The 144179-nt window shown below is 43.9% G+C and overlaps 7 protein-coding genes across 12 annotated transcripts; 4 read left to right on the forward strand and 3 right to left on the reverse strand.

The window, feature by feature from the left end:
• Window positions 1–4385: 4385 nt before the first annotated feature.
• pgbd5 (piggyBac transposable element derived 5) lies at window positions 4386–17264 on the reverse strand. Of its 2 annotated transcripts, XR_009957216.1 has the most exons (8): window positions 16788–17264; window positions 12724–13154; window positions 10579–10713; window positions 8860–9034; window positions 7174–7371; window positions 6207–6312; window positions 5309–6038; window positions 4386–5177 (listed from the first exon to the last, which is right to left on the reverse strand). XR_009957216.1 is itself a non-coding variant. In XM_037465059.2 (7 exons), the coding sequence occupies exons 1-7, from the start codon at window positions 17170–17172 to the stop codon at window positions 5843–5845; spliced, it is 1626 nt and encodes a 541-aa protein (XP_037320956.2). In that variant the 5' UTR covers window positions 17173–17264; the 3' UTR covers window positions 4386–5842. The 2 variants fall into 2 exon arrangements, 1 of the variants encoding a protein (XP_037320956.2); XM_037465059.2 differs by having other exon boundaries at window positions 4386–6038.
• A 986-nt stretch (window positions 17265–18250) lies between these two features.
• On the forward strand, window positions 18251–25774 carry cog2 (component of oligomeric golgi complex 2). Its single transcript, XM_037466309.2, has 18 exons — window positions 18251–18398; window positions 18750–18911; window positions 19232–19297; window positions 19387–19467; window positions 19719–19822; window positions 19975–20083; window positions 20333–20512; window positions 20615–20739; window positions 20909–21035; window positions 21163–21302; window positions 22114–22175; window positions 22264–22415; window positions 22525–22710; window positions 22824–22896; window positions 23283–23425; window positions 23640–23779; window positions 23947–24130; window positions 24271–25774. Exons 1-18 carry the CDS (start codon window positions 18342–18344, stop codon window positions 24367–24369), a joined length of 2190 nt encoding a protein of 729 aa, XP_037322206.2. The 5' UTR covers window positions 18251–18341; the 3' UTR covers window positions 24370–25774.
• A 772-nt stretch (window positions 25775–26546) lies between these two features.
• On the reverse strand, window positions 26547–30239 carry agt (angiotensinogen). The gene is made up of 7 exons (XM_037466266.2): window positions 30072–30239; window positions 28633–29082; window positions 28163–28529; window positions 27844–27968; window positions 27599–27747; window positions 27161–27317; window positions 26547–27063 (listed from the first exon to the last, which is right to left on the reverse strand). Exons 2-7 carry the CDS (start codon window positions 29038–29040, stop codon window positions 26887–26889), a joined length of 1383 nt encoding a protein of 460 aa, XP_037322163.1. The 5' UTR covers window positions 29041–29082; window positions 30072–30239; the 3' UTR covers window positions 26547–26886.
• Window positions 30240–32300: 2061 nt separating this feature from the next.
• LOC119214197 (deleted in malignant brain tumors 1 protein-like) lies at window positions 32301–40285 on the forward strand. Of its 5 annotated transcripts, none has more exons than XM_062566545.1 (23): window positions 32301–33871; window positions 34011–34070; window positions 34290–34388; window positions 34955–34996; window positions 35092–35190; window positions 35410–35460; window positions 35605–35703; window positions 35925–35966; window positions 36111–36209; window positions 36436–36477; window positions 36656–36754; window positions 36981–37019; window positions 37164–37262; window positions 37489–37524; window positions 37668–37766; window positions 37863–37898; window positions 37985–38129; window positions 38228–38439; window positions 38600–38775; window positions 38877–39107; window positions 39192–39352; window positions 39728–39972; window positions 40115–40285. In XM_062566545.1, the coding sequence occupies exons 1-23, from the start codon at window positions 33820–33822 to the stop codon at window positions 40156–40158; spliced, it is 2307 nt and encodes a 768-aa protein (XP_062422529.1). In that variant the 5' UTR covers window positions 32301–33819; the 3' UTR covers window positions 40159–40285. The 5 variants fall into 5 exon arrangements, with proteins under 5 accessions (XP_062422529.1, XP_062422530.1, XP_062422531.1 ...); XM_062566546.1 differs by having other exon boundaries at window positions 32302–33871; window positions 34011–34061; XM_062566547.1 differs by lacking the exons at window positions 37164–37262; window positions 37489–37524 and having other exon boundaries at window positions 32303–33871.
• A 66-nt stretch (window positions 40286–40351) lies between these two features.
• ikzf5 (IKAROS family zinc finger 5) lies at window positions 40352–44256 on the reverse strand. Its single transcript, XM_037465795.2, has 3 exons — window positions 43463–44256; window positions 42937–43110; window positions 40352–42857 (listed from the first exon to the last, which is right to left on the reverse strand). The coding sequence occupies exons 1-3, from the start codon at window positions 43593–43595 to the stop codon at window positions 41905–41907; spliced, it is 1260 nt and encodes a 419-aa protein (XP_037321692.2). The 5' UTR covers window positions 43596–44256; the 3' UTR covers window positions 40352–41904.
• Window positions 44257–59822: 15566 nt separating this feature from the next.
• hmx3a (H6 family homeobox 3a) lies at window positions 59823–62900 on the forward strand. The gene is made up of 2 exons (XM_037466582.2): window positions 59823–60530; window positions 61391–62900. The coding sequence occupies exons 1-2, from the start codon at window positions 60242–60244 to the stop codon at window positions 62011–62013; spliced, it is 912 nt and encodes a 303-aa protein (XP_037322479.1). The 5' UTR covers window positions 59823–60241; the 3' UTR covers window positions 62014–62900.
• A 4665-nt stretch (window positions 62901–67565) lies between these two features.
• hmx2 (H6 family homeobox 2) lies at window positions 67566–69868 on the forward strand. The gene is made up of 2 exons (XM_037465818.2): window positions 67566–68113; window positions 68833–69868. The coding sequence occupies exons 1-2, from the start codon at window positions 67843–67845 to the stop codon at window positions 69378–69380; spliced, it is 819 nt and encodes a 272-aa protein (XP_037321715.2). The 5' UTR covers window positions 67566–67842; the 3' UTR covers window positions 69381–69868.
• Window positions 69869–144179: the final 74311 nt, after the last annotated feature.

Genomic DNA, 144179 nt, shown 5'->3' on the forward strand with positions numbered 1-144179 from the left:
CAGTGATGCATCTTCCCGAGGACACGGCATTGACCTTCCCGGGGCAAAGATGTATAAAAGAAATCCCATAAATATAATCATTGTCCCGGTGTCGTTCAGACCACTGATTGCAACATAATGATAGCAGTGGAGGCGTGTGTGTGTGTGTGTGTGTGCAGGGTGCAGAGCTCGATTGAAAGAGAGTGGGCTGAGAACGTCATAACCTTGCACACATAGGACGGGTGGAGGCTCCAGACATTGTGGAGACGGAGGTTGTAAACCTGTAAAAGACGTTTTTTACTAAAACCATTGTTTGTCGGCCTTTACACTCACACTGCACGTTTGCACTGTTTGCATGGCGGTGGTTTGCTTATAAGGGACATCTAGTATTTGTAATACAAGTGATGCTGAAATGATATAACAGTGACTGTAAAGTACATTTCATACAGTACATATTACGTAATGCAACATTCCCTTTTGATACTTTTGTATGAAGGATGTTTTACCTGCCACACAGATTGGTTCCCAGTGATATTTCTGTTTTTACGTAAGTAAGTAAATCTACTGCCGCTGTTTATTTGTCTTGCACGTGGGGACAAAACCTCACCCTGCCTGTACTGCAGCTTCACATGCTGACCTGGAGTGCATTTCATCTGCTGGTCCATCTCTTCTTCCTGCTTCTGTCTCCGTTCACTTCAGCAGCCGCTTCCTCTGCAGGACGCAGGGAATCCGCCACAGTGCCAGAGGTGACGAAATCAATTCCGCTCACTAAAGACAATAACGATTACAGGTGATTCAATTAACTCCGTATCGCTGCCCACTTTCCGCCCACGCGCTCACCGCCGAGCAGGCCGCTCCCTGGGAGCTGTGCGCTGGTTGTGTGATCCGTGAAGCTGAGGTTTTCTATTGTGCAACTTTTTCTCCACAGGTTTCTGTTCTGTGAAAATCATAACTTTAACCTTCAGGTCTGCTTCATTCTGTATCGCTAACTCCTTCTCTCTCACACTCAAAACACACACACACACAGTCAGAGGCAGTGATAATATTTTTAGTGAAAGGTTCTTGAGCTCTGCAGATGCAGATGAGATAACATGCAGCTATTTTTGCCAAGCCTCCTCTTCCTGGACGTTGCTCTTCACGGAAGTTTCCCCCCTGCTTTAAGCAGGTCTGCCCTTGTGCAACAATAAGCAAATCATACAGTCAAACTTTGCTGCTTGGACCTATTACTGTATACTCCGTATTTTACACGATGGGTCACAGTTGATGATTTGCTGCCCTCTGCTGCTTTCTTCTCACATTACATTGTTGAAATGTGTCCATGCATTCAGCACAGACCCGTCTCAATGGTTCCAGTGGTACATCCATCAATAACAACATTATCCATTTCTCTAATGGCTCGGTCTACACTAACAGTTCCCAAACTGATATTTTCTTATTATAAACCAAATGAATGTAACAGTGGCTCATAGAAGTGAATGGCCATATGCAGAGATTGATACCGCTATATCATTTTGAGACTTTTAGGGGGAAGGTGTGTAGCCCCCTGTCCTGCCCCAATGATGTTCATAGAGTATCCAGCTATGTACCAGAAAACCAGTGTCTCTGGGGGTCTTTACTGAATTTAACTCTAAATGGAATAGATTATATACTGATAGTAACGTCTTTTTTATCATAGGCTTAGTAAATACAGACTCAGCACTCAAATCAAGAAAATAATGCACATTTGAGAAATGTGGGTCATTATAAGCTCCTCCAAATCTTCCATGGGGCACCCGTGTAGCGAGTTTTAATGGAGACACATTTAATCCTTTGCTCAAGTCATTAGCGTACACATTTTTTTTTTTGGAAAAGTTTGGTCCAGCGTACACCATTTATTTTACACATGTTATTTCACCCAACGTTACATGCACGTACACACATCCTTCTGTGAAACTAGACATACAGGTCAGCCCCACAGCACTCAACCTGCAGCCACTGTCTGAAACCACAATCATGTCACGTGAAATAGTTCCACCACTCGAATGGTCAAAGTCTGCTTTGGGTGCCTGGTAACATTAACATTTTCTGACATGTTACCCGGGGAAAAAACTCAATTCGACCTCGGTGTTCAATGCTTGGTTGCTAAGCTTGTAACAACAACAACAAATCTAACTCTACTATTACTGGTACTGTGGTTGGATAGCACCTGATAAGGCTATAGAAGTCCATTTAGTGAGTTATTTCAATAGGGGATATATTGTACAGCGGTTAGTTAAGGAGCCCTGAGGTCAGCCGTTTAAATTATTTATCAGATCCACAGATTATGACTCTGATTATTAAATATCTTTACTGACAAGCGTCTCCCTCTCCGGAAACAAACACTGACAGACTGCACAGAGATGACCAACCGGCACATACAGCACACCACAAACATCTGCATTGCGTGACCACAAAACAAACAGGGACGGCGATTTCTTTCATGGAATCTTTTAGCGATTTTGTGGAGAAGTGGTTTCGGGGTGATGTTTTGACTGAGAAAACTGGATGGAAGACAAATCATTTTGTGTCGTGGCGGCCGAGCAGCTCCCTTCCATCCGTCTTCGTTCACTCAGATTGGCACATCTGACTTAAAACAAATGAGCACGAACAAGAGATGTTTTTAAAGGAGACACAGGTTTATAAAATGGAGAGAAAGAACCCCGTGAAGACCCATCAAAATGACATTTCTCCTCTGCTTTAGAATATGTTTTAAGGCTCGGTTTAGAGATCGCTCAGCTTTTTCCTACTTAGTAGTTTAGTTTTAGTGAAAAAATAATAAAACTAGCTTACGAAGAAGTTATATTTGGACGTTTATGTTTTTCAGATGTGTTATAATATCATATTGGAGAATTGTGTTGACTCCAGTGACACCACTCATGTGAAATATTACTTATTAACATTATAGCAAAAAGGGCAAAGGGCTGCATCAAACATTTTCTAAACTCTACTGCGATCCGGTGATAGATGTATTTCCCTAGTTTCTATTATTCACACCATGCAGGACTGATTTTCTTTTTTTTCTTCTTCTTCTTCAAATCTAACCTGCACATCAACTCTATTTCAGGACATTAACACTGAACCTCTTACGGAAAAAGGCACTATAGAAATATCCGATTCATCGGCTGGTCAACAGAGCCGGATGGACAGAATAATCCTTTCAGGTATCAACCTGAGAGTTTAAAATTATGTTAGGGTTTGAAATGAATGAACATCAACATCCTGGGCTTTTCTCTCCTGATTGATAATGAAAAGGAGACGACATTAAGCCGCCCAGCCCTCACTCTGCCGTTGGGAGGATAGCGATTTAATAATATGGGCAGAGAACTTCAAATATTACCTCTTTTTCTTCCTCTCACACTCATATATAATCGGTTGCCAAGTAACTACGGCCTTGCACGGTTCCTGGTGCACCCTTTCTGCTCTGAGCCGAGCGATGTAAGCACTACAGGAAAACCTCTCTCTGGATGGGATTTTGTGAGGCAGTCGAAGGGATATTTTAGCATATTTAGAGCTGGATTTGAGCATTTCTTAACCTGGCCTGTAATTTCCTACTCTCTACAGTGATGATTGAATCCACGGCCCTTCCTCAGCATGTGTTACGTGTACAGACGTGTGCATCAAGGCCTTATGAGGCGGAGAAGAAATTGGCGTCATGAAAGCAAGAGGGAAGGAGCTAGCAAGCCCACGAGTGTGATTTAACAACAGAATTGTTCTTCCACTCACACACACCCACCCTTATCGAAGCCTGTTGATTATTAACCAATCACAGACCAGTAGGGCAGGATTAGACAAAAAAATAAAAAAAAAACAAATATTCAGAATGGTCACAGGCTTATGAACTAATGGATTTCACATCAGTGCGTAATTAGTAAATATTCAACATTGATATCACAAGTTGACAACTGCATGACACGATGACATCGCTGCTTTGCGGTGAAGATTAACAAGTGCCACAATGAGAGCAACAATGCTTTGGATTAGTGAACGAGTACAAAAGAAAAGATCACAATCTTGAGTCTCAGTAACAGTGATTATGGACATATACTCAGTGCAGTAATTTGTAAACAAAATATACACATACGTACTTTACTTTGAACTCTAAATCTACAGGGGAAATCTTTTCTGTTTTGGTTATAGACATCACTTTTACCTCTTATTTCATTGGCATTTTTTTCACCTACTCTACGTATTTTTTTTACAGAATTTATTCATTTATTCCCAAATGTTTTTGATTGGGTTCAAAAGTTTAAAAAAAAGGTTCATCTAGTAAACATATTACCAACTCAACAACTCCTCAAAGTGCAAGACTGTGATAAGAGAAAGTGCAAGAGTCCTGACACCAAATCACTCCGCTACCCGGGCCGTGCCCCCCCCCCACGACCCCCTCCTCGACCCCCCCCCTCACTGCGACGTGTATCCACAGACCAAACCTCGCTGACTGAGCAAGCGCGCACACACACACACACACACACACATACACACACACACAATGCGGTTATAAAAATCACGTAGAGCTTGCTGATGATTTGAGCCCCAATGGCTAAAAAAAATCAAATGTTTAGCAGCCATTGTTCTTCCGCGACATTTTCAAAGCCACCAGCGAGTGCTTTTTTTTTTGCTTCTCGTACCAAATATTGCCGTGTGATATTAATCCAATCCCCTGCCATCTTGCTCTCAATATTGTACCGTTTGAACTGGTTCTGCAAAGTACAGCTAACTACATGAGTACTAAAATAGAAAAGAGGAGTTTAGGTTGCATATTTAATTGCATTTATCGTTACATTTTTTTCAAAGACTGAAAACCTATTCTCTCAATCAGCTTCTTATTGTGAGCAATGTGATCCTATACTTTTTCTTACTAACTTTGGACTGTTTTACGTTTTGAGTTAAATCTGATTAAACCAATCTAATAATAATCATTCCAATAGTAATTGGACCTAACCTACCTACCAACCTAACTTTAACGGTTGCCTTTTCAATCATTTCACATTTTTCTAGTCATTCTTGGTCTCTTTGAGGCTGCGGGGGCTGTTGGCACACTGCTGCGTGAGGCTTTACGTCACCTGACCGGCTCCCTCTGGCGATCCCAGTCTGCAGCCACACGACACTTCTGGGTCACAATGGCCGTACCTTCATGTCCTCAGGCTCAATGTCGCAGTCGCAAATGGCAGTTCTACTTGCTTAACACACACACACACACACACACACACACACACATTTTCAAAACACCCCCTGGAGCAAAAATCCTTTTCACACCAAACAATAGAACACCACAATCCAGACTCTTGATGCATGCAGCGTGTGAACACACCTGGTCGTCCCGGTTTACTAAGCTCTTGTCACAGGCTCACAGGTTGTTGTTGTTGTTTTTTTTTTTTTTGCAGGGTGTAAATAGTGGAGCTACGCGAGCACAGGCTTGAACACCCGCGCGGGAGATTCAGGCCTCACGTCGACCCCGTGGCTCTTTGATTGGGGTCAAGGCTCGAAGCCGGACATCGTTCTGGCGGAGAATCTATCCTGGGTTTCCTTGTCCTGCCTGCGAAGGAGACGCCCTGCTGACCAACCCTCAGTAAATCTACGCAGGTCCAGAGGTTGCACATTTGTTGATTCTCTAACGCGCGTCGTGTTGTTTCACGGATATCCACAGAAGCACAGAAAACAACTAGAGGGAGAGCGACACGGGCCTGGCACCGCTTCAGCACAATCACATACACACAGACGCCCGGTCGCTGTACAATCGTAATGGAGTGTAGATTTGCGGTGATTGTGTGTGTTATGTTTCGCGGTCTGGCTGTCCTCCTCCTCCTCATCCTCCTCCTCCTCGTCCTCCTCCTCCTCCTCGTCCTCACTGTGTGGGGGAGCAGTCGTCTAAATCCAGCAGCTCTTTGACCAGTCTCTCTCCGAACTGCGCTCGGCTGTACCGTTTGACCGCGTAGGCGTCGGACATCTTGTAGAGGATGTACGCGTTGTTGATCGCGATGCTGATGCTCAACCAGAACACCTGCTGCCAGGTCTTGTTGGGTTTATGGAAAATGAAGTACCTGTGGGAGGAAAATAGCGACTTAAGATATTCTATGAAAACGTATTAATTAGTGTGACTTGATCAACCTGGGCGATATTTCTGCATGTTTTCAATGTCACGGCTGAACATTTAGTTCAAGTTAAAAGTGTTTGCATCATCTTGAGCCCACTTGCTCTGTTGTACATACTTGCTGTACTTGTCGTCGTATTTGCAGATGTAGCTGAGGTGCGCCGCAAAGGCCTCGACGGCCAACGGACATGGGATCTCCCCGCTTTTCCTCTTAATGATGATACCTGCCACAAATATACACACACACACACACACACACACACAGCAGGAAAAATAAAGAGTGAGATGCACAAATTAGAGACACATTTAACCCAGATGATGTGGTCACCCGGGCAACGACCAGATTAATAATGTGTGTAACTAAAAACATTTCATGAGAAGATTTGGGCAAGAAATGGATGATGCAGTTGCACAATGATGCTTCATTCTATAACTGCAACATCTAGTTAAAGGCTGAACACTAAATTCAGAAGGTTGTTATGGTGTGAAAAACGCTGGAGTCAACACTGAGTAAGTCAAATAGAAATTCCCAATCGTGACAAAGTTGTATTTCAAATCATCATCATCATCAAGGAACACAATGTCGCTGCTATGGACGGAATTTTAGCTCAACTCCAAGTGAACCAAGTGAAAAACACACACACACACACCTCGGGTTAAGAAAATCAATTTGGGATAATAAGAGTTTAACTGATCTGGTGCTTTGCTTCAACTGAGGTTTAAACCCAACAAACGCTTCCAAGGGGAGTGGATTACGCTCAGAGAGAAGCGGGGATATCATAATCCCGCCGCCTCCTGGAAATGGATTATCATGGATTAGAAGCTCTCTCTGACTTTTCCTCACACAAATGCTTATCAACTTGCAAATTTCGACTAACGGTGACGCAAAGATAATCATATTTTTGATGAAAAATGGTTATTTTCAGGATTTTTCAAAAATCATGCGTGATTTCCTACAATCATGAATGCATTTTGTTCAGCAGTTTATATCATGTGCACCGTCTCCTGTACTAAAACGCTTCAAACATCTATGATTCAACAAGACCACTTTCAGTTTTAATTGGCAGTGCATCAGCAGCGGTTACCTTGTTTGGTTGGGGAATAACCGTTGGTGAGGAAGCGGAAGTGTCCCTTGTTGTACCAGCTGATCAGGGACATGCTGCCCTTCATCATGACCCGTGATTGGCCGCGCTGCGCCGGCGTGGAGCTGCAGACCAGCATGTTTTGTGGTAAACCCGTACAGTCGCTCTTCCTGGTGCTCAGCAGACCACAACAGTAGATATCTGGAAAGACATTTGTGTGAAAGACATTCAGCGAGTATGCACATCCATGTGAGGAAATATATAGCACTTCTTTCAAATGGATGAAACAACAGTTAAAGATTAAATAACTGTTAAGATTATCCGATGGTCAACCGGAAGACAATTGGTCATAATTTTGATATTTTTTTTATTAATCAGTCATTTTTTTCAGTTTACAAATATGAAATACCTGTTTTTTGTAGTTTATGATCATATTTTGTTTTTTTTGAATGAGTCAAACAAATCAAGACATTACTAATTTCTACATCTTCTTTGTCTTTACAATTTTGTGATATTTATGGATTAGTTTATTATTTCCATTGTATGTATATATATATATATATATACACACACACACACACACACACACACACACACACACACACACACACACACACACACACACACACACACACACACACACACACACACACACACACACACACACACACACATACATATACATACGTACATGACATCACTCTGTGCTTAACAATTGCATTTATGCACTCAGCTTCTGTGTTAAATTTCTATGTCCACCCATTCCATTTCAATATTTCTTACATGAACGAGTGATTATAAAACTATTATGTGGCTGAGTGCTGCTGATTTGTTAATGTTCTTAATCTGGAGAATGAGTTCTATCTGTGTAATACAATAATGTGTGTGTGTGTGTGTGTGTGTGTGTTTGTCCAAAGCAAGTGCTGCAGAGTTAATTAACTCTGCTAATTAAGCCATCGTGATACATTTGAAAAAAAATGTCGGGCATTGCTTTTGCAAGCTCAGAACGGAATTTCCGTTTGGCCGACTGCCTCCTGGTCGCATTGTCCAGTAAGGATATTGATCGTTTATTGGGGGATTCACCACAAACACAGCAGGATTACATGTTTTCACGGATGCCTCTGGTAAAATGAGCATGGAAATCGCAGCTCTGAAAACTCGCTTCCCGGACGGACAATCAGCCAAAGTATCTCCTGTAAATTAACTTCTGATAAATGATCACATTAAATAATAACGATATTATGGGCTGTTTTTGCAGCAGAAACAGTAAAAAAACAAAAACTATTTGGAAACAAGTGTTCTTGTTGTCATTTGTTGCACCTTACCTATTGATTTTTTAGGAAAACTTTTCCAGGATTTATTGCCTAGTCAAAAGACAATTAACAGTCTATTGCACAGCATTGTGGGGCTGTTATGATCCAGGGGCGGATCTTAAAAAAAAAAATCATTCTTTTAGTTGACAAGATTTAGAATTTAAAAATAATTTCTACAAAGTTAAGCTTTTTCTTCAATACATTAGATACATTTAACTCTTTAGTTCTTATGCTATCCTTAGTAAAATGCTAAAATGCAAAGAGGGTAGCAAGTTGAGACCACAGTCTACCGATCGAAGCAGAAAAAGGGAGAGAGAGACGACAGAGGAGAAGCCACACTAATAGACTCTACACCTGCTGCTACCTGTGCGCGTACCTTGTTTGCTGAACTCGGTGAAGAGGCCGAGGCTCGTTATGGACGGCCCGGTGAAGACGATGGTGTTCTTGCCAGATATGTTCTGGCAGAGCTGCTTGGCCACGAGGCTGTGGAGCTGAGGCTTGTTCTTCAAGGTGGCCAGAGCATCCGTGCTCTCCTTCAGATGGACTGAGATCTGCAAAAAAAAAAAAAAAAAAAAAGAGTCTGTATTTATTTTTCCTCTCATCTCTTTACTCTTGCAAGAAGAATCCCCCCCGAAACATTTTGGACTGATGTTTGTGCAATAAAAGCTCATAAAGGATCAAATTAACGTGCACGTGAATGTGATTAAATATAATGAATACATTTCCATAAAATAGGCCCTCGCTTCAAAGAATGTCCCAAATTCTTTTAGCAGTATCCGGTTCTGTGGCTGTAAATGTGAATATTTCATGACAATCAGGCCAGTTGCTGTTTAGATAAACGTTGCTCTGGGACGAAGGCAGACTTAGCTGCTTCTCGGGCTCAACGCTCCACGCCACGCGGCGCCCTCGGAAGTCTCAGAAGAAACATGAGGCGGAGTCCGGCCCGTGAAGGATCGTCAAACACACGCAGACAGAAATGTGAACCCACAGGCAGCCCGGTGTCTTTCTTGCACTTAGATGCCGGCCGCTGTTCACAAGCCGAGCGGCATTAGACTGAACAGCCAGCGTCTGGGCCCTGCATCTATTACACTAAGTGGTCCGTACGTTCTTGTTTGCGTGTCCCCGTGTGGTGCGCCGGCTAATGGAACCGCATTGATTCGCTCCATTAACTCGTTTTATTTCTTGGTTTTTTTCTTCTTCTTTCTCTCCCTTTGAGACACTAACCGTTAAAGAGAGAGGATCCGAGTGCAGACACATCGGCGGACTGGTAAAGTGGCCAAATAGCCACAGTGGGTGTGAATGCTAATGCTTTTTTTTTTTTTTTAACAAATGGATGACAGGATTTGGCTTTAAATCGCACAGAAGCTTTGGGAGAGGAGATCCGGGTTTACAAGAAAAACTATTAATCAATGTGATTTTTTTTTCTATTTCTATACAGAGCCATGTGGCCAAAAACAAAAACCTAAATTCTGATCGCGGTCGGTCCGCTCTCCCCTGATGTACTGTAACGACATCCGGGCCACAGAAGGAGACCCCTGGAGACTCGTGTCTGAATTCTTGGGCTTTCGTAGTCTCATTTTTTTTGGGAGCGAAAAACAAAGAATCCCCGGCTAAGGTGGATATTTGTGTGCCTTGTTTGTAGTTTGGCTCAGTCACTGTTTGGAGAGGGAGGCTGGCTCTGAATCGGCCCGTGGGCGGCTGGCTCAGAATTCATAAGTAGCGGCGTTACGTAAGGAACAGTACGGAGTTACAGTCAGAGGGAGGCTGTTGGCAGCAGAACCGCTGAGATCAAAGACAGCCGCGCATTCAAACGAAAGAGAAAGAACCTGACGATCAATATTTTTGCCCAGAAGGTTTTTCTCATTTTAAAAACGTTTAATTTCTTCTTTGGAGAACCGGCAATGCAATCTGATGCAACATCCACAAGCTGAGAATCAGATTTGGAAACATGGGGAAAAATCAAAGTCTATGATGCTTTTTTTTAATTTATATTTCAGCAAGACTGAAAATATTTAACATACTCGATCTGTGCAAAGATACAAACACACCAACTTCACTACATCTCGCTTCCATTCAGATTTCTGATTGGTGCTACCTGGCAGATGAATCCGGTGGAGGTGCACTGACGCACCCACAGGCTGAACTTCCTCTTCTTCCGCTTCCTCAGCTCCCTTTCCGTGCAGGTGGTGATGAAGACCGGATCCTCGTCTATAAATGGCTCATGAAGAACCTGGAACAACAAATGGGCGATGTTAACCGAGTTTGTCTTGGCGATGATGAATGATGTAACAGCACAGCTCGGGGTTAGAGAGAGAGAGAGAGAGAGAGAGAGAGAGAGAGCGAGAGAGAGAGAGCGAGAGAGAGAGAGACAGAGAGAGAGAGAGAAGGCGGCTGATTGAAGAGCTTCACAAGCCTGAGATACTGACAAGAAACTAAAAACACTGCTCTCGGCAGAAACTCTACTCTCAGCTGTGCAGAGCTGTCTGAAAAAAAGGCTTCTTCTGCATTTTAATGTTATTCCCTTCAGTACTGTCTGTTTTCATGACAAAAAACATTTTTTTTAGACAGAACTGTCATGGTCTGAAGTATTCTAGCTTCAGACAAATCTCATGAAAATACATCTAAATAGACATAACTGTGGCTTTGTCCTGACTTTCGCCCAATGTATGAATTGAATAAAAAGAAGCTATCACTGGTCCTGCTGCCAACTGATCCACATTTAAATAGGATGGAAAATAAGTACAGAGATATAGATATTATTGTCATGATATGTAGTTTTTTCACTTCTTCTGATCTGATGAAACAATGAGTCAATTAGTTGATGGTAAAAAGATTAATCTGTGACCAAAAATATAATAATTTGTCTCTATTTCTTAAATATAAATCTGTTTCCCATAATAGTAAACTCAGTATTTTTACATTTGTTCCCACAAAAAAGAGCCACTTCGTCTTGTCGTCGTCTAAATAATTAAAGAAATATCAAGTGAAGGGAACTGTGCCATCTGCATTTCCCTGGTCTAATCACATTCTCTACTGGTTAGGACCAGAATACAGATACAGGGTCTCAAAAATGATATTCATGCACAAAACCAAAAAATATCCAACCATTCCTTGGGCAATTACGCACTCGTGGTACTCTCATATTTTCCAGAGAACCTTTCAAGCACACCCCCCCCCCCCCCTCCTCCTCCTCCCGCTCCATCGTGATTTGACTAAAGCTGAAGTGAGGAGTGACCAACAGACAACGAGCAACGGGTCATTTCCATGTCAAATGAGGAGTCCTGGATTACACAAGTGGGAAATGAATGAGTCTATCTAGCGTCAGCTGTCCAGGACGGATGACCTCAAACAAACCACCATCTCATCCTGTAGCTGCCACATTAGCAGAGCCGTAGCCACCGAATGATGATAAGTGGCAGATAAATCCAGGCTTCACGCAGCCTCACACAATAATGATGTATAGAAGTATTACAAATGTTCACAAAGCAGCCCCCCCCCCCCTTGTTAATTAATTTCCCCTCAATGAAAAATAGTAAATTTATTTTTGCATTGTTTATTTGATCTGCAGGACATAATCAGCCTGTATTTTACATTATGGAAATAAGTAATTAAAAAAAAATATTACGGCCTTTTAGTCACTGGCTAGTTTTCTTCCATTTTATCAAAACTAAATAATTTTGAATTGTGGACTGTTTTTACCAAATATGTCACGACAAAAATATCAACGTTTCTTTGCAATTTTCTGACATTTTCTGATTTATTGATTAATCTAGAGTCAACAGATACTACTTTGATGGGGTCGTGTAGCCGCGGCTCCTTTAGAATCTGTCGTGCTGCTGTTCATCTCGAGAAGATAGCGAAGCAGTTTTTCCGTTTTCCACCCAAAATAGAGTTACAGGGCAGGAGCTCCGCTGCCCCAGTTGCATAAATGGGGCTCTGATGCAAACCCATGCAACTGAAAACAGTTTGAAAGGAGGCCTCTGGAACGAGTCTGTTAAAGATCACGACATTTCCCAAATACTTGAGAACTCTTTTCAAACGGTGACTCGCTGCAAAGATATTTAAATGGTTTGCTTTTCTTTAAGTTCTGGGGGACTCCTTTTGTTTTAAAAATACATACATCATTATCTTGAGTGACTCCACAAATCTAGCACCTATTATGTCTTAAATTAAATTTAAATCCTAAAACCGTGCTGTACATACATAGTGTAAATACAGCATAGTATAATAGTGCACACACCTGCGTCTGTGAGGGTTTGAAGGTGCAGCTGAACGACTGCTGCAGCAGGTCCAGGAAGGGCTGGATCTTGTAGAGGCCCTGGTTGCTCCCCTGGGACGGCCGGAAGGCCACGATGTGGAAGTACTTGAGGATCTTCTCGAAGCGCGCCTGGCTCATCTTCAAGGCGATGCTCCGGTTGCTGAAGAAGCCCGAGCTCCAGATGCTGAGCACCGACTCGCAGCGCTGCACGCTGGTGGAGGTGACAAAGCCCAGGAAGGCCTTCATCTCCTGGGCCGTGACGGGACGCCAGCCCTCGTCCGAGCCGAAGCGCTCCTGGAACTTCTTGGCGTACATGTTGGTCTGGGTCACCATGTTCTGGATGCAATTGTCGGGGACGAAGAGCTGGAAGAAGTCCAGAGCCGTGGAGGAGGCCGGCATCTTCTGGGCGGGACCTGAATCAGGACAGGAAGGGATAAAAAAACAACATTGATGTCCCACGTGGGCTAACTCACAAGACTAAAAGCTTCTCTTTTGACACGTTAAAATGAGATTTTGTTGAGCTGTCACTGTGGAGGCCGCGTGCAGAATCTCTCTTTTCCATGAACCGGCCACACACGAGGCCTTTGGTGTAAATGTCACAGGCCCGGGGCGGCTTAGATCATTTACTCGACGCGACAGCCGCCACACTGTGATCCCTGTCACAGCGCGGCGATCCTGCACGGGCGACAGTTTCAGTGACTCATCGCATCGGCAAAACCTTAAAGCAATGGACAAACAGTGGAAATAGTTTGTTTAAGAGTAGAACAAAAGGGTGAAGAAGATAATATAATGAGTTAACCTTTATTAATGTCAAGGGAAAGGATGAAAATAAGATTAGTTACAAGCAGTTATTTTCTGCCCACAGATAATCCACCAGTTTACCTCCTATTTGTGCGCTTTTTGGGTGTCGCACAATGCAGCGAGTGGCTCTACTTAATTAGTAGCTTCCTCTCAGGTTGTTGGATCGGTGAGAGGGAAGAACTACTTCAGCCTGGATTCGAACAACACAACCGCGTCATCTCTGAACAGAAGAGAAGGAGGTTTTCACTCGACTTCTCCAGTTTTGCGTCAGTCTTTTAGAGCCGAGTTAAAAGATAACACGCACAAGGCTTAAGCACGAGGAGAGGAAAATCAGACAAGCAGGCCCCCCCCCCCCCCGACGCCGGGGCACGAAATCCGCTCATATGAATTCCATTAGATTTGAAAGCGGGATGTAAAATGCAGCACGACTTCCTCGGAGCGAGCCATTCCTCCTTAAACGCATCCGACATTCAGACGGAACGTCCGACGAGGCAAAATGACTCACGTCAGCTCGTCGAAATACAACCAGGGGGAAGACCTCTTCATTTTTATGCATAATGGGATCGTTCCGATCGATTCCCTCCATTGATCTTCCTCATGCAGCCATGCCGGTCGACCTGCAACCAAGCCGACATCATGCTGCTAAAACCGGATCAAACCTTTAGATAATTCTCTCTTCCGGCTACAAACGGGAAAGCTTTGAAATGTCAATTTCCCCAAAACTCCACGTACGTTGCACCTACACAGAGGACTATGAAATCCCTCGTGATTATCTGCCGAACTATTTCTGTCAGCGAGGGACAAACATCTGCCTGGTAAAGCTTTTATAGCCATGGATTTAGGAATGAGAGATTTGTAGTCGGGGTGGATAAACCCTTCACGCAGACAAAACATGTTTAACTTTCAGTTTTAGCGGAAATAACGAAAAAAACATGGGTTTGAGAAAATATTTTCTAATATAGAAATGTCAGCTTTGTCAGTGCAATGTGCTGAAATAAAACACATTATTCATACACATATTTTCATCTAGCGCTGGGTAAATCCCTAAAATGATCTGTGTTCTACTGAGCTGCATTACATCCAAAACCTTTATGTGCGTAAGACAACAAACAATAACATTTTTTTTTTTGCTTGGATCATCTATTTTGACAACATAATTCTGTTAAATATTCACACAATGTGACCATACTATCATCATAGAATTGTACTGTGCTTTAATCAAATTTAGAACACAGTATTATCACATTTCTTTCCTGTCAAGCATCTTGTTTGTTATTTTTAGTTCATTTTATTTAATTGTCTTTGCATATTGGATTTAATTTGTGTCTTGTTTTTAGTTTTCTTTGTGAATATTTGAATGTGTGCTTAAGAGTCAGACATTCATCTCTGCCTTACAGCAGGAATGCAGACTACATTTTGAGTTTGTGCACCTCTATATTTTGTTCAAATGGCTCTGCAATGGTAAGAGGAAACGCATGAAGAGGGCCGTGAGAAGAACAGGGTCAGGCAGAGAAGGGGACATATGGAGACCAATAGAAATCTATCAGACGTGCCCAGCAAAGTGCAGGAATAAATAGCTCATAATCCCAGATAAGGTGGCTATATAATCTTAGATGTGTTTATGTGGATGATCCTCAACATGGTCACGTGCACGGCCTCCAAGGAGTGTGGCCGTCACATCGGCAGCGTGTCTGTGTCATCACCGTCACAGCTGGACAGTGAGACGCAGAAATGCACAGGGGAGAAAAAGAAAAAATCAGACAACATTTCCACCACGGGGCAATTGGGTGTCTTAAGCAGCAGCTCGTCCCGTGCCGATGGGGTAAATGTACCCACGCTAATGCTAATGTCAATCTGTGCAGTTTCGGGCTCTGGGCCATTTGAGGTCTGACGTGTGATTATCCTCCGGTCCCGCTTCCATCCAGTCAGGCAGCTCTAAATCATGTCGACCCGGATGCCAGACGGCGGGGCTGCACCCACACAGAGCGGGCTACAGCAAACAGAGACAGCGGATGGATCTTCTATGAAGCAGACTGTACAAAGCAGACGGACACACCTGCTGATGTCTGTACCAGAAACAAGAGCCGGAAGAACAGAACGACACGTTAAACCAGCAAAGGAAAACCTCTTATGGTTCGGATTATTTTGGGTAACACTGAAATCCGCACCCTTGCTTGAATGGAGCCTGTGTCCTGAAGTAGGAATACTGAATTTAGCTGGATTACTGGTATGCAATGCTTCAAATCTGGAACATGGGCAGAAGAATACAGAGCTCTCCTGTATTTTATTTGTCATGCCCCTCGAGAAATCCAATTTCACAACCACCTTTAAGACACTTAAGGACGTGACATGATCTCTTTTGGGTCGTTTTTGTGTGGCACTCTGAGATTTTCTGTTGACATTAAAACTTCTTTCTAGGTAGAACCTCCTATGTGTGTGTGTGTGAGCTGCTTGGACCATTCCTGCTGCAGCCATTTGCTGGTTCACCTCTAAGGATGCCACAGTGCATCACGTCACAGTGGACACAGGATGGCATTTCTACCCATCGCTGTTGCCACAGCTGAGGCGGAAGAGGAGGAAAAAATCCAAACGAAGCCAGACAGTGAGAAGCCAAACCCACGCATTTCAAAGAGAAAAGGGTGCAACCACAGTCAAAATGCCTTTAGCCTGTATCTCATGTTAAAAAGTTAGTAGTTATGTTAAAAAACAGAGGCTAGCATGCCTTCTGCATACAGTACACTATGCTTAATGTAACACACACACACACACACGCACACGCACACGCACACACACACACACACACACACACACACACACACAGGACACCATGTGTGCAACAGCTCCAAGCGGTGAAGTATCAAAGGCCAACCTCTGCAATCAACTGAACAGCAATTAATGATGCAGTGGCATGATTATCTCTGCCACTCACTAACTGGGATGGACACACACACACACACGCACACTCACACACACACACACACACGCACACACACACACACACGAAAATGAAACAAGCATCAGTTGTTTCAAAACAATGGCCTTTTGTGTGCTATTTTGGCACCAAACTGAAAGCCAAAGGAACCTCCATCCATTCACCCCCCTCCCCTCACACACACACACACACACACACACACACACACACACACACACACACACACACACACACACACACACACACACACACACACACACACGAATCTTCCCGTTTGCACGAATGACCTTATTCATGCCGCATCACGTCTCACCATACGTCTCTTTGAACGGCGGCACCGTGACGTCCTGCAGAGTCTCCGTCCAGCCCTCCTCCTCCGCCTGACTGCGGGACAGAGAGCCCGGGGGACCGGCCCCGCTGCTCCCGCCTCCGGACGCCCCGCGGTGCCCGCTGCCCTCCTTATCGCCCCGCTTGTGCTGCAGCTGCTGCTGGTGCTGCTGCTGCTGCTGCTGCTGCTCGTCCTCGCCGACCTCGGCAGTGCAGTTGTCGGAGTCCGAGTCCCCGGAGGTGCTGTAGAAGGGGTTGTCGCTGCTGTCGTCCCCGGACTCGCCGAACACGTCGTCGGATATCTGCAGGCTCTCGTACCGGGAGCGGGCCGCTTCCAGGAGAGACAGCGCCTTCCGCCCGCACTCCGCCATCTCTCTCCCTCTCCGTGGTAGTGATGCTCCTCTCCCAACCGCTCTCTCTTTTTTCTTCCCCCCCTCCTTCCCTCACCCCTCCACCGCGGCTCTTATAAGTGGGCGTGCAGGTGGTCACGATCTCGCCGGCGCAGGGAGGTTTTTGGCTTCAGCGTGGCCGTAAACTTCACCCCCCCCCCCCTCCACGGCCCCACCACTCCCCCGTACCTTACCTACCCCTCCTGTCTCCTCTGTGTGAATTATGACCCTGCAGTGTCCGCCCCTCCAGGGGCTTCGGATGCGGGGACCGGCGGTCAAAAAGCTGGGGGGATCCGGGAAGAGAGCTGTCGGCTTCAAGGGTACAGAAATATTCTCGCCTGCTCGCTGTGTCTACGGTGCTGCAGGATTGCCGAAAGCTGTGGCCTCGCATCCGGGTTGATGTGCCAGTGATTTCCACACGAAGCGAGAACACGGAGATAGTGGCCGCCTCGGCATCACCTGACAGCGCAGCCCTGCCCCGCCATCCAATAAGATGCACTTTCTCATCCAATCTCGTAAGGAGCGGCTGCTGGAGCTAAAATGTGGAAATATTACGACGATTTATGGTCATATTATATAATAGTGATATGGGTAGAAGTGATGACAATGCAGTCCTTTAAAAAGCAATAAAAGCTATATGGCTAACACATAATTGTGCCTCTGAATGCTTTATACGCCCCCTGCCTTTATTTGAACAAAAAAAAAACACAAAACACCCGGGAGTTCCAATGATAATCAACACTTGCAGGTCCAGGGTATTGTTATTTGCAACTTTATCGTTTGAAATGAAGCTTAATGCTGTTCGGTTGAGCTAAAAAGCCATCGAGTCACCGCCTTTATTTTCCTCGTTCCGTATGCAACTTGAAACTAATCACACATTTCAACAAAGCAATTGGTTAAAATAATTAATCTATCTATCTTATTTGGATGGTTGACACGCCTCCACTGCGCCTGGCACCATGCGCTACCTCTGTTCACCTGTCGAAGGCGCTGTGTGTCAAATCACTATCATTGTAACCCAACCGCTCACCCTGCCTCTTCTTCTTCGTTGGTGCGTTTGCCATGTTTGCGGAAGTAAAGTCGCTGCAATTGGCTGGAGGAGCCTGATATCTTCTTTGCGTGCACGTTTCATCCGTTAAATCTAATTTAACATGAATTTACCGAAGGGACCCGAGTCCTTGTGCTTCGACAAGGATGTTTTTATGAAGGTATGAATCCTTTGCGCATGTTAACGCGCTCACGGTAGCGTGTGCCTTTAATCAGCGTTAGCTCGCATTAGCTTTTTACTTTTAACTTCCGGCTGTATTGGTCTTTTCTTAACCCTTTCTCGTTTATTATTCAAAATTATAGATACTTAAAAGTGTCAATTTAACTAAAACCCTCATAGCTATTGTTGATTCATGCAGAAAGTAAAATATGCATTCTGTATGATGTTTTTCTTGTTGTCCACGTCGTGCTACTAACACTGTAAATGTATGACGTTAACTTACATGGCTGTTGCTGTATGAATTATTCCCTCTGTGACGTCATCGTCCGGGTCATCTCGTCTCTCTCTGCAGGATGACTTTGACGTTGACCAGTTTGTATCGGAGTGTCGGAAACAGGTCCAGATGGAGGAGATGAGGGAGGACCTGGAGCTCTACTACAAGCTGCTTAAAACGGCGATGGTGGAGCTCATCAACAAGGACTATGCCGACTTTGTGAACCTCTCCACCAACCTGGTCAGTTGTTATGTGGTTGTGCAACTCTGCAACCAGCAACTTGTAGTCAAAAGGAAACAGGGCTTTAAGAAATCTGGATCAGTGAGCCTATAGAGGGATATTGTCTTATCTAAAAAAGGCAAGCATTGTTTGTCTTTTACAACTAAAGTGTAAATATTAAGTTAACCCAGGGACACACGGGCAGGAAACTACCAAATAAAACAGGAAATGACCCCACACTGTGACAAATATTATATCAAGCCATTTCATGTCATTTCATTATAGTTATCTGCAGGAGTCTAGACTGTTTCTAACGACAAACCTCTGGTCCTTGGTCTCAGGTGGGGATGGACAAAGCCCTCAATCAGCTTTCTGTGCCATTGGGGCAGTTGCGAGAGGAGGTTATGGTATGTGTTGTGATAAACAAACTGTAAGCTTCGACTAGTCCCTGCCACATGAGTAGCTCATGCATGTTTCTGGCGGTTATCTATTGCAGAGTCTGCGTTCCTGTGTGAGGGAGGTGATTCAGGCTATAGACAACCAGCTAGCCAAACAGGAAGATCTGCAGAAAAAAAAGGTTTGGTTCTTATTCCTTTTGTCTGAGTGAAGCATTTGTTTATAGTTTATGTTCATTGTTAAGCATATTTTAGAATCACCAAATCTCTGATAGTCTAGTAGGATACGTCCAAACTATGGTTGCAACAAGCTTTACTCTGTGCCATACAAATTATTTTTTGATTATTTTAAAGACTATACTATTTTTCCCACAGTTAGACCGTTGTCTACTCAATTAATATTCATCTTCCTTTTATAATCCCATTTCATCAGGTGTGTGTATTAAGGCTCATTCAAGTGGTGCGCTCAGTGGAGAAGATTGAGAAGATCCTCCACTCACAAAGCTCAAAGGAATCCAGCTCTCTAGAAACCAGCAGGTGTGCAACCGACATGCTTACAGACCCACTGCCATTTCTTCATATAAGTTAGTTGAATCTGGGAAAGCAATTGGCCCTTAACATATATTACAATAGTTAATTACCAGTTATTTACCACTTGAGCATCTTTGTCCATGTCTGTCCACGTACAGTCCCTTGTTAGCAGGTCATATCCTGGAGAGGATCGCTACAGAATTCAACCAGCTGCAGTTCCACGCTGTACAGAGCAAAGGCATGCCGCTACTGGACAAAGTCAGACCTGTAAGTGTTAATGGATTTATCAGACAGGAGATGAATGAATAGCCACCCAGTTAATGTGTCAGTCTAGCTGCTTTTCCGTCAATCCTTCAGTCCTATAATACACACATACATACATACATACATACATACATACATACATACCTACAGCAGCCCCTCTGGCAAAGGACAAAAAAAGCGCCAAAATATGAGATATTACTATGAATATACTTTGTTGCAATATTCTCATCACATGGTTGCGTCCTCCGCCAGCGCATTGCAGGGATCACCTCCATGCTGCAGCAGTCTTTGGAGGGCGTGCTGATCGAGGGTCTGCAAACGTCCAATGTGACCATGGTGCGTCACTGCCTGAGGACGTACGCCACCATAGACAAGACTCGCGATGTTGAGGCCCTGGTTGGACAGGTGCTGGTAAAGCCATACATGGACCAGGTAAAACATACCACTCATATTATGATGTACTGTTGATCCAAGGGAACTTCAGTTTAGTAGAAGACGTTGTTTCATAACTTTTGTCTCTTTTTCTTCTTTTAGGTGATAACAGAAGAGGTGGTGAAGTCTAGTCCCAATGGTCTCCAATTGATGTACTCAAGACTGTTGGAGTTTGTTCCTCATCACTGTAGGCTGCTTAGAGAGGTCACTGGAGGAGCCATATCCAGGTATTCCTAATATTATGAGGGCAAATTCATTCAAAGCATGCTTGGATCAAGCAACTCTTTGTTGTGTTGATTGTTTCCAATCCTCTTGCCTCTATTTGTGAAACAAATGACCCGATTTCATCTGCATAGCATTCTTTTGAAATCATTTTGCATTGTTGTCTCTCCTCAGTGACAAAGCTGACACAGTACCCGGGTATGACTTCCTTGTAAACTCGGTGTGGCCAGAGATGATCAAAGGGATAGAGGAGAGGTTGGCCTACCTCTTCAACCCTGGCAACCCTGACATTTTCTACGATGTACGTCCATAGTGACTGTGTGCATGCATTTACATTTTTATGTCGCTTTGTGGCACATAATTCAGTGTCAAATTGAGTCATTTAACCAGAGTGAGCTGTCTGTTGACACTTCATATTCTTCTTTTAGCGTTACAGTGAAAGTATGGAGTTTGTGTGGAGGTTTGAGCGCCAGTGCAGCTCGCAGGCCAGTGTGAAGAGGCTGAGAGTACATCCCTCATACACCAGCTTCCACAACAAATGGAATCTGCCTGTCTACTTTCAACTACGGTGCGTATTACCTCAATGTGATCCAGACCGTTTTTTTGTAAACGGCATGCTTCACTCTTGATCATGTTGGATGTGTGACTTTGACAAATGAGTAATGAACATCATCTCATCAAGTACAAAAACCCACTTCTTTCAGGGAAAGGTCCTATATTTTTGGAACTACCCTTATTTGCTTTTAATTGAACCCACTCTCATGTCTATTTGTTTTGTATAAAACTGGAGCCAGGAGAGGGTTGGGTTAGTGCAGCATAAACACTGGAATTCAATTCCAATGTTTCAATTCCAATTCCAAGGAAGCAAGGGGGTGGCTTGCTTGGAATTGAAATGTAAAATACCAATTTCTGTTGTTAAAAACCACTAACATGCTTTATTCCGAAGTGTTTGTCGGATACTCAGAACTCGCCCTCCTCAAAACAGGACTAGTTAGTTTTTCAAAAACTGATTAGAATATGGAAAAAATCTTATGAGTTTCATGTATAATTATGACAAGAAGAAATATTTAAACAGGATGGGTGTCAGCGAATGACCATACTTTACTTAGCCCATAAACATGACACTGGACCTTGACTGTTGATCTGTGTGAAAAAGTGGAGACATTGTCATCTATTTGTCAATGCCCCCCCTTCACAAACACACACACACACAAAATAAAGATCAGGGCTTGTGACCTCATTTCACAACACAACCTGCATGGTCCAGCTTTTCTGGAAAGCCCACAGCGCATACAGTGGTATTTCACGTCATAAGCACGTGCATATCAGAGCATGAAATAAGCTGATAACACATTGATTGTTTGTCCTTGTTTTTCCAGGTACAAGGAAATCGCGGGGAGTCTGGAGAACGCCATCAGTGATGGACTTGAGGCAGCATCCGGTAGGGTTTCTTTTTTTCTTCCGTGGTGAACACCCGTGTGTACCTTTTCTAACTATGCCAAACTAACTGTGCGTCTGCTCGCGTCCAGCCGGCAGCGTATACCACCTGCAGGTATCTGAGGTGCTGTGGTCCTGCCTCATGAGATGTTGGTCAGACAAAACCTACCTATCACCTCTGGCCCATCGCTTCTGGAAGCTCACACTGCAGCTCTACTCAAGATACGCCAAGTTTCTTGACGAGGTGAGCCTAACTAAACCTGAGGACTGTAGTTGTAAAGCCCAACGTAAGCATGGATCGCCACGTCGCCGCGGCGTGCTCGTGTTCCTCACAACGTTCTGTGTCCACACAGGTGTTGACTAAGACTCCGTCCCCTGACGCGACCAAAGAACCAGCCAGGCCCCTGCCGAGCTCCGCCTCCTCCACTTCCAGCCGAACGTCCATGGACGATGGCGGCAGTGAGAGCGGGAGTCCTGCTTCGCTGTCCACCAAACGGTTGGTCTACATAGCAGCCGACATCCAAAAGCTGCAAGAGCAGGTACATGCATTAACTCAATACGTATATTTCCACATGCACTTCCGGTTTTCTAACTGCCAATTGACCTTTTTTGTCAATTATCCTCACTGACTGTTTGCTTGTCTCACTCTTAGATAACGGAGGTGACCGAGATGGTCAGACAGCGGCTAGAAGCCATCGGATTCAATAACATTGCTATTGTGGAAGGTAGGTTGGAAGTAATTCATCTGTTTCTTTTGCACAATAAAATTGTTTTGTCGGGAAATGAGCGAAAAGCAAGAAGGACGATTTCATGGCAATAGTATCTTAAGCATTTAATGTTTTTCCGAATAGAAATTGTAATATTGCAATTTTCAAATCAAAGTATTTTTTATAGTATATTAGTAGTATTTCTATGGAAAACATACCAGGTGAGTCAAGGCAATAAATCCAATAAATGGCAGGTGTTCTCACTGACATTTAAAATCTAACCCTTCAATTTTGAGAAACTTTTTCAAAGAAATCAAATTGTTCCTTGCCTCTTGGCTTCCTTGCTCAACATCCCCAGCTTGAGCCACAGGGCAATTTAGACCAAGTGTTCTCTTCCACGTCAGATGCCCTAACGGACTCCAAGAACTGCTTGTCGAGCAGCGTTCCCACTCTGAACACCAGGATGACCCAGCATCTGACGGAGCGCTGCTGCCGCTTCCTGAAGAGCGCCTCTGAGGTTCCGCGCCTCTACCGCAGGACTAATAAGGTCAGCGAAGCTGCAAACGTGAACATATCCTGGAGTAAAACCATTGTTTTAATTACACAACATCCTGGGGTTGACACACTCAGATTGTGTGTTGCTTTATACTTATTTCTCATATATTGTATAAATAAATGCATGCAATGTGCTTTAACCTCTTGAAATGCAATGAATGGCCGGATCTGATGTTTTGCTATATTTTATTCGATAACATCTTTAGGAGACGCCAGTGCGTGCCTCCGCCTACATGGACAATGCCCTACGCCCGTTACATCAGCTGCTGATGGACTCAACAGGGCTCGTCACCCCTTCTACAGCGCAAGAGTGGCTGCGAGTTGCACTGACTGACTACACGCAGAGGTCGAGACCCAGAAACATTAACAGAATTATTTGCAATTCACAGAATCAGCCATTTAATACAATTGAACAACTACTGTGTTCTAAAAGTATTCATTTTGTTTACAAATTTTTTACAGCTGCCCCCCCAAACACTTTAACGCGTTATTTTTGTTTTCCCCTTTCTTCAGGTATTATGAGACCATCTCAGAGGTGCTGAGCTCAGTGAGAAAGATGGAGGAGAGTCTGAAGCGATTGAAACAAGCCAGAAAAGGTGCAAGTACGACGACCGCGGCCGGAGCAAACGGGGGACCCACGGACGATAGCAAGATCCGACTTCAACTTGCACTGGACGTGGAATACCTCGGGGAACAGGTAGGTGGTGTTCAAACGCATGCAGGCGTCTTAGAGACAAATGCTCAAACATGTGACTGACCATACACATCCCTCGGGCAAAACATTGCCGTGATATATATTATTTAGTTATTCTCTCTAACACTGCTCTTTCATCTCAGATCCAGAAGATGGGTCTTCAGCCAAGAGACATCCCCATGTTCTCCACTCTGATGGATCTGGTGAAAGAGGCCAGGGAGCTCGCTGAACAGGGCCAGTGAAAGGTTCAGTCCGTAGCAACGGAAAGCCAATCACATGCTGCATTACCTGAAATAGATCATGATCAGGCCACAAAGACTGACAAGGGCCGACACTACTGAAATCCTCACCGCATCAGGAATAATGGAGCAACGTGCTCCAAACTGAGACGCAGAGAATTGCATCCTGCAGCTGACGGGACCCATTGAGCATGTCACTAGATTTCACATTAGACACAAAGCAATGTCAGGTCGGGGATGCGGCCTCCTGCTACTTATTTGTGATTGCACCTATGAGGGTAAATTACCTGGCTCTCCATAATCTGGTCTAGTTAACTAATGTCCTGACAGCATGCTGTCTTATAAGAAAAGTGTCAGATTTACAGCCTGTCAAAAAACAAGTTGGAATGTTTTCCCCCCCTCCCTCCTTTTTTTTGCTTTGCAGCCTCTCCACTTAGAGCTCATATTCAATATCCTCTCTCTGTGTACTGGGGAAATCTCTAATTCCAGACAAAGACGTAGTGCTGAAGATGAACAGAAGAGAAACGTAACCTTATGATGTTTGAAGGCTCCCGGCCGTGTGTCATTTCATCCATTTCAGTTCCCATGAAGAAAAAAAAAATACTTACAAGGGTCCTGTTAAGCAACGTAACATAGTTCTTAGTAAGGAAGCAGGTAAATCCATTATCCTGCAGGCTTCTACATATTGACACGTACAGTATTTGGTGCCCTGTCTTTTAGTTGTTTTACATGTGTAAAACATTCAATCTCCGTGTGGAAAAAAAAAAACTCACCTCAACAACGGGGTCACAGGGAAACTGAATCTCACCACAGACAAAGCATATTTTTACCTACGCGAGCACGCCCTGCCGCTGATAGCGACAATAGCAATGACCCAGTGAGGGTGTGATGGCCTTGGAGGCCGCGCAGGGGGAACAATGCAGATTTTCAGAAGGCTCCTAATTCCCGCTCCAACCCACGGACCGCAACCGTGTTTTAAAGTTCACAATGCACTTCTAAGCTATTCCTGCCCTTTCTTTTCTCTCTTTGTCTTTTTTTCTTTATGTGCTCCCATTCAGCCGGACAGTGTGGCCTATCATTATCATTTATTGCAGGTTTTAAATGTTCAAGGTGTACAATGCAGCCAATGCAGTCTTGATTTAGTCATCCGTTAAAAAGAATCACTACAAGCAGGACAAGAATATGCAGAGTTCAACCAAACTTCTGAAACTGCCGGCCCGAATAAGACTATTATTTGATCATCTTCACAAAAATGAAGTACCAATCATTATATATGTTGGGCTAGCAATGAAGCCCTGTCTGTCTAAATTATGCTACAAGGGGAGTTGTACATTACTATGTTCACTTTTATATAAAAATGAATATACTTAACTCTGTAATAAAATAAACAACTGGATACAGAATTGAATTTGTGTTTTTTTAATAGAAAGTGGATTAACTAGGTAGATGTTTGCCCTGCTTGCATCATTTTGCAATGACTACCTTCAAATGCAACCTACCTTACCTCTGTAAGTCCTTCTGTGTGAACGTTCATCCTATTATACTATTGCTTGATAGGAGATACTATCATTACTTATGTATGACTTACTATGGCTTAACCTCTCACAATATTTACATGACACATCACTTAGTGTACTATACGAGTATAAAAGTACCTACTTTTACGACATCATCTCAACACTAATTTTGTTTTTTGAGGAGGGTTTTGGGACGTGTGCAAAGAACCAAGTACAATTTTTCACAATTTGCACTGTAGCCCCTTTTACAAGGCTCTCTAAACAATACTGATGAGTTGAATCTCTGAAATGATCATAATCTTCCATAACCTCTAAACATCCCCTCATCGCTTGACCCATAACATGCAACATTTTCTGTTCCCCGTTTATTTTTTGGGGGGGAGGTTTTTTTTTTTTTACCTTGCCGATGTGAGAACAGAGAATGTCAAGTGTGTACATATTGGAAGCCCTCTAAAGGCAAGTGTGTACAAAATGAAGGTCATTTAATTAAAATATAAAAATCTTGATTGGTTCCAACAATATCTGTTTGTTGGCTGGTACGTCCTTTTGTTTCAAATTTATATTAAATCTTGATGAGAACCAATGAGTTTTGAGCCGTACTGGGAAACGATAAGTTTTATTTCAGCAATCACAAATGTCAACAAAACAAAAATAAACTCTCAGTTACAATACACAACGTTTCAGTCATTCATCAGAGAGAATTGTGGAAACCTTAGCTTCTCAAATTGAAAAAAAAACTGCACAGAATTCTGCTATAGTACATTTTACAGGAGGAAAAACAAATTAGGATTTATAACAGGCTGCTTGACAACAACTCAGCATAAAGTTAAAGCTTTTCATAAATACTGAGACAGGGATCTCCAGGCACTCCTGAGTGTGTGGAGACATCAGCTAGGTGGGGAAAGTTAACACTGTTGAATATTGAGAGTACGTACCGTGTGGTCATTTTTTCAGCTGGAAAACCACAGTATGATCTTGATGAGCTTTAAAGTACTACATTACTTCACAGGGTGGGATTTGTGATCTTGCCCAGCATGAGGATGGCGTTAGAATTTCCCTCTATGACAGAAAAGAAGAATGGCCGATTGATGGACAGTTTCAAAGGAACTCCTGCTTCCTGGACCTTCTCCTGGAGTTCTGCGCCTTCCTCGGACATCTCAAACAAAACCTTGTTGATGGCCTAAGAGGACACAGAGATATCCATTAATGATGCACACAAACACACAGAGTCAAGGGTTTCTTTTCTTCCGGACAAAGCCGCCACTCATCTGGTTCACCTTGTCGATAGTGAAAGGTTTGGCGTTGCTGAGTCGGCTGAACTCAGCACGGGAGCCCAACAGCTTGGCCTCGACTTCCGGATCCATGTTGGTCAGCAGGTCGCGCAGATAGGTCTCAGACGACATGGAGAACTTTGGGAGGGACAGCTCCAACAGACTGGGCCAATGGACAGAGGGGGGGGGCGGTTTGTAAGGACAAAGTGTTTGAAATGAAATGGGACTGGAACCAACACATAATTACATTATTTATGTATATTCTGTATATCAATTCCTCATATGTGTCTACTTGGCAATGAAACTGTTTCCGAAAATTTGAAAAGAACACATTATTGGCTACTGAAAATGATATAATTGAGTCTCATGGCATTAATGGAATCAAACGCAAAATCCCGTTAGAGAATTGAAGGTCTGGATAGGTCTGGATTGCATCATACTCACCCTTCTTGGAAGTCCTGGTGCCAGCGAGAAAAGACTTTGGTGAGCAGCTTGGATTCAATCTTGTGGAGGTCGGCGCCTTCGTGAGGCAGGACCAGCAGCATATAGGACCGTTTGCTCAGAGACAGCTTGACAACTGTGCACTGCAGAACCTTCGTGGGGACAAAATAACACACACGCAAATGTTAATTTCATATTTAACAGCTGCAAACGTGTGGTGACAAACGATGCTGTGAATTCAAATGTACCTTATCGTCCAGGTAGGGATACCGACCCGTGTGGGTCATCAGTGCGGCCATCACTGTGGTGGTTTCATCGACATGGAACTCCTGCAGCGTGGTCTTCTCCGGCTGAAAAGCTCTCCTCCAGTTGCCTAAACAGACACATCCAAAGAACCCGATCAGGTACTGAGAGGTGGCGCGGTAGTTGAGAGAATTTCAGTTTTGTACATTAGTGTCCGGGTCAACGACACAAAACCGGTCTGTTGCATGTACGGCTATTAATTTATGTCATAATTAGTGGTACTTGGGCTTGATTTTGAGTGAAAAAGAGGAAGAAGAAACAGACCTTGGAAGTTGAATGAAGAGAGAAACAGCAGGTCGCTGCTGGAGTTCAGGTCCCTGAAGACGCCCTTCACCCTCCCGTCGGACGTCTCGTTCACAAAGCTGTTCACCAGCGCCTCGGCCTCCCGGGGGCTGGAGAAGTCCACCCCGCGGATGAACGACGTGTCGGAGAAGTCCTGCGTGCCTCGAATGAAGTCCTGGGAGAGCTCGGCGCCCTGGCGGGCGAAGGCCCACACCTGTGTGGTGATCTCATCCTTGGGTCCGTCGTCCACCAGAGAGTTGATGCCCTGCAGGGTCTTGAGAACCTTGTGTCCGTCCACGAAGGACACGCAGTCCTCTCGGTCGGTGTGGCTGTTCAGGTTCAGAAGGCACTGCGAGGGAAAAAGGTTTCGATTCGGTCAAAAATAGTCAAAGGTATCAACAGCAACAGGTTCGTCTCTCTCTACGCGTAAGAACAAATCAAGAGCGGGAGACCTGGAAGGATCTGGCGGTCTTCTTGGAGGCCCCGAGCAGGAGGGTGACGAGGGATCCGTAGGTGCTGACCGGAGAGAACAGGGTGTTGGCGCCGGGCTGCTTGCCGCTGACCGCCTGGTACATCCTCAGGCCCACGGAGTTCAACAGCTCCGCCAGGACCACCGTCCTCTCGGTGACGTTCCGCCTCGGGGCCTCCGCCTCGGAGCGGTCCCTGCTGTCCGCCGCGAGGACCCCCGCGACGAGGGGCGCCACGGGGCGCGTGTCCAGGGGCTCGGGGGTCTGCGCCTGCAGGCTCTCGCAGGTGACGTTCTCCGCGGCGAAGAGGTTGAACGGGTGGACGTAGACGCGGTTGGCTCGGCTTCCCGCGAGGCAGCAGCAGAGCGCGAGGGCTAGAAGAGGCCGCTGCATTTTTTCGGCCCTTGGTTTGGAGTCGCCTCAAAATGTTTCCTTCTGTGGAGGGGAGACGGGCGGTTGTTTACAAGGATAGCGACACATTTAAGTGCCCCTCGGCTCTGGGTTTGCTGGTGAAAGCCAGATCAGTATTGGTGGGACGTAGAGCAGCACGTCCTATGTGTTGTGTGTCAGCGAATGGGAGACAGAGGTCGCATGGATAACACACGTGTGTATTTGTGCGTTTTCACAGAGTCAAAATAAGATGGAGGTTTCATTTGGATATATTTTTGGCTGGTTTGTTTGGATCCTGCTACAAATCGGGGATACAAACTGAGGGCCCTCATACAGGCATCAGACCTCAATCAGACATCCAATTTAGGCTGCGTGTTTTGTTACATGTATAAATATAATCTGGAATAATTGAATGGATAATTCACACACACAGTATATAACACAGTATATCATTTAAATAATGAACAAGATTATTGATATATTTGCAATTGCGTTTGCTAGAGCTCCTAATAAATGCATTAAACGAATAACTTTAGTGCTGTTATGCAAAAATAGGACTTTATCCTTTGAGTTGGAGATTTAACATGTGGACTGATGGACTCTTGTAGGAGGTAAGCAAACACCAGACTTCCCCTCTATTTGGAAATGTACCAGGACACGTCCTTGGTCCCTTATCAATTAAACTGGCGCACTCAAATGCTACTTTACTTGACTCACCCACTCAATTGATTATCAATGACGTTTTCTTTCTAGATACTGGCTACATTTTCTTTGGGTCTCATTTATCATAGCCCTGGCTTTTAGTTACACCGTATATTAGTTCCCGTAAACTCTTGTGAAGTAAATACGCTTTCAATTAAACAAAGGATTTTCCCGGAAGGCTGTTTGACACATTTTAGATAACGTTATGTTTAGCTTTTGAAGAACACAATGGATCAGTCCCAGCAATCATCTGGCGACGAACATTTCCCCTCATCGACATTCACTGTGCTGCACAATCAGAATAGAATTGCTGTGATAGAAGAAAGCCTTACCTTGTGCCTGTGTGTGTGTGTGTGTGTGTGTGTGTGTGTGCGTGTGTGTGTGTCTTCTGCTGCTGAGTGAGGTCCCGGCTCCTCTGCTCCCGTACTTTAAACCGTCGCCCTGCTCCCACCGTGGTTACTGATTAACCGAGTCAGGGGCTCCGCTGCTACGTACTGACACGCCAGTCAGAGAGTCAGAGACCACCCGATGTCCCCGATGCACGTGTTGACTTTAGGGGGGATGATGCAAGCGCATCCTGGAAGGGGGTGAAAGGAGAGCTGAAGTTGCACCGAGGATAATTGGGACGGAGGGGGGGCTGCTTGTTTGTGTTTCACAGTGACTCACTCGTGTGTCACCCGTTCGAATGATCAAGACCTTTTGCTTTTGGGGGGACAAACAAGTATCAAGTAAACAGGTCTCCAGACTGACTCACTTAAATCTACAGTTCATGAGCAAAAAGAGGAGAGGCATCATTTCATGTTGTATATTATACAGCTATTATTGTGACTAGTTATCTAACTTCATCTCTTTTCCCTCTTTTTTTGAGTTCTCTTATATTCATTCCATGTCGTGTGTGCAGAAACCCTCTTGACTATAAATGCACAATAACGCGCATTACCTAATGTCAACTTATAGATAGACAGTTACTTCAAAAGCAGGAGCCAATGACATCTAAATGTAAAAAATAAACTAATTCTGTGTCTCCTATTCTCACTTTGACTTTCTCAAACATCAAGCCATTAAAAGGTTGCGAATACATTTAGAGAGATAATCAAAGTGTCCGTGGAAATTTCAGATGTTAATTCTACACAAGTTTTATTTTTACAAAACCTATTTAGGGAGCGACATCCGTGACTGTAATGAGGAAAATCCTTCACTCACACACACACACACACACACACACACACACACACCTGGTTCAACAGGACATGGTCTCATCGTAAAGGAAATGTTGTGTTATCTTAAATGTTTTAAGAGCATCTTTAGCAAACATTATTTCATGATTAGGGTCTACAAAGCAAAAATGTATGACTATGTATGACTATTTAACTCACTGGTTTCCAAAGTCACTTCTCTATCTGTTGAAACTTAAGAAGCATTCCTTCTTAATTATTCCTTTATTTCTGGTTTCCTAACCAACAACATATAGCAGTAACATCTCAACTTACGGTATTTATATGAATTTGCTCTTGGACATGCTCTACAAAAAAGTCAATCATGGTATGCAAATGCACCTCACTAGATTTTCAGCCATTTTGAATTTGGTGATAAACACATTTTTTCCCTAAACAGCAACTACGAACAAACAAAGAACACGGTTCACAACGAAATAAACTCAGACTAAACCCATCAAAAACAAGTACTCAAACAAAAAGAACAAAACCAAAAAAAAGAATCAACTCAATCGTCAGGCATCAACAAACGCCGACATCGGGCAGCGGCTATCTGAGCCGCCGCTACAGCCCCTGTTTGTTTTGATTTCATTCATGACCGAGTTGATTCTTTTTTTTGGTTTTGTTCTTTTTGTTTAAGTACTTGTTTTTGATGGGTTTAGTCTGAGTTCATTTCGTTGTGAACCGTGTTCTTTGTTTGTTCGTAGGTGCTGTCACGGCCCAGGTGGTGGGGTCGGTGTCCTCGGGCGTGGTTACCCTCTTTTATGACTGCGGTGCATTTGAGGCCTCCCGTGTTTGTGAACCCTCACGTGTGTGCGTGTGTGTGTGAGGGGTGTGTGTGATCGGGGTGCCTCCTTTTTTTATTCTCTGGGATCCACACCCGTACCGGGCCTCCTTCTCTCTCACCACCGGTAAGCCACAGCCCTACTTTACATTGTTGTTTGTTACCCCCAGTCCTTGAAACCATATATACTGTTAACTTAATAAAAGAATTATTTTCATACTGGAACCACGTCTCTGGCTATAGTACCAACGGAACTACGTGCTCGAACCCTGACCACCTCTTTCATACATGTTAAATCTTTGGGTGGAATTCCCAAGGTGGCGTTGCAAGAACCTGAATAGTATATTCCACGTGATCACCCCCACTCTCCGGTCACACAAGCATTTTGTTTTTCTTTTTCTTCAGGTGGGAGCATAGAAGCCACAACACCATGAAGATGACTTGCTACTTTAAACAAGCTTGATACATTATCAAGGCATGACCGTATTTTTCCAGCATTATCCGCCCTTTGCATTAGGGTTTTAATTTCTCTTATTGCACCTTTAATCTTTCTTAATTTTTACTTGACGTTCTTCTTGGAGCTTTTCCAATTTGTGCTCAAAGGCTTTGGGTGTAAGTGTTATTTGTCTTTTTTCAACTTGGCTAGTGTCATTCAACTCCATTTTTCATTTACAAAAAATCCAATAAAAAAAATAAAATCCAATCACAAAAAATATCTGCTAATGACGTTAAGACATAGCGCTCTTTTATAATTTGTATTTCCACCTGAAAATAGTACAGCTACAGTGCATTGTTTTGATTCCCCCTAACTTCCACCGAGGCTAAACTAGACTCACCCTAGTCTTCTGTGCGTACTAGCGGTGGGTATTTATGTACCTAAATACCGATAGCCTCAAACCAGACTAACCGTCTTAGAAGGAGAACTACGGCGGCGCACTCCCAAGCGCAATGCTTCACCCGCTTGACGCACGAACAAAAACCCTACAAAAGGTCCCGAAACAAACAAACCAGTACAATCCCCTTATGCGAAAGTACTACTAAGCCTAGCGGGGAATACAAACAATGCACAATATTTATAGACGTGTACCTTTCAATAGAAGCGCTGTGATTACAAAAGGCATAGGAAGAGCAAATTTGTGAAGCAATGCGCTTTACGCGAGTCTAATGAGCGTTCACGTCTATCGTTTACAACTTTGAAAGCGATCTCCGACATCCAGCGTTATCACGACAATACATTTCCGCGCTTCAACAAACTTTCTTTTGACAAATTATAGCGGCTTATACACAATAAACAATATCCAAAAGCCGCAGCAGGCTAAGACATGAGGGGATCATACTAATGACGCGACGCACTGAAGTATTTTGATGTTAGCTTTATTACTTCGTTTCACCGAGAAAACATACGCCAATCGCTTACTTCACCGGATGCATTTTATTGGTCAAGTGAGTATCAAAAGCACACTCCATTGAAGTGACGATGATGTTAACGATGGTGATGACAATGACGGTGACGTTGACGGTCAAAAGAAAGTTTTTCCCCATGCTCACGCTGCAAACAACCCGCCCCCACAGGTGAACAGACACACACTAATATACACACACACCACACCCCCTTACGGTGTCGTGGATACAAATGACACGCACACATACAAACAATGTAGAAGGAAAGAATAATACAAAAGAATATGGCTCCTACAGCTTTACATTAGTGTTTAATTATTAACATATAAATGCAGAATGTCACGTTACTGCAAAGAACAAATTAACCAGTGGATTCTAATGGTCACAATATTCCATTGTTAGATGTCAGTTAGGCATGTAAGATTATCAGTGGGTATCTTAGCAAAAGCAAAACATGAAAAACATCTGTATGCCCAAAGCCAATATTTTAAAACAATCTTATCTTACACTTTATGATATTTAGCCAAGTGTGGTTTTTCTCAGGCCCAGCGATAAATTAATAATTTATTACTGTCATTTTTAGGGGCATCTGGAATTTCATGGGTGTGACGCTGACGCTTCGGGCTATATAAGCCTCAGTGTTCAGCCTCTGAAGCAGGTTGGAAGGTTAACAAATCCGTCATGTGGACTCTCTTGGTTCTCGCAGGTGTGATCGCCTCATCTGGAGTGCAAGGTATAGTTATTTCTAACACTATTTCCTTATGGTTATGTTTGTCTCTTTGTTTTGGGATTATGGGTGTTGTCCCGTGCTGCCTCTGGCTCTTTAGATACTCTGACTTTCATCCTCTCTGTGTGATTCTCTCATAATATAGCCGGGGTTAACCGCTATGGAATAACATGGCCGTGGGATCAAACGACATCAGGTTTGTCAGGTTAAAAGACTTTTTTTTTTGCATTTCAACATCACATGCTTATTTCACAGTCAACATGTTCACTCCTCACTGTAGGAAAAAGCCCAGGTATGAGTTCTGATATTTTGACGGCTTTGTGGCGATGCACAAAAAAGAAAAAAACATGACATCAAGTAAAGAGCGACCTAAACACTTCTTTTTAGGGATATCTGTAAATTACGTTGTGTGTTCTTTCTGCAGGTCCCAGTTCTTGCAGATACCGCTGTGGCTACCAGTTTGCAGACTGCTCGTGTGTTTCAGGCTGTGAATACAGAGGGACCTGTTGTTCAGACTATGAAGGTAAGCTAAACATAAGAAATACTACTACACCAGTAGTTATTAGTTGACAACAGATGGGGAAACGTGTATAATTTTAATGTGTTGTTGAAGTGCTTTTTATTGAATATGAAAGCAGGACTTCTACTTGTAATGGAGTATTTTTGGTCTTTCATAAAGATCTGAACACTTTTTGCACCCTCTTGTCAGATGTGTCTTTAAAGAGTAGAATAAGAGAAAGCATTTAAAACAGTGACATAGATTCATGTCCAAGTCCAACAAATCAACAGTGTTAATCACCTCTGAGGCAAACTCCCGCTGAAGCAATCAATCAGTCAAATTAGAGCGTAAAGCTGCGCTGAGAACGACAAATGCGATCCCACGTCTTTTTTTGTTTAAGGAAGCAAAACATACACTAGACGAGCTACAATTCACTACGCAGTAAAACAACACAACTGCCACGGAGAGTGACAAGTCAAACAAATCGATGTGCTGCATTCCTCTCATGCGGAAGGAACTCGTACACAGTGAAAAGATTTTTATTTTAAATTTTATTTAGTCACTTTATTTTTTTTTTCTCCATCCTGTAGATACCTGCATCAGCACCACCACCGGCCAGCCAGCCACCACAAGTATTAAAACCTCTCCACAACCTGCATGCACATGATCAACCTATATCATCAATTAGCTAAGTGTATTTCTTATTACTGTACTTCACTCTTCTCAGGTCAGCCGTCCTGTCAATACAACTGTGGCCAGCACATGGGAAGCTGCTCCTGCTCCAGCTCCTGTCAATTCTATGGAAACTGCTGCCCTGACTACTACTGTAAGTGTGCAGTCATTAAGTCAAACAAATCAATAGCGTTAACAGGTGCTGCATTCCTCTCATGCTGAAACTCTCCGCCTGTCGGACCCCTCGGTGCTTGTACGCACCCAGTTACAATGTTTGCTCACAGTTGCAGAATAAACATCAAGATGATTATTTCGTACACAATGAGAAGAGACATTTTATTTAGTCACTTTATTCTCTCTTTCCATCCTGTAGATACCTGCGGCACCACCACGGTCCAACCAATCACTGCCGAACTAACCACAGGTATTAAAACCTCTCCACAACATGCATGCACATGAGATACCTATATCATCAATAAGTTGAGTGTTTTTTTTGTAGACTAGGAGACAACCCAGACTGTCGGGGGAGTAAATCAGCCCTTATTACTGTACTCTTCACTCTTCTCAGGTCAGCCGTCCTGTCGATACAACTGTGGCTGGAACATGGGAAGCTGCTCCTGCTCCAGCTCCTGTCAATACAATGGAAACTGCTGCTATGACTTCTACTGTAAGTGTGCAGTCATTAAGTAAAACACACATCAGTAGTGTTACCAGGTGCTGCATTCCTCTCATGCTGAAACACTCAGTCTGTCGAATCCCTCACTGTTTGTACGCAGCCAGTTACAATGTTTGCTCACAGTTAAAGAATAAATATCAAGATGATTATTTTGTACACAGTGAGAAGAGAAATTTCATTTAGTCACTTTATTCTCTCTTTCCATCCTGTAGATACCTGCGCCGACACCACCACCGTCGAACCAGTCACCTCAAGTATTAAAACCTCTCCACAACCTGCATGCACATGATCAACCTATATCATCAATTAGCTAATTGTATTTCTTGTAGACTAGGAGACAACCCAGACTGTCGGGGGAGTAAATCAGCCCTTATTACTGTACTCTTCACTCTTCTCAGGTCAGCCGTCCTGTCGATACAACTGTGGCTGGAACATGGGAAGCTGCTCCTGCTCCAGCTCCTGTCAATACAATGGAAACTGCTGCTATGACTTCTACTGTAAGTGTGCAGTCATTAAGTAAAACACACATCAGTAGTGTTACCAGGTGCTGCATTCCTCTCATGCTGAAACACTCAGTCTGTCGAATCCCTCAGTGTTTGTACGCACTCAGTGCGATTACAATGTTTGCTCACAGTTAAAGAATAAATATCAAGATGATTATTTCGTACACAGTGAGAAGAGAAATTTCATTTAGTCACTTTATTCTCTCTTTCCATCCTGTAGATACCTGCGCCGACACCACCACCGTCCAACCAGTCACCTCAGGTATTAAAACCTCTCCACAACCTGCATGCACATGAGATAACTATATCATCAATTAGTTGATTGTATTTCTTGTAGACTAGGAGACAACCCAGAATATCTGGGAGTAAATCAACCCCCCATAATTCTACTAGAAGAGATTAATGAAATGCCTTATTACTGTGCTCTTCACTTCTCTCAGGTCAGCCGTCCTGTCGATACAACTGTGGCCGGGACATGGGAAGCTGCTCCTGCTCCAGCTCCTGTCAATACTATGGAAACTGCTGCTCTGACTACTACTGTAAGTGTGAACTCATTAAGTAAAACACAAATCAGTAGTGTTTACAGGTGCTGCATTCCTCTCATGCTGAAACACTCAGTCTGTCGGATCCCTCGGTGCTTGTACGCACCCAGTGCGATTACAATGTTTGCTCACAGTTGCAAAATAAATATCAAGATGATTATTTCGTACACAGTGAGAAGAGAAATTTAATTTAGTCACTTTATTCTCTCTTTCCATCCTGTAGATACCTGCGCCGGCAACACCGCCCAACCACAAACCACAGGTATTAACACCTCTCCACAACCTGCATGCACATGATCAACCTATATCATCAATTAGCTAATTGTATTTCTTGTAGACTAGGAGACAACCCAGACTGTCGGGGGAGTAAATCAGCCCTTATTACTGTACTCTTCACTTCTCTCAGGTCAGCCGTCCTGTCGATACAACTGTGGCCAGTACATGGGAAGCTGCTCCTGCTCCAGCTCCTGTCAATACAATGGAAACTGCTGCTATGACTTCTACTGTAAGTGTGCAATCATTAAGTAAAAAACAAATCAGTAGTGTTATCAGGTGCTGCGTTCTTCTCATGCTGAAACACTCAGTCTGTCGGATCCCTCGGTGCTTGTACGCACTCAGTGCGATTACAATGTTTGCTCACAGTTGCAGAATAAACATCAAGATGATTATTTCGTACACAGTGAGAAGAGAAATTTAATTTAGTCACTTTATTCTCTCTTTCCATCCTGTAGATACCTGCGGCACCACCGCCCAACCACAAACCACAGGTATTAAAACCTCTCCACAACCTGCATGCACATGAGATAACTATATCATCAATTAGTTGATTGTATTTCTTGTAGACAAGGAGACAACCCAGAATATCTGGGAGTAAATCAGCCCTTATTACTGTACTCTTCACTTCTCTCAGGTCCGCCGTCCTGTCGATACAACTGTGGCCGGGACATGGGAAGCTGCTCCTGCTCCAGCTCCTGTCAATACTATGGAAACTGCTGCTATGACTACTACTGTAAGTGTGCAGTCATTACAATGTCATAACACTTTTCTCAGTCTCCATCGAAAGCCAACGTTAAAACCCATGTTGTTGTTGTTGTTTTTCAAACAGCTCACTGCCCGGGCGGAACTGATATGCCGACCACAGGTAGGATCCTCATCGTGTGCCCTGAGCCTGCTGCCAATCAATCAACGCCTCCGCATTGACGCGTGTGCAATGTTGTCCACATCTAGGGGCGCCCTGTGGAGGCTCTCTGTTTGGCTCTGGTACCTTCTCCAGCCCGAACTACCCCAACTACTACCCCAACAACGCCAACTGCGTGTGGCAGCTGAGGGCTGCGTATGACCAGAGGATCGTCCTGTCCATCACATTCCTGGAGTGAGTGAACAATAGACGGCCTTTTGCAAATACAAAAATATACATCGTGAACGATAATTCAATCATTTGTGGCTTTTATCATCTTTTTGGAAAAACAGTTTGGAGAACTGCTGTAGCTGTGACTACATTTCTATCTACGACGGGCCGAATGTGAACTCACCATATCTGGGGAATGTGTGCAACGGCAGTCAGAGCAATCAGACCTTCTACTCCACCTCAAACTACTTGACCGTGGTCTTCCGGGCCGATAGCTCCGTGGTTGGCCGAGGGTTTAACGCTGACTTTACGAGCGCTTTATCACCAAACTCAGGTAGAAAATCCAACCTCACCAAAACCAGTAGGCTATGTATCAAATGGAGGTATTAAAGGTTCATAGCTTTTCTTCATAATGGTTGAGACATTTTAGTTTGGGCCCAAATGACACCTCTAGTGCAAGCTGTGACTGACTTGTGAACGTGGTGCCCCGCCAGGTCGAGTGGACTGTTCCTCGGACGTCATGAACATCGTTCTCCAGAGGACTTACCTGAACTCCCTCGGCATCGACGGCAACAACCTGTACCTGAACGACGCGCAGTGCAGACCCCAGATTTCGAGAGACCAGGTGGTCTTCAACTTCCCAATCAACACTTGTGGCAACGTTCAAAAGGTAGACAACCCCGCCCCCCCCCTTCCCCCTTCGATCCCGATAAAAAAATGACTATCTGATGAATATCTGACCCCCTCCCCAACGTGTTGCGCCTCCGACAGTTCGACAACGGCAGCGTTGTGTACAGCAACGCTCTCCGCGCCTACACCTCCGGCTACGGAGAGATCACACGGCAGGCTCACTTCAAGATGAGCGTGGGCTGTCGGATGGAGCAGGACTCGGTGGCCCAGATCATGTACATCGTCCGTCACCACGACAACACCAGCATCACGGGCACCGGCAGGTTCAACACCAGCATGGATTTCTACACGTCCAGCGGCTTCTACTCTCAGGTGTTTGGCAAACACAACATTAAAAAAAAAATCCCTCAGCTAAAGAGTTAGTGCCATGCTAATGTTCTGCTGTTACGCTCGCAGGTGACCGAAGTGCCATACATGGTGACGCTCAACCAGAACTTGTTTGTCCAAGTGGACCTCAGCAGGGGTAACGGCTCCCTGGTCCTGTTTCTCGACACCTGTGTGACATCGCCGTCGCCCCACGATTTCCAGACCAGACCGTACTACCTCGTCCGCAACGGGTAAGATGGGCGATTAAGTAACTGCTGCTACTTTATGATCCACGACCTTTGTTTCGCAGGTGTCATCACTTTAAGTGCAAAAAGCTAGCTAGCGAGACCATCGACATCTTTGGAGGCCACACTTTGAAAAGGACCAAAGTAGTGCTAGCTGCATCATAAATGTGTTTAAGCATTCGGGAAATCACTATGAATAACCAACAATTAAACATTTAATAACAAATATATTCTCAGCTATGACCTGGTTTAGTACTTTTAAGGACTATTTTTACATGGGGAATGGGTACCTTAATTACTATTTTTTTTTTTGCATTGCCAATATACAACAAGATAAATTATACTATTGTCCAAAAACCCGGGCGTCTCTTTTACTTTTAGCTGCACTATGGACAACACCTACCAGCCCTACGTCACAGGCTCCAGGGCCTATGCCCGCTTCACATTCAAGGCCTTCCAGTTCCTGCGAGCCACAGAGTCCGTGTACATCCAGTGCAAGGTCTTGATATGCCAAGCTTCCGACTACAACTCGCGGTGCCGCCGGGGCTGCAACAGACGTGCGGCCAGAGACCTGGGGTCAACCCACGAGGACCAAACTGTGGTCCTGGGGCCCATCCAACTCAAAGGTCGGTGTCCATTTGTACCCTGGGCTTGGATCCGACAGGGATGGAGCTTCTGTTCGCAGTGAAAACAAAAGCCTCTTTGTAGTCACATGATCTTTAAGGCAACGCGACAATAAAACACATTTTTGCAATTTTTCTTCACCAGACCCTGAAGAGAAGAAGGAAGACGCTCAGCAGAAAAAGGAGTAACTTGACCCTGCATTGAGGAGCTTCAGTCATCATTATAAATCATTATTTTCAATGACACACAGAATTATACTCACCCATTAATTTTAATACCTGATTAAAAGCATCATCAAAAGACATTTGGTGTTTGTGTATTTCATTACTGTTAAATGAACAAAAAAAGATAGAGAGAATGAAGACAAAAGGCAGAGCGCAATTCAGTTAGAAAACACTTTACTTAAAAATTAGTAAGATTTATTCATCTCACAATGAAATGATTTGCCAGACCAGCGGGAGAGTGATTGCCCTCGGGCTTCAACATTCGCCGTTACCTATGAACCTACAACACGCAGACGAAACATAAGGCAGTTACCGGATGCCCGTGTTACTGGTTAGCATGGCAACACCAAGATGGTCCTAAGAGAAAACAGTAACAATGTTCTCCACACATGTTGCTAAGCAACAAACAGGACCCGAGACAAAGAACAATCTTGCTAAATTATCAGTCTTCAGGCAATATGAGCTTGCTTTTTTTTTTTTTGACACTTAACATCTATCCAACAACTTAGAATACAATACTCAGTAAATATTCAGCAAAGCACTTTGATCCTTTGGTTGACCGGGGGAATCTCAGTGTGTGTTATTATCACAAAGGCGCAAAAGGTGGCATCCCTGGTGCTACTGGGAAATTCTGAACCAGTGTTCACATGAGGCTAGACTGTCCTACTCACACACACACACACACACACACACACACACACACACACGCAGATACTGGTTATCAAAGTGACTTTGTACGATATCAAAACATCAGAATGTGACATCATGTTGTGAAAAAGAATGGGCGAAACCGTTTCAACCAAACACGTGAAGTGACCATAATGCTGGTCAAGGAAGTGCACTCAGTGAAGGAACTTCGAAACCACGCAACCTCTAGCAAATCTAGTGTCAGCTTAACTGGGCTGACCTAAAACCACAAGACAAAGTTTGGCCAGGTAGACGCCACCCACGTATTTTAGATCCATATGTGTCTTAGCAGCATTCGTATAGAAGAAAATTTGGCAAAAAAGAAAGAAAGGCTACCATAGAAAACTACAATGACCCCACTCTTTTTCTACGGTTCTGGGCCTATTCATCACAGCAAGAAGAGGGTATTGTAATAACATCTATTAATCTTCAAAGTAACAGTCCATTTTATCTGGGACACACAAGAAAGTGACTATGTGAGGCACTGCAAAGAATAGTATTAATGCACAAAGCACTGAAATAATTTCAATAAGGCAAAAGTAAGATTTCTCCTGTATCAGTATCATCAGGGAAGAAGAGGTTGAGGATGTTTTTCTTTAAGCTTTTTTCTAAAAAGGGGAACACTGCTGTGTGCTGTGTGCGCGCCTTGTGTGTCATCACTTAAAGTGACAGTGATCACAGCTGAAGAGAAGCTTTAAGGTAAGAACAGCAGCACAGTTTTGATGTCGGACTTGATAAACTACTACATTAAATAAGGTACATTTATTTGGATAAGTAGGGAAGTTGTTTCTCTGATTCATGATGCCAAAAAAAAAAAAAATCTCAACCCGTTGGAAACACTGATCGACCCTTCATAATACACTTAAATGGGCGCCGATATTTATACATATTAAAAACCATATGAATGTTAACATTTTACAACTTTCAAAAGGCTAGGCTACATCACGGCCAAGTAAAAGACCAATAAATAAAACTACTATGTATCAATAAAACAAAGCTGTCCATTAAAAAGTTCTTCCAAAGTTACTTGTGCTGCCCGCGCGCAAAGTGGCAGGCAAAGTCGTACTTGCTCTTGCACTTGTGGCCGCAGATGTTGCACTGGAATGGGTTCTCGTAGCCATGGCAGCCCATGTGGATGGTGTAGAGGATGTTGTCGGGGAAGTAGATGTCACAGTGCTCGCAGTGATGCGGCATGTGGGGGTCTTGGAGTGCGATGGACAGGCCGGGGGCCGGCGTACTGGGTTGGCTGTTGGAGATACTGGGGGTACTGGTGCGCCCGCTGTGATCGCTGCAGGGCCCCCCTCTGGGGCTGCAGTTGCTGTGGGGAGGAGCCCGGGACTCGGGGGTGATTGGAGAAGAGGAGGACGCCTGCACCATGCTGGCAGACACAGCCACGGGGGTCGTGGCGGGATGAGGCTGCTCGATGAGGAAGGGCTTCTCATCTACGGTGGACTCTTCTCCTGGAGACCGAGGGGGCTCAGTCTGGTCCTGGGACTCGGCGGGGAGGCTGGCCAACTGGCCTGCCAGTGTGGACAGCTGGTTCAGGGGGTTATCCAGAACCATGTCGTGGTGATTTGGAGAGTGCCCGTCCTCCGCCGGGCAACCCGGGTTATCGTACGTCTCCTGGCGCAAGTGCGGCAGCTCATGCGAGAAGTCGTTCACATTGTCCGCCTTGTGCACTACCATAGAAGGGGGGCTGAAGTTGATGAGGAGGCGGCGGCCGTAGCCCAGCGAGCTAGCCTTTTTCTGCAACACACTCAGCATTTTCTTGTGGGAAAGTGAGCGGGCACCTTTCATCGGCAGGAGCTTGTGGCGTCGCCGGCGGTGGTGCGACAAGTTGCTGCGGTCGCTGCAGCGGAAGGAGCACAGCTCACACTTATAGGGCTTCTCACCTGTGTGCGATCGCATGTGGGCCTCCAGGTGGCGCTCGTAAGCGGAAGCAAATGGACAGAGGTGGCAGCGGTGAGGTTTCTCTCCTGTTTGATTGAGGAAGACAGCCTGATTAACCAAACCATGTGGATTTTCCTCCCCTGAGAATGGACTATTGACACTCACCTGTGTGAATTCGGATGTGCTCAATGAGTCGTGCTGTGCCTCTGGTGGCATAGTTGCAGTAGCGACATTTGAGCTTGCCGTCGTAGGTCCTCTCAAAACCATCCACCAGGATCCCGGAACTGTCCTCCAGAGACATGTCCACGGAGGGGTGATCTAGTCCATTCTGACTGCAGTCTGCATCCAAACAAAAATAACATACCAAACTATGCTTATATTTACTTTAGAAAGAGAAGGATTATCCCCAGGGATTTAAACAGGTGCCATTCCTTTGGATTACAAAAAGCATGTAGCCCAACAAACCACACAGACGACCTGTAGACCCATACTGAAGGGTCGTGGGGATAAAGCTGCCCATGACCGATGACTCCAGCACTTCACTTTGATGAAAATATTCAATAAATGTCATGGATCTGTATTCTGTTTTGTCTCAAATGTATCAAACTGCTGCAAAATCAGACATCTACAAAAAAAAAAAAAAGAGTTCTGAAATCCCAAACAATCTTTCATGGAGTAAAGAGATTGTTACCTGGTGGCAGCTCGTCCTCCTCCTTGACGCCGCTGACAGAGCCGGAGATCATGTTGACATGCTGGGTCTGCTGGCTCAGATACTCCTGGAAGTCCTTCACGAAGTCCAGCGTGTCCGGCTTTTCCTCGCCCATCGCATAAAGTGATGCTAATGTCCCACACTACGAAGACGTTTCCTCTCGGATTACTGACGCGCAAAGATGAATTGGCATTACGATAAATATCTTGTTAAATGTAACTCTCACACACACATAACGAGCGACGACAACAACGAATAATAAAGTTAATGAACGACCCTCGTCAACTCGAGTCAGAGACGCACTGCTAACGTTACCTCTTCTACGAGAACCTGCGGGTTAACGTTACATGAAATCGGTTTTGTTGTCTCGGTCGAGAAGGCCGTTTTGAAGCTACGCAAACACAAAGACGGGATAATCCGGGCAATATGTGTTAAGACCAGCAGGAAATCCCCGCGATTCCGAGTCCCGGTCGGTTGATGTTTACACACCGCTCCTCGTCACCGTCATGTTGTTTCCAAAGCTACGTGCGCTACGTTAGCTAACGCTCGCTAGCTTACTGAGGAGAGAGCATCTCTGTCAACTGCGACGCCGGAATGTGGTCCGCGCGCTCTTTTTGTACATCTTAATGAGTGAATCATCAAGAGTTATAATCTCTATAATGTTTTCTTTCAGTCGAGTTACTTATAGAACCCGTTAGCTAAGTCAAAACAATAAACCAATTGAAGGGGTGAAAGTTCACTCAGTGTGCATCGCTGTAAACCGTCCGACCACCAGGTCAAAGTGCCCACGAACAAAGGTTCCCACCAGTGACGTTTAAATAAAAAACCTTGTCACCGTTACTGTGAGCCAATGAAATCTGCTTTTAAGAACGTAACTACTTGATAACAACACAATTTAAGTAAGCCAATCTTCAACGTTAGAAGTTTTTTGGGCAAATGTCTTGATGATTTCTCAGCTATTACTCAATGAAAGACAAATCACAAAAAATGTGGTAAATGATACTTGAGGAAATTATCATAACAGGTCTTATTTAAAACATACAACTTAAGTATAGAAATATACAAAAAAGATAACTTTTGAGGGAATCAATGTTTTCTTGATACTTTTTCTGGAATCTCTGTGTTGGTGTTTGGTGTTCAGAGTTTAAAGTCACAGTTCAACCCAAACTCAAGAATACATATTTTCACTCTTTCATGACACTTTCAAAAGTACAGCTTGCAATTATACACAAGTTGCAAATGAGGCAAATTAATTGCATTACTTTCAAAAGCTGTTGACTCATTCATGTTTCATCGCAGTCAATAATTAACAAGTAAGCGCTTGTTGAGGATCGCATTGCCCCATTTGTGTCAAAGTTGTAGGAAAATCACTGAGGAGAATATGACAAACAACCGAGTTGTGTGAACCTGTGGAATTCTTTTACCGCATCACTGTAGTTTTTGTATTTCAGCAGTAATGTAAACCTGGGAACTATTTCCTTTGCTACACGAGTCCCGTTTTTTGAGTTGAAAAAGTATCAATCTATGTTCTTTATAGTCACGTACAGTGTGTATTAACTGTTTATCTGTCACATAGAGAAATTATAGACTACTTCAACAGAATATTCCAACTTTCTTTAGGTACACTTGTCCGACATGTTCCCCTTCTGTTGGCTGACCTCTTGTGAGTACAGTTCAACATTTGGACACTAGATGGCGCACATGTCCCAGTGATGGAACCAGTACTTCTAGTATACTGTACATCTAAAATACAATACGTGTGGACTAGTAGTGTTCCTATGTCCCAGTAACCCTGACTCATCGAGATTACACAGATGGTGGCTATAATCGCATGGAAAGCGTATAGAAAGTGTGGTGTCTTTCTCCTCTGTCCGTGTCAGCTGTCTTCAGCTGTCCGTCCCCGGAGACGGCACGTACAGGACCAGGGGAGGACACGACAGTCGACCTCATCAGTTGAACCATGACCGCAGCGGGCTGCCAATTACATCACCTTCTGACAGCCTGTCCACACTAATGTTATTTTATTGCAATTTAATTATCCTCAGGTTTCCACTGAGGCCAGGTCCTGTTGAATAATTTACACACAGCCACAATGATTTGTCGGTTCGAAAAGACAAAGTGTGCACTTATCTGTGCGCTCATTTGTTTGAATAGTTTTGTTTGTAATTCCTTTAATGTATCATTAAAATGATACTCCAACATTGTGTTTTTCAGCTAAGCATGGTTAGCTGGACAGATTTGGTTTGGAGGACAGATTTTTGAAGCCTAAAATTACTGGAGGGGGAATAATTAGTCGGACCTCATTTCACATTAATGACATGTCCACTGCAGAATTTGTTAAGCTGTTTTTTTAAACGGTAGTGAGCATTTATTAACTAGAATAATATCCTAATAATTGAATTATGCCGCATTGACAACTGATGGAAACTTACATACAAGTAACTCCAGCTTTGTTGAAAAAATGTAACTGTAAAAATGTAACATGTAAAACACGCTATTCCAACCGATCGCTTTCTATTTTGATACAATTGTCACAATTATTCACATCCTACTTAATGCTTTTTTTAAAGGCCTGACTTGAACTCAGAACCTTCACAAGACTTATCCAAATAATACGAGCGAGTGTGAATATACACACGGGCTCATGTAGAATGGACTCAGGGACAACACCTGTCTTTGAGAAGGTTGCAGTGTTAACCACTTGCTCTGATTCACATTTAAAAGGCCTGAATGAAAAGGTTCCCGTCTCCACTTAACCGCTTGATTTACAGGCTGTTTGTGGTTTAACGCCACGCAAGACAATCGATTCGCTCCTCCTCTCTTGAAAGAAATTGGAATTTAATTCAGAGAAGGTCTTAAGCAGTTTTTAAAGACTTGGTATCATTTGTTGGGCCTGTGTAAAAGCTGCCTTGGAGATTTACCCCTCTGGAAAAGCTTTTTTATCCCAGACAAGTGCAGCCATAGTAACGGGAGACAGGAGCCTCTTGGAAGCAGAAAGGTGAAGAGGGACTTTGACAAGATTTATTCTTTCTCCTACTGAGACTGTTTCTTTCTTGAGTTCTCCGGCTCCACGAGAAGCATTTGAAAAAGAACCGAGAGGTGGGGGATAGGATAAAGGAGGTATATATTAAGCTTTTCTTTTCCTCTCACCACTTAATTTCCTTGCAGGCGCGCCTCGCGCCGTTGTAATGAATGTAATTGCCGCCTTTGATGAGAATGCTATTATCTGGATCACACTTTACATGGGCAAACAAGACTGCCCCTCCCTCCACCTCCACCTCCACCTCCCATTTAACTTAGCAATGAGACCCCCCCCCCCCACCCCTCCCAATTATGCAGGGAACAAGTGGCTTTTCATAAAGCCAGCGTGCCGCTCTTGATTGGTGAGGATTGGAGCAGGCTACATGCAGACAAAGGATAGATTAGATTGGATATGGGCACACCAAAAAAAAAAAAACATTTCCTTGATTCATTTCCTGCGTGCCTCACAGAAAAGGGCCCGCTCTCTCCCCGCTGAATTCTATCTCTCCTTTAAAGACAAACTTTCATCTTTTGATAAATGGGGCAACTCAAAGGATGGACAGACATTTTATTGACCCAAGTTTGACCACAGCTGCCTGGGCTTCAGGAGGGAACGAGAGCGTGAAAGGTTTAATTTCAGAGCGGGAGGATAATGGGCTTATTTTACTCCAAAAAAAAGGAAAACATCTTACAGTATTTCTGCCCTCAGACCAGATCAACTCACTTTTTATGCTCATCTTTTTAAGCTCTAATGCCATTGGGCTGCACACACACACACACACACACGCAAACACAGTTATCCTCTTTATCTGTCTTTCACACACGTAAGCATGCTAAACATCCATTTGATAATAGTGGCAAACAGATATGATGGGACTTTATGAGGCGATGCCCGATAAAGCTGCTGTCACCTTAGGAAGTCTACGTGTTCTTGTGACTGCCTTATTACCGCATTAAAGCACCACTCGGCGCATTCGCACACACACACACACACACACACACACACACACACACACACACACACACACACCTCAGCTTGGCTCTGACAACCCAGCGTGATCCTGTCCAATATTCCACCGGGCTGAAATATCGAGAACAATCAAATAGACTGTCACAAGTGACAAATTATACTATTACTCCTCAAAGATTGTCATCCTTGAAATGTATTCATAGCCATTTCTTCTTTATAGGTGAGCGATTGCTCCTCAAAGCAAGCAATTCCCCCAATGAATAATTGGTAATCAATTCATTTGACTATCACACTACAAGGGGGTCGGCAGCATTGATCACTCGTATTCGCGTGCATATATGTCTATCCGGCACTAACTCGTGGTGCTGTGGGGTTTGATGGATGCCGGCTGAACGACCACCTGACTCTCCGTGGTTCATCAGAAAACAGGTTGCCATCCGGGCCCAGTCACCGAGGAGAAAGAACCGGGCCAATACCTTTTGACTGAAGTGGCATTTTAGCAGTTATTTATTTGATAGTGTTGCTATCAAAAGCACGGGCCACAAATAAAGAAGATGGTATGATAGCTTTTGACTGGCCAGCCGGCTCCCGACTCGAAATGAGGTGTCCAGTCCTGAGTTATTGTGGCCAAACGTCATTTGTACAGCCTGAAAGTGGGTACATTTTTCTAGCTTGTCACTCCGTGGCTATAGGTCATTGTCCTGAATGATGCCTCCGAACGCACAGTTGCCCCAATGCGAGCGCTTCACTCGCACCGCGAGAGGGCAGGTAATGGATGAGCCTGTCCGTGGGAAGATAATATAGTGCGTCCACTGGCACATCTTTAATCGCCACTCGGTCACATGGCAGGGTGTCAACTCTCTGCATGTCTGCTCGCATCTGATCCGAAACAAAATCATCTTCTCCTTTTTTAGGGCTGTAACTAGCAATCACCTGTACATAGTGAATGGGTCAATCAACCCCTTGTTTTGTCCATGAGTCTGATGATAGTGAAAAAAAGGGGGTACATTCAACGGGCTCTTAAAATATATTTTGTACACTCATAAGAACATGAAGATGCATGCTTTTTTATTCTAACCTCTGCTTTATTCTATTCCTTAAACAACTATTTAACTCACTTGTATTGACTCGCCTTTTTTTCACATCTTGTCTTAATGTCTTTTAAGTACAGCAGTTTAAACCAAATCAAAGAGTAATACAAAAAAATACTGAACAAACGTGCTCATTCACAGATTAACATCCCTGTAATAATCATAACAATCATCTATATCAACAAAACTGGTCTCAGTATTCCTTGGGGAGCTCGCGACTTTAAAAACTCACGATCAGCTTTGCTTTCGGATCTTTTGTGTGGCTGTTCGGCAGTAAAGATGCCTCTGAATTGGACAGTCCTGCTAATGTGAGGGAACTCTGAGATTAATGAGGCCTCTGCCCTTTGAGGGTATTGATCAAACCCAATCTAGCCGGGAACGATTTACTCCCCTGATGCAATTTTAATAATATATCAACACAAAACAAAACTGTTCCCGGTATTCCTCCGGGAGCTCGCAGCATGAACACCTCTAGCACATGCTCTAAATTAGCTGCTGTTTTGATCTCGGTATGGATCTGTTGGAGTGGCTGTTGAGGGGTCTAAATTGGACAGGTATACTAATCTGAGGGAAGTTTTAGATTAGCCGTCTGCCCGTACAGAGATATTGATCTGGTCAGAAATAATTTCACATGTACCCGTGCTATTAGATCCATGGTTAACATGATGAAAATAATGGTTTCTGCACCGGTCACAGAATTTACAGGATTCCAAAAAAAAAGAAGCTCAAAGCTCCAAGAATTGCAAAATCGGGAGCGTTCTGATGCTTTGTGGCTCGTGGCTATAACACCGCTCCCACCACTCACTGAGCCGGCGGCCCAGCGATCACCTGATGGGACACCCAAGGGTGTGTCCTTTCGTTTTTCAGCAGTGCAGAGCAGCAGCTGTGAGGTGGGGCTCGCTCTCATGCACCGACACACACCAAAAGCATGTGGAGCCGGCACGGCTGTGTCAACATAGCGAGAAGAAGCTCAGATAGACACACACACACACACACACACACACACACATACACATACATGATATTTTAAAATTAAACATAGGAAGAGTTCTGTTTTTCCAGACAAAAGGCACGCTATCTATAGACTAAAAGTTAATCATTAAACACCCCTGAACAGGAACAATTCCTCCACCTCCCATGCCGTTCTCTTTGTCCTTGACATTTGCCAGAGAACAACACTGCAGATGCAAATGGGATTTTTTAGTTTGATGGTGAAAGATAAAACAGAAATGTAAATTTGAAATGATAACAGTGAGCAATGTTATCAAGCTATTGGTGTGTCAGTACGTTTAGCTGGAGATCTGGATAATCTAAAGCTCTCTTTAGATTATTTTTTGCAAACACCTAACACTGATTGGAGATTATGTCACCTTTTTATAATCAAAATAAATGTATTAAAACCTATCCTCGTGATACTTGGGGTTTTATTACAGGATGAACCCTGCTCCATCTGGCTTGGTTTAATTTATATGCTGCAAGCATCAAAAAGTTCAAAGTGAATTTACACTTCTGATTCTTGGGAAAAGAGTATTGTGGCGTATTGTGACCTGTTTTATCATCGGAAAAAGAAAACTGCACAAGCAAGATAAATTATCACATCCTTGCGGCAAGCTTATTTTTGTGATGTGAAAATACAAACGCGTCACGCCATTAATATCCATTTGTGACCTCACATGGTCTCCAATATTCCTCAATAACAGAACATGGAGAATGTCTGACCGATGTAAAGCAGTCACTGAATCGTACAGATTTACAATAGTCACAAATAAACGTGATAGATATGAGTTTTATTCTTCAGTCTGAAGCTCCAGAAGCTGCACACTGGCCTCGCAGTGGCTCCATTCTCTGGCCCTCCTGCAGGCATCGTTAGCCAGACGATGATGGGAGCCACCGGGGCCATAATGGGAGGGTTGACTGACCCCTGACCCCCTATCGATCCGATGGCTGTGTCCAGCTGGGCCTTCCCCAAACCTAGTCAGCTGGAGAGGTGTTTAAAAGCTAACACCCAGACTCCCGTCCACTCCGCTTCACACTCATTAATTACATCATTTACCTGTGACAGTGACAAACCTGCCCGGCCACGCCGCGGTTTATTAGGGTCACTGTATGAAGCCGAGAACAAACCCAGATCAAAAGTGTGCGTGTGTGTGTGTGTGTGGTTGTGTGTGTGCATTGGGGAGTGAAAGGCCCCATACAGTATGGGATTATGAGTATAAATGCATGCAAGTGACTGCTTTGTCCGGCCTGTCGAGCTCCTTAGTGGGGAAGTTTATTTTGATTTATTTGATATGTTGAAAAGACAAAGATTGCCAATTTTCTTGTACAGACAAGATTATGAGAATAGATTCTAGAAACAAAGGGGAAAAAACGTAACAAGCAGAAATTCCCACCAAAGTTTACCTTTGTGGACCTTGTGAAACACCTCAAACACTGGAATATGACATGTTTTCAGATGAAATATAAAATCTTGGGGATTTAAGACCACTTTGTTTTTTATGTCTTTACTGTTTTTTACTTTCGATACCAATTTGCTGACTGGCTTCCAGTTCGGCCTTTGTTGCTTTTTCTGCTCACGATCAGCTAGATGTTTGTGGCCCTTTCATTCCTCAGCTTATGTTGCTGCCTCTGCATTGCCTCTTATTTCTTCAGATGTCTCCAGTTCTACATCCACCTAAGAACCACCCTGCTCCTCGGGCCTTCACCCCCGCCCCCCATAGTTTCGTCTTTAAGTACCCCCCCCCCCCCCCCCCCATTCTTTTTATTATAGCCCTCAACACAGTAAAACGCCATTGGTTTCCTCTTGCAATACCTTTTCCTCTACACACTGGTATTTCAATCTCGACTCAATCGAGAAGTCTGACCTGCAGATATAAAGAATTGGCTTTAAGGCTTTCGAAATGGAACTAAATCTGCTGCAGGTCACACTGGGGGAAAATAAGCAGCAAATGTAAGTAAGCATGAAATAGTTTTTCATAAATAATCCACATGACAGCAGGCTTTCTAATGGTGCCAGGGGGCTGTAAAAGAATATGTTGCCAATTTCTCTCCTATTAAAGTGAAATAGAAAGCCAAATACATAACGGTGCTGACGGAAAAGTTGCATACCTGTGCCTGGTGGAGTGGAGATTGAGGACCCAGTTGGGTGTTAGAGGTAGTTGGAGGTGAGGTGGAGGAGTGATTGTTAGCCGTTCAGCATACAGCGGCGGCCTTTCCGATGCAGGGGGGAAAAGAATTCCCCCTCCTTCACATCAAATCAATGGATCACTAACTGCTCCTTTTTTCCGACGTGTGCACAGATAGGCGCCGATCACCTGCCCCTGCACAGGGTTGGTTTGATTTGCACGTATGTTTTTACAAAAAGTCAATACTCCATTTTGACAAATACAAAGGCCCGTAACAGCACACGTAGTCAGCGGGAAACAAGCAAAGAATAAAGACGTATTATTGTGAAAACAGCAAAGATAGATGCCAGAATGTAACGGAGCTACAAGAACAGGATCATCATTTATTGTAACCAGCAAATGGTTTGTACTTGTGTGGCGCTTTCCTAGTTTTCCAACTACTCGCTTGCCACTTACGCATCAGAAAAAAACTAACGAGCATGGGACACTTCAACATGGACTAGCGTACCTCTGAACTACAACTTATTATATTTTTGTGTAAAAAATTTGACACTTTACATACACTTTGTATAAGTAAAGCTGTTAAACAAATGTGCTGGAGTAAAGAGAATAATGTCCATTTCTGAAATGTAGTGGAGAGGAGGTATGAAGTCACATGAAATGGGAATATTCAAGTAAAGTGGCTGGTCTGTGTGTGTCTGTGTGTGTGTGTGTGTGAGAGAGCGATTTGAAGTCCCCTTGAGTCGGGATGTGTTATTTATTGCTATTAAATGGTTAATTTTCCTGGGTGCCCCGAGGACTTGGGGGTGCGTTAAGATGTGTGGAAGATAGAGTTGTCATGGGTTTGAATGAGTGCTTGATGTTTAAGGAGAGCAATTCTCAAAAGATTCATTAGGCATCGATGCTGATGCGTCATACATTTCTTATTTACAGTACAGAAGGAAAATTACATGATTATTACAATTATATATCTCAGATGGATAAAGTATATTGTTTAAGTTTATTCTGCTATATTTATACATAGATGGCTAAACATAGACATCAAATACTGTAATCATCTATTTTTTACTTCATTTGCTTTTTATACTAGTGACAAACTTAAGAATACAAGTTTCTTTTTACTTAGAAGAGGATCTTAACATGCAGTGCTGCAGTGGAGACTGTGCACTAGGTTTGAATGCAATTATCATTACTTATTTTGCGTCAATGCAATAATGCAGAAAGAAATAAATACATTGAAGGCATCTCAAATGAATCTCTCTTTCTCACTCAGTCGTGGTGTGCTTCAATTCAATATGCACGCGTGTGTGTGTGTGTGCGCACGGGCCTCCTGTTGTCACTCGCTCAAGTTTCTTCTTTTAGGGCCGCCCTGACAGCTGCTGGAGGAGCCCCACTAATCAGCTGACAGTAATAGCGCTCTTTACCACTCCGCCACACAAGAGAGGGAGAGAGGAGAGAGCAAACAAACACCAATTACTGTCCATCATGACGAGCGGGGTAATCATGTTTTTGTTGCTCCTTGTGATCATTCTATCCTCGCCGCACTGACGGAAGCCAACAAGAGGTTCGGCGGAGTTGTGTCCACGAGGAGGAAGAGAGCATTAATGTCAAGTAGGAAAAACACAATTTTTGTTCTCTGACCTTGAGAGGGAGGATCTCATTGAGTTAAATAGACTAGTTCCTGTTTTTGTTTTGGTTTTTTTTCTCCGTCGTTTTTGGAGCATCGATTCCGTCCAGCGTGTCAGTCGGCTGCAGATTTTCTGCTTAGCTGCAGGAAAGAGAAACAAAGAACCAGCTAAAGTGCTATTCTTGTGATGATTGGTTAGTAATGGGCTCTTATTCATTACCCAATGTATTGATTTTCAGTAATCAATTATGCCCGGTTTCCAACCCGCGTGGTCTGAATCTCAATTCATTTTCCGAAATGTCAGAGGCGAGAAAGAAATTGACCCCGGCCCTTAACACCGACCAGAGGATCAGTTTCCTCTTTCATCTGAAAGCGAACGCATCAGTCACGTGTTTCACGGGCCGCTGGCTTCCGGAGCCTCGGAGGGAGACTGTCTGCCGTCTCTGTTTTTTTGTGGCTCCCACTCGAGGCGGTTCCTCCTGGTGTACCCAGTGGGGGTCTACAGGGTAACGCTTTCTCATCTCTCTCAGGGTCACATCCTTGATAACCAACGAGCTCCTCAATTATGTAGAGACGCAGACAGATCAGCTGTCGCTGCGGATGTGGACAAGATAACATGGTGACACAGAGTGTGCATTACACTACTTCTCTGGGTCAAGGCGCTGGCTCTTAAGAGGACAGTAAGGCCAGTTAACCTTCTTTGGAAGGGTTTCTATGAGGCCGGTATGTTTCAGGTCAAACTGTACAAAAATCAAGCCCGGCTATTGTGGTCTTATTTCAAGCTCAGCATACACCTATAAATGGCCCCAAAGTGTAAAAATCTAAGTATGCATTTTTAGAAATGGATATGCACTGAACTAAATATTAACTATTAACTAATAAGCCAAGAAATAGTCCACTACATAAAACAAAGGAACATAACTTTTTTTGTATTTGTAGTAAGTTTTAACTGTACATATTCACTACAAGCTATACTCTCCTGTTTTAAGTCTTCCAGCTAAGCTAACTAGCTAACATTAAAGCTAAAACTAATATTTATCTGGAGGATGGTATCAATCTTGTCATTTAACGTGTGGCAATTGTGTGGAATAATCGTATTTAGCTAAATGCTAAACTATTCCCTTACCATTTTTTGCACTGATGAGTTTATAACAGTCAATTATGTGATTAATAAGATATGAAACAAACAAGCTCCTTATTTTAAAAACTACATTCTTGGTTGAATGGGTTGCCCGGGTCACATTTAGATATTGCTAAGTGGCTTTGAATAGCTCCCTTGATTTCACAGTTCCAAATGACCCGCGATAATCAGGTCATTAAAACGAGCCCATTCGCCACATCTGACACACTTCTACTCCCGCCTCATCTGAATAACAAATCAGCCGTGGAGTGCTTTCTCAAACAGAAATGTAGAAAAAAAGGGGAAAAAAGGGAAAACTGACTTCCTCTTCATTTTCAGATTAACCATATCTCTAAATCCAGGAGTAAAGATGGTAAGAAAGCTAGAGGGGGGTAAAAAGGTCCTGTCAAAACCGCCAGTGCCTGTGTGAAAGTACCCGGTTTTCTTAATTCATCCCTTAGGACCGGATAAGTCTATCAATCTGTTAAATTGGAAAGCCATTAGGTGCCCTGGTTTATGTGTTTCAAGCTGTTAACTAGAGGCTGATTGATTGTTGTTCCTTTGATGGGATATGCTGATCTAATCTCACTGTGTGCACGTTTGCAATAAATTACACAATTCATTTCCCCCATTTGGAGGAGGGGGAGAATCACACCTCCAGGCATGCCTACGCTCTGCAGGCAAAAGAGCAGGGAACCTTTTTTATGGTGCCATTTAACCAGCAAGCTTTCAGCGATCCCAGCCTTCTTTCTAAAACCCCCTCCCTCGCCTTCTATCCCTCCAAAAAATCGAAGCATAATCAAGGTGTATGTTTAGAAAATTTATTGTTATAATTTCCCCTCATAATCTGTTCCATTTTCCTGCAGCCGTGCTGACATAGATCATCATCTAAAAAGAGAAAATGGATAGCAGTTTAAAATTTATCGGTCTTTGATTCTCAATTATACGTGTTTATGACTTCATCTGTCTTCGGTGACTTCAACCTTTTCCATTATGGTGGAATATTATTTGTACGGAATCCATTAAATTCACAAGGCAGGACTCTAATGGTGGGGCTGCAGCGATTTGCAGAGGGAAAAGTTTTGAAAGGTTAGCTTTAGGAAAAGCACGGCTGTTATGACACAAGAAATTGCTTTATTGATGGTCTGCTCTGCTGCCTGTGCATTTGGCCATTTGTTACCCGGCCCATATCTATATCTCAGGCTGACACTGATGAGAACTTTTCTGTTGCCCTCTCCAGATTACCCAGTTGTAATGACATATACGAGCAGGCTGGGTAAAAGGTGACGATCGCCAGTGTTTTTTTTTTTTTTGGGATGAACAGAGGGTGGATGCTGAGGCTGGGTGCCCAGCGGGTTCAGATGAAGCTGCTCATAATAGAGAAAAAGGGCTACATCGCTCCCACGACTGTTTCCATCCAAAACCTTACAGAGGTCATCATCTCTGCTGAGAAACGATGGAGTAAGAGAAGGACTCATGAAATGTGGATCAAATGAGAGCAGGAAAGATAAAAAAATAGGAGAATACAGCTTTCTATGTGTCCATATCTACTCATGGCGTACGAAGCTAACGTTGTTCCTTAAAGGGACCACGGACCAAGGGAAATTTCCCAGAGGACTTCGACATATTTTGCTTCCTGTTTACACAGGAAGTAACAATATTCCCTCTAGTCAAGTGGCCACTGAAGTGTTCCAACCTGAATGACATTGAGCTCCTTCGACTGGCCGGTGAGGCTGGGGGGGGGGGGGGGGGGGGGAGTAAAAGCTAACCAGGCCGTAATTCAAAGATGCGCCTGGCCACATACGATCAATACTCCCACAATCCCAATTAAAGCTGGCTGGGTCAGTGGAGGGCCACCAATTCCTTTACAAGTTAAATGCAATACTTAAATCTAAAGCAATCTCAGTGTGGCCTTCAATGGTTTAATGGATCGTGCCAACAGGAGTGTTTTAAAATAGTTTTACCTGTGCTGAGTGTTTTTATTGTGTGCTGTTTTTTCAAATGGTGCCCCCAGCACTACATTAGTCTGACAACTACTATTACTTTTATGATAAAAGATTTTACATTTATAAAATCATTAGTGTATTAAACACAATTTAACCAAAACTGTTTCAAATGTTGTTAAAGTAAATCAACTCAACTACAACAAAAAATAATCTGTTGTCAATGAGCCTTTGAGCACTTTTATCAAAAGATATTTTTATTTGTTATGGAGTTTTCCTTCCTTTATTTAAACAACCAATCTGAATACCGACTCCACGAGTGCTCAGAACACAAGTCCACCCCCCCACACCACCTATTTTCCCAATTTTCCTTCCAGTTTTCTCCCTCTGAGCTTTTGCTGTTGCATCCGTGTCTTTTATCACAATTCTGACCCATGGAAAGGAATTCTCTCAAGATATCAAAACAAAAATCTATATTTAATATGGGAGCAATTACAAAGCGAAGTTGGCTGCACAGGGCCATTGTCACCAGAGCGCGTGTTTTTCATCAAATAGGTCATTAGACGATGATGGATGTAAACCTATAAAGTATCTAAACTGGACCTTTTAACAAACCACGAGCAACACTATCATTTCTCTAATAGAACCTGCTGACCGTGTCATTCCCTCTTGCCATTTGTCATTTTTCCTTGTGAAATAATCAATATCTTGGCGCTTTGAAATAAATAATATAAAAGTCATAGTAACCTACCGGAGGAGCAACAAAAACAGACCTATGGAGCATTCAGAAGCCCATGTGGCCTCTGGGCAGAGTCTACTGCATGTTTCTAATCAATGCATAACATGAACTACATTTTAGTGCAGGCTCTTTGTACTGTTCATTTTCGGGGTTTGCATATGTTGGGATCTTTTTATCCCCATGGACTGCTATTATAGTGGTAAAGCACTGTGGTAAATTTAAATTTGTGGCGTTACTAGTCCCTTTAACAGTCTCTATTGGACTATTCAAAGCACAACCTGGGAATCAGGCCAAAGTGATAACAGCCTATGAGAGTCACTCTTGTCCAAGGTTAAAAATTACCCTGCCTAGTATTGATGTCCACTGAAGAGCTCCTAAATAGTATATGTATTAATTTCATGACCACCATCAGCTTCTCTGTATGTTCAATGTCTCCCCCGTCGTTTTGGCAACAAGAACATTTATTTTGTCCGATGTGGTGGAAGATGTGATGTTGGTTAATCACAAGCCTTACGTGGCTGCTTCACTGACAAATATCTAGCTTTGTTTATTTGGGAATTGTTTTGTGCAGAAGGTACATCCTTTATACCAGCAGTAGTACTGTAGTAGTCGTCCTGTATAAATTGTGAACTGCGTGTGTTTACAAGAATGTCTCATTTCATATGACAGCTTTAAATCCTGACACACGCATGTGAATAATGTTTAACATTAAACACCTGAAATACAAACATTATCTCAAATATTTGCGATCCAACGGTGGGCACTTGTGGAAAAACCATCAGATATGTACGATTTCTAATGACTAAATTCTGTTCAGGAAGTTAAGCCTTTATAAATTAAAAAAATGTTAACTGTTGTTTGCTGTTCAGGGTTAGGAGATTCTTCTCTGTTGTGAAGTATCGACAAAAAATATATAGCTAAATGAGGCTGAAATGGCAACCAGTCAAGAGGTCCGAAGAGCTTGAGGAACTTCACTGCCATATGAGCGTGAATAGAGCTCTGGTGGCCACAAGGACCACTGCTGCAACACAATAATATAAAATGAAATTATTCAGACTTTCTTTCTAAATAGCGGCCCATTGTCAAATAGTGCCTGAAGCATGTTGAAATAATGTGAATTCTTTTGTGAATTTTGTTCTAATAAAAACACCTATTTCGCATTTCGGTCGCAGAGCGCCATCAAATACTGTGATGATCACCATGGAAAGGTGGTAATTACATCACAGAAACTGGATACCTCTTGAGCAGCTCACTAAATGAATAACACGTGTTAATTAAACCGCGGACATACCGGTGCTTGTAAGAACCCTACAGATATGGGAAGGGGGGGGCATTGTGGCATCCAACGCAACCTTTACCTTTTAACTGAAATCGCCAGTTATTATGGCTGCATATCCCATAATGAATGTCTGTAGGGAACCGATGGTGATGATGATGATGATTCATAACTGAAATGACTTCATCTCGCTTAGCTCACACATGCTCTAGAGGACAAATGTATTAGTCAGGTGTCGCACAAACTTTTCTTTAGTCAATTTAGAGGACAATGCATTAACTTGCGTGAATTTCTTGTATTTCTTATTACATGCCAACCTGCAACCCTCACCTAAAGTATTTACCTTGACACTTAGTAGTTATTCTTATGGGGACCTCCGATTTCCAGATTTAAGGTGAGTCCCCATCATGTGACAGTGTGTTGTGTATTTTTGTCCTCATAACGTGGTAAAGGTAAACACCTAACACACACTTGCATTTCCTCCCCTGGACCGACAGAGGACGCTGTCTCCCAGTCTTTCCGCAACACAAGCTTCCGACCAAAGGACTACTTTTTAACAAGTCAATTAATATCAATGAGCGAATATACATAGCACACTTACAAAGAGTGCAATCTGAGGGATAAATTAACCAAATCGATTAGGGGGGAAATAGATGACTGTGCGACCGGCAGACATTTTGGAAGTGGCCCTCGCTGAAAATCGATGAATTAGAAATATGAATCTAATCGCCCATCGGTGACACGTGGAGGAGCTGGTGCCTGATCTCAGGCCTGTTTCATACCGTCTCTGTGAAGCAGAAACAGGCGGGTTGTGTACTTTACTATACATACAACACTATCTGCAATGTTGTTATGGGCATGCAGATGGAGGATGGATGTTAGAAAGCTTACTTGTTTATCTCACAATTTCAGTTTAATTAAATGTAACAGCTTAAAGTCTATACGGGATGAATGCTATTATTATTATGTTATTTATTTAAATATGTTTTGATGAACATAAAAAACTATTATCTTAATTATATTGATAAATATCTGATTTAAAAAAAACAATCCTCAGAAAGACACCTGCAGCCTGAGTGAAAGTGGTTTATTAATTAAACCTGTATCAATAAATATATAAACCCTGGATTACAAATATAACCTTGTTCAGTCGATCAGGGTCTGGCTGTTAGTGGTGGGATGAGGCGCTTCTCCCAAACCTCCCTTTTTGGCGGTAACAGCCTTGTGTTGATTTGCTGCCTAATTGGACTGAATGAGACCAATATCAGGCGAGTGCTTACAGCCTGAAGCCAGAGCGCACAGAGGGAGGACGGTCTCTCTCTCTCTCTCTCTCTCTCTCTCTCCCTCTCTCTCTCTCTCTCTCTCTCACTTTCCCTCCCTCTCTCTCTCTCTCTCCTTCTCTCCCTCTCCTCCACCGTCTCTCCCTTAATCCCATTTGCCATTGTACATGCCCAATCGCCGATACTTTCCGCATTTAACTTGGATGACACTTTTATTTCATCATTAGCAACAGACTGACTGACACGGTGGACCCGGTTCGCGTTTTGACGAAAGAGCCCGGAATGACACATCTCCACGCTTATGCATCTTTTATTTAATTTTTTTTTTTTTTTTTAGCGCTCAAACCTTTTTAGTTGATTCCTTCTTTAGTCTAGAAGGACGCGTGTTTTGACGCGCTCTGCTTGTGTTAAATCAAGTCGACGCGTTAAATCAACGAGAAGAGTAAAACAGGAACTTATATACCGACTGTGTGTGTAAGCGAGCCTTGCTTCTTTTTTCTTCTTCTTCTTCTTCTTCTCTTTTAATTCCTGCTTCCGTGGTCCTCTGCGCGTTCAGACCACAAAACACAGCGATGCCAGAGACAACGCAAGAGACGTGCGCTTCGGCCAAGGACTCTCCTTTCTTCATTAAGAACCTGCTGAACTGTGATAGCAAACCATCCAAGCCTAAGCCCGTGCTGGCTGCAACCAAGGCGGCTTTGGAGGGAGGCTTTTCGTTTTCCCAGGTCGGGGAATTCAGCTTCCCACGCTTCGACCTGCCCGCGCAGAGATTCAGTCTACCGGCTCACTACCTGGAGCGCACCTCGGCGTGGTGGTACCCCTACGCCCTGAGCTCGTCCACCCACCTCCACAGAACCGAAGGTAAGACCGGCACACAGAACAAAAAAAAGAACATGTATCATATTAAATTGTTCAACTTTCTCTTCTTTATTCTACTCTTTATCATAAGAATTTAATTAATTCATTTTCCTAAATAAATATCGATAGACATGTCCGCACTATGTCCCCCCTCGGTGCGTTCAGTGACACATCATGTTCATTCATACGCCAGACACTGCACTTCCTCGTTAAATGGTGCGTTTTGGTGATGGGACGTAGGATGCCGCGTTTCGTCTTTACCACACCGGAGTGGAAAAACAATTTGACGGCGTGTCCTCCGTGGGGGCACTATTTTGTTATGCCACGGCTGCGGGGTAATAGATCAAAAAAAAAACATGACACGCCGTGCATAAAATGAAGCAGGCGTCTTCAAATCATCGGATGAGGGTGACGATGCGCAGCGTGCTTTTGATTTGTCTATTGGCGCTCACCGGGAACATCTCACCCCACGGGCTTTGGTCACTGACAGCGTGTTCTCATGGCTGTTCCTGTGATTTATTCACGGTGGATTTAAAACGCGTGTGTCATGAGAGAATTTTTTTTTTTAAGCGTTTAATTAGGACATTAATATTTTTGTTATAAACAAAACAAATGCATGCCTAATTATTTTGAATATTGCATTCCTTTAGTTTATTAAAGTGCTATTTGAAGTAGAATATATAAAGGTTTGAATATATTTGAACAAGGTGTTGTGAGTCATGTCCGAATATAAAAATGTTTTTCTAGTCCCAACCCTCCCAAAAAAGAAAAAGAAAACGGAGGCTGTTCCGTATCAACAGGCTGTAATAAAATCCCAGAGCCCCCGTGTTTATGACCCTCTCTTCCCTGTGTCCCCATTTCAGTTATTGAAAAACTAGCAGCCAGAGACGCGTCTCCAACCTCGGGCACGGACAGAGACTCGCCGGACCTGGTTCTCAAATCCGAGCCCGACGTAAAAGACGACGACGACGACGATGAACACAACAACAACAAAAGCGGCGACGAGATCATCCTGGAGGAAAGCGACACGGACGAAGCCAAAAAAGACGACCTGGAGGAATGGAAGAAGAGGGACGACGACAAGAAGCCGTGCCGCAAGAAGAAGACGCGCACGGTTTTCTCCCGCAGCCAGGTGTTCCAGCTGGAGTCCACCTTCGACATGAAGCGGTACCTAAGCAGCTCGGAGCGGGCCGGCCTGGCCGCGTCCCTCCACCTGACCGAGACCCAGGTGAAGATCTGGTTCCAGAACCGGAGGAACAAGTGGAAGAGGCAGCTGGCCGCGGAGCTGGAGGCGGCCAACCTGAGCCACGCCGCGGCTCAGAGGATAGTCCGGGTGCCCATCCTCTACCACGAGAACTCGGTCTCGGAGGGCGGAAGCGCCGGTGCCAACGTGCCCGTGAGCCAGCCGCTGCTCACCTTCCCGCATCCGGGCGTCTACTACTCGCATCCCATCGTCACGTCCGTGCCGATGCTCAGACCCGTTTGAAAAAAAAAAAAAGAAAAAGAAGAAGAAGGAAAAAAAAGCTTGGTGTAGATTTTCAAAGTCATCCAAAAAGTAAAAAGATTAAAAAAAAGACTTCATATTTTTGTACAAATGACTGAATGAAGGAGAAAAAAAAGGGAAAAAATCAAGACACACGGTCGGGCCTACATGGACCTTTTTTGGCAAATATATTGTGTCATTTTTCACTTGATCCTACAACTCAAAATCCCATGTTTTCTGTTGTTGTTATTATTATTGTTAACATTATCTCAGACATATGTATTTATCACCTCAGGAGTCCACCTGCTCACATGTGTGTCTTTCCTTTAGTTTTTACAGCACGAGTATTTCTGGACAGACAACTCCACAACCATTTTTTTTAAAACTTGTTTACAAAAATTGGCGACCTAAACGCGCGGGCTTATTTACCTTTACACAAATCATTACACGATGATGTGCAATCCGATGAAGGTGTGCCGTGACTGAATGCATCTAAACGGAAAACTAGGGTTTGACATCAGTGGGATAATGATGGGGTTTTGTTGTCATTTTCTTTTTTTTAAGCGCTTGACGGGGTACAATCAAAACACTTTCAAACTGTAAAATACCATGTTGCTTTATGTTGAGTTTTAGTGAGTCCCTTGTTTCCTCTGAATGGACAAAAGCACAAGCGTAAGCTCCCAATGCCGCTTAAACTACTGTGTGCTTTTGAACAGGAGCAGCAAAAAAAAAGTCGACTACACTAGTGTAAAAAATATGTAAATGTATATATTTAATGAGGAACTGGGGGAGAGCTGCCAATTCTCATTTGTACAGTGAAAAAAACCTTTTTGATATTGTATTGCTGAACCATGTTGTGAAATAAATGGAGAAATCCATACATTTTATAATGTTTGTTTGCATTTTGGATTTTGCATTGCACTATTTTTTAATTTAATCGAATTTTTTTGGGGGGTCAAAACAATTTTTGTGCCAAGGGATGAAAAAAAATATTTAAATAAGTTTGGAATGAATTTATCTTCTGATAATAGATACGTGTCGGTCCATCCATTCACACGCAGAAATATACAGACGATTAGGAAGATTCAGGTTTTCTTGATGTTCTAGTGTTTTGCTTTTTTTTTATATTTTAGGGGGAAAAGTAGGCTTGGTCCATTAGACCCATAATCGCCACGATCTTGCCAAAGTGATGGGTGATGTATTCAGAAGAGGACATCATTCTAAGTATGAGCTGTCTCTTAAAAATGGTTTCTCTATCTCTTGTGGTCTTGTGTGTGCGTGCACGCGCGTGCGTCTATTAGTATGAGATGGAAGGATGTCAGAATCCACGGATCAAATATATTTAGCTCACTATGTTTAAACTGCTAATTTAATCATCGTTAATTCATTTATAAATGAATTTGTTTCCAATGTAAATACATGTTTATAGATGAACGTCCTTCAACTTGATTTAACAACTTTATCAGGAAACGTCTCTCTTTACATGCGACCACAGGTGTCACTAACACTTGACACGCATGCTTTTATGCAAGTTAAATTAACTATAAAGTTAAATGTCTTAAAAAATAATACTGGTATGCAAACGATACGAATTATTTTTTCATGAATACTTAACCCATAACTTTTAACTTAACGATACCCCCCCCCCCCCCCAGTGAGTCCACTTGGAAATGAATAAAAGTGCACTAAAAATATTATATGATATGAAACTACGATTTTTTTTAACAGAATCCAGGTTACAAGTATCATTATTACTTATCATTATTGCATATATTTCGATAAATAAATACAGCACAAACACACACACACACACACACACACACAAGCAACGCTATTTAGTAAAAGTGCATTTAATAAATACATTGTCATCAGGTTGGAATGTTTTATTGAAATGTTCTAATCTCTCTCAGGTGAGAGTCCAGGTGGACACTCAAAAACACACGTTAATTTATTCTTGCGCAGGTATGGACAAACTATTCAGTGCCTCAGTTTTCCACAATGCATAAACATATCTGATTACACTTGAATGTCCTAAACATGAGAAATACTACAATTATTTTAAAAAGTCTTTAAAATATATGCCAAGTGTATTTCTCAGAACAACCTTTGCATCAAAGGTCATTTCCTGTTTTCATCACGTTATTGGAAATGAATCATTCCGCTATAAACTGATGATGACCTCATCAAGAGACAAAGGGTTCATTCAAATATCGTCAGATCACCCAAAGCATTGATGTACACACCTACCGCGCGCACTCAACACGGCCCCATTACCGCAAATTAATAGATTGCCCTGGCATTATTCCTCTGGCACATATCGATCCGTAAACGTCTGCATCATATACCGCGTCAAGTAAGAGCAACGTCCACGCGCCGCTGCGGCTCAGCTCATGACCTTGATTTGCGCGCATAAATTGAAAAATTACCACTCGATAATTTCCATTTGTGCGACATCTGCATGCAAAGGAGTGGAGGGAACAGGACACATTTGCAGCAGCGAGAGGAGGGGAGGGTGGAGGGGGGGGGGCGACTTTGCTCGTGTATTACATTAAAATGGAGCGTTTGAATGGGTCATTTTAAGGCCCAGTGCCAGTTTGAAAACAAACCGGTCACCTCGTGTGGAGCTTCTTCTGCAGCAGCTGGCATCTGCTCACGTGTGTGTGTGTGTGTGTGTGTGTGTGTGTGTGTGTGTGTGTGTGTGTGTGTGTGTGTGTCTGTGTGTGTGTTGGACTGTTAAAGTTAGTTGTAGCGGGAGGTAATGGCTGCATGCATAGATTATTAAACAAAGCATTTGCAGAACCGTTCCTGGCTGTGGTTCGTGAAGGGTTCCTTCCCCAAGACAGAATTCAAGCGTATTATACAGGGATTGCTATTGTACAAAAAACGTGATTCTCATGAATTCAGTTATTTTAAACATATTAAACAACAGGCATCCTCTAGAATGACGGTCCAAACGTGAATAATCGCATTCACCTCAAAAGCACCCCCCGCGTTGGTCCTATATGAATCATCAACACACAAACTAGTGAATTTCCGCAATTTGGCCAAAGCGGAAGTGATCGGAGGCGTCAGAGCTCGAGTGTTTGAACACATCTTTTGACACTTTTCGAAGAGGAACTCTTGTTTAAACCCATCCCATTTGCTTTGCTGATTGAATGCGAGCATCCGATTTTCATCAAAGTTCTATTAAGTGAAACATAGGTTGCGGGGCACCGTCTGATTGGAACAGTTTAAATTTTAATTGTGTTTTTAATTTGACATATAGTTGCTGTGAAGAATGACACCGAAACGCCAAGGGGCGGTCGATTTTCTTAATTTCTCCCCGAGGAATTGATGAGTCTATCAGGGCAGTAGATTGGAAAGCCATTAAAAGTCAACGGTTAGGTTGTTAATTGGAACTTGATGGATAGGAGCCCGTGGATAGGCTGTACTGATCCAATCTTCCTGACTTTGTGTTTTCCAATAAATTACCCAGTTCATTTCCACACTCAGATTACATAAATTGTACACCTCCAGGGCTCGGGTGCCCTGCTTGCGTTTACATCTCTCTCTCTCTCTCTCTTTCTCACACACACACACACACACACACACACACACACACACACACACACACACACACACACACACACACACACACGCATGTGCGCGTACAGACATGCGCAAACGCCTCCTGAAAAAAGAGCAGCCATAGCTTTCTTGAATGAAAATCGAAACGTAATCAACGTTTATACTTAGAAAATTTATTGATATCATTTTCTCTGGTAATTTCCTTATTCTAGAGTCGGACACGCCATATATCATAATACACACAAGTGTAAAGGGTCTTTGTTTAATATTTATCGAGGCTTGATTCCCAGATCAAAGCGCCTCATAACTTCATCTGTCTTTCTCAGACCTTTCTCTCCTACTAAAGATCGTGTTCGGTTATTGCAGAATAGGGCGCCCACACACCACCTATCATCGTGACAGAGCGCGAGCTGCAGGGCCGCTGCGCGCTGTTCGAGGCCTCGGTGAAGCGCGGAAACACGACCAGGGGGACGGACACCTCCTCACTGGTACACCGCTCCGGCCAAACGCAAGCTGCGGCGTACCAAGAGCAGCGCGTGCGTAACTCACTCCGTGCAGCACAGAGGCAGCCTCTTATGTGCACTAATCTACAACGAACTAATCTCACTTTGCAAAAGTCATCTTGGGGGGGGGGGGGGGGGGCGGCTCCGCTGACAGCGGTCTTTGTTTGAAAGGAGCGGCGTATAAAATAAACCCATTTAACCGTCATTGCAGATTTCACGCCTTATGTGTAACCACCATAAATCCAGCATCCGCCCTGACTGGCCTCATATACCCCCCCCCCCTCTACACCCCGACCCCCCCTTCGGGAAAGCCTCCCATGCGAAAGCGTTTTGTTAAGATCGTTTAGCAGCTGCTGGCCCCCGCTGCCAGTTGACGATATTTACGCGTGGATCCAGATGCTTCTGTCTGGCTGCTATGATGGCTCATGATGATGATGACGATGATGATGATGATGACGGCATGATCTGTTGTGAGCATCATAATCGCCCAGCGTCATTATCAGTGGCCTAAGCCGACGTCTTCTAAATTTTCCAGCCATGCCTTTAACGCCGAATGCCGGTTGTGTGGCTACTTGGAAGGGCGCTGACACGATGATTAAAGCTGACCATTTGTAATGTGTCTGGGGCTCCCTTACAAAGCAGTAAAAGAGGGATAATGTGCCCGAACAGCCAGCTCAAGCCCCGCAGCTGTCCAGCAGCCAGACACAACCAGAGAGAGAGAGAGAGAGAGAGAGAGAGAGAGACGGAGACATCGCACAAACAGAGCATCGCATGGGTGGTGGGAGGGCGGTGGTATAGTGGGAAGCGCGCCCCCCCCCCCCTCCTCGCCACGCACTCACACGCACGCACACACACACGCGTGCACTCGGCCCCCACCACCTCCAATCAATTAGTCAATCAATTAGCCGGCCTCTACTCCACTCGCGGCCATCACGACGCAGATTAGCACAGTAATGATCAAATTAATTCTTAATCGCTGATAATGGACGCGGAATGAGTTTATTATTTTCTGTAAAAATGAGTTGGGCCTTTGCATTGGTTAAATGTGCAGGCGTGTAACCGCAAACCCCGGTCAATTAAGCAGGCAGAAGATGATACAAAAAAAAGCAGAAGGTCATCCTCAGTTGACCGAGCCGTTTCCTGGTTGTACTAGATGAAACAAATAAGTCAAATTGTGTTTCGGCCTATTTAAGCAGGCCACAACAAGACGAAGAGAAAAAGTTGATTAAATAAAAGATAGTTTCACAAATCTTATTCAAATTTAATAGATATCACACATTACGATTTATGTGGCACGTAGTTACACATATATTTTAATTCGTAACCAGATTTGAATGAATTAAAACAAATATTGCTGGTCACCACCCCCCCCCCCCCCCCCACACCCCCGTCTCAAGACCTTGACAGGAGTTTAAAACGTGCGGGCTTCTGTCGAAGGCTGCGATTGGCCCAGGAGGAGCTTACCTACATGCAAATGAACCCACGCAACCTTCCCTGCCTCTGATCCAGAGCGTGAGGAGGAGGACCAGGAATACACTCATGTTCCCCGAGCTCTAGAAAAAACACCATCAACTCCTTCAATGTTAAAACTCCACAATTAAACCGACTCGGGAGGAGGAAAAGGCAACTGAAGAACACGAAAAAGCCGCCTTTTCGCAATTTTTACGCAATCCACGCGATTGCAACCGTGCAGAAAATCAATAACGGAATACAAGGGGACAGACAAGATTCAGGCGCTACTTCATACTGTTATGAGGCGAGAATGAGTAGCGCAGAAGACAGCGGGAGCAAGTGTTCGTCGGGCCCGATTTCCAGCTTTACCATCCAGTCCATTTTGGGCACGCCGCCCGATGCGCCGCGCTCCGTCAGCAAGGAGCTCGCTAAGGTGGCGCCGCCGCCGCCGCGGAGGCGCTCGCTGTCGGTGTCCTCCTCCGAGGAGTGCAGCGGCGGGGAGGACTCGGCAGACTGCTTCTGCTCCGACACGGGTCACAGCGAGCCCTGCACCCAGCACCGAGCCCATAACTTCTGTATAGGTGAGCAGCTTCGGCGGTTGTAAATATATATGAAGATAGAAAAAAAAGGGGAATAAACTCGAATAAGGGGTGGCCATCACATTACATATAAATGCTATTGGAAACATCTGCATTTATTTTGGGGTGTTATTTGTGCTACGTCAGAGGGCAGCAGGCCTCATTATTGCCTCGTTTTATTTATTCCATTTCTTAATTAACCAGGCCTCCAGTGTTCTGTGCATATATTTTTGTTTGCACTGTTTGCAACTCACTTCACTGGCCGCGTCTGTGCGGCTCATCCACTTCCACCTGTTCGTTGGAGACCGGCATCGCAGCGGCGGAGGAGTGAAAGGTCGAATAATTAGCCCTGCGTCTTTCCTCTCATTTCACATTTAATTGAGCCCGCTAATTGACGAAACGTGTTTCTAAAATGGCTGCACTACACGGCGTCAATTGGGCGTGAAATAGAGCGGGATTTTATTAATAGCTCGCCGCGCGTACAGCGCGCGTACTCGTGCGCTGGATTGTTTGTTTAAAAAGTCACCCGCTTTTCAGCAGTCAATTTAGGAAGTCAGAGTTCACACTTTAGGAACTCTCAAACTGAGTAGGGATGAGACGAAAAAAAAGCACCCCCCCCCACACACACACACACGCAACCCCCTCGTCGCCTGTTTAATAAAAAGCGTACATATCCGACGGCTGTGATATTCACCATCTCCTTCTTCCCGCATCGCGTTTAGCGCCCCGCAAAGGACTCCTCTCCGGGAATGACGGGCTCGCGCGGCGGCCGCACCTGCCCCAGCCCCTGCTGCAGGATTACAAGGAGGAGCAGGAGAGGCCGTGCCATCAGATGTCCCCCCTGTCGGAGGAGAGACACTCGGACGGCGCGGACAAGCAGGGCAACTCGGCCAAGAAGAAGACGCGCACGGTTTTCTCCCGCAGCCAGGTGTACCAGCTGGAGTCCACCTTCGACATGAAGCGGTACCTGAGCAGCTCGGAGCGGGCCTGCTTGGCCTCCAGCCTGCAGCTGACTGAGACTCAGGTCAAGACGTGGTTTCAGAACCGCAGGAACAAATGGAAACGGCAGCTTTCGGCCGAACTGGAGGCGGCCAACATGGCCCACGCCTCCGCGCAGACACTAGTGGGGATGCCGCTGGTCTTCAGAGACAACTCCTTACTGCGTGTTCCGGTTCCCCGGTCCATCGCCTTTCCGACGCCCCTTTATTACCCGGGGAGCAACCTGTCAGCGCTACCTTTGTACAACCTGTATAACAAGATTGAGTACTGATGGACTGTGCTGTATGCTCACCACATGCAGTCCACGTACACGCGTTACAAAACGATACAACATCCTTTTAAGTGTCTCCACATAACCCCCCTGTATATTAATTGTATCACTTTATTCGTCGAGGAAATTGTTATTATGCAGCAACTGTACGTCTCACATGAAAGCAGCCAAGCTTAATTGTTTAAAATACACCATGTGTATAATTAATTACAGTCATTTTTGTATTTTTATTTTCTCTTTCCTCCTTGAACTTACACAATAATGGGGTTTAACAGTCATATCCCATTCGAGAAAAAAAAATGGATTCCAGAAAAAAATGCTTTTACAGTGTTTATATTCTTAATCGGTCTGTCACATATTGCAAAGCAGCAGTGCCATTTATTTCACCCGACAGGAAAAGCATTATTATTCCATTTAAGGGAAAATATCATTGTTTCTATTGTAATTTAGAACTTCAATAATAACCTTCTCATTCAATAAATTTTCTATTTCAGTGAAAGTTGGCCTGGCTTGGTTTTATTTTATACTGTTGCAACAGTTGTAACACAGAAGACTTTGGTTCAATTCTACTAGACAGCTCTTGTGCCAAATGCCCATTAACCTGTGTGAAAATAAATCTCTGATACATGCGTGATATAATTATGAAGGAATTAAAGGAGAATGTTTGTTGTAGATTTGCAGGGTTTTGTTAGTCTAAATAACTGCTTTGGTCATAGATGAATTGAGGGGGAAAAAAGGCACAGGCATTAATGCACTTTTATGACCTTACAGTAATATTTCGGTTGACTCTGTAGTTTGGCCTTTTACTTCCTATGAAATTCTTGATATAGGTGCATTGTATATGGGCAGCAATGTGATGTGAACAACTTCTTCTGTAAGGCTCATACTATTGTTTGTATATTTCTTTGATTCTTGAGTAAATATAACCTACAAACCGTAGACACAATAAAGCTGAGTCCAGAATTGCCGGAACACGAGGCAAAGAATTTGAAGCCATACTTTCAGATTAATTCAAAATCTATAAAAAAAGGTCCTTTGTGGTTCTCTAACATCAGGCCTTGAAAGGGGAACCATAATAAAGAGCCACGTTGTCAAAGTGAATCAAAGCTGTTCCCTTTTTTCCTGTCTGCAAAGTGAACGATCAGTTACACAACGAATACCAAACACATGATTGAGTCTTGTTAACGCGGAAGCTAGTTTAGATTTTCAAGAAGTCCAGCACATATTGCTGAAGTTCAATTTTCGGTCTCCTAACAATTGCAAGCAAATATGGAAATATTAACAAACCGAGCTGAAGGGAATCCCTCGTACTCACTCACGCCCGAGAACACAACTGCTTGATGATTAGCAAAATAACTCAATCATTTGCCAGCTTTTCTTGGGTGTCCCTTTGTGTACAAGGGACCACCACCAACACCGCCACCGCCACCGCCACCCAGCAGACCCCTTCTACCCATCCCGCCCGTCTCTCACCGTGTGCTATTAGCTAGCAGAATCATGACTAGCCGGGCTCTGCTGCCCCGCAGATTATGCCTGACCCAATTTCTGCAAACGCCGCCCTGTGTTTCTGGGAAAATGGATAGCGTTAGACAACAGCAGTGATTTATGGGTAACTCCAGCACCAGCAAAGAGGTGAGGCGCAGGGGGGATGAATTTGTGACGGATAGGAGAGGGAGGGAAAAGAGAGAGAGAGAGAGGGATGGGGCACTGTAACGCTTATGAAAAGGAGCAATAGCTTTGGTTGAATGAAGCTGTTTATTAGTTTCCAAGTGGTCATTATGTCATCAGGTGTGACGGCAACGCGCCACTCTTTTGGATGGATGTTTGCACCCTTGTGGGGAAATCTGCATGACCTGTCACCGCTGGTTGTTTGATTTACAAGACAAGGAGACAGCGAGAGAGAGAGAGAGAGAGAGAGAGAGAGAGAGAGGGGGAGATGTGTGGAGATGCGACGACGAGCAAAGGAGAGAATAGGTGAAAGAGAGGAACGGTGGGGGATGAGAAAGGGGTCCCAGGTAACTATGTATCACTGCAATGTCAGGTGTGAATTACAAATTTTAATAGCGGTGCAATGAAAATGATTTGGAGTGGTTTAAACTGCAAAGAGACAGCGACTGGCATGGTGATGAAGATTTGTTGAGATGATGTGTTGTGCCTCAGGATTCATCAAACCTGCCTGCTAAGGTGAAAAGCAAGTGTAATTCACTCTGTGGTATAATTTATGATGGGAGTAATGGAAATGGTGGGCTACACACAGTGTGGATACGGAGAGGCAAAGACAGAGAGCAAATTGATTCTCTCCTTCAGAGCATATTTACAGGATCACAATGAATTATACTAAAACCTCTGGATATCATCTTTTACATCTTGAGATAAAATTATCAAAACTAACGTAATAGAGAACCCATTAAATTTAAACAGGCTGCAACAACATTACTTACGTTTCTATTCATAATGTTCTCTTCTAATGTTAGAAGGACACCCTTTTTCCTCTCTTCATTTATTTGGAGGATGGCTTTTTTTCCCGACTACCTAACATATTTAAAGCCATTTGATTTAAGACGAGGACGCGTGTGGCTTCATATTGGAGTGGAAGGTTATGAAGTATAACACCGAGAGCAGATGCCGAGCCCCGCGTCTGCCTCAAGACGAGAGTTTTAAAAGCGATCGCAATGCATTAAGCCAGACAACTCTCAAGACCTGTTTGCTCCCTAAATGAATTTGAGAGAAACATAACAAGGTTTTTGAGGCAGGCCCTGTCATCCGCTGGCTTTAACCAGCCTCTGTGTTTATAGGTTAATGGTTAAAAAGGAGAGCTTGGACCAGAAGTGATTTTTCATGATTCTGTTTTATATCAACTGGAAATGAAGGAGCTGAAGGGAAATTGTGTTTGTCCCCCCCCCCCCCTCCAGCCCATAGCCCCTTCTCCCTAACAAGAGAAGCATATGTTGCTCAACTCGGTAAAGCCGGTACATAGATAAAGTATATTAAGTTAAATGTGATAAAATCATGGATTGGAAATGATTTGGTTGCTAAAGACGCATAATGAACGTTGGATAAAGTACGTTTTCTAACAAAAATTGGCATCAACAGTCACACGCCATTTCATTCTTTAATTCTATTCGCTTCACACTTTTCATATTTTAAGAACTCAAGGTCGAATACAATTTGAACTCTCCAAGAACAATGTTTAACCAAAAATCAGTATTAGGGATTTTAATGGCCAAATTTGGCCCAATTGTTAAATTACCGACCATTTCTTAAAGTGCCTGTTTTGAAGTGCCATTCCAATATGCATCGAACTATTACAGGCCACAGTACGTGGCGAGAACTCGGCTATTACGGCAGAGATAAGTCCATTAACATTACCGCTGACGCAATAATGGATGGGAGATACAATTCTCGGCTCTCCATTTTGTATTTGTAAGGATAATAGGCGAATTATCTTGAAGTCCTTATACTGCACACTCAAGAGTCAGACCCCACTGCGGACAGCGAGCTCTGCAACAGTTGTTTTCACATCCTCCCCCCCCCCCTCCCTCCGTCCCTCCCTCCCTCAGCCCGTCCCTCTGCTTCAAGACCCTCTCAGAGAGAGCCAGGGAAGATAAAGCACGTCATTATTCTATTAAAGACCTACAATTTTTGTAATGGGACTTGCAGCGGTCGGCAGAAGTGCAGGCAGCTTCTTCAATATCCTGGACATTATTTGCTCGTTTAGTTAAATGATGTTTCTAATTCCCTCATAATTACTCGTAATGAGGCCGTCTCCCTCGTTTTGATGCGGCAACATCTTAATACAGCCTGGCATTCTTTTTAGGGATAATTACCTCTCATGAGGCCCGGGCAGCGAGGCTGGGGTTTGTTGTGCGCTGCACACGTGGCAAATTGGCTTGTTTCCTGCCATCTTGTCTTCCTGCAAATTGGTAAATTAAGTTTCTCGGCTGGAGCATTAGAACTGTTAAGTTTGCTTTCTTGGCTCCTTCAAATGATTGGCTTCACTGACAGGGGCTGGATATTCTGTGTTTTGTCTGGTTCACTTTGTAGATTGTTTATTTACAGGGTACACAGCAAATGCTAATCGAGCTGAATGTGGAAACAATAAGAATAAAATGTCAAAAGAGCAGTTTCTAAACACATATTTGCGAAATATATTCCAGATCACGTAGCTTCAAAGAGCAACTCCGTGATCTTAAAATACCAATTTCTTATATATTAGGGTTCATATAAAGATACGATTTTAAATTAAGAGAGTAAAAACTATAATCTAGTGTCATTTACAGACCAAGGAACTGGACGCTTAAATCCACAGTACATTTGATCCATTTATTTACAACAGTGCTATAAAACACCAGCAGTTCCACTGAGTGTCAACCAGTTCTTACAATTTATTTCAGAGAGGAGGCTAATTTAAGTAAGCATACGTAAGATCAACAAATAATGATATAATATTTATTAAATTGGAAGATTTAAAAAATACAGATGTAACATGTACTCGGTGTTGAAATGGATTTCCCCGTTCCTGTTTCCCTGCGACCAGCAGACCTGTCAGTGTTTTTCCTGAAATGATCCAGCTGCCGTAGTCAAACCGCAGCCGTTGCATGGTTAGCTGAGGGTTTTTTATTTCTAAGTGCTGATGTGTCGCAGACAGTTTGGCTCTACAAGGGCCTGTTATACGCCGATTAAAGAGAGGGAAGGAGTGCTCCCGCAGGACGGGCTCGTACATTTACCCTGACCACAAAAAGGTCTAACGTTTACGCCCCGGTGCTGACATGACCTTCAGACACGGTCCCTCTGCTGCCCGGGTGGATACTGGAACTGTCTGGAGGAGGCCCGCAGTGACACTAACAGACAGACAGGAAGAAATCATATCTTTTATATCAGGAATTACCTGTCTGCCATATCCTGTGTAGTTAGAAGATATGGCTTTTATTGGGAAGTACAGGAAAGGATAGTTATTTTTCACACTTATATGACAAAACGTGATTGTTATTTTCCAAAAGCTTTTGTCAGTTTCATTGAATGTTGGAACATGATATAAGAAGGATCTTTACTCCATTAAAACCATCTACATTGAATAAACTGACAAAAACAACGGGCCACTAAATTATTCAGATCCAAATCATCCACTATCTATTGGTGGAAGACAAACGGATCATTTTCTATTTTTTTTATTATAGTGAGAGCACACACACATACATATTTACATTAGTAATCCCCTTGTCTTTGCTGGTGCAGTGATCTGTTTGTTATGAGATTTGATATTGACTTCTGCTTAATATGAAGAGTTGGCATCTCTTTGTAACAACCAAGTGGTCTCTTTCAGCTGCAGGCTTTCGGTGTATAGAGAGATGATCTGTCACTTCAGCGTGAGACTGACTGCTGACCACATAGCCTGCAGCCAAGCAGCAGGGAGCACAATGAAAGCAGCACACTATCACCTGACAGCTAATTAGGGATCGCTCCCCTGGAAGGGAATACATTCTCTTTGAGAGAGAGAGAGAGAGAGAGAGAGAGAGAGAGAAAGCAAGCGGTCGCTGAAATCCCTGTGATGTGTCTGTCAAAGCCGCAAGCCACCTGTGCTTTCCAAAATCAATTTGTTGATAAGTCTGTTCGTCGTTGTAGCGGGGAGTAGAAAAAAAGAACCTCATATCTCAACATTCGCGCAGTCCATTTGACCGGCCGTCCTCGACTGTGTACGCCAATGGGCCCCGCGTGCGTGTGCAGCTTCTGTGCTTGTGCACATGCGTTGCCCGTCCGGGGCAGTGTGAGTCTATGGTCTGTACCGGAGACCAGGGATTTCTTGAGAACACATTTGTAACCATTAGTTGAGTGTAGGATTTCATGTGCAGAGTGCATCCTCTGGACTGGTGTCAGGCTTTCCGCGAGGCTCCGTGGCAGCCTTCTCCAGGAGGGACAGTGCTGAGGGGAGGGTGGAGGCGGGAGGTGGTGGTGGTGGCGGTGGTGGTGGTGGGGGTGCACTGGAGCCTCTGCGTCCCACCAACAATGCATCACGGCAGGCATAGTGTAACATGAGTACCCCCTCTGGCCCTGGTGTGGCCCGCCACAGCTCACTCCCTCTCTGCCCTCTCTGCACCCCCAAGACACTTTTAAAGGGATTTGGCCGGCTAGAAAACAGCTCTTCAAAAGAATTGTCGTCGCGGTGGAAAGTAATTAGCCGGGCCTGAGGCCGAGGATTCCCTGACCCGACTAATTCTGCACCCCTAAACCATCCGTCTAGGCGCTGGGCGGCTGGCGAGGAACGTTCTTGGTGTACCGGGGAGGAGGTGTTCTGGCAGAGGAGATTCCCATGGTCCTGCAGGTGAACAGACCCTGCAGAGGTCATCGGGAAAGGTGACCAGGTAATCCATCTGAGTAACGGTCTGCAGGTAGATTCGGAAGGTATATTGTTGAACAATACAAGCATAACTGTTGAACTAAACTAGAGTTGAGATGGAAGTTAACGAGACAAATGATATATCCTGTTGCACAATGACAGCGACCAAACCAATTACACTACGGTGCCAGGGTGAGTCATATTGAAAATTCCTCGTTTGGCCTCAAAGTTGTAGAAATTCTGATGGTTTATAGCTCAGCCAACTTTCTGCTCTTAGTGATCTATGAGTCGGACATGGACGCAGACCGCAACAGCGCTTTTTCAGATCAATGCAGAAAAACCATTTCAGCAGTTGGCCACCTGTTCTTCCAAGCCTGCAGGGCCCAACGGCCACAACCTCTCCTCTCACTATTAGACAAACTAATCTGATTGGGAAAAGTATGGCGGTGGGGAGGGGCGGAAACTTACAAACCACATGCTGCAGGGTAGGACTCGACACCGCCTGTGCTGTTCTTCACTGTCGCTGATGGTTTCGGAGCTACTATGGCCTTCAGCACTGTCGGGGTAACACACAGTCGATGGTTGGAAGAAAAAGAGAAGAAGAGAAAATGTGCGAATCCCAATGGAATACACAAACAGCGTTTTTTTTTAACAGATTTTAAAGTCCCTAGGGGTGATATTAAACACATTTAACAGATTCTCTGCCTGTTTTCATCAAAGATAGTACTTACAACCCATAAGGGCTCTGCCAGATGACCTTTCCTATGCATACGGACCATGTCACATCTTTAGCAAGGCATATAAATCTATTTGTGTGTGGACAAATAATCCATTCAGAGCAGTCATGGGGACATGGTAAGACACTAAGAACGTGAAAAGGAAAACATACACTTGTTAAACCAGCGGGACCTAGGAATGGCATTAAGCAATTGGCCAATTAGGAAGTGACCCGTCATGTCAAACTCATCTGCAAAGGCAAGGCTTAACCCTAAGGGTTCGAAGGTCGGGATCAAAGGGTGTCCCCCATGGGACCGCACAGAGATCCTTGAAGAAACGCTGATCCCAAGCTTTTGTAAAGGAATCTTCCAATTACAATAAATCTCCACTGCAAGGTAAAGACAGGATCGCTTGGTACAGTTGCTATCCGATAGCTCCGCCCCGAGGGCCTGCAGGTAGTCTATAGATGTCTGTATAGGAGAGTGATAGGAGATAGTGGTTGCCAGTAGGCTAGTGGCCTCTCATTTGCCCAGGTCAGAACCTGGGAGGGGGATCACAGCTTCGGCGGCTCAGACTGACCAGCACCTCTGAGCCTTCATAGCCTCTGGTATGTAACTGGGTCTTTGACCTTGCCCACAGATTAGTATCAGTATCGGTATTAGCACTAGATATACTTCTTCTATTCTTAGCCCTCTTTCCTTTATTGTCTTGTTTTTCCTCACAAAGTCGTGTCACAGTTGGATTCCTCTGAATGGCCGGCTTGATTTGCATCATGATCTCGTTGGTGTGGTTGCAGCACTTATTTCAGAGAGACATTTACAAAAGAGGCTGATTTGTCACACAATTCTAATTTTGACAGTTTCATCTGCACAATAACATATGCTGAGTGACAAATAATGTAATTACACCTGAAAGCCCAAACATTTACATATTCTTACCTATGAAAGTGCACATCACAATGACTTAGCTTTCAAAGGATGCAGCTCAAAGAGACACCGACTAACGCTGCGTATTGAACCTGCTGTAGATAACTTGGCTTGACAAATTGCAAATGTCGTCTGTTTTGAAGGAGTTAGCCGAACGTTGCCAGATGAACTCTCACCTTGCACACCGTCACGGTGCCCATGAGAGGACGCGATGACGGCTGTGGGGAAACTAACGTGTTCTTCCCTCTACATATTGAATCTCGCTCGCAGAACAACCTTCTTTGTTCCCGCTCCAAGGCAAGCTGTATGACACCCTCTGTGCTTCTCATGCAGGCTCTACGGTCGGCTTAAGGGGGAGGAGAGAGGAAAAGGAGGGGAGAGTACTAGTTTGTTCTTCCTGCAATTAGCATTCACGGTTAGCTAAGCAGAACTAATGCAGCAAATCTTTGAGTCTCACGTTACGTGTCCCCCACTGCCAGGAGTATCCGCAGGCCAGATTCAACTGTAGCAAGATGGCAAGCCGTCTATGCATCCGTTGCAAGCCTGTTATTATTATCGGTGTTCTTGGTAAGTCCTTTTGAATAGGCACGACAAAAACTATGCTTTGGCTAAAGTAGACTTAAAAAAAAAAAGCAACCAGGATACGGCATGGTTTGGGCAATGTGCAAGTGATACTGTCATTTTTTCCAAAAACCCGAGGGAGGACCCTTGTTCCATTGTTTAGTTGCAGTGACGGAAGGCGGAACTCCCAGCAACACATTTTATGACCTGAGCTGTTTTAAACGATGGGCTTCACATGACAACAGTTATCGCTGTCACGTGTCAACACGAGAGGGATCTGCGCTCGAGCATCACTCTCCCTCATTGACTTCATTCATATTTTATGCCTTAACAGCTGTCTAAAATGTTTTTAGTCAAGCAATAAAAGGTTGTCTGTGCTTCTGTTGTATCAACTTTTGTGTCTGGCAGGATCATCTCCCCCGTGTCCTTCCGCTTCCAGGTCAATACCGAATGATCTCATACCTTCCTTTTCAACTGGCGCCGCATCAGGGTATGGACTCACCACGTCACCGTTACGGCATGTGGACCAAACAGAAATTATCTCACGAATCTTGAGTGACACAACATCAAAAATATTTAAAAAAGGATTTTCAGCTACAGTTTTTCGGATTGTTGTTGATGATTTCTTTCTCTCTAGTTAAACACACCAATGCATAGAGGAATACGAATTACGAAAAACAATGAATAAAACCAAAAAGTACCGCAGCTTTATTTTGTGCTGTAAAAAACAGTGGACAATCAATGTTCCAGTCTGATACTCTTCCATATTGTGCTGTGCATTTGCTGTGTTTGGACTCAGCTAATCATTATCAGTTCTCCAAAGGGTTGTCTTATCAGTTACAAACAGGTACAAGCAGGGCAAGTGCTCCCAATTGATCCACTAAAGACTCCCACCGTGATGAGGCCTCTGTCTAGTCGCACAGAGCCCAAGGAAGACACTGCTCCAAATCAATAAGTCTTCTCGTGACACTGGCTCTACTAAAGTCCACACTTGTAGTAGCTCAACACAGTGAACGTGAGAGGTAAGAAATCATTGGAATAGAAGTGATACAATACAGCTTCATTGATGAACATAATTGCACAAGCTGTTCTCAAGAGATTTGAAACCTACTGCAACTGCTGCCAATATAATTTGAGTGCATTTGAAAAGTGACTTTATCCAAGAAAATTATCAGCTATTGATTTTAAGTCTTCGGCATGAAACAATTTTAGTTGTTTTTATTTTTTGATTCTGGTATAAGGGATTACAATTCGCTTTGAAAAAATCAATAGTTGTGGAAATTACTGCTCAGTCATTTCAGGTAAAAAGGGTTTTATGCATATTCTACCAAATGGTTGCACTTTCATTGAATTGATTGGTTGGTTTCAGCAGAAAATTGTTGCTGGACAGTGCTTTTAAAAAGAAATCCCTTTTCACTGGAGGGCTTTTATTGCCTGGTGGACAGTTTGAATTTGACTTAGTTTAAACAAATCCTAACTGAATCGTCTGAAACGAAACAGACAAAATTTCATGAATAATAGAGAGAACCAATATATTTCCACTTTAAATCAAGACTAAAGTAAAAGTCCCAGTAAAAGCGTTTCTATCTCACACTGTAAAATATTGTTTGTATCAACCTGGTTGCTTGTTGAACCACAGCTACTTGCCTCTACTTGATGTCCAATATAAATAAAAAATATTGTAATATAATAAAGGACCTATAGTCCCTACTTAGACTGTACTTATTGAGTGGAATATTGAGATTTATATAGAACTCCTCTCAATGAGAGGGAACGAGGGAAAAGGAGAGAAAGGCAGTTTTTCTATGAATGCGAGGGGGGGTGGGGGGGGGGTTTAAGGTTACCGACTAATTTGCCAGTCGTTACCTGCAGACAGCAGCACATCCGGTCTTCTCAGTGCTTTTCAACGGGGGAACAGTACAATCTGTTATACTGTAGTGATCATCAGCTCTTCCTCGACCAATGATTACCAGTAATTACCTGTTTTTCTCTCCCTCCATCCATCCATCCCTCCTCCCCTCTCTCTCTCTCTCTCTCTCTCTCTCTCTCTCTCTCTCTTCCCCTTTCTCCCTTGAGCTATTACCCTAACTGGCTGTTGTGGAGCAAAGAGGAGGTGTGTAGAGAACAAGGCAGGCTTTTATGGACTACCCACCAGCGCCACTCCACACCGCTCCATTTTGAAATTATCGGGTCCCCTTGCTTTTGAAGTCTCTGTAAGCGTACCCTCCTATTTACGAGATGGCTGTGTACTTAAAGGTCACAGATTGATCAAGAGGTCCTAAAGATGGCCTTTTCCCTGAAAGCGCCGCAATACTGTGGCTTCTACAGGCCACATCTGTGGGAGACAGAGGGAAAATAAAATGCATCACTCCCCCAAAGTCAGGCATATTCAGACTTTAATGTACAATTCCATTTACCCTGGAAAATGCCACAATTGAGTATGGAATTCACAATGAGCACAGCAATTTATCAGTGCTTTTTTGTCCATTTCTCATGGCTCAGGCTTAAGCATATTTTACTTTGTGATTACCCACAGGTCATTTTAGGAATTTGTCTGACTCAAACTTTGGTTGAACATGAGACCTTCACTATATTGTTTTGTCCATTTAAAAAAACAGACATTTGACACATACACACAAAACAGCAGCAGCAATATTTTGAAATGACAGAAACTATTCTGCGGAACACTGAAGCCCATCAGCTATCAGATCAATATTTAAAGAGATGGACAACTGGAAGTGATTATAAAGAACAAGCCAATTTACAGTATGCTTGTATACTCATTATGAGAATATTGTATTATATGTTTATTCAAATTAAATAAATCTCAGATTTCATTCAATAATTTCCTACTTTATTTCATTTTAAGGCATACCTTTGGATAGCAATATATTGTTAATTGTATATTCCTTCTTCTAACAAGATTCTTTTTTGTGTAACAATACGTTTTTGGGGATACCATCAAATGGTATATTGTTAGTACAAGTAATGTTTGTGACATTGAGTCAAAGCCTGTTTGTGTGTTTCTGTATTCTAATCTTCATCTATTCTACTATTTAGGTAATTTGTTTGTATTTCTATGAATTAATTTAGCTGATCAAAACTTTTTATAGTTAGACCAAGAAGGTTTCCTGACCACACGCAACTCTATTAATCTTCAACATAGAAAACCCATTGATTTTTTTGTTGCTGCACATTTTGTGTCCCCTTAATTACACTAGCTCTTCGTACTGTACATCTCCCTACGCACATATTTTTTTGACAATACAATCTACTGAACTCAATGAGAAAAACTCACCTTTAGTTTTTATCATACTTAAAAAAAACGAACCATCTATCTACTGTAAATGCGCCATTGTTGCATTTGCCAATATAGACTACAGTTACTGCACTGGATCTTGTTCACAGTATGACATGAAATATATTTTTAAAAAACACCAAACCAAGGTATTAGACTTATGTCATCAAAATGAACTATATTTTGAGGACAACATTTTAATGCTAAAAAGTGTGGGAATATGATGGATGTATATCATTTCCTTTCAACAAGGTTTTGAACATGGAGCACATACTGATGGACAAAGAGAAAAAGCCTTGGTTCAGTTGGATGTTTGCATAACTACCGGAATCCCCTGAATCAAAATGTTTGTCTCAGACTCACCTGCTCAAAACACTAATGTGTTTGCACCAAACAAAGCTTTGCAAAAGCATGTGCAAGGTTCATTTTTAGGGTCTTATAACTAAACTTACTCTGTTATTATTACTAATAGTCAGCGCCTTCAGCTTGTTTTATTTATTGGCAAACTGAGTGGGAAATGACCGACCAGGGTATCCGGTGCAAATTGGACCGGGTTCTTTAAAATATGCATCCTGTGGACACGGCGGCATGGACTTTGGAATTGTATTGATTGGATCACTTGCCAATAATATGAAGCATATCACGTTTGACAGGAATGTAAATCGAGGGATAAGAGCGTCGGGGACTAATGAAGCTGTTTTGAGGCGGGGGAGAACAATTAACCCTTGCAAATGGCAGCCAGTGAACAACAATGCCTCACGTCATACAAACGCACACACACACACACACACACACACACACACACACACACACACACACACACACACACACACTGTCAGCTCAAGCAACTACCTGATGGTTGACATTAACACCAAGCTAAAGATCTCAAATCATTAAAAAATACCTGTGCTCGATGTAGGGAGCTAAGATGAAGTCATATATTTTCCAAGTAAATGAAAATCTTATTAGCATCACAACAGCGCTCGTGGCAAAACACAGGGTGATTTTTAAAGGTGTCCCCCTCCTGTCTGCTACTGGGGATGACAGATGAGGTGAGGACGATGTAAAGGGATTGGTGTGGAGCAGGGGTTGGGTTGCTTGTGATGGGAGCGAGAGTTAAATCTCTCCAAAATGAGTAATCATACATAATAATATCCTCATGTGTCTTGATATGAGCGAAACCAGAACAAGCCGACAGCATCCGTCAGCGTGGTCTATGAAAACTCACTAACAACGTTATGGATCCCGAAGGCAGCTATTGCCCCGGCAAATATGCTCTGTGAACCTCTAATTTGGCAGCTATATCTTCTTTAACGACACTATAACCAGTGGCTATCCCCATAACCACATTCACAGCAACAATCCTCACAAAACCCACAATGTGAAACCACATTAAGACGGCTCTCTTGGATGCACGTTGGAGCGCTGCGAAACACACACAACCACAACCGTTAAACGCTCTCTTCTGACAACTTTAGCAATCTGGTATTGTTTTAACTGGGAAGTAATTAACTCACTTGGTCAATAGGTGGGATGGTGAGCCAGACTGCGAGGGGTTTATAGGTCCCAAGAGCCATGATCAGGTTGAGAGAGCGCGACAGAGCCCATCCATCCAAACCCCATGACCTGATAGAACCTCCGCTAAAGGCTCAGGATCATATCAATTATAGGTAAGATAGATTTTATTTTAAAAAAAAACCCGCTGTCATCCATAACTAGGGATAGACTTTTGTCCATACTTGTTTTAGAGTATGCATTTGAATGCGCACAGCTGTGTAGGTGTGTGTTAATCAGACAAGCTGAATGTGCTCCCTTTTTATTTTCTACCATACTGTGCAAAAAGGCGCCGCAGATCAGTAAATGGCTCCCTTTGCTAATCATCTCTGCAGTAGCAAGGAAAAAAAAAAGGGAGAGATAAATGTTTGAGTGGAGAGGTTGAGAGCGTCTCTTTCAGACCTGCCCCTACTGTCTGCGAATAAAAGCCTGAAAAGGAACCACAACGACAGGCTAGAAGTGAGTCCAACTGGGCTTTCAAAACGTTGCCTCTTCTCCGGGCCTTGGTGCTAATGCATCTGACTCAAAGGCTTTAAGCCGGCGAGAGGGAGGGAGAAAACGACAGATAAAGAGGGAGAGAGAGAGAGAGAGAGAGAGAGGCGGGAAGAAAGAAAAAGAAAGAGAAAAGGGTCGCGAGACAGAGAGCTGGTGCTACAGAGCACAAAGAGCTCCAAGGTGTGCACTAGGTATTCAGTAATTGGTAAAAGAAGCTTCATTTCATACAGTGATTTCCTGTCTTTTTACCGTCTCTGACAATCCTGATGCTTTTAATAGGGGTATGAGTAGGGGCTATTCTGTACCCCCCCCCCCCCCCCCAACTCCCCTTGAACACCAACCTGTCTGGCTGCTCGGCCTGACCACACCTCCCATCTCCTCCTGCACAAAATGGAAAAAGAAAAAAAAAAAGAAAAAAAAGCAATGACCATATTCTTTCTGTCGTTCTCTCCCTTTGAATACCTCAAACCCCTTTAGCTTTAATCATTTCTGGATCAGGCTCAGTCCAAATAAGCCAAGCCATTTTCTGCACTCAATTACTCCCTTAACAGCATCAAAAAGAGAAAGGACTCAGGTATAGTGAGGAGAGAAAGAGGTGAGAGGGAGAAAATTGTGAAGCATCTTCATCCGCCGAAATGCTTTGAATGCTTTGAAAGGCTTTCTTTTTTAATGAAAACCAGTAATAAGAGATGGTTCCGACTATAACAAAATGTTTGCTGTCTGTTTCGCTAGCTGTGAGCTCTTCACTCTCTCTCCCGCATAAATCGTTGGAGAGAGAGGGGGAATAAAGCCTTGAAGAAATAGGCATCCAAATTACTAAATTTCCACCGAATACGGCTTTCATTACCAAGGAAAATATATGTGAAGGTACTTCACTCCGAAAGGTATTTTAATAATACATTACTTTTCTCATAACTACTCTTAACCTTTAGATACAATGCATTTTAGATGAATACCGCTGTCACGGCATGATGTTCAGATAATGAGACATCCAACTCTTATTTACTGTTGTCCGCCGGAGCTACAAGAAATTTCACACATTGAACCCAGAGTCTGGCTCCTATGTGGCTATGTATACAGAAAATATTCTCTGATGGGCCTGAATAAAGGTACAGCTACAGCCAACGCTTCTAGATATTTCATCAAATGTATGCAGGAAGTGCATCTAAATAGGTTGCTCTTTTTCATAAAGTAGCACTCAATCTGTAATCACTGGCTTCGGGCATCAAAACGCTGCCCTGTTTTTGCTCATTGGCCAAATTGCCCACATTGTTCTAAACGTCCGCCAGTAGATACAAATCAAGTATGAAATGTGTGAACACCAACAGAGGTCAATAAAGCATGTCCACACTAATATAATGTGATTGATTTTTCTCTGCAGCTCTTTCCATACGGCATTCTGCTGTGTGCACATTGCCGATGATTACACAAAAACTGCTGATGGTTAATCATAATGGCTCAGGGTGAGCACTTTACTTTGGTGCTCCCTCCTTCTCATACCCTGCGCTCATTTCCCCTCTCAGCCAGCCGATGGTCAGTCAGGTCAATGTGACACGCATGCATCCCAAAACGACATCCACAGAGTGGAAGCCGCTGTTTGGATGCCTCGCCAAAGAGCCTCTACTGGCATCGGTATAGTTTCTCTCCAGAGACTCTCATTATATCAGTAGTGCTGCAGCAGGTGCCGGGGGGTCGAACACTGACCGCGGGTTGGCCGCTTTTCTAGGGTCCTCAACAGAGAAATAATATCTTTGCCTGCCAGAGGAATGTAAACAGTAAACAGAGGAAGTAAACAGGTGAATGTGAACCTCTTGTATTGCAATCGATACTCAGGTCCGGACCACCGAAGGAACAATCTCGTAAAGTGTCAACATAGTCAGTTTGAAGCTTTCGTGCTCGGCATTGCTGGATCTCTGAGCACCTAATTCTGAGTACAGTTTCATCAGTAAATTAATCTCTTGGTTTATTTTTTTTTAATGAAATCTGTGTGCTTGCTACAAAGAAATCCATAAAGAACATGCATATTCTGTTTATGGATAATGAACATCATAAGGGGCAAAGAGAAGTTATGCATTTGGGCTGTGAAAAGAAAGAGGTCTCTGCAATGTCTCCGCAAAGCACCTTTTAAAATCACACTCAAAATAATAGCTTTGCTCAGTGCCAAGATCATCATTTATAGCAGAGGAACAAAGAAGCCAGCTATCTAGGATGTTAATTAAATCTAGATGCCTTTTAACACATTTAAACACCCACTTTATGTTTTCCAATTTTCATCCGCCCACAACACATTTGTACTTTTCCCTTATCATACTCTTAAAAGAAGAAAATCCAGGCCAAACAAATATTTGCAGAAAAAGAACAGAAGCTTAGACTCCTAATGGCTACGTTACCTCGACAAAGTCGCTAATGGATGATGCTAATTATCACAAGCTTGGACGCATCACAAAGGGAGTGGATCAATATGTGACGCATGCTCCAGTCATTCATGGATGTTGGATGAAGACATTCCCTCAAAACATGGCACTAGACAAGAGTGCATTGTAGATGTGGCATGGTGGGAGGGGACAGGGAGGGTGAGGAACAGGAGTGTTCGGCTCTTTTATTCTCAATGCGTGATGGGCTCAAAGAGAATACCCAGTGCTTTCACGAAGGAACACAACAGGCAAAGGGATGAGCAATGTGTGATGGCGGATAAAGGAACACAAGAGCGCCTTGGTTTCATTGGGTCTGGTTGTACCGGAAGGTTAACAGGTAGTGAGGTGAAGTGCTGGGGAAATCTAGGGTTAGGGTTTGGAGCAGAATTGCGAATTTTTCAGAAGCTATATTGCCAAATGAAAACATGAGTTGGTATGGGTGAGCAGTTATGAACTCCAGAAGATGCCCAACCTAGTGGGCATCTGACATGAGTCTGCATCGAGCGCTCTAGATGTGGATTTGCCAGCCCAATGTCTTGGCAGATAAAGTGAAGTATTTTGATGCAGCAAAGGTATGGACGACCCTTTGCTTTTTTCCTTTTAGCGTAAAGGAGGCATAAAGTACCAGTGGAATAGAAATTGGAGCATCTTTAGCTTTTGTACTGTGAGTATTACCCAGTGAAAAGTAATATTTAAGCGGTGTACAGCTACAAGACGGATGTATATGAAACTTCCCGTTTGGAGGCACATGGGTCAGTGGATCTATACACCTCCCTTGTTGCTAGTTGCAGATTTATTGATGGATAAATAGCAAGATATTCATGGTTGTTGAAAATCACACTGCTGCTGTTTCTAAATCTGCCTGAAATCAAAAAATATGGCAGACCTGCACAACCACTTGACCACTTGTCTTGGCACTTGTGGCTTCATCTTGGTATTCCAAAACACTCAACCAAACTACCTGCAAACTAAAGTCTAAATGTCTCCAATAATATTACGTGCTTGGCTTCAGAACATTAAATTCCAGAAAGGCTTGACTTAAACTGTACGGCCATGAGGTTGACCTCAACAGAATGAAGCTTATTACGCAATGTTGTGCCTTTGTAATCTCCAATGCTACTTTGAAAGCCAGATGCCAGGGCATAAAGCCAAAACAGGTAAGTGAACATTCAAACTCAAACATCTGAACAGGTAACAGGATCTCCCACAACTTTGGGGGTAATTTAGACACAGTGTGGCACACTTTCTTTGGTGCAATATCCTGCTCTGGACCCCTCCTCCTTCCTTCTCCTCCCCGGAGAGACCCATTGATCCACTGTCTGGTGAGCCCTGTGTCTCCAGTATCAGGATAATTCCAGGAGGGATTGGTTTTCCCTTGTTACCTTGTAGTTGGGAGCCCTGTTCCTGCCCCTACCTAATTCTCCCCGCCTTTACTTCCTAATGGCACTTGGCATGACGGACAGACAAGGGTGTCTTTGTCCCCTGTTTGAGGCAGGAAATGGAAGAGATGTAGCTGAAAGGTCCGAAGATGTTTCTCTTTCTCTAGAAACAAAATGAAGTTAAAAAGTCAATCAAACTTCAATAAACACAATTTAATATCTGGGAGATTTAAAGTGCTACAAACCTGGATTAAAGATATCCACTGTTACGTTCCGCATCATAAAGCATCTTTATCAAAATAAGAAAGATTACAAATACAAAAAGTCTCTCAACATAGCTTGTTATATTAGCTGGTTTTACAAGCATTGCCCTGTCCAATCCCTTACACACAGATGCACACAACACAAATGCTGAGATGCAAATTGATTTTTACCAAATTATTCTAAATAAATAATGCTGTAGCATCTGAAACGTGTGTTGGATTCATATAGCAGGTCTTTTGTGACATGAATAATTAAAACACAATTAACCCGAAAGCAGTTTTATTTTTTAGTAGAAATGCATTTTATTCCTATTCAACTAACCATGTCAGCATCTATGTCCAAACAAACAGGGCAATCCTATTCTTAAAAAAAATGTACTATTCACCAAAATGAGAATTTAGACTGTCTGTGACACTGGACAGCTCTTTCATCCAGCCCCCCTTTCCCTCTTGCTCTGTAATAATGCCACGAGAGCTGCGTATACAAAAGTTTCCAGCACACAGGCAATTCTTATTTTCTTTTCATTGTCCGCACCGGACAAGACAAACAAGCAAACAAGACTCGAGAGCGCATCATATCATTTCCATATAGATGAAAAGTGTGTAATGAAACAAGCAAGCGTTCATTTGTACACAAGGTACAATGGTTTTCATCTCGATGCTTCAGTATTGTTCGAAGTGCTTTATGAATTACCTGAACAAAACACTCAACAGGATGATATTCACTGCATTGTAATTCTAAAAGGGTAGTAATAGATTTTGTGTGTGAGCACTTGAGACGTGGAAGAGGTTAAAGCAACAAGGGAACTGAGATGATAGTGTCCCTCTACAGTTTTATTCACACAAGATATCATTATCACTTACTCACACTTGTAGCCACATCCTATTTCTTGAGCAACCTCAGACGGATTTTGTATAAAGCATGACATTGCTTTGTTTATGTCCATTTAGCATCCATAATGTCTGTACCATCAAAGGTTACATTTTACTCTTTGTATTTCATATATGTAAACAAGAAGTTTTTCATTTGCAGCAATTCAAAAAGTCACCAAATTTTTAAAGTACATTTGCAGCTAAACAATAAGCGAAGCAATTAGCTTTCACTCTTGTTAGAAACCTCGGTACAGTATCGCTAATGTTGCCTACAGTGGATGAAAACTGCATTTCTTCAGATTTGTCTGCAGCTTGTTTCCCAAATATTTTGATAAATTGCTGGTATCAGTTCCCTTAGCTGTAAGAGATTTATTGCATTTGTGACAAAAGTTATCAGCTTCGAGTGAAAATGTAGCCACACTTGTGATGTTTCTGTTCTCTTTGCCATGAAGTGTGTCTCACGCAGTAGTGAGCCGGAGTCGATGAGAGTTTGTCAGAGTAAAGCACGTCTTTGCCCTTTGTGCAAAGACACAAAGACCAAGGGAGGAAGTTTTTCATGCTGCTATTTTCCTAGTTCCCACTCTGTCACTTTGAAAGTCCTATTACCAGAACCAGTCGCTCAGGGCGTCATGGATACTCCAGGTTTCACCCGTGTCGATCCGGTTCTTGTTTTGAAACGTGTTTTGGGGGACATCCCTCCCCAAAACACACAGTTGTCCTTTTTCTGAGCTCAGTTACCTACGCCACACACAAACCCGGGTTGGTGCATGCTTATAGAATGTGGTATGTTTCCCTTCTTCAGCTAACACTCAACATTATTTGTTTTAACCTATGCCCAGGTAGTTTCTGTACCTCAACAAACAATTAAAACCAAAACCCAAAAGTTAACCAAACTGTTGCCGATCATACAACGAAGGGATCAGTGAAACAGTGTTAATTTTGGCAGCTATTTTTGATTTAGTCTTTTAGACGGAAATGCATACAAATATTTCAAATTTAGTCATTTTTATCTTAGTTTAGTCTTTAGTCTAGTTTTAGTCGACGAAAACTAATTGGATTTTAGTCTAGTTTTAGTCACATTTAATACCCATATTAAACATTTCTTCCCTTCTCAGGCCCAGGGACCCTCTGTGTTGTGTCTATAACTGCCTAACTGAAAAAGGTTGTTAACGAATATTTTTCGTCATAGTCTTCGTCATAGTTTTCGTCGAAAATGAACGAAATGAACACTGCAGCAAAAGGCTGGTATGGGTTGCTCCATATGACGATAACAAAGAGAGCTTCTTTTGGAGGACATGTTCTAGAGTTTTGAGACCTGCAACTAAATGCACTTTTCTAAAAAACCTTGGTGTTAATTTTGATGATTACGTTACTTAATCCAAAGGAAACGACTAAATTAGAGGAACGTCCTTAATACAAAATATATTTAGGTTACAGAACTCTATATAGCGCTCGGATTCATGCAATGACTGAAGTTTGTATTCCTTTGATCTGAAAACCCTGGTTCTTTATTTCTCATCTTTTGATGGAGAAGCTTGTGCGGTACACACAGCTAAACAATATTTCACTCCCAGGTTCCAGGTCCCATTTTAGAGATCACATCAAGACATGAAAGTATTCCTTTTTTTCCTTATATCCAACCCCACTCATGTTTCCCCTGAAGCGTCGATCCTCTGATGGTGGTAAATGAGTTAGCGACAATCCAAGTCTTCGGTTAATGGAGTAGTGAGCTTTTAATGCTCCTCGAGTGGTTGTAACAAAGCACTGAAGAGACATAAAATGCATGAAGTGAAAAAGAAACATACTGTCTTAGACATGTTGGAGGATTGGAGATAAGCACAAACAACACATTTGGAAGAAGCTCGGAATTGAAGAAAGCCCAGGTGCGCTGGATCCATTACGACTCACCTCATTTTTAGTATCCAACTGCTAACAACAGTTGTTAGTCAGTTGTCATGATTATTTTGGTAAGGTCTAATTAAGCATCCTGGGATAAATGATGCTAATGCAACCGTTGAATAACTTTTCTCCTTTCATAAGAGGTTAGTTGTTTTAAATCTCGCCCAATTAGCACATTAAACACAAAGTGCTACAGAACCGACCAGCACTGGAGCAAATGAGCCCACCAATCTAATTGGGAATTAATGAATGCTTTAAAGTGCCGGCAGCTAGTGGAATTGTAATTCAAAACAAGAGAAAATTAATCACAATAATTTCTGGGAGAGAAAGTTAGCATTAACATAATTGAAGCAGAGAGGATAAAAAGGCCATGGCAGCGCTGGGGAGCTCGACTAATCAGTAATCCACCATGGAGGAAATTGTTTGTTATTCCAATTAATTATCCACAGTACTTAATCACCTAAATTGCAACTAAAAACAATGTTTTGCTTCCATATCCCGCATTTTGCTTTAGCTTCAATATCACAAAAGATGAACTGTCCAGGGGTGTTTGTTGGTGGGTGGGAAAGCCGTCACAAAATGGCCGCAATGGGAGCAGAAGGAGTTAAGATTTTGTAATTAACTAAACATTGTTTCAAGCTCAACACTAGCTTCCTTCGTTATTGGAGTCATTTTCTCATTTCGGTAGTACTAACGGTGGCTACCTTTCGCCTTTGTATGGAGAAAGAGACACATTTTCACACCACTGGTTCATGAACAAAATGGCTCAAGAATGAGGAATTAATTGACAGCGATACAGTCAGATTCATGTACTTTGTGTTTTACTGTCCCATCGCAGGTATGATAGCCGTGAACAAGCAGCAACATTTATCCTGGACGGGGGCACGATTGCGATGATGTTGGGGGGGAGAATGTATCTGTTGCTTTCAGAGCATCTGTTGCCAATGCAGGCGCAATGGCATTAGCAGCAAAAAGCCACGGAACATTAACCGCTCCCAACAGAACTTCCAGATGGATTTTGTTCTAATGGCGTCATTATACGCTAAATTAAAAGGCGGGTAAATGGAAGTGCAAAAAATCTAAATGACTGAAAAAAATCTCTTAAGCTTGAGCTGTCTTTATTGGATGGCCGCCGACGGAGAGACTGGGAGCCGAGCCATGCAATGAGTGTTAATCATACGCACATATAAAATAGTAATGAAGGAATGAATAGTACAGTAGGGTGGCAGTACACATTACACTCTGTTATGTTTAACGCACAAGCCCGAGACCGAAATGGCTGCTCTGCAGATGATGTGTTCAGCTTACATCTACTCGTCAACCTGTTAACTCTTTAAGTGATTTGCAAAGGTAACGTGGGGACTATGAGATGATCCTAATGCGTACGTTCAATTGTTGTGAGTTTCCTCATTCATTGCTATTAGGTGATAAAAATCGATTCAAAGTAGACAATTATTTTTTTCTCTTTGATGAAATGTTGATGTATTATGTACATAAAACAAATTCAAGGTGTAAACTTTTGAGCTCACGTTTTAAAGCTTTCCACCCACAGTCTCGCTCATTTTCCAGTGCCAACTCCACAGAAGCATGAATGCAAACTGCAACTGCGAGCGCATGACTCGGGGTCACTCCGGGTCCTGACCCTGACTGAGACCTTCTGACCTATGTCTGGGCCTCGACAGACACTCGTGGCCTTAACCTTTACCCCTGGACAAGCTGTTGTGTCCGAAACCATCTATGTGCAAGGTCTGCTCCTCTCCTGGATCGATCGAAAGGCAAGGAATGAACCTTGGCAAAGAAAAACAATGTCATCCGCATTTAAAGGTCACCACGTTGGATCTAACTTACCTATACGGAGATTCGAATCAGACTTCAGATGAACACCTGTCTTCTTATTCTGAAAAAGACAAGGAGTCAGTATAGTAACAGACAATCAAAGCAAGTAACACCTGTTTATATATTTTTCATTCTATCACGGTAATTTTTTGTTCAAATTGCTTCGGTAATTGATGCTGCGATTTACACCGGAGGTACAGAGTGTGCTGTATTGCAGTGGGAAGAGGTCGGCACCACTCACTGTTGTGAAGAGGGATGAAAGAGAGGGAGTTTGAGCTGCTACCCTTTAACCCAATAATTAAAAAGCATAGATTCGACAAAACGCTATTATCAAAACAACTCTCCAAAACCCATTCAACGTGACTTATTTCCTGAACACATAACAGCTAATGTAACTGAGCAACCCTCTGGGTAATGATTGCTGCTGATGCTCATATTGTCTGTATTTGGCATATTATTTTTGCTTTATTTATTTATTTTAATTGTGTGGTTCATTTTTTTACCCTCCGGAACTGTGAAACTGCTGTAATTTGCTCTACGCCTCCCCAGACAGGCAGAATTTCAGTTTGTTTACTTTGACCCCTCCACCACGATGTTGTTGCTACCACTAAAAATTATGTGAATTTAACTTTTACAAAGAAGAACATTTTTTTTTGGGCCACTATCCACGTTTGCATATCACCCACTTTTTTTAATGCGCCTAATGTTTGTCTGCCTTTACAAAAGCGTCATCCGAGGGTCCAAGCCATCTCGGTAATTGGTCCCATTTATTTCAAAGGTACATTTAATAGTGTCTCTTATTTTTCAGCAGCAAGCTGAGGATTAAAGTAGATCACAATGCCCCTTTTCTTATAGATCTATTTTCTTAATTTTAGAGGTGGTCAATTATTACATTTTTTCCATTTCTTTCATCTGCCACATACAATAAATTGTAAGGAGCTACTTAGATAATGGCAGTGGGTGTCCACGTGCCTACGTGTGTTCTAACTTGCACTGAAACCATGTGTATGAGCATGCATACTGGTGCCTGCTTTGTAAATAAGGGGTTTTCTGATGTTATGCGTTTTATCGGTTTGTATCTTGTACATTTACCTCTCTGGGGATGTGGGCTGTAAAGGGAATTTCCATATTTACTGTTCTCACCGCAGCACGGGGGAGGTCGTTCAAGACACCCCTCGATCCTTTTATTACACACCCAAAAAAACATCAAAAGCCATGTAAGCAACCAAGGTGAAGAGAAATTACTTTGTGTGTGATTTCTCTGCCTCTGACTCTCATGTCAGCTCTCCCCTTTATGTCAGTAATTGTGGGTGATTATTTTAACTGTGAAAAGGGTAGCAGGTAATAGAGGCTGATTAAATCCAATGGACAGCGGCCCAGACAGCCCTTAAGACACAGCCGTATAATAATAGTGAGAGCCAGCATCACCTACACAGCCCGTCCACTCACCTTATTTTCCGTGACATGAGGCCAGATGCAATTTAATGCATTTATTGTGGTGTTGGTCCCTATATTGACAGCTGTAAACAGTTGTGGTTAAATTGAATCTCGCAGCCCTGCTTGGTTCTCTTTGGTAAAGCTTATGTTCCAGTGACTGAGTGTATGAATGTGCTGGTGCACGGTGTTTGAATGTGCTGGTGCACCCACAATGAAAAGAATGCACCCACACACTTACACTCACACAGGGGGAAGATATACTATTATTTGGCAACCACAAGCTGACACAACAGGGATTAGTGTCAGCGCTGAGATCTTTCTTTAAAAAAAAAACACAACTAATATAAAGACTATTACTGCCAAGAAGAACTCCCCATTTTTTTCATTTCTAAACAAGACACCGTGTGATCTCAACTCAAGATATTCAGTTAAAAGGCTTGTTGGAACAAGTGCAATGCAGTCATAATACTTGACCAAATAACACCTTTATGAATAGCTGCTCATAATGGGTTAATTTGTTTGTATCTTACTTTATCTTACGTCGTGAAGTGGAAATGACAGATTACATGAAAATGTCCCGTGATATGATATCTAAATTTAATGACAGATGCTTGATCATTGTGAGTATAGTATTGTTCTTTTTTATATTTAAATATGGCAGAGGAATAATTCAATATGATACATCTAGATATATACATGTACAAAATGACTGAGTCTAAATGAATGAGAAGAAGTAAGCAGTAGTAAGCAACATTTCTCAGCTAAGACTATTTTACATTTAAGTATACTCCGGACATTTCATTAATCAAGAATTTGATTCACAAAGTGTATACACAACGATGTGGTAGACTATATCTACGGTTTATTATATTACCAGAAAACGTGATGGTGAACCTACATCGGGATTAAACATTTTGGTGGAAAGATTTGAATTAGGGTCTTTCCAAAGGTGATTCATTTATTATGTAAAAGTCTCCATGAATAATGGGTATCATGTGCCTTTTTGCAATGTTGGTCACATGGACAAAATAAAATAGCAATGTGCTCTTAAAGTATGCAATTTAAAATTCCTTACAGGGTTGTTTTCATGCATGAATTAAAAAAGCCTCAATCAACACAGTTTTGTCTAAGGTCTATTGATATTTTTAACAACAGTTTTGCATCTTCTTTTGCAAAAGTATGACATCAATAACTGTTCAAATCGAGTCATGTGGCTCGAAGTAACTTCTCAAACATGGGTGACTATTTATTTATAAAAAGTAAATGATACCACATCTTCCGAGTTTGGAGTGAATTCTAAGCGTGGTGATTATTGATGAATGTGGCTGGTTGAACAGGCCATGAGCACAAAGAAGTCGGTCTGTTGGTGGTGGTTCCGAGGCTGATATAAATCACGTCTCCTCCATGCAATTAACTTTTGGAGCTATGGAGAGGTTATGAGGGAGGCTGCTACAGGAACATCCCCTACAGAGAGCCTTGGTGGATGGGGGACTTTACATCCAAGTAAACAACTCTCTCTGCCCACAGGGCAGCTCCAACAATAGCACATCCATTACAAAGAGTAGAAGAAGAAAGAAGGTGGGAAACAGGGAAAGGAAAGAAACAACAAACATTTATTTACTGTCGCTGTTGTCACTTTTCTACCCATTTCTTTTGTGATTTACGATTGGCTCGGAGAAGCTTGAGGTGAATTGATTGGGTCAGGTGAATTTGAAGAAAAAAAAAGAGAGGCATTGGTCCTGGTATGTAAGTAGCTTCTAGGTAGAAATAGCTGTAATATACAAACTAACAAGAGATTAAATTACATATCATATTATATGACAAAATGCGAAAAAGCCTCAAAAGCTCGGAGCACTGGGATAAACAAACAAAAGACAATGCACACAAATGTCCCGAGCACAGTGTTACGGACCTGCCGGCTCCTCCTGCTCGTTTGGTCTATTTGCGTCTCCCCTACAGGTGAGCGGAGCACAGGTGTGACGGGTTGCCTATGATTCCTTCCAGGAACACCTGGGATGGCTTGATGTATCCTGGGGGATTTAAAAGCTCTGGAGACCTGGTGGAAAGGGGGCTGCCGCTTCTCCTTCTCTCCCGCACCGTTTTGCTGATTTTGTTTCCTTTTACATGACTTTTCATATACCCTGATTTCATACGCTTTCAGTTCTCTTGACTAACACTTATACTGACTTTATTTACTTTACGTTGCTCATTCGTTATCATTAATAAACTGTATTTTCTTTCAATCAACTCATCCGCGTGGTCTTCCCTCTCTGTTGCATGGCCAGGCACAGGCAGTATGTAACAACAGAAAGACTGCATCACAAACACCCACCCAACATGATAATGGATGCATTTATAACAACATCCAACCACAACTACCATTGCAGAGAGGGAAGGGGGGAACAGAAATGAAGTTCTCTTTATTTAGCACAAAAGAATTTCTCAATCGAACCCGAGTCTTCACATTCATGACGGAGAGGTACCTGTCACCCCTCCGGCTCGTGTGAGCTGTGGATAGTGTCTCGGCTCCTGTGGGTTATACGACAATGGTAGTCTGATTATTTTAACGACTGACGTCCACCGGCCGCCTCCGCTCACACAGATAAACTCACATTCCAGAAATACCTCTAGGTGTGCCACAACTTCTCCGAGTAGCCACGACATGACATGGAATATGATTTGGTCTTTGACAATAAAACTCCAGCAACAATAATGCCAAAGTAGACTTATTTCATATTCTGAAGCCGTAGAGTATTGTCAACCACAACAGTCTACTTCTGCAGTTTCTACTCCGCGGAACCAAAGAACTTTGGTATTTTAATCATGTCCTTGGCAAGCGTAAATGGACCCATTTTGTTGTCTGGTGGCACAGAGCATGTCTGGGATGGAAAGTACAGTATAAGGTAACCAAGTCTTCCAGCTATTAACTCACCCGGATAAAGTGACCTGCTGCAGGATGTATCATCTTTGCCTTCAAAGACTGAAGTCACATCTTTTTTTATTGGTTTAAAAATTGTCCAGATCATTGATTGGACTCAGTGGTAAGCAAGGATCGCTAATTAGCATTAGCATCAGTTTTTCCGCTAGCTCCCGTGGTCGGCCGGGAATGCGAGACGTGATTTTATTTTTTTAATCAAAATTAAATGTATGTTGTAATTCTATGAATCAGCGCTATCAGAGAAAATTCTGCTGCTATTTTAAGAAATATCTGAAAATCCATCCGTACGTTGGATTCTCCTTTAACTCCTATTTGCTCCCATGTTGTTTCGCTTCCTATTTATCTGTTCGTCCTTGCAGCTGGAAACCAAAATACAGACAGTTACTGCTATGGATTTACAAGGGACTCTTCTTTCTGTCTTGGTTGCAAAAACATTTGCTCTAAACTGAGAATATTCTCAACAGAAAATGTGCTTTTTGAAATTATTATGAAGTCAATGAAACAGTTTTTCCTGTCTTTGTAAGACCAAGAAGCGCTATTCATCTTTCGCTCTCACGTGTTGCAAGAGCAAAAGCCCCAGAGAGAATTGGGAAAGTAAAAGCAGAATGGCGCTACGGAGAGAAGGAATGGGAAGAGGAGGTACAGCAAGTGATTATTGAGAAGACAAAGACCCCGCTGTCTCAGGCTTGACAGCACCCTTTACATCAGGTGCCCCCCCCGCCTCCCGCCCCTCCCTCCCAGCTCGCCATCCAATTCGCTCCAGACGAGGGAATTTCCTTCTCCCCACCCGTCACCTGTTTATCCCTCCATTCATCTCTCTTTCCCCCAACAAATGGAAATAATAACACACACCAACACAACAACCAACAATCTCACCGTCCCTCCTCCTCTTTTTTTTTTGTTCTTTCTTCCAACCTCAGATTCCAAGCCTCAGACCGCCGCGATGACGGCTCTTTTGATGGCGGCTCTCGGGGTCGGGGCCCCAGCGGACGGAACGAGATACGTCTGGAATCGCGCGAAGAATGTAACTGGCAGGTTTTGGTGTGGTCTAGCCATCCTGTCTGCCAGCACATTCCCGCGCGGGGCAGGCCAACAACGGCGCAGACGCCGGCGTTAACGCGAGTGTTCGGTGTCACAGACGACGACGACGGCGGCGGCGGCGGCTTCGCGTTACATTAGATTAATACGACGCTTTGACACAACCGACCAACTCACAATAGAATTACAGATGAAGCACTTGCGTATAAAGGTTTACTTTCTACGAGATAAGCAAGGACAGGAGTTGTTGACTGTGAGCCTAAACATCGTCTGGGTGGCTTCCAAGAGACACAAACTAGATGCCTGACTACTCTGACATGTGGACTTCCCCCCCCACGCCTCCGATCATTGAGCAAGGTGCTTGTGAAGCAGGACGTTTTTGTACACCTGGCATAATGGAGTCTATTTTCACGAGTTCTTTGCCTTGTGATACTGCCTGCCTGTTTAATTAACTCTCCTGTCATTCCACCTCTTATTGCCTTCACCTGGTCCTCACACCCTTGTCACCTGCAGCCCAGTTCCCTGATTAGTCCCTCCCTAACACTTTGTTAGATGTCTGTACAGTGCGTCAAGAAGCCAGAGCCATATCGGCTCGTCTTTTTGCCCCGTTTAGAAGAAAGATGGACGCTTCAGGTACATCTTCAACCAGAGCAGCACAGAAGATGTATACAATCACCAGAGCTTCAAGTTGGGACCCCAAGATGAGTGACACCAATGTGTATGGAGAGTGTATGGAGAACATTATGATAACACAGGGAAATTGACCTCTGACCTTTGGGATATATAATGACCCCTTATTTGTGTTTTTTTTCTCCACCCCAACATTTGCATATGAATACTTGAGGTATGGCCAATGACCTTTGACAACCAAAATTGATTCTTTGAGGGACTTCTGTACCAAATTTGAAGAAGGCGTTTCTTATCGCATTCATAAGAATGTTAAATATTTTCCCAAAAATCATGGCACTGTATTTCTCAAAATGTTACAGTAGTAAGTCTTTTTTTTGTGACTATTTTTAGCTGCACACTTGCACAAATAACGTAGCAAGATGTTGTATAAAGGGTCTTTCTCTCACATGTTCATAAAAATTATACTGATACATTTTAATTTTGATTTTGATTTTGGACTAAGAGGAATAAGCTCTACACAGGAAATACTCATTATGGAATAATTGTTTGTTTTTAGTCGTTTGCTGGATGTAAAAAATCTCACCAGAATAATTCTTTAGGATCATTATTTTTTTCAAAAGATGGCTACAGGGGGTGGCGGAGGTAGAATGAAAAAAAGATAAATATCATTACCAGGAGACCCTTGGGGCGCAGACATTGGACAAAAGAGTTTTTGCTCACACTTTCAACCCAGTGAGCTATGTGCCCTGCAGCAAAGACACACAAAAGGAACAACACAGGTGATTCTACAGATGCTCCTGTCCTGCTTTTTCAACACTTGTACACTCTGTCTCTGTCACCCTGTGCTACTTAGTGACATCAACCTCTGGCACACTGACAACCAAGCCTGGGTTTCAAATTACAGACTGACAGTGAGCATCCAAGAGGTCTTCTTACCGTTCTTTAAATAGTTCCCAGGTTTCGTTTAGTCAAATGAATGATGGTGTTTGTCTGTAAAAAGCTGAACGTGTTGCTTTAGTTGATAGAAAGATGCTTCCCAGATTTTGTGGACGGTGTAATTTTCTTCCATTGTGAATTTTGTTTCAAATGCACCATTGGACAATACAGTTGTCTCCAGAGACATGCCAATAAGAGGTCGGGACCTGAACCTGAACCTATGTGCGTAGAGTTTCAGGCCCAGGTCAACTTTCGCATTATTATTTTTTTCCACACCCAAACAAATTCATCTTGAGACAGCTGACATAATGCCTCAAATGCTTCCTGACCCACAATTTATCGCCTTTCAACAAAGGCGTGCACGTAGCCACGGCGTCATGGTCAAAGTACGGGCGTATGCACAGATTGGAGCGCGAGATCACAGACAGTTAAGGGCCAACAATGCAACCGGCATTTGAGTAATGACACATACTTTGTGCGTGCCGAGGGGATGTGTCATCACTTGCATGTTGGCCATTCAATCCACGCAGCTTTTTCCTTGTTAATTTACACAATGGCTGAACATGAGCACGCATGGGGCCTTAGTTTTACCTGGAGCCAACAGTGCAGAGTTACAAGTGAACCAAGGGTTACACGGGTAAAGTCACACCCGCTAGTAGTTCAAGGAAGGAACCGTGTTCATGTGTGTGGTGAAGTCACAGCATTGTAATGTCGGAGGTATGTGGGATGACGGTAAAGTTCAACATCAGTGCGTTCAAGGCCAAATTTACTGAAAAGGAAGACACGTCACAACGCAGTGCCCAGAAATGTACTTTATCATGATAATCTTCATTTACAATATATAACGACATTACTCTGCACTATAGGTACACCGTTTTTTTTTTTTCTTTTTTCTTTTTTTCCCTCAGCCCTTTGTCAGTTTTGGGGAAAGTCACTGTCTTGATCTAATCCAGGTTTGGAAATTCCCAAAGTATTTACGGCTATCATTACCGTCTGGGCTGCCTCCCGTGATGAGCCACATGATGCAACCAGACAAACAATATGCCTGCACTGAAAGCCTTAATGTGACTCAAAGAGGCACACACGTTACGCGCAGCTACACACACACACATCTCTACATTTTGGCAGGCTTTATGGGTTTTGCGCGTCCACATTCTACTGCACCGATTGGTCAAAAGCCGTCCACTCCAAACCACACCTGCTCTGCAGCACGGCTTAGCGTGTAGAGCACTGACAGAGTCTCTCCACAAACATCTGTTTTTCAGCCAAATCCCCATTAAGTGTGTAACGCGCTGCTTGGTCACACACACCCTTTTGGCTTAATCACCAGATTTGCACTGTTTCTAACTTTAAAATAGCTCTGCCTTCGGTCCGACTTGGCTAACAGGAAACCATTAAAGCACCGTCAATTACCATTTCCATCCATCCACGCGGTGCCTATTTTATTTTAATCTGTTTAAGTGCATTTTCTACGCAAGGTTAAAATATGAATCCCTGCCGCCCCCTCCTCTCCTCGACCAGGCAGGGTTTTTCTGGCTTACTTGAGAGCACAATTTACGACTGATTTAATTTAGCCTCCGCAAACATTTCTAATGACATTAGGCCTGGTGCATATACTGACTGCCTCTCCCTCTTATTCCATTAACTCCTAAATCAGGTTTAAAGACCATACTGATGCTGGATGCTATTATGGGTGATTATCAAAACAACAGACAATGGGGCAAAGTGTTTACTAACTGGTTTAGCCATAATTCTGCGTAACCAGGACAGATGGGAACACTACAAATGACAAATCAATCTTTTCAATAATGAAGGACCTCACAGTGCGCTCACTCGGTCACGTCTGTTGTCGCACAAAGCAACACAACAAGTTCAGTTTGTCCCAAACCGTCTTCGCCGGAATTCTCACTGATGGATGAAACACGTTTTTTTTCGTAGCAGCGGATTGTAGTTCGACTTTGTGAAGGCAAGAACCCAAAAATAACACCCTGCACGGTGCGATTGAGCGGATCTCAAAAACCGGCTGAGCGTCGGGACCCCTTCCCAGCTGTTATTCATTCAGGGCTAAAACCTGAAGTGCTCTCTTAGATCACGCCCATTCAGCGTGTGTGACAGGGACTAATGACGGCCGTCCATCTGCATACATGCTTACAGCTGGCCAACCTCATCCAGGTAATGATTGTGTTATTAACCCTGAACCCTTTTTCAAATTGTTATTAACTGCTGGGGGGGGAGAATGGGACTCAAACTGTCTCCGCTCACCTGTCACCAGAAGCACCGCGGAGGACGGTTTGATCCCCCGGCTGGCTATCAGTCATCGTCAAAGACGGAACTACCACACACCCGCACACACACACAAGACACACGGGGAAGATTCTGTTGGATTCATATTTTGTTAAAACGTTGCTTTTGATGTCTCATATTTTGTAAAAATCACCCAAATGCTTCATTTGTGGAGACCCTCGTCAAGTTCGGCACAGACTTTTTCTACAGTGGCTGACGCACTTTTTGGTCTATTCTTACTGATACAGCACAACAAAGCTTTTGGTGTCTCAGACGACCATGAAAAAGGGATGGACTTTCACAAACAACGTGTAAAAAAAAAAAAAAAAACTTTAGAATGATTAAAGTACATTACAAAGATATAGCTGTGCGTTCAGAATACCAGTGAATACCACGAGCTTGTGTAACCACTTGCTCATAAAGTCACAGGGATGGTGTTATTTTAAAAAGTTAACTGTGCATGTAAACATGTATTTTACGTCCTAAATGGCGAAACTAAAGCAAATGTTAATCTGATAGGGTTTATCATTTATTCTGGGCAGTAATGAGGCCTATGTGTGCTGTCACTTGCATTTCACTCCCCATGAATTCACTTTATTCGTAGATATATATATATATATATATATTTAGCAACACAATGCATTTTCCAGAGTTTGACGCAACTAGTAACAGTATTGATTGGTATTGGTATTGATTCAAATGGTCGATCAAAACCAACCATTCATTTAAAAATGTTGAGCAAGTTATCAGCCGCATTTCATGCTAAACAAAACCACTACAATCCTCAGCGCTGCCTCCAAACTCCCGTTTCCGTCGCTGTTCTCTGAAAACACCTCGTTCCAATAACTCTGTGAAACAGACACCAGTAAAACGTAAATGGGCATTTGCGTCCGAGTGCATTTACTGAACGATGTGAGAGAAAGAGGCCGACGAAGGCCACAACATTGTGTGTGGTTCTTTGTGTGTACATGTGAAGGGCTTGAGGTGATGCGCACAGCCGCAGGTTGGACAGGACCTCCGTGGCCTCTCCCAGTGATAGATATGCTAATAACCTCCATTCACTCCACTTCACTCCCTTTATTTCCCCCAATTAAAGCAAACGCCAGTGAAACTGTAATTAAGCCGTGTCCGGGCAAAAGACTGCCTGCTGCTTTTAATGAAGCCCCATTGATTCTCCCTTTATTTGCTATCGGTCTCCCTATAACATCCACGAGCCTGAAATGAACAGAAGTTTAAAAGTGCAGCACTTTCCATCCAGGTTGAACATTTTGCTGCACTGTTGAATTAAAAAAAAAAAAAAAAAAGCACCAGGCGATAATAGCGCTCGCCACATTGAGCGTGAGGGATGGTATGTTTAAGCATGAATGTGGCTGTTTGTCCGTTTGCACGGTTGCAAATCACCACCCAGCTGGTCTGCTAATGAGTACAAGCACTGTCCCCCTCTCATGAATCTGAATGGCGAAGGGCTTTATAAGTTTCCAAACAGAGGCAAAGAGAGCTCTCCTATGCGCGAAACAGAGATGACCTCAAGTAATCAATACCTTACAATAAAAAAAAAAAAGAATGCCGAAACCAATTAACTAGATCGAGCTATTGCTGAGGGCAAGATTGGTCTGATTGGAAGTCCAATGTGGGCACAATTAAAGAGAAAAGGTTTGGTCAGGCAGAAGAGCAGAGTCAAACTGTCAATTGACTACAATCCCAGCTGCAGATAGTCAGATACAGCCATTGTGAAGCTAAAATGTTGTATTTATGCATGTTAAAGAATGTTAAACTGAATAAAAAAAAGGATTTTGCTGCTGCTGATTGCACAGCTGGTGAGTGCAGTTATAAATTGAAGAATCAAAAGGCTAAACCTGAACTATACAAATTTGACACAATGTAAATAAAAAGGTGCCGAAATACGTTTATTGTATTAAAACCTTTTTGTCTTTCTGACCCTGTATCTTTATGAAAAACCATGAAAAACCAAAGCATATTTCTTTCTACTTCTACTAGTTTCTGTCAGTTTTAAACAGCCTTTTGATGTTCTCAACAACATCCAAGAAGGTTAAAAATATGCTCTTAGAGTCGCATTTTCCTTAATCCATACAACTCCAATCGTTGCGTCCGATACTCTTTGTTTACGAGGCACTAATGTTTAGAGCCTTCGGTCAACCTTTAGTTCGTATTTATTCCTGTCACTTGCTTTTTAAAGCACTGCAGTGAACGAAGAAGGGATGTGAATTCATGAAGGTGAATTTCTTACCGTACATCAGGTCACCACAATAATCTCATAAAGGCAGCTGAAAGTCAATTACTTACTATTATATACATATATATTTCCCTTAAATACTAGAGTTGACATCTATCAGTTGGTTTTGGCCTTAGTCGACTGAGATTTCTTTCTTCTTTTTGCAAAAGCCTATGAGCACGTCTCGAAATGTTGATTCGATGATGAATGATTCAGATACATATTTGCAGACCTAGTTTCTGTACACTGACACAGTGTACAGGTTTATTTTAATATGGGTGGGGGCTGCTGGCCGCAGTGTGTAAAGCTGCACCTGATCCGTAGAAAAAAGGGGGTATCATTCGTTTTAGAAAATGTCTGAAAGAAAATGAGCTATGTTCACATCCATGTGACAAAAGTCCTGTCGGAATGTTGTCTGTTTTCCATCCCAATTAAAGGAGGAAGTAGTAGGACACAAAGGAAGCTGGAAGCGTGGTTTGATAAGTCAACAGACTTTGGACTTTGAACCCAGTAGACCAGCGTTCGTTGTCCATGTTGCCCGTATTTACAAAAAACATCTTTTGTGGGTTTTAATGCGAACGATGTGGACACACGAAAATCTGTAATCAACAATACACGAGGATATTAAAAACCACTCAGTGCTTCAGGACACTCGCTGAAGACCTCCAAATCACAAAATCTTGCATAAAAAATTACTTTTCAAATCCAAAGACGCAAATTTCTTTTCAAATATAAAGACCACTCTCAATTTCGATCCTTATTTTTTCCTGCTTACCACAAAAGTAATGAAGTGTGAACGCGTAAGATACATGAAGAGAGTGCTTTCTCCATTCTTTTCCTTATTTTTTTTTTTATTCAGTCAACTGGCGCGTTAACGAGGCCAATATTAAAAACACATTTCTCAATACGCCGGCCTGTGTGCAGCATTGTAACGGGGGTATCGCATCAGAATTGAAGGCACATTAGTTTAAATGCGGTGCAGAAGCTTCTTTCTCGTGCCTCGTGGGCCCGAAAGTGCGCGCTGAAATTAGCCCAAGCGAATATCACCCACTAATGGATTAATAGCAAGATTTGATAAAAAGCTATTATGAGGCGCAGACCAACAACAAAGGAAGATGAGGAAGGTGGAGAGACGGAGAGAAAGGAGAGATTGGTGCACCAAGCGTAATGGTTTTCCACCTGGGGGAGAGAGTCATTTAAACACGTGCATTGTAGTCTCATTGAGGACATTTTGTCTCGCTCACCACAGAAAATGGCTCCAGCCTTCTTTCTCTTTACCTTGGTAAACAAAAGAAACAACACAAAGGACCAGAATCCTTTAAAGCCCGGGCATCATATCCGCACCATCAACAAGCCCCTCTTCTCCCCTCCTCTCCTCCCACCCCCCGCCCCCCCCCAGCCCCTTGTCTCCCCTTTCTCTCCACTAAGTAACCACTCTCTTTACATAATTAAAAGCACAAGTAGTTAATGTAACTGTTGTCCCGTGAGCATGTCTTTCTTTACAACACTGTAAACTGGTTTGGGTTCCGGCCAATGGGAAGAATAAGTCAACTTAACAAGCTTAATCCAAATGCAAAACCTCTGGAGACAGATACGCGATGCATTTATTTTCAAAAGCGAGAGGCTGATTATGTACCTCTCCGTCCGTTTGTGCCCATCCCTCCCGCTCCATCTTTTCATCTTCCCTAACAGATTTTTCCGATAAATTAACTGCTTTTTAGTTTGCGGCTCCGGTCCCCATTAATCCATATGGGGAGAAGTGTAGTCAAGTTACACTAGAGAGAAGAGAACTGGTACATTTTAGCGAAGCAATTAGGGCCCATTAGTCTTGGCTTTAATTAGAAGGCTGAAGCGTTGATATTTCAAGTGCTGGTTTGTGCTGGTGTTGTGTTTCCCCACAGCGTTGCTCCTAGGAGCCTGTCTGGCGCTGCTGTGCCCTTTTCTGCTCTTTTTCTTTTTTCTGAATCTGTTTTAATTCAAATTTAACACTTTTCAGTTGCATTTTTTTGAAAAGCAGAGAAATAGGTTGTCCATTGAAAGGAGAAGACTAATGGATAAATGGGAGGAGACGATTAGGAGGGAATGTTTACGTGCCAAAATGGATAATATAATAAAAGTGCAGGAGATAAGAGCGCCTTGAGAAAAAGAAAAAAAAGAGAGGGGATGAGCGAGGAGTTAAAACCCGAAGCCTCAAAGTCAAATTGATCGGCTTGAGGTGCCACATTTAATTGTTAGCCAACAGACAGACATGACATCTTAGCTCCGCTGCCTGCTCTCGGGGCCACATTAGCCGACCGCACCGCTTCATGTTCACAAAGTGGAGGCAGACTGTCTGGAGGAGGAGCGACCCTCGCCGTCCCTCCGTCCTCCTTTCCTGACTCATCACTGCCGACTCTCGGGCCGCGAACGGGAAAAGGTCACGGAGGGAGGGAGGACCGCAGCCGTTCCCGGGCGGGATTGGCATTTCTCTCCGAGGTTTATGTGGCAGATTGTCACGTTTATGTATAAAGATGTAAAAAGCTCACTGAAGCGACTTTAAACGGCAACACGGGCTCCTGTGCTCAAACGGCCTGGTCCTTGAGGCTCCCACCGCTCCACGCCTCGTTCACTTGGCCAGGAAAAAGATGGTTATGAACCGCCGTGCTCGTTAGAGCCATTTAAGTCATGATTCATCTGGGGAGATAAAAACGAGCGGTGGCACGGCATTAATGTGATAAACTGCCTGTTTGGACTGCAACCGTGCACAACAGCAGACATCAAACCATGCCATGATGGTGTTTTTTAGTAAACAGTCAAAGCTGAGTGACATTCATTAATATCTGCTGGGATTAGTTATCAGTGAGACCACTGGCTACAAATAACTTTAATTTAATTTAAATGGAAAGTTGATAATCGTTAATATTCATGAAGTCGATTTTTTTTAAACAGGACTTGTTCTAAGTGTAGCTGCTATATTTCACTGAAAATGTATCTTTAAATATAGTTAATTAATTAATTTATATTAATTATGTTAATTAATATGAATTAACTGTAGCTAGCTTTTTTCTTTGTTATAAATGAACTGTACTATTAATCACTTTAAGCTCCACTAATACAGGGCCAGCTATTATCAACAGGGTTACATAGGGGGGTGGATTAACAAAACTATTTAGGAATTTTCATTTTTGTGGCGTCTTCAACACAGACAATCCTCACAAAGCTCCATTGTACTTGACATCGCATCACTCTGCAGAACCCGTTTGGTTCGCTCAAGGCACCAACTGTAACAGCAGTCATTAAATCCTTACACGGAGACATCAAATCTGTAACCTTTCTAGATTGAAACATATCTTTGACACTTTCCTATCGGCCCATCAAAAGCTAAATATTTTCCCATAGTGGTTTTATCTTTCCCTTGAAGATGTTGCGTCTAGTCGTACTTCCACCGTACGCCGGGCAGCCCCCAGCGAGAGGCCCTCCACCTGTCCACAGACCTGTCGCGGGCGGCCAAGAGGAGGCCTGAGGGGGTTGATGGAACCCAAAAAAAAAAAACAAGAATCGTGTCCTCGGTGTCTGTCATTATGACGGTGAAACCAATGAAGAACATCTGAACGTTGAGAAGACAACCAGCCGCTCTGAAACCCTACCTCCAATAATAATGATTTCCAAACACGACAACACTGGCACAATCACCTCTTTGTCATCCCGCCCTAGTAACCCCCCCCCAGCATGGCATGAAGCAAAGGACCATGTGTCGGGAGTCGGGAGGGAGGGAGGGAGCCTGTGTCCATTTCTCAGCTGGTGAATATTTGGCACCTACGAGCAAGGCCGAGACCAGAGCTCCTTCATGTCTCCGTCTGTTACTGGGCAAGCAAATCAAAGATGCGTCTCATTTCTGAGGCTGTAAAAGCGCGCCTGGGGATGGATCGGGTGTCCGTGATACACCCAATCCTCCCCGAGCTGCCTCTACTTACAGGCTACCAATCCATGTATCCTCCAAATGAACACCGCAAACAAGCAGTATAATTAAATGCTCTCTGGAATAAGGCCTGTTATCTCTTCAAGTTATCTTAAAAAATGGAAAAACCGGTCATCACAGGTGGATAGTCGTTGTTGTTGGAAGTGTTGCATTCTCATCTTGCTTAAATCTCAACAGAGAAGGCCTGAACACCAATTTTAAGTTCTAAACCAATAACCCTGAATATTGTGAAATCGACTGGACCTGGAGAATTTCTGGGTTCACCAGCTATGACATTTTAAACTACAGTAACACAAACAGGCCATATCAGTTTATCGTGGCTCTTTTAGTCCTTTCAGTGCATTGTAGCTATGGGCTTCTTCTTCTTCTTATTCCATGAGAAATAAAAAAAGAAAAATCAATGTTTAGTCTTCCCTTTCAATATTTTGTTTCATGCGGTGTATTTGTTTCCTGAGTGGTCACAAATGAAGCTCATCTAATCGAAATATCAATTTATTATCTGAAAGTGCTTGTTAGAAAAAAAAAAGAAAAAAAAAACATTACACTTTTTACTGGAAATTTCACAGCCTCACATCCGCTGCGCCCGTAGCTCCAATAAGCCCGAAATGAAACACCACCACGGCGTCGATGCACTTTCACTCGTCAAAGTCCTCGCGGATTTCCATTTCTGTGGCGGTATGTTGACGGAGATGTTAGTTGAGTGGGTTAAAGGTCCTCTGGCTGGCCTGCCGGGCAAGGCATCTCCCTCTGGGTTTTCATTTTTTAGCCCCCTATGGCCGGGTGGGATACGGCGGCAGCATGGACAGGGCCATTATGAACAGCCAAACGGCCTCCATTTACAAATATTTCTTTGTAAATACCGTATCATGTTCTTAACACAGCGGGTCCCCCTGGGCCGTGCAAAGAGCCCTGTGAGAGTATGGGTGGATGTCAGTCTCGGGCGCTGTATCGAACTGCAAGCATCTGGAGGCTGAAGGTGTCTGTCCCATGTTCACGAAGGACAGGGAGCCTCCTCCGGGTTACATCCTGGGGGATCCTACCTTCTGCTGCTCTGAGAGATGCAAGCGAGGCCTCTTCTTCCCCCCCCCGACTGTCTCACACACACACACACACACACCTGCCAGCGCATGGACTTAAACATGTACACACATTATACACACAACACGTGGCGGCTCTCTTTCTTTCCATCTCCTTCTTACCCCCCTCTCAATGCATACATGGACACACATGGTCTCCCACACACAGCCACGCGCTCCCCCTCCTGATTAGCTCATAATGGACGACTGATGTCCCTGAGACCCTCAGGACGTCCCTTGGGAGCCCTCACACTCTGACCCCTATCTCTAACCCTGCACTCTGCCTTCTTAAAACACACTAAATAATCTTTCATTTGACAGCGGCTTGAATGAAATTCAGCTTAGAGCCGCATCATTTGTCCCGGATCATAGAATATTGATAAATGAATCTCAGTTTTTTACGGCTAGAAGAAAGGAGATGTAGGTTGTTTTGGAAGGATCATGTGAATATTTAACTCTTATAGAAATGATTATGTTATTTCGCTGCCTTGTATTTACATAGAGAATTAAAGAGTCTTTTCATGATTAAAAAAAAAACCAGAACATGTTGTAATCTAAATGGACATTTATTCACAGGCCTTTTGCCCAATTGCAGCATACGGCAGATTCATCAGAGGAGGCAATTAATCCCCTCACTCTAAAATAAACAAAACAAGGATCCTAAACATGTGCCTATTAAATCAGCAAGCGGGGCTGGATGGCTGCTTTTAGATGCAACGTTTACATGTAATTATCTTCTTATATAATTAAGTGCATTCAGTTAACAAGCATCTTGCTAACGGGCCACATTGCTTACCCAAACGAGCGGAGGGCAGCCCAGAACGCTGAGTGAGGGAGTAATTACAGCTCAGCATGCCGGTGTTAATGGAAGTGATCTAAAAAAAAAAAAAAAAAAAGGAAAAACCATTGCCAGAGAGATAGAATGAGAGAGAGAGAAGGAGGTGGGGGGGCCACAGATCAGGAAAGGTGAGGCAGAAGGGAAGCTTTAGAATTTACGATATTTAGGGAGCTGAGTGGATGTAGTCATCAAATCTTTGGTTTGATGACCCCCACGACTTCAACACCGCCGAAATCAGTATCACTCAACGCGGAGCTGCATTTTCGCAATTAAGTTGTAATACGCTGCACCGACTACTTCAGAATATGCAAACACGCTGAACCTTAACACTTCATCTTAAATCGCAACATAAACAGACTTTGAGCGCCGATGCCATTGGCTGCACTTCCTCTTTGAGTACAAAGTGCTCAGAATAAGAAGACACCATTAGACTATCTGCTTGAGTCTGCTCCTTGGCATTTTGGGGAACGTACTGTTGATTGGTGAGCTTCACAGCTTGCTGGTGCAGTAGGTGGTTGTCTCCTTCTTTGGACTATGCTAAGCTCACCTTAAATGGGCTCTGGCATTATGTACATATTGATGTGGATATTGATCCTCTCACCTGACTGCAGTCATGGAAATGAACGTGCTCCCCGACGTTGTAAACCAATTCTGTCACTGAGTTCAAGTGACAGCGAGGTGTGTCTCACGCGGCCTGCTACGCAGCCATTGAAAACACATCGGTGAGTGACGAGTGTGTAAGTTTCACTGATGTTAGCGCTGACACTGTGACACCGCGGTCCTCTCCCCCCAGCTCAAACAAACACTTCCCTTTGATTCCTCACTGCGCAGCGCTCATGAGCTCATCCGGCCCGGGGCGACGCAGGGGGGGGGGAAGGGGGACAAGAGAGTGAACTTTTTTCGCTCCACTCTGATATATCACTTACTTATCCGTCTGGGAGAGAAATATGTGGAACAATCTGACTCCAGGTGGATCGTCGACTAAAGTACATTCAAGTGGAGTGTGTATGGTAAAATGCAAAATGTAGATGATTGTACAATGGTTTTATTCAATCTATTGCGATGGTCTTGAAAGGGTTGTGATTCTTAAATTGTGGTCTCTGGCATTTGGGTGTACGAAGAGCTTTTTTTTAGCAACTTGAAATCTTAAGAAATCCAAATCACACTCCCTTCATCTTTTTTTTTCCTCACGGTTCATGTCAAACCACAATCGTTTTTAGTGCTGAACCCACAACGTAACCTCCTAATTCTTCCCATGAAGTCCCAAATTCCCTCTTAAAGTCATGGTTCGGGTTAATGAAGGCCTTCAGGAGTAACCAGGTGGAACCCACGATACAGCCGGACCCGGCTAGGGTTCAAAGAGCTTCTCTGAACGGCAGCCAAAATTCCGCACACAGCACCAATTGCAACAGCTTATCGTGAAATTATGATACAAACTATGCAGCAAAGCGAGTAAGGAATATCAGGTCCCTTTGTCCCAGTGCTTTCTGTGGAGCTCAATAAACACTTATGGACTCTAAAGAACTCAAGCTCAAGAAGGGACAATGACTCCCTTCAGAACTCGACACCAGACCTTTAACAATACAAAAAAAAATCCTCTATCCTCCGAAGACTAATTGATGTTATTCGCCTTTTGATAGGTCAGAGGTAGGCAGACGTGATGGTAAAGGAGTATACGCGCTGCCACTGAGAGCTCGTAACCTGAGTAACTGGAGTACAAAGAGGGAGAGACAACAAAAATGTTCAATTTTTCTACATCACCGAGGCCGTGATCATTTGTGCTTTCAGGGCGACAAGAGTGTAATTTGAATAGGGAGCGACTTTAAAAGGGGAATCGCCGCTGTGTGCTTGGAGGACTCGGAGCCGTCGGCCGCTGTCCTGTGAGCATATTGGGTATTGATATTCTCTCTCTGTGTCGCATACTGCATCTGGCCTCTGAACACAAGCTGAAAAAGACCCTCAGAGCCTGGGTGAAACAAATACATTTGCACTTTTCTCTTTGGCAGCCGGAGCTGGCAGCCCGAAATTGGTGGCAGCGTAGCGCGATGACTTGGCTGCAGTGCCATCTCCTGGTGACAGACGGCAAGGCTGAGACGACCACCCTCGGGGGTGGGGGGGGGCGGGGGAAGCAGGAGGTGGATGGAAACTAAAGTAGAAACTGCAAAAGGATTGTATAGTCGTGTGGTAAGCCCCGTATCTCACCCACACAACCCGTTGGCTGCGGTGGAGACACAAGACAACAAACGTCTAAACTTCTACATATAGGCCTCCGGGGATCCAGCGAAGTTTAAAATTCACCAGACCACAAGACATGGGGATCTTCAACACAAAAGCGACAATTAAAAAGCCTTTCACTGCAGATAACAAGTCTAATTGAGGCTCGGATGCACCTGGCAGTATAAAAAAAAAAAAGTAGCCCTTTCAGTCATGTGACAGCCCCACTGGTTCGTGTATGCATAATACAGCACGCGTCATCCTTTAAAAACCCACATTTGGCTCTAAGGAGGACAGGTTCCTCATGGTAAACAAATCTTCAAGGTCAAATCTAGGTATAGATATAGATCATATATATAAATATATATATCATTTCAGTTTCTTTATCATCCTTCCGTCACGAGGCGGGATACAATTTTCTACACAGCCTGCTAGGACCTGCAATACATCATTGACCAACACAATGAAATGGGACGTTAAGGCTGCGATGACGCAACACGCCTCGAGGACAAGTATAGATCATGTTTATCTTTGAACAGATTTTAAATCACCAGAAACATTTGTGACATGGTAAAGAGATCTCCGCTGGCTGTTGAGGAAATGTCCATCCATTCTACTGACTCTGGATCCATTCTACTGTTGGATCTCCAATGCTGCTGAGATAAGTTAGAAAAACCCCAAAATGTTACTTTTAGTTTTTCTAACATTTTAAATAGATGTTTGCGAGCCAAAATGGCTCATTGATTAACAATTAAACAACTTAGCTGAGAAAAGTAGATTATTATGAACCGTGAGCAACAAAAATAGACGAGGGACTGAAACAAAAGGCAAAATGTAATCTCTCTTGTACTTGAGTTTTTCACACCTTGCATCCCTCCTCATTCCACAAACCCTTGGAAAGCAGCACTCCAAGGTCTTTCATTTGTGCTCGTATTATGCCCCTGTATCTCTGCTCATTTTTCATCCGCAATGCATTAAGTATTGATATTGATTTCTTGTAAATGGTGGCGAAATGGATGGCTCGCACTATTTTTGTGTTATTGTTCTGCAGCACTTGTAAGTAATTTATTATGGCCGAGGGTCCGGCGTGGCCTCCCAGTTCTGTGTCCCTCCTCCTGATGGAGCGTGCCAACCTGACTAACAAAAACACGCCGCGCGCTGAAAGGCCACTCGTGAGGAGAATGAAGCATGGAGCAGAAGGTGAGTGCGCACGCGAGCGGCAGCGGCGGCGGCGAGCAGCCCTCTCGTTTCCTAACCCTCAACATCACGGTGGACCATAAACCAGCACGCCTAAGAGGGTCCCTTGGAAAAACACACGGCGATAAACTGAAAAACGCCAACTTTAACGGCGTTTCTCAATCTTAACATGAGAGTTGTGCAGTGGGCAACTACTTTATTTCTCCTTTCCTCCTATTTTTGAATATTATTCTTTTTAGTGCTGTAGCAGCACTTGTACTGAAATCCATTCCCAGTTTTGTGATAAAGCGTGGCCTTCTTGACAAACTGGAGTGGTTTACTTGCATTGTCATCCTAGCCAATTTCTTTCCCCTGCTGCTGCGGCCCCAGCAGTCTATTTGCATTTCAATAGCCTCTCTGTCTGCCTCTATATTGCCTGATATTATGTCTGCCTTGTATGAATTCGAATTCAATGTCTGCATCTGCTGTTCCACTCCCAGGCAGTCCTCGTAAAAAAAAAAAAAAAAAAAGGTGAAACTGAAATAAGGCTTGCAAGCAAAATACATTGACAGCGTGTGTGATGATGCAAACCGCACTACGTTATTGTGGATTGTATATGGGTTTCCTTTAATACAAAAATCAGTTCACATGCGTGTTTCCGCTTTTACATGAAAACTGCACCGGAACAACAATCGAAGGGGGGGAGGGGGCAGCGATTTCCACGATACTTAATAGAACTAGCATGTGCTGCACCTCCACCGTCTATCAATGTGTTTTCACCATTTCATGCTCTCACCTGGCCCCAGTGGCTACAATGCTCACAATGCAGGAGGAGAGGACAAATGCTCTGAGGCGAAGAGAGCGATCAAATGGATAGGTCCTGTTTACCGTCAGCGTCGCCACAACACCACCATTTGGCCTCAAACCCCCCCCCCGGCTGGTGCCACCGAGTCGGACACCACAGATCACGAGACCCGCAGAGGTCCCTCGGGTGTCCCAGAATGCCCTCTTCTCTGTCCGACTCTCTAACGTGACAGGATATATGGGATGTAAGAAGGCCACAGGCGGTCACTATTAAAGCGAGAAGGGTTTTACTGGATTTTCTCCTTTTAGGAAATGTATAAAGCGCAGCCGGATGATTAATCTCTGCTCGTGGGATAATGGAAAGAAGATGTAAAGAGTAATATCAGGTGAGCTGCACATCCTGTGCTCCTTCTCTCAAAAAGTGTTTTGGATTTCACCTTGAAGACCACAGTGCTGCAACCATTCCTTTTTCCCCCCAAAAAACTACAAGATTCTTTTGTTGCACTGTATTTGACAATATTCAAATTTTGTTCTGACATTCAAACAAGAGCATTGAAAAGTAGAAAAGAAAAATGAGACCATCTTCAATTTTCGACATGAAGGCATGTTAATGTTAACCTCTGCCAAACGTAGCTTCCGTTCAGAAACTATTAATGCCAACCGTTGCTCGGGTGCGCAGGCAGGCTAACAGCTGTGTTTGGGCCACTTGTTGTGCCTCCAGCACAGATAATTACAGCAATCCAAAAGCTGAGCAGCCGCTCTGGGAGTTTAATAATGTACAAGTAGTGGCTATCTCTTTATAGATCATGTTACTGCAGCACTCACTGACGTGTAATTTAGATCAATCAAAAAATATGGCAGGGCTATGAAACCAGTGCCTTTGATAATAGTTGGCAGGTAGTAGTCACCCCCTGTTGTCGAAGCATCTGATATAAAAGGCTTCATTCCGCCCTCCATCAAGGGGCCTGGTGTGCTAGGATGTGTAACCCAGGCAACAGATACGTAGAGCATTATGGGACTTGATTTAATTTGTCTAAATGGGAGCTGGAGTATCTTGGTTCTCAGTTCGAATGTCCCTGTTAACCACCACTACGACGTAATAGGCTGCTCAACTTGGAGCTGCTCATTGTGTCCTTCTGCCGTAGCAGGGTTTTCCACTGCTGTTTTCTGACTCTGTGTGTCTGCGCGTGTGTGTGCGTATGTGCAAACATGCTGCATGCATGCAGCCACAGACACAGACACCTGCATGCAAATGTATTCAACAGTTTATGTGATAAAAAAGAAAATGCACTCATCAATGTAAGCTACTATACTTAAATCACCGCCAAACGCCTCAATGGGCACCAGAGATGAGAATGGAGGGACATTGTGAAAATGGCACGAATGATCCTGGGCTTCGTTTCCTCGAACTTCCCACCACCCGTCCTTTAACTAGAGGCAGACGCTTTATTCGGCATTATTTCGCCTTCTTTACATATAAAACATGGAAGTCATCACAGGTGAGGCTTTGTTTTGCCGTACGAACTCCGCACCGTTTGGTGCACTGTGTGTTTTCATACCTATGAGCTCCCCTCCCAACCCATTTTAGAAAAACTGTTTGATCCAAGAAAATTCAGCCGGCAGTAGCTGGATATCACTTTCACCCTTTGCACGGTACTCTCCTTGCCCCTGGCTTGTTTTAAACTATCAGAACGGTTCAAGTAGCTACCTGTCTTTGTCCTACTTCTAACTCACCCTCTTCTCCCTCCCGGCTTCCAAACCCCACGGGGCTTTGTTTTAAATAGCGATTCATCCCATTCGTCCGCTCGGCCGCATTAAACATCCATTTCCTCGCCGAGCAGACATTACGACCCAGTGGAAGGAATAAAATCTCAGTCGTTTATTGCGCAACTCCCCTCCTCCCTCTCGGCTACGCTCTCTCCACCACTGGCTCCCTTCGTCGAAGCAGGCCCCGCGTCCAACAACACGAGGGCAGCTTCACAACAATGCCCATGCCATTGGAATTCCTCTTAAGTCGTTTTATACTTACTGCAAAACAGTAACGATTTCAAGGGCCTTTGAATTCCTCCAAGAGCCACAGGGTTTATAAAACATGCATGAGGTGTTCAGTAAACAATGCCCAATGGTCTTATTCCTTTTAAATAAAACTATTTCCATGAGATGTAAGAGAGACTTTAATATTGCCTTAAATATTAAAAGAGAGAACTGAGCCTCATCAATTTTTCATTTATTGGGCCCGCGTGTAAGGAGTCATCAATCTCAAAAGAAATTACTGACATTTTCATTTCAAATAAAAAAGGGTACACTTTATCCAGCGGTAATAGGGATTGCCACTCTTACATGGGGAACATTAAATGGCTTCTGGAGTGCTGAAAATGAGAAAATGTTCTTTTTTTGTCTCAGAACAGATTGTGGTTTTTAACCTTGTGAAGCAAACATGCATGAAATTGCTAAATAAAATGCAACATATTGCCCTGCCAACAGTAGCTTTTAAGGGCGAGTGTAGTTCATTACAAATCAATAATAGTCCTTAACAAGTGAATATTCTTGTTTCCAACACGGCCCGACTCACTGAAGTAATAACCACATGGTTGTTTTTCTGCTCGTTGATATTTATGCCCTGCGACATAAATTCATTGTTTGATTCCATTGCTGTTATGATATATTGTTATAAATGTCTCCATCATCCGAGCTCCTCTCTGCCTGTTTGCCTTCAGGCTTGATGGTTTGTAATTACTGCACAATAAACAAATGGTTTGGGTAATGGGGGGGGAAAAGGACTGGAGCCTACAGGCACTGGGCGAGGATTACAGGGATAGGGGGCCCCACTTTTCAACCCCCCCCACACCCCAAAAAAAAACCACCCCTCAACTCTCACCGCAAGGCCTGTCCCGCGTCCCACCACCACTCCCCCTATGGAATCACCACCACTGCATTATTAATCACTGGGCGGTGTTGATATATCATCAACCCGCGTACATACATCGCGGAGGGGAAAAAGGGGGGGGGGGGGAAATGAGGGTTACAGTAGGCCCAGGATTTATAACAAAAGCCCGACACGCGCCGCTAATTCACCCTGGCAGCACTGTCACTTCCTGCACCCCGGTGAATGATTGCGCAACAGAAGAAGAGTTGTTGCGCCACCTCACTGCGAGGCACTTCCCGACGCAACGCCGCCCCACCCGTAACGGATGAATATTTGTTTACGCTTCCCGTGCACAAGGCCTGGCGTGTCAGTCCCCCCCCCCCCGCTCCGCTCGCGACGCCGCCGCCTCATTTGCATAGGCAGATTGAGACGCCGCGAGCGCAACGAAAGGGGTTGGCCCCCGCGCGTTTGGCGCTGGAGGAACGCTGATGGATAGAGCTCCCTCCCCGTCGTGGCACCTTTGTAAATGTTTGATTAGTTTTGAATGGATTACCGTTAGATTATCGGGTTTGGGGGCTCGGCTGCCTCTGAGACTGTCCCTCACGGGGGTCCCGTGGCAGAACCGCGGCGGCGTGTTGACAGAGATCGAGAAGGGTGGGATGGCGGAGGCCGCGCTTGTCCGCGCGGTGTTGTCAAAAGTGTTTGATAATGCTGCGGCTCGCCACTGTGAGAACTTCAATTCTGCAAAAACCTTGAATTTGGGGGTGGGGGTGGGGGAGGGTTAAAGTCTCAGGAGATTCAAGATAGCATGTGTTAAGGTTAAACATAGAGGGAGAGAAACAGAAAATCATACAGAAATGATCTAAATCTAAATCTCCAAACTTTTATTGAGTCGTATTCCGTTGCTCCCATTCAGGCTCAGCATTCCGGTATATTTAACGGGTTGGTGGGAATCCCATTGTCTGATGGCTATAAATTCCCAGAGGCTGCTGTAAGACGCTCTTCTATTACATGTGCAGCAATCAGACTGGTGATTATATGGGTAATGAAACATGTGCCACCCCCCCCCCCCCCCCTCTGGTGTCTGCCCCTTCCATTGTCTCTTTCAATCTCTTTCCCCAAGTTTTCTTTCACTCTCCGGGTTAAAGCCAGCGATGGATGGGGCGTAACTATTTGAGGGAGCGGCGACACGATCGGTTCCAGGGGGCTATTATGCACTGTTGGATGCTGGGTAAAAGGGGGAACCGCCCACCCTAGACGCCCCCCCTCACCCCCCCTCACCCCCTCCCCGGCCCGTTGCCCGCCGTCGTGCTCCCTCTCTTTTCAATCTGTTTAGCTTCCTGTTGTGACCTTTCATACAGTCAAACATATTAGCGAGCGGCGCACTCTCATTAAAACAGTGCATTAAGCAAAAGACTCTTTGGAGTCTAAATGACAGCCGAAGGAACTGAAAGCTAATGGCCGTGGGCAGTTGGGGGGGGGAAACTTAACTCATGAATCAGCGCGCTAATGCCAGAGCGGCGAGCCCGGAGCGTATGGCACAATCTCCATTGCCCGCCCTTTTTTTTTTCCCGCTCTCTGTCGCCCACTTGCTTCCTTTTTAGCTCCTTCGTTTTCCTCGGCGACTCCCCTTCCCTCTCAAGCCGTACCTCGTATCCACCATCGCCGCCCGAGTTCCCGTTTTCCACTTCCCTCTGACACATTTATTTCTTTTCTCTCACTCTTTTATTCGTCCCCCCCCCCCACCACCCTGTCCCGCCATCATGTTCCTTCATCGCGTTTGCCGTTCGCTTGATGCCATCATTTTCTACTTTCTGCCTCCCTGCTCTTACAGTTCTTTCCTCTGAGCTCTCTCTAACTCTTTATCCTCTCTTATTGTTTTCAAAGAGAGAGAGGGGGGGGGGTACATGAGGAAAAAGAGAAAGCGAGATGAAGGTTTAAAAAAAAAGAAAAAAAAGAAGAGCTAGTATACGAGAGAAGAAAGGGAGACGAGTAAAAGGGGGAGAGACCAAGAGCTCATTACCCCCCCCCATCAACCCCCCCTGATGGGAGAAAATGAGTGAGGGGGCAATAATAAAGCTTGAATTTTTCAATACTGTTAAAAATGGGGCTCTGACAGCTCACCGCCAGCGCAAGGGACAGGCGCCGACAACGCATGGTGAGCCACCGAATTAGCAATACCATACATCATAAAATCTAATTAAATCAAGGAGGAGAATCAAATTAGTTTTCAGTGACTCAAAGCGCCCGCCAAAAGGGCTTCTATTAAATGAACTGTAGAGAGGAGGATTAAATAATTCACAGTGAGGGATTTTGCATTTATACAAAAATTGTGCACTTAATTGTCCGTGCTATATTACAGATTTGGCCTTATGTTAACAATGAGCCTAAAGCACACTTACCCGTGCGCACTGGGCGCATATTAGGGCCTACATGGTTGACAAGACTTCAGACTAAAGGCATATTAGAGTCACTGTTGGCTCGATGGCACTAGTCTGTAGAGCTGGGAGAGGGTTTACTGATTATACCAATGAGGTGAGATTAGTTACAGGAGTGTAAAACAGAGTTCAACATGTGAATATTAAGTAAGGTATTACATTTGATGCTTTAAAAAAAAAAAAAACCCCAAACACGTGTCTGGTATCTACGGCGTGACAGACATTATTGAGAAATCCACAGGTAGACCATTACGCCGAACACGTCAGATGAAGTTCTGTGATGAAAATGGAGCACTTTTGTCACGGCGCTGTGCGAGCGCTCAACCATCCCGGCTTTTCTCTTCCGTCTCTCACCCTCACACACCTTTTCTTTCAGTCTCCCCATCTCCCCACCCCCCCCCCGGCATCAAAACAGCACAACTTTATTATAGTCGCTGTCAATACTGTAATAATAAAAGAACGCGCAGGAGAGAGACTGCCGCATCACACCTTTAACGAGAATATAGCAGATGCGCATTGAGTGAATATTGAGTTTTAAAACTTGTCGGCATGTGATTTGTGGCCTTGTCAGTACAAATATTTTTCAATGTCACGGCAGCAAGCCGGCGCTGTCACTTCGGCGGTCAGCTGGGACGGGAGGGGAGGGGAGGGGGGGGGGAGGCAAAACACAATGATCTGGCCCTTAATGGAGAACCGCTGGGACTGGCATGGAGGTGATGAAGCACTGTTTAGTTTGCGGGCCGCCACATTTCTGCTTGGGGACGCCATTATAAAACATAGGGTTATTTTGTCAGATTTCAATCATGAGCCTGGTTATTTGTCACCTGCTGTCACATTGTTGGGGCAAGTCAGGCTGACGTTGAAATATGGCCTGTCCCGGGCCCAACCCCCCCCCCCCCCCCCCCCCCCCCCTCCCTCCCCCCTCCCCCTGCACTAGAGAAGACCAAGAGTTTTCTTTTGTCTAGAGGTGAGACTAACTGTATGGATCTGCTGCTACGTTTCTTTGTCTCGTTATATTTGCACAGAAGCCAAAACACAAGTATTGCAGCGGTGCCGCTTGGTTCATTAGTTGACTAATTGGTTGGTTTGTTTTTGGAGGATTAGTTGTGTTCTTGGCTATTTCAGACTTTTTTTCTCTGGGGAAAGACTGAGTTATCGGTCGATTCAATCGACTAATAAGAGTAGTTAGTGGACTAAGAATACGACTACCCTTGAAAAATCACATTCAAAAAATGGTTTATCTTGTTTTTTTGGACTTCTTCTTTCTCTGCACTCCGGCCTCTTTTCACTCCACCCTTATTTTTCAATCCAGTGGCCCCGTCATGGGGAGCCATCTTCCAGAGTAATCACAGGTCTCTGTGTATCTTTGTTTAGCGCGAGTGACAGTGTCAAGTATCCTCATTGAGGCAGCACCAGGGGGCCACGGTTTAATTTCCTCCAATAAAAAGTACCTTTGAGGCGGGCTTTGCCCACAAATGACTGCATTGTGCTTCCGTATAGGCTTGGTATTAAGAAAATTACTTTATTGAGCCTTTCTCAACACCCCCTGTTGATAATAAAAGGTCACAAATGCAGTCAGACAGAAGAACATCCAGGTGTGGGTCAAAATCGAAGGCTCCCTCTGCCCTTGAAGATGTGTTTCTAGTCTTGAAAGCGTCCATTTCTCGCTAATCCCTTTTGTAACATCCTGTGATCTAATAACACCGTGCTAAATATTTCATCAAATGCATTCACACGCATTACAAATCACAAAGGGTTTAATTAAGTTCAAGCATGCAGTTCAGTGGCATACGATGAACATTATGCCCCCGCACACTTATTTCTGACAGATGCCACGTAGAATGCTATTTCATCCGCTTTTTAATTTTCCTTCTCAGCGGTTACACCTTTCGTGTCAGAAACGGAGAGGAAAACAAGGACCTGGATCCTCGATTTGCTTATTGACATTGAAATCCGCTTTTCAGTTCACTGTACATGTCGGCCACTCAGACACCCCTCAGTGACTTAATTTCCCAATTATTTCCATTTTATTTCCCTGTCGCCCTTGTGTTTGAACGTCATGGTGTCTCCCCGAACACAGAAAAGGTCTATTTCCCCCTTTTTAAAAGAACTGCATCGTTACTTTGGACTGTTTGTAAATGCTGTTGAAACCGAACTGAGCCAATATAAAAAATATGCAAATAGACTTTGGCTTCCGGTTTGGTTTGCACAGGGATGACATTGTTTGTACCTTCAGTCCCTAAATAATGTGGAGTGACATTTTCCTGAAGTAGAACCCACAGTGTCCACATGTCTCGTGACTATTATTGAATGTTTAAACAAACCACTTTTGTGAATTAAGAAATATGTAAAGTGAGGTGGACTTCCTTGTTTTTAACTCCTTTCTGCATTTTAGATGAAAACTCCTTTTTCATGGTACATTGTAACGGGCAAAGGCAGCAATTTATAAATTAACATAAATATCAAAAGCTTTTACCTCCAAAAATATGCTAGTAATGACAAAGTGGTCCTATTTTTCCATGCTGAGCACAAACCATACTTATTTTAACAGTCAGTCGAATAAAATAAGCATTTTCTACATCACTTTCATGTAATAATTTGCGATAAACTGTCTCGTATTCTAATTGAACAGAATTACCAGCCCACCACAAGGCGAGCGTCAAAGACTGACACAATCATCCTTGTTGTGAACTGAAGTGTTAATCCCATCAACCTTTGTGCATTAGAAATAGATTTCATACCCTTGTGTGTTACATTGTGCAGCAAGCACCGAACAAACACATCCCCAAGCGGCTACAGGTCACACTAGACTAGACTAGACCTGAAAATACCAAGAAGGTGGTTCCACTATGGGTATATGTCAATCAAAGGCCATTTTCTTCTGTAACTGACTCATCCTGTTCTCCTTTGCGGCTGAAGGCTTCTACAGAGCTTTTTCTTTTCCTCTCTCTCTCTCTCTCTCTCTCTCTTGCTGTTGCAGATCTTTGTCTCTCTCTCATTTGAGCTTCAATGAGTGACCTCGGCACACGTTACTGACGGCGGAGAGGTTTCTAACGACAGCTTCTCTGGCCCGAGACCCTGTGGTTGGGCCGCATCGTGCCGTGCCGTGCGTGTGCAAGCACGGCACGGTGCAAAGCACATACACGCGGAGTGCAGCACACACATAGGCAAACACACGCAACAACCATTAGCTCTGGCTGACACGATGGCCATTAGCACACTGTGTCTAGTTGTGTACGTTCCATTTCAGAAGAAGAATCATTTGCATAATGTGTGTTTTCCCCAAACGGTGTGAACAACCAGCACTCTGTGTAGGTTTCCTGCTGGCAAATGTTTCAAACTGACCTTGGGAAGCGGTCCATCTGCAAACGCTACACAGTCACATACATAATGGACCTTTTACTTGTTTCTGTGTGTGTGTGTGTGTGTGTGTGTGGGCAAGCATGCAGATGTGCCTTCCAGAGAGCTTGTGTGCCCGTGCATGTGCACCAATACGCATTCTGCTGTGTGTGTGTGTGTGTGTGTGTGCTGGTGTCCACAGCCGCTGACTCTCTGCCAGCCGGACGGCTTTTACACGTATTAATATTAATATGTGCCGGAGCTGCAGCCCATCACATCCCTGCCCCTGGGTGCAGAGTGTCCGAGGGCGGCCATTATCACGCCGTTGCGACTGTCGGCGGACCTGGAGAACAGTAAGAACAGGCAGCGTGGATTATCGCGCCGGGGTCAAACGGTCGGGGCCGAAACAGCTCAAACCGCCAGCATGCGCCGAGTGTACCGATGCGTGCGGCTGGTAACGTGAAAGGCGCCCCCCCCCCCCCCACCCCCACCCCCCGTATGGATGTGTTTATCACCGACACGCTGCCAGACATAAATATTCACATGCTCAGAGATATGCAAACCCGCTCTCATGATCACACACGGAGGGGTTTATTCTAAAAAAAAAAGAATCCCTTCGTACAGATGTTCAATCAGATGAAGTTTCTGTCTTGCTCCTCAAGGCAGTATTGATGATAATGTCAACCATGTCCAATAAAATCAATCAACCAATGGGATATTAAATGTATATGTCTGGGAGATGATCAGCGGAACGCTCTGGGGGTGAATCTCCAATAGCCTGTCGAGGTTTATTGCATTTTATGGGGGGATCTACCGATGCACTGTTTCTGTGGAAATGCACCTATACAGTATATCAAAGAGGCTGTGACATCAGAGCTGCAGACACAGTGAAGTCAACTAAACACCCCCCCGCCCCCCCCCATCTCACTCTCTTTCGTATACACAGGCTGAAGCGCACCCCACCACTACACACCAAAATAGATGAATTTTGCTTTAACAAAGGCAGTATGGTAATTAAACGGAAGATAAGGCCATTCAGAATGCCCGAGACTGTGCCAGGCAAATATCCTGATCAGCTTAAAATCAACCAAGTGGGAAAGAATAACAAAAATCCCAATTGGTTGGTCTAGATCCGCTTGATAGGGCTTTCAATATAATACACAACAATGGCTAAAATGAATAGGAATCAAATTACAAGAGCTGTGATATGGCATGAAACTGCATGGGGGAATTCAAGCACAATCACTTTTCGGTGCGGCTTTCAATATTGCAGCCAATCCTCGCACGATTCATATCCGATCACAAATAATGTTTATCACCCTCATATCTCTCTCCCTAATGGAAAAGGCCTAGTGTTGGGGTTTAAGGAGTGTATTCATTTTTAATGAGCTCTGGGCATTGGCCAGAATGAAATGAACAGGCGGAGAGTTTGGGTGCCACGGTACAGCGACGACTGGCAGTAAAAGGTCAATCTCTTACTTCTAATTTGACCGGGTTATGTGCGAATGTGAGCTGCTAAGTTGTTTATTACGGCCAAGCAGCATTTTTACTATGACGTTACCGAGCTGCTGTAGAAAAAAGGTGTAAAACTCAGCGGATCTTAAAGTAGGACTAGGAACTATCAAAATGTTGCACCACGTCAAAAAGGTGGAATAGTACAACAAATAGCACAACATTTGAGTGGTTTCCAATCCATAATATTGACTCTCCAAGTGTCATACAACTTGGGCTTGACTAATTGTTCACCTGATCTTCAACCAACAGAGTCATGCACTCGCAGTGCTGAAAAAGAAGACGCCACGTCACTTGAACCTAAAGTAATTCTCTGCAGTGTTAACGAGGACAGAAGGACCACCGCATTTCATGTAAAATAAGCTCTCACACAGGAGAAGCCACTTATATTTTATGTCTGATTCTGGAGGAGAAGATGTATTTGCTGCTTCCCCGGCAAGCATGATTGGTGTGTGACTGGGTGTCGTGACGAGATCACTTGGCGGGGGCTAAGGATAAAATGTCGCTTAGGATAATGGGATTGCCCTTAAGGTACAAGAAGGTGAATTATATTCTCTGATTTATAATCAGAAAATTAAAGACTCACTCATTTTCTAATTTAATTCCACCTTCAATGGAACAATGTTCACTCTGAGCCAAATTGGCGAATAATGTTACTAATTCAGATGCAGATGTAATTTCTATTCGGGGGGCCGGGGCACGCGGTGATGAACGAGTCCCGGATGGATCGTTGCCACTCCTATCTCCCCGTCTCAACGATTCCCCAGCAGTTGTGATAATAACCTGAGCAATAAAGGAGGGAGAGGCAGTGCTACCCTGTTCCACTCCTCACACCCCAAGTCATCTGATACTTCATCTAATAGTATTTCTGTCCTTTCCTGTGTCACTCAGTCTTAAAGGAGCTGACGCGGCGCTCTTCCACACAGGAAAACAGGGTCTGCCGAAAATTATCGATGTAAAACTGCATTAACACGAAGGCCCTTAATAACCCGCATAATTACTGCAGCCTTCTGCAATACAAAAAAGTCATTGCGATAAATCCGCTGTGAAAAACTTGATTGAATGCAGGGTAAATGTCAAGGTAATTATGAGGCTGTGAGGGTTAAAAGCAGCGTTAAATCCTCCCACGGAATGGTGACATTCAAGCAAAGGAGGAAGAGATAAGCGGCAGAGAGAGGGACGAGTTTGTACACGCATCAGCCAATACCGATCCAGCCGCTCCTCACTCGTCACTGCCCTTGTATTTATGACTGCGAAAACCATTTGAGATATGACCTCTGTTTCTTCCTGCTCGCTAAAGGGTCCATTAAAGGCCCGGAATCCATCATGCAAAATGAAAGAGAAACAACGGCCGTCTGTCGTGCACACGCGAGCGTTAATATGCGGATTCCTGATTTGGCTATTTCCATGTCAGCTCACTTGACCTGACGAGGGGGGGGGGGGGGGGAAACACCCCCACCCTCAACTCGCAACTCAGCCGAGGTGCGGAAGATCACCCAAGTGGAGATGAACGGGGGAGACAAAAGGAAACGCGCACAGCCAGTTCTTCACCCGTTTGGCACCCCACTTTATTGTGGGGGGGATTAGAAAGGACGTCTGCCCGCATCCGTCCATCCATCTCGGCGTCAGGCGGCCTCGCAGAAGGCCGCAGCACAAGTATTTAGGAGGGGGGCTGGAAGAGGTCAGGTCATTTACTCACCGCTCAGCCTTTATGGGGAGTGGTGGGGGGGGGGGCAGCACACAGCTCAGAGATCGTGGGGGTGACGTGTCGTGTGCCTGCTCTTCAGGGCCTAATGATCTAGCGAAGCATAATGACCCCCAAGACGACGGGGGGGGGGCGGCCTTCCGCGAAGGCCTCCTCCAGCCCCTGCTCAGGCTCACCTCACTTCACAAATAATGTGAAAGAAAGGAATTTTTTTTTTTTTTGTCCTCGTGTTTGTTCTCCCCTGATCTCTCCCCCCTCTGCTATCCACCCTGCAGCCACTGTACATGGAGCCAGGGCTCCATGACAAAAAGCCAATAGAGTTAGCTGCCAGGGCTTGGAGCTCTGAGAGGGATAACTGGCGCAGAAGGTTAAAGCAACAATGTGCTCAGCCCCATTGAGCTGCTCCTTCTGTGTTGCTGGTGAATGTCTGTGTGTGTGTGTGTGTGCGTATCTAAAAAAAAATCAGTGTGAATATATGGTGTCAAGGGTTGTTAAAACGTATATGCTCTGAAATATCTGAAAGAACACCTGTTCTTCCATTATCAGCCCCCCCCCCCCGATAATGAGGGCCTCATTGGATTTCAATCAAACCTTAGTTATGAGTTTAAGAGTTTCGGAGATCCTCAATGCATGCATTGTGTAGAACGAAAGGCCGTGAATAGTCAACGCACACACGGGCTTTATAATTGCCTCAGTAGAAATGCTTATTATCTGTTCTTTCAATTTTGAAATGCCGGCCAAATTTTCAGTCATTCGAGGGACTCTGAAGTGAAAAGCAACTGTCTGGATTTTTAGATTAACAAATGGCTTTTCTCTCGCTGGTAACAATTTCAAGGCTGCTGCTTTCTCGCAGGAGGGACGCGGCTACAATGAAAGGTGTGATATCCCCCCGTCTGCAAACCATAATGGTGCCTTGTTTGAAAATGACAGGTGTACGAATGAGGCCTCTCTCTTTTCCTAAGTACGGCAAACCGTGGTCATTCACTCTGCTTTGTTTTTAGCGTAATAGCCCCATTTACAAAATGTCGGAGAAATTAATGTGGGACAAATGCGGCGGTAACCGAGCCAACTAATTTTTGCTCATTCAACTTGAATTATTAATAGGTGAGAAATATACCATATGCTTTCGGAGTAACGTCATACATTCATTTGATACAGAATTGCCGCTGTTTTGTGAAATGTATAAGTAGCTTAACTGCTCTTTTCAAAAGGGGTGACTTATATGGAGGCCTTAATGATGTATAAATCAGCCCGTGTAATTATGCTTCCAGCTGCTGCCTTGGGCCGGACTGAGACTGCAGGCCCTCAGCAGCAAGACTGGAGCCTTCATCACCGGAATCCCTTTTAATCAACCAGCACTAGTTTTCTCTCCTCAGATCACATTATTATGAGTTATTGAGAGACGGGGCGGCGGGAGACAAAAAGAGTGTATGCATTTGTATGTGTTAGTATATTCATAGGTGTGTGTGTGTGTGTGTGTGTGTGTGTGTGTGCGTACAAGACGTATAATATGAGCGTTTGTACATGTGTTGAAGTGAGTGAAGCTGTTCTCGTGCACATATGCTATATTCTCTTTTCTATACCTATCCATCACCTAAAGAACCTATGGGACAAATTGACTTTGCCTGAAAATGAGGAAGGAAAAACTCGATCAAGAGACATTATCAGTGACAGTAACCTGAAAATCCTGTCAGTCGTGTCGCTCTCCTCGACACGCACAGCTCAGTCATTACCGCTTTTGTGCTGGGTTTTTGGCAGAAAAAGTACCACCAAGTGGTGCTGTGGTGGTGAAGAGATGGGGCACCACCTAGTGCACAGTAGCCGCCACAGCTTTTGAGCATCAGACCTAATTCCGGTGCAGCATTACCAACATACTGTATGTGCACATACCTGCAATAACTCCAGCTGTTATTTTGGCACCTGCTGTACGAGGTGCTTTTCGAAGCCATTTGTCTCTCTTTAGATAAAAGCTGTGACTTTGCTATGGATGATGACGAGGGGGTTAAGACATCCGCGTTAAACAGGAAAACCTCCAAAACTGAGCTACAGCACCACGGTCTCCCACCTCACATCCGAATGCTTTCGTGATGTTTTTCTTGGCGCAAACATGTCAGGGATTTAAGCTGTTTGTCAAACTCTGTTCAAAAATGAAGGAGAAATGGGGATGTTGAGGAGCGTGTCTGATGTCTGCATGAATTTTTTATCACCGAAAAGCCATATGCTTTGCATAATAAAGCTCCATTTGTTTGACAGAGTTGAGACGGATGCAAATCCCTGTGGTTCATACTGGCCTTGGAATAAAGGGCTCAGGGCGTCAGCAAAGATAAACGAAGGACTTTCTGTAACTGGAGCACAATATGTTTCTGAAGTATTCCAGAGAAAGAGGGTCAGGTAAATAGTATGGAGATTTAAATGCAGCGGCGGGATGTGTGTCACTATCCTTTTGTCTTGTCACACGCTGCATCAGTTATCATTTACATGTTGTCCTCATTCTGAGGTTGCAAATGTCTTTTGCATGCAAAGGATTTGGAGTACAACTGTGACTCATATATTCGGTAAAGTCTCTCCGATGAGCACTTATGAAATCTGACTGACATATCGCCACCGTCTGCACTTTCAACCCAGGTCCAATGCTGTTTGTTGTGCTCAAATATACATATATTAGTGAACACATATGTGTATTTGTATAGTGTCTGTGTACAAGTGTCAAAACAAAGCCAACAGGTCCATTAACTCGGCTTGTAGTCCAAGGTCGAGGAAGTCGATAATTCAAAACAGATCTTCACACATACAATCCAGTATGTGACAGGTGTGTAATAGCGAGCGTAGGGAAACCACATTGGGATTATTGACCAGGCGGCTCCTCTTTAATTGTCACATCAAACAAACGGGTCCTAATTGGCAACGGTTCGAGCTCGGTGCTAAGTGGACACAGAGCGGGCGCCGGCTGGAGATCCCCTTTTTTTTTTGTTGTTGTTGTTGTTGTCTGCTTTCATTTTTAGTTTGTCGAGCGCTTACATTAAGGAGCTCACACTGGAGACTTGTTTTCTTGTCCGCGCTGACACACACACACACACACACACACACACACACACCTGCTACTCGCAGCCAATTAATAGAAACTTGAATTTAATATCTCGGTCATGTTGTTTCTTTTAGGGTTTTCAATGCCTGTGTTTTGTGCGGATTTCTTAGAAGTTCAACTTCTCTCGCAGTCTGCAGTGCATCTTCTCTGGACTACACAAGTTTAATTTAATATTCAATATCAGACACATTCTTACGTCATTACATTTCATTATTTTATTTTTTTAAACTAGAAATTTCTTACTTTTACTTTGTCAGATTTATATACATGCACACACACACACTGAAATGCACCAACAACACACACACACACACACATACAAACACACGCTGCTCCATCTTGAAATGCAAATTTATGATTAGCATCATTATGTAGTTGTGTAATTTTACAAAGGCCTTCCAACAGTGGGGCACAAAAGACTCATTCACTGCCAGAGCTGCTCTGTGTGGGGAAGAATTATGGCACGCAGATGAATTCATTCATGTGGGGAAGGATTTATTCGATAATTATAGACCTTCACAGTTTTAATGCCACTTAATGAGGAGCTTGCATAGTGTGATTCCTACTTGGGCTGACAAATGGATGTTGGTTTTTATTCGGGTGTTTTTTGTTTTGCTCCATGCAACATCTGTTTCTGCCTTTCTATGCTGAGAGCTGGCGGACGCAGTGCTCGTAGGGGCTTATTCTCCTTCCTCTGTATTCTACAACAGGTCAGATTAAGTAGGCGATTAATTAATAGGCTGGTGGTCAGGTGAATAAATATGACTAATAACGGTCCGAATTAAAAATAGAAAATGCCACTACTCCCATTGTATTTTCACCACTGTAGCATATCATATAATAGATCTAATCATTGTTAATCATTTTTTAAATGAATACCATTACAGAAAACACAGTGCTTATCATATGCTTTATTTACCTCTGCTGGCAGCTGACAATAAACACAGAATCACCCAGTTCAAGGCCGTCGCTCTGTGATAACAATGTTTACCATAATGGCATATCTTAATGCCTCATAGCCCTGTTGTTGTGGTGAGGTAATTAAGTTGCCAAAGTTGAATTGCTCAATCACCGATAGTTAACAAAGCGGAGTCAGCACCCCCCCCCCCCCCCCCCTATACTTTCAACGTACTATACTTATAATGGCTCACAATTATAGTAAGGGCCCTTTAGCTGCGATCGCACTAGTAAAAGCTGCTGGCACTAATGATAAGCTGTAATCACTCCGCCCACAGCAGTTATTAGTAGCAAATTATGGGTCAGTTTAAGGGCTAGCAGTTATATGCATTAAAATAAATAAAGCTGCTGCTTGTGGCAAGTGCAGCAAATGAATGAGTGGCATATGTCTGTTCTTGGGTTTTAAAATAGTGTTCCTTTTGAATGATATCCCCTTTTTAATGCCCTGGTGTATGTAAATTGTCGAGTTTATCTTTTGCATGAATGTATTTACAGCCAAAACAACCACAAACATGGCGTCTTTGTCAAACTGATGCATTCAATTTATTGACCAGAATTTTGTCAAGCATTTTAAAAATCTCGACGGTCAATGCATTTTATTTTGCCAGCAGATTAATAATGTTTCTCAAATTGCAGTCCTACCACGCACAGTGGGCTACAATCCCCCCCCCTCCCCTCCTCTCTAGTCCTTTCTCTCCTTGTTCTTCCTTTCAATCCTTCTCTCCGCCCTCCTCCCTTCGTCCCGTTGGGTTGCTCAGGCTCGGGCTCGGTGGAATGCCGCGTCCCTTTGATCACGTCTTCATTATCGGTGACTCTGTGATACTCGGCTGTCGGAGGTCGTGGGGTGGGGGGGGGGGGGGGGGGGAGTGGGGGGGCTGGCCGAGGGAGAAGCGTGGCCTCCCTGTGCGAGAGGCCCTCTCTACACAAGACTGAACAATCGCCAAGGCATCCCGCCTCCATTAATGAGAAGCATCCCCATCCGCCGCGGTCCCCAGGCTGCCTCCACCAGGTGGAATGCTCGGCCCCTGTCACTTACGGCATTGCTGAGGGCTATTAGCAATTAATTAAGTGACTGACTGACGGGCTAGCTGTATCAATTAGGAGATAGTTGATATGTCTGTTATTGTTCGACTCTGCTTGGGATTGCACTGCTGCTCTCAGTCAATGTCTGGCTTTGGTTTTGTGCTGATGCGGAGCTGTTAGTGGTTTTTGTGCACACGTGTGTGGTCTTGGCATGGCGATGGTGGGAAATAACCCCTAGATGTCCTCCTAGATAAAAGGATAAATATTGATTAACAGATTAGAACAAATTCAGCTCTTTGCAACACTGATGCACCATCAAAATTGTAGTTATCTTATTATTATTATTATTATTTGATCAAAAAGGAAAGTTGTTGCCATCTGCAGGTAAAATTAAGTATTGTCAGAATCAAAACTCTGGCATCAATGCAAACCTGAGCCTCTGTGGATGTTGAGAAGCTTTGGTTGCAGTGGTCTGTTTAAAAGCCACCCTCTCCCTTTACCTTCGACAGAACATGTTGAAACTGTCATGTGAAGTGAAACGGTGAAATGGGCTTTCCACAAAAGCCAACTGCCGGTCAATTGGAATCATCTATTCGTGGATTAAACAGGAACAAGACATAACAGTAACCAACATCAATGGCGATTGGTGTGAAAATTGGAACAATGTCTAATACGGTATATATAAAATTTGTTTAACCACCAACGACCTTGTGGCCTTGTCTGGCTAATATATAAAATGCCCCCGACGAGTTGACCGTTGTTTAGAGGCAGCTAGGCAAATCTCAGGCAAATTCCCCTTGTTGTTCACAAACACGATTCCTCGTTTCGCTCTATGGATTTAGATAAGAGCATCCTTCTTTGCATGCATATCTGATCATTCCGTATGTAGATTCAAACTGCGATGGCCTTACTTTTGTTACACCAGCACAGAAGCACTCGTTGAAAAAAAAAAAATAACATGTCTATTTACTCACCTAGGCCTTATTTGCATTTAAAAAACTGCAGCGAGGCTCAGAGTCTTTTTACATCTGGAGGCCTGAGTGGAAAACCACTCACTTCCATTGTGTGTTATTTTACACTCTGACTAGTTCTTTCAGTGTCACATGCAACCTGCTGTGAGTTGTAATATTTTTAACTTATTGAGATCTTCTGTAACATTTGCTAAATTATTAAAAAGTGTAAAAAGTGCATGGAATAATGCTTTTAGTAGAGTATTCAGTCATTCATGTGCCATTTGGTTGGAGTTCTCTCTGGGGCTAAATCAAGTTTTCAAAATTCAATCCCTTTTTAGTTTGTTGTGTATATATATATATATATATATATATATATATACAGAAGATCTCAATAAGTTAAAAATACTACAACTCACAGCAGGTTGCAGGTTTCACTTATTAACTGCCTTGCATCGATATATATATATATATGTATATATGTCTTTTCTTTTTATTAAAATAAATAAAATAGAAGTTTTAAGAGAATTATGAAGTCCTTGGCATACCAACAAAGTATGCAAACAAATCATGTCACAATCGTGCGGCTTCAGTCAATGTGCAAAAACACAACACATTGAAAAGAAGCAATAGACACGCTCATGCTAGTTATCACATTTTTCTCAAGGGTCAGAGGCAACAGTATTAAATCAAGTCACTATTACATGATAACGGCTGAACAAACCTCTTTAACTCTTTTCTATCCCGTGCAATTGTTTGGCAGCCATCAACAATGTAGTGTAATGCGAATGATTGACGTTGCTGTCTACTTAGCATTGACCGGAGATGTGTGTGTGTGTGTGTGTGTGTGTGTATCGGGAGGGGTCAGCAGGCTGGTTGGGGGGCAGTGCAGGGGGATTGATCGGGGTCTGCGTTGTTGCCAAACGGGGGGTGAGTGTGTATTGGCGCGTAGACAATGAGCCCTGGCCGGCGCTGAAAGGCCCATTCTGCGGATCCCTGTTAGCTGTCTATTATCCGCGGTCTCCAGGGGGCTGCTAAATAGAGGGCATGTGTTAGGCAGACATTTATCATGTAATTACAGCGCTAGGATCCGTTTCTGATGGTGTGTGATGATTACTAATAATTACTGTGCATTTCACGCCTCCAAAGGGCCCAGATGGGGTCCCAGGGCGTCAATACAAAGGAAGGGCACGGAGGGGGGGGGGGGGGGGGGGAAAGAGGGATGAGGGCGGAAGGTGAAGAAATCGAAAGACTGATGAAGAGAAAGTGAGGGGAGATAGTGTCTCGCCTTTACCATTTAGAGGTGCTAATTAGCTGAATGAATTGAACCACATGTGTCCAATTCCAAATTAATTGGATTAAAGGAACGGAGGAAAAAAAATAGAGGAAACAGTAGGAAAAAAACAAGTACATCCGTTTATTTACAGCCACATTATTTCTCAACCAAAATTAAGCATCCTTTTCATTTCTTTCAGACTAAAATCCATTGTTTTATTGCTATATAATATATAAGAATTATATCCATCCAATCAAACCAACAACTCAGCAACAACAACAACGGGGGTAATAAAATACGTTGAAATGGTGACACTAAAGTGTTCAGCTCAACCAAGTCACTTTGATTTTATAAGAAGTAAACACATTCATGCTCAACAAAGATAGCAGGGTTTCCTTTTGCTTGATTTGTGGTGTCAAGACTGAAATGCAATCATAGTCAAAATATTTCACTCTCCGTAGCGGGGACTGAACGAATGGTCGGGGACTGGGGTTTAAATAAAAAAGAGAAACACCGTCTTATGAAAGCAACCGTCCCGCCTCAGTCGGGGTGGCGGATTGTGCTCTGTGGGGTAATAGAAGCGATGCAGGTAAAATACAGTCGCTCACTGTTGTATTTCTGCCCTCTGCGGGAATCCAGATAAATCAAAGAGGTCCAGATGCCACGGTTATGATCTAGTACGAAACCATAGGGATGGGTTATGCTGTGGTGGTGTGTGTGTGTGTGTGTGTGTGTGTGTGAGCATGCACAAGGGTTGAGTAGCTGTGCGTCACTGAGAGCTGCAGAACTGAACCGGAAAGGAAAGATCAACAGCAAAACGGCATATCCTTGAATCCTACAGTCAAGTTTTTTGTTAACCGACGCCCTTCGGTGTTGTTTTTTTACCCGATGCCCCCCCCCCCCCCGTGAATACTCACTTTAACCTGAGGGCTCCTCTTTTGGTCCTCTTTCAGGGGGCTCCACCTGGTGAAGGTGAGCTCAAATTAAACCCACTGACTGGCCGGTCAAGTCAAAATATGTGTGTGTGTGCGCCTGTGTGTGCTTTGGGGTGTGATGGGGGGGGGGGGGGGGCGATTGGGGAAGATGAGGACCGTCCTGTTTAATAGAAACAAATTGCTCTCCACTTCCCGGTGACACAGATAGCGGACCATTTGTGCCTGCCGGCCTTTGTTGGGAACAACAGAAAGGAAATGTACTCATCCTGGCCAGGGATAGAGTTCGGGGCTTTTTGTTACACGCCAGTTACCTTAGCCTCGGCGCCCACCCCCACGAACAAGCACCGCGGTTAAGTAGTTCAGGTGCTTGCTACATTCTGTTAGATTAAAGGTCCCTGCTACTGGCCCGAGTTGAATTGCTTCAGCTGGAGTTTAAGAGAGAGGAGGGGTAGCGGTTTGTGTATGTGTGTGTGTGTGTGTGTGCGTGGGTGTGTATGTGCGGGAGACGGGTGGTGGATAGGAGAGGAGGGGGGGGGGGCACATTTGTTGGACCAAGGGGCATGAATGGACATCTTGTGTATGCTCACAGAAGCGAAACGCTTTGGGACAGCCGGCCGGCCGGCCTCTCTCTACACCGAGAACCTGAAAGAAAGTCTGTAGGGTGGGTTAATGAGTAGGGATGTGTGTTTGTCTGTCTGTGCATGTATGGGGAGGTTGGCGGGGGGGGGAGGGGGGGGCTTACTCACCCTTTATCCCCTCCTCACTCTATATCTTCACCCACATTTCCCCCAGGTTCTTAGAAAGCAACAAGGACCAGCCCAGGTGGGGTGGTGGGTTGGATCTCAAAGGCCTTTTTGAAAGCTGGAAACACACATAGTGTTGCCCCCATGGAACACGGACCTAAAGAAAGTGGACACAATGCACACAGGACATGAGGGAGGGGGTGTATGTAACTGTGCGCCAGCGTGCACCTGGGCCACCCTTTCACTCACACAGAGCGGCTGAGGATGCCGGGTCGAGAACTGGGTTGAACCCTTGAGGACATAAATCCAAAAGTGATTGACATCTGACACGCAGCGGGCTTAACGCGCACACCAGTCATCCACTGGCGGTGTGAGTGTGTCTGATAACGGAAAAAAAAAAAAATCCACACCTGTGTTCAGAGACAGCCCTCTAGAAATGAATATTTGACTTCCAAAAGCAGAATCACGTCTACTGGTGAGGTTTGGGTGCATACAATTATGTGCACTATAAAAGGTGTGTCACCAGTCAGTTATTGAAATATTTTTTTTGGGTCTCTCGCTGACGCACGCACGCACACACACACACACACACAGACACACGCACACACACAAAACCCTACACACACACTTCTCTTACTTCCGCTCAAATCAACCAGAAATTGGTCAAGCAGAGATGCACAACACTGCCTGAGCATGTCTGACTTCCACAGACTCATTCCCAAGGTACGGGGTCAAGTACGAGGGTCAAAGGTGAAGTCTGCCCCACAGGTTTGGATTCCAGTCTAAAAAAAAAAAAGAAAAAAAAAGGTTTAGAGCAGAAGTAGTCTTTTAATGATCCCACACACACACCGTTCGTGGTTAAATATGTTTTCTGTGGATGACTTTAGTCTCGGACTCTGCGTCCGCCGCCGATCTCCGAACCCGGTAAAAAAATCCCATGAGCACAAGCTAAGAGCACATCCCTTTTGGATAATTGTTTCGTTGGGGCCGGATTGCACGGAGGTCAGGGTGCCGTATCACTTTATAGAACAAACCTCGTGCCTCCGTTCGTGTGACATGGAGTAAATGTTCAGTAATCCACATCTTAATCTTGTGCCGCGCTCAGCTCAGCTTAGAGAAAACCGATACTCCTGTGACTACTTTAGCGGCTGATTGTGTTACCTTTACAATTCGGCTTCCCCTCCTTCCTGTTTTGTACCCTTGGAATGCCCGATAAAAGTATCCCCACTGTGGCTTTCCACCTGCACAGGAGAGGATACGGCTCTGGTCCGGGGGTCAGAATGAATATGCGGCCTCATGGGGAAGCCACTCAATACACCCAGGTGATATTAATGCAATTAAAAGATTCTTTGAAAAAATAAATAAATGTCAAATGTGCAAATATGGAATATATGACAATAAAATACAATTGTCACGTCACTATGCACACCAACAACAAGGTGACTGTGTTCGCAACTTCTTTTGGTTACAGGAACTATTTATTTAGTGTGGCCCTAATAAGCTCAATTGAAAAAGCCAACAGGAAGCGCTGTACTTTTGATTGTACGTATTAATGTTTATTAATGTATTAATGTTCATTTTTGATGGTATCAAAAACACGTGGATGTTAGTTCAGTATTGGCTATGAGGAGTATCGGGTGTACTGGACAGCTGATTGAATTAAAGTTAAATAAGAGATTTTCTCATAGATCCTACATGCTTGCATTAATAAACTAAACTCAAAATAAGATAAAAGAACAACAAGTGCTTTGACATCTCGTCTCGTACATGCGTTGCGTTACGTCAGGACAAGTTTTGACGTGCAGAGACTGTGGTTGTGATTGTCAGTCGACTGTAACACATTTCTTCCCATAAATTCTGCTTCATTCTGAAGAAAGAGGGGAGAGGGGAGGGGGGGCAATTTATCTGTCATGGCTCCTAAAAGAGGCAGCTCACTTTGCAGCCCCCCCCCGCCCCCCCCCCACACACCACCACCTCCCTTACTGACAGCAGTCTTATTAGCCACCAGGGAAACCTACCGCCACATGAATTTGGCCACTGTTCACCTCTCGGGCCGGGGGGGGGCGAGCCTCTTTTGCAATAGCACCAATGACGTTGAGATTTTCCTTTCAGCTATTAATTTGATAAATATATTAATTATAACCAGGGGATGACAGTCCAATCAGATTGTCAGGCGCCCAGTCGCGGGCCCCCGCCGTCCACTTTGGTGATGAATTCTCTCAGGTTTCTACAGCTGTCATCCAGTGGGCTTGGACTTATCAGCGCTGGGACCATTCTAGGGATAATTTCCTGTGTGTCGTAATTAAATGGTGGCTCTCCAACGGAGAACAACTCGTCCTATTCAAAGCAACATCCTCTTAAAGTTTGTCTCTGTTGTGATGAGTTAGCGGGGCACACCTTCGAAAGGGTCAAAAAGATCAAAGAGTATAAGGTCATGTGATCACCTCATTTCCCCGGAGTTCCTCTCAATACAGGCAATTTTTCTTGCAAGCCAGTCCCAGCAAAGAAGCAGTAGTACAATAAGTTCTCATATTCTGTCCAAGATGCAGGATACACCCTCACCTCTAATACGGCATACACAAAAAAAAGAGCTAAAAGGGCTCTAGAGGTTTGAGACTCAAAAAGATTATTTAGTGGGTATCTATCTGCCTGCTGCACCAATTTAACCTGATTCATTCAAGTTGAGAAAGTTAAGACAGTTGAGGAAGACAACCTTGTCCTGAGGTAATAGTATTTGTGTGGGTTGTCTTCCCTCATTTCATTTCATTTTCAACTTGCTATCATTTTTTTCTTAAAGGAAATACACAAGACGCAACACATCAAAGGTGGCTACTTTTGGAAAAAGCACTCTGCCTTGCAACTATGTTGGGCAGAGTAAAGCCCTTTCAGAAAAGGAAAGTTGTTGAATTTTGTGTTACCAAACTGCTCTGTAAAATGAACCACCGAGTAAAAACGCCATAGAGACGGACCAAGAAATCCAGTATCATCAGAGTCAGACCAGTGGGACTGGACTGAGACAGGTGCTCATCACTGGGGCTACTTTTATCAATAACTGATGAAGAGCCCACAATAAAAATTCTGTGCGACTGAACCTGAAAAAAGCCAACTGGGGGACTGCAGCAAATATGACCCGAGGTTGCAAAGGTGAGGCTGGGGTGCCGATAATTGTCTTCTATACACTGAAGTAGCAGCATGCAAAGCTTGGGGTGTCTGTCGAGGGACTGCAGAACCGAGGGAGAGCAGCGGAAGGGGTCAGAGGAGTGACTCGGGGTTTTGTGGAGCTGAACTCATGAGCTGCTCCGGGAGGCTGTCAGGACACTCGAAGGAAGTGGGAGAAAACCAGGAGATCAGAGCAGCGACTCGGAGTGAGGGTCGACGAGGCAACCTGGATTCTACCCATTTACCGTCCAAAGCGCAAAACACACGCCCTTTTTGGTTCCATTTTGACACCCATCGTGCTGTTACCACGTTGTGAGAAAGAGGACGTTGATGGTATCATTAAAAGAATGCACAAAAGGTACAAATATGTGGTGAAAATCACTCATTATAGTAGTAAGATTCTTGATGCTGGGAGGTTTAAACAAAAGTCCTACCAGCACGTCTATTAAAAACGTCAGTCAACAAACGCGGTACGCGTGTAGGGAGCGGGTACCACGCACTAATGGAAGAGGAGACGTGAGGTTGGGTTTACAATTTAAAGCCATCAAATGTTCCCCCCTGCCACCGGACCTTGTCTGACAGCCGTCTGGACTTTAAAAAGGGGTGATAACTTAATTTCTACCCATGTCAACACCGCTGCAGCGGCCAAGAGGAAACTGTGGGGCCTATTGTGTGTCTGTCATATCACCCCGCACTTTGTGGCTCGAAGAATGAAAAATATTTAAGTGGCTTTGATGTCCTGGATCTTGTTGAGCGGCGCTGAAGGTATTTGAGTTTCCCCCGACCGACGCTCCTCCAGCCTTGTGTCTCCATCCTTTTATTCTCAGCCCGTACACGATTAACAAATTGTTTGTGTGTGTGTGTGTGTGTGTGTGTGTGTGTGTGCTTTGCTTGTTTTTAGAGTGACTTCCACACAACTGCCAATAGCGCCACGTACCCTAGCTGCAGCAAACACAAGTGCGGGGCTTATACTGGAACAACCCCCGGAGCTCGAGGGCGCTGACAGCAGCTTCTATCTGCCAATCTCCCTGTGGATATTGTTGCACTACTGGCAGACAGACAGCCAGGGCCTGTGGGCTGAAAGACCCCCTCTGTCAGCAGGTTATCATTTCCAATTAAACCCTTTCATCTAAACGTACAGTCAACTCCTCGGCCAGCCCAAAAAATGACTGGAATAAGACGTTTATTAGCCTATTTCAACAGGTCCGTCCCCCCCCCCCCCCCCACCCAGCCTCCGCCCCTGTTTGATGGAGGGGTTGGGCAATCTTTTAAAGCATTACGGTTCTAGATTCTTCAGCTATCTTGATCCAAATAGCTCAGAACTTCAGCCGTCCCGCGGTGGTCACGTTCTGTTTGGAGATAAACTTTCAAAATTGCACCGGATTGACACGCCGGCATGTCCCCTCGGAACATGTGTAGCAGCACAAGGGCCTTTTTGTCCCGCCGGGGCCCACTGTGGACAGCGCTGTTCCTATCCTCTGTGCAGGAGACACGAAGGAATGCGCGCGGAGCTCAGTAACCGTCTGTTGAAAAAGGCCTCACAACGTCTCATTTCCTTTAATAACGTGCCCCCCCCCCCCCCTCCCCACCTCCCCCGAGGCATCCGGATGGACCGGCTAAATACAGATTAACCCTCAGCATCATCAGCGGCCGCTCAATCAACGTGACCGACTCGCACGTGCGTGTGCATGCGCGCCTAAACACACAACTTGCACTTCATAAGGATATACAGTATTAGGTCTAATACTGTCATTCTTAAGGGGTTTTATATTTGGTTTAGCAAAATAAGGTGTTTGCCCTTCATTTCTTCACTTGACCACAGCATGCTCAGTTCAACAGCTGGAAGTCACTTAAAGCACATTATTAGTTGAGCCCATATTATGAAAAATGTATAATTCACTTTCCAAAGAAGGCCAGAAAAAAGCAACGTCATCACCAGATTTTGTAAAACTCCAAATTATGGAGTAACTACGTCATGCTTAAGGATGGGGGGGGAATAGTTATGGTTAATGGAAGCAGAACAGCGTCCTGCTTCCGTGTTGGATGAACACTTCACACACATCTCACCATCTTCCACACAGTTCCCTCTTGCTATGGAAATGACACCCTACTTTTCGCATTGGCGTTTGACATAATGAGATGGAAATTTCTTCATGTCAAGCCTTATAGGGCAATAAAAAGGCCGCAGGCTAAAAAAAAGTCCCATACACTACACAGAGACCGCTGTATTTTCATAAATTTTAATTTAGATGAATCTCACGAACAGAAACAAAACCTACATTATACGTCTGCTGAGAAGCAGGTCAAATCATGCTAAACATCCAAAACGGCCCAGCTATAATTGCAGCATTTTTTACCCTATACACCTGCCTTTAGGTCCCAGCCAACGGCTCTGGCTTGTGAGTTCGCTAAGCGGTTTGTCTAGTTTTACAAAGAGGGGTTTTAAGTGCAATTCAATTCACAATTTCCTCTTTTAGCTCTATAGAGGGATACTCTCTCCTCGAAATGTAGCCCTCTCTAAACCAAACCAACTTCCTGCCAAATGGCACAAAAGTGTACACAGTCAAGAATTCAGTACAGAATTAAACCCAATTTCTGATTGAGCTCCTTTCCTTCTGCTTAATCTGCTTTAAATGGACAATAAATACTTTATTTATCCAGAGCGGTGGTGGAGCCGTGCATTGGTGAGAGGGGGAGGTTTTAATCATTTAGATCATGTAGAAAGTAATCCTTAGAGAGAAAAGGAAAAAGAAAGTGATTGTGTTGCCCTTTAGGCATTTAAGTTGAATTTTTATGCATTTAACTCGGCATAGTTTCAGTCCATGCAGACTCTTATTTTGACATTGGTTTACTGAGCTAAAACAGGAAGTAGTTCATGGAGACTCTTATTTTGACATTTGTTTACTGCGCTAAAACCGGAAGTAGGACGCTACGTAGAATTCACCACGTTAGATAACGCATTGGAAATTCAAACAGTCATCGCGCCAGAGAAAATACATCATGTTCGTTGACTCCCCAGCAGAAGCATCGCTTGTATGTATATAATCCTCGTTCTGACTGAGTTAACTGTGAAGCATATTGATTTTTGCTGTAAAAGTAATGGTCATGTAAGCTAGGTGGCTTAGCTAATTATAGTGTTTTGCTGTTTGTTTCCTAGTTTCACTCTCTCGTCTTTCATCACTCATCTCATGTGTATGGATTCAGCACAATGTGAAGATAATAAATCTGCATAAGAGGAACTCAGGATGTCTTCATGTTCATGAATAAGAGAGAGTTTAGCTCACTGTTTAGTTGGAGTTGCTACACCTCAGCGAGAACAGTACAGTGAAAAAGCGTAATCCAACTTGAGTTCAACATTCAGGTAAAATGGAAGCAGAAAGGACTGACAATGCATCTGTGCGTACTAGGAAATCAAAAAGCTCTCAGTCAACGGCATCGAGTGCCACAGTAAGGGCACGCGCTAGAGCAGAGGCAGCGAAGGCACGAGCAGCATTCGCTGAGGAAGAAGCACAGCTGAAGGTAGAAAGGGCAGCGAAGGAAGCAGAGCTTCAATTAGGAAAAGCAAAGCTGGAAGCCGAACTAGGCGCACTCGAACTTCGAAGAGAGGCAGCTGCAGCCATTGCCCAAGCAGAGGCATTGGAAGCAGCTGAACTGGATCTAGAAGATTCAATAAAGACCGACATATCTTCTAGGGCAAATTTACAAGGCGAAATTGTAACACGCACTAAAGAATATGTCGAAGCGCAAGCCGAACATAACGTAGTACAAACTCGTGCATCGGCCCATGCAACATTCCCTGCGGCAGCATCGTCAGAAGGGAGCTACATCAAATGGGATCCTCCATCAGGACGCAACTTACAGTTACAAGAAAGGCAAGAAGAGGTTGAAACCCATAATAGACCATCTGAGCATAACACAGCACCGGCGAAAACCAAGATGATACATCAGCCTCTCAAACCACAACTTAAGGCGGCAGCTCCATCATATGTGCCTGTGCACGCACCATACATCCCAAGAGTGACACCTGAAACAGAACACCTGGCACGATTCCTGGCTCGTCGCGATTTGGTGAGTACGAGTCTCTACCAATTCGACGATAAACCTGAAAATTATTTAGCATGGCAGTCATCATTCAGCAACGCTACTACAGGCTTAGGACTCACCTCCACTGAAATGTTGGATTTGCTTATTAAATGGCTCGGACCAGAGTCCGTGAAACACATCAGAAGGATTCGCTCTGTACATGTCAGGAACCCAGATATAGCACTTAAAAAGGCCTGGGAACGCCTCCAAGAGTGCTACGCTGCACCTGAAGTAATGGAGAAGTCCTTTTTTAAGAGATTGGACGAATTCCCAAGAATATCAAACAAAGATTACGGGAAGCTGAGGGACCTAGGCGACCTTCTTATGGAACTTCAGGGTGCTAGAGAAGAAGGTTACCTCGCAGGATTGACTTACCTGGATACCGCCAGAGGCATTGGTCCCATCGTGGAGAAACTCCCTCACGGGCTACAGGAGAAATGGCTCTCAGTCGGCTCCAAGTTTAAAGAAGATAACAACAGCTACTTTCCTCCATTCGATTACTTTGCCGACTTCATCTGCCATGAAGCACGCCGGAGAAATGATCCCAGTTTCATCGTTCTATGCGCCAACACCAACGGACCGAAGTCAGATAAGGTAGTCTCAAATAACTATGGAAGAAAGATATCCGTTCACAAGACGGACATCTCTTCTGTTGAAAACCCACCTTCGGTCTCACCGGAGGGAAAGCCCGGCGGGCCAGAGAAAAACTGTCTCATTCACAACAAACCACATCCATTAAGGAAGTGCAGAGCATTTAGAGGCAAGACCCTCGAAGAAAGAAAGAGCATCCTCAAGGAGAATGGAATTTGTTTCAAGTGCTGCACATCAGCCAGTCATCTCGCAAGAGACTGCAAAGCAACAGTAAGGTGCATGGAGTGCGACAGTGACCGACATCATGCTGCTATGCATCCTGGCCCACCACCTCAAGTCTACAGAAGGCCTACACCCCCACCAGACAATGGCGGGGAGGAAGAGGAACATGCTGGCGACAGCACAGCTATCTCCTCACACTGTACCCAGGTATGTGGTCCAGAGCAAATAGGAAGATCCTGCTCGAAGATCTGTCTGGTAAGGATATACCCTCAAGGTCAACGTGAGAAGGCAACCAACATGTACGTCATTTTGGACGATCAAAGCAACCGCTCGCTGGTGCGATCAGACTTCTTTGAGCTTTTCAACATCAAAGGCCAATCATTCCCCTACTCACTGAAGACTTGTTCTGGATTGGTTGAGACGTCAGGCAGAAAGGCAGAGGGTTTCCAGGTCGAATCGCTTGATGGACAGACTATCCTACCGCTACCACCTCTAATCGAGTGTAATGACATCCTCATCGATCGCTCTGAAATACCAACGCCTGATGCAGCCCGTCACCATCCTCACCTACGAAGGGTAGCGGCACACATACCAGGACTTGACCCCAAGGCGGAAATCCTCATCTTGCTGGGCAGAGACATTGTGAGGGTCCATAAAGTCCGACAGCAAGTTAACGGACCTCACAACGCCCCCTTTGCACAAAGACTGGATTTGGGATGGGTCCTGGTAGGAGACGTGTGCCTAGGGAACGCACACAAACCAGCCGTGAGCACGTTCAAGACAAGTGTGCTGGAAAATGGCCGACCCTCTATTCTCAGACCATGTGAAGGCTTCATGAAGCTGACTGAACATGTGTTCCACAGCAGGGAGCAAAAGAACGAACCACACAAGGCATCGTCGAAAGTTCTTGGATTAAAGGTCTTCAACGAGACTGAGTCCGACAACAAACCTGCCCCGTCCATAGAGGACACCATCTTTTTGGAAATCATGGACCAAGAAACGTATAGAGACACATCAAACAACTGGGTCGCTCCTCTCCCCTTTAGAGTTCCCCGTCAACGTCTATCGAACAACCGCGAGCAGGTGTTCACACGCTTCACCTCCCTGGAGAAGACGCTGCGGAGGAAAACTGAGATGAGAGACCAGTTTCTAGAGTTCATGAAGAAAATATTCGACAACAGACATGCTGAAGTGGCTCCGCCACTAGAGGAGAACGAAGAGTGTTGGTACCTGCCCACTTTCGGAGTCTACCACCCACAAAAGCCCGGAAGCATCCGCGTGGTTTTTGACTCCAGCGCAAAGTACTTCGGCACATCTCTAAATGCCGTTCTTCTGTCAGGCCCAGATCTCAACAATTCCCTCATTGGGGTGTTGATCCGCTTTCGCAAGGAACAGGTAGCAGTGATGGCCGACATACAGCAGATGTTCCACTGCTTTCTTGTCCGAAGAGACCACAGGAACTATCTGAGGTTTTTGTGGTACAGAGACAACGACATGTCCAAGGACATTATCGACTACAGGATGAGAGTCCATGTATTCGGCAACAGCCCGTCACCGTCCGTAGCCATCTACGGACTAAGGAGAGCCATCCACGAAGGTGCTCACAAACACGGAGAAGACACGGTCCAGTTCGTCGAACATCATTTTTACGTAGATGATGGGCTCATCAGTGTGCCAACTGAAGCTGAAGCCATCAGCCTCCTACGGAGAACGCAGGCCTCTCTCAGCGAATCGAATCTGAGGCTTCACAAGTTCGCCTCAAACAGCAAAACCGTCCTCCAGGCCTTTGCACCAGAGGATAGAGC

This window comes from Pungitius pungitius, chromosome 13, assembly GCF_949316345.1.
Source record: "Pungitius pungitius chromosome 13, fPunPun2.1, whole genome shotgun sequence".
Lineage (NCBI taxonomy): Eukaryota > Metazoa > Chordata > Actinopteri > Perciformes > Gasterosteidae > Pungitius > Pungitius pungitius.

Excerpts from the sequence above, each read along its gene's own strand:
- pgbd5 (XM_037465059.2), bottom strand. The coding sequence starts at position 17,172 with ATGGCGGAGTGCGGGCGGAAGGCGCTGTCTCTCCTGGAAGCGGCCCGC. Across the intron at positions 13,155-16,787 it reads GCCGTTCAAAGAGACGTATG|GTCCCGCCCAGAAGATGCCG; the intron begins GTGAGACGTGAT and ends GTCCTGATTCAG. Across the intron at positions 10,714-12,723 it reads TCAAACCCTCACAGACGCAG|GTTCTTCATGAGCCATTTAT; the intron begins GTGTGTGCACTA and ends TTGTTGTTCCAG.
- cog2 (XM_037466309.2), top strand. The coding sequence starts at position 18,342 with ATGAATTTACCGAAGGGACCCGAGTCCTTGTGCTTCGACAAGGATGTT. Across the intron at positions 19,298-19,386 it reads AGTTGCGAGAGGAGGTTATG|AGTCTGCGTTCCTGTGTGAG; the intron begins GTATGTGTTGTG and ends TATCTATTGCAG. Across the intron at positions 21,036-21,162 it reads ACCCTGACATTTTCTACGAT|CGTTACAGTGAAAGTATGGA; the intron begins GTACGTCCATAG and ends TTCTTCTTTTAG.
- agt (XM_037466266.2), bottom strand. The coding sequence starts at position 29,040 with ATGCAGCGGCCTCTTCTAGCCCTCGCGCTCTGCTGCTGCCTCGCGGGA. Across the intron at positions 28,530-28,632 it reads AGACCGCCAGATCCTTCCAG|TGCCTTCTGAACCTGAACAG; the intron begins GTCTCCCGCTCT and ends TTTCCCTCGCAG. Across the intron at positions 27,318-27,598 it reads CACCAGGACTTCCAAGAAGG|TCTGTTGGAGCTGTCCCTCC; the intron begins GTGAGTATGATG and ends CCATTGGCCCAG.
- LOC119214197 (XM_062566545.1), top strand. The coding sequence starts at position 33,820 with ATGTGGACTCTCTTGGTTCTCGCAGGTGTGATCGCCTCATCTGGAGTG. Across the intron at positions 34,997-35,091 it reads CGGCCAGCCAGCCACCACAA|GTCAGCCGTCCTGTCAATAC; the intron begins GTATTAAAACCT and ends CACTCTTCTCAG. Across the intron at positions 38,776-38,876 it reads CTTGTGGCAACGTTCAAAAG|TTCGACAACGGCAGCGTTGT; the intron begins GTAGACAACCCC and ends CGCCTCCGACAG.
- ikzf5 (XM_037465795.2), bottom strand. The coding sequence starts at position 43,595 with ATGGGCGAGGAAAAGCCGGACACGCTGGACTTCGTGAAGGACTTCCAG. Across the intron at positions 43,111-43,462 it reads GGAGGACGAGCTGCCACCAG|ACTGCAGTCAGAATGGACTA; the intron begins GTAACAATCTCT and ends GTTTGGATGCAG. Across the intron at positions 42,858-42,936 it reads GCACATCCGAATTCACACAG|GAGAGAAACCTCACCGCTGC; the intron begins GTGAGTGTCAAT and ends TCAATCAAACAG.
- hmx3a (XM_037466582.2), top strand. The coding sequence starts at position 60,242 with ATGCCAGAGACAACGCAAGAGACGTGCGCTTCGGCCAAGGACTCTCCT. Across the intron at positions 60,531-61,390 it reads CCACCTCCACAGAACCGAAG|TTATTGAAAAACTAGCAGCC; the intron begins GTAAGACCGGCA and ends TCCCCATTTCAG.
- hmx2 (XM_037465818.2), top strand. The coding sequence starts at position 67,843 with ATGAGTAGCGCAGAAGACAGCGGGAGCAAGTGTTCGTCGGGCCCGATT. Across the intron at positions 68,114-68,832 it reads AGCCCATAACTTCTGTATAG|CGCCCCGCAAAGGACTCCTC; the intron begins GTGAGCAGCTTC and ends CATCGCGTTTAG.